Source organism: Scatophagus argus, chromosome 9 (assembly GCF_020382885.2).
Source record: "Scatophagus argus isolate fScaArg1 chromosome 9, fScaArg1.pri, whole genome shotgun sequence".
Lineage (NCBI taxonomy): Eukaryota > Metazoa > Chordata > Actinopteri > Scatophagidae > Scatophagus > Scatophagus argus.
The window spans coordinates 19,182,558-19,326,736 of NC_058501.1; the positions used below are offsets into that span (position 1 = coordinate 19,182,558).

The 144,179-nt window shown below is 39.1% G+C and overlaps 1 protein-coding gene across 1 annotated transcript; it reads left to right on the top strand.

The window, feature by feature from the left end:
- Positions 1-203: 203 nt before the first annotated feature.
- On the top strand, positions 204-86,365 carry grik3 (glutamate ionotropic receptor kainate type subunit 3). Its single transcript, XM_046398854.1, has 16 exons — positions 204-1,613; positions 46,089-46,262; positions 46,501-46,758; positions 46,932-47,113; positions 49,620-49,673; positions 52,434-52,604; positions 54,346-54,489; positions 58,725-58,832; positions 61,007-61,120; positions 63,906-64,109; positions 69,969-70,192; positions 73,759-73,877; positions 78,841-79,058; positions 81,330-81,555; positions 81,784-82,034; positions 82,983-86,365. The coding sequence occupies exons 1-16, from the start codon at positions 1,499-1,501 to the stop codon at positions 83,346-83,348; spliced, it is 2,928 nt and encodes a 975-aa protein (XP_046254810.1). The 5' UTR covers positions 204-1,498; the 3' UTR covers positions 83,349-86,365.
- Positions 86,366-144,179: the final 57,814 nt, after the last annotated feature.

Here is a 144,179-nt window from a genome sequence, read left to right on the forward strand (position 1 = left end):
GTGTTTAAAGGTCTAATAAGTTACAAATGAATCCCAGAGGGTGTTAGCTTTCATCTTTCCAAAGTTTATTTCAGCCTTTTGGTGATGCTGCTAGTTTCAGTTATGTGTTTTAAGAAAGCAAAACGAGTACTGAAATGTGCACCCCAAACAGGTGATTCAGTACTTTCAGCTTCTTCTGCTGCAGTGGTGACAGAGCCAGGAGCAGCACTCTCTCTTATGTGACTGTGGATGTAACCTACAGCTTGCATTTGACGGCTCCTTTGTAAGAAATGAAAAATGGACAGCCAGATAGGCACCAAGCAGTTACGGGGGTTTAATGTACTCATTGACACACACAGAATGTTTCGAAGAACAGCGATAAGAAGCCTCCTTTGTCAACGGCCCAATCCGCAGCTGGCATTTATTTCCCTCGTGCAAATAATTCATCCCATTCACAGTACTGTTGGCAGCCGGGGGTTTTCCATGTTGAGGTTAAAAAGAAAAAAAAAGAAATTGCTATTTCAATGCAGTAAATAAGGAAGAAATCTTCAAGATTCCTGAGGGGAAAAAAAGCACAAAATGGCAAATCTCATGATATAAAATGTGATGAAATTAAGGTATAACAAAAGTGAACAACAGCTGGAAAAGTAGAGAAGTGGGTCATCATTCGGATCCGGCTCACCGCCATAAAATACTTCTGGACATAGTTGACAAGTATGCGTAACGACGCGTGCCTCTAGTGGCACCGTGGAAGGAGGGTCGTCAGACGCACGCAGATGCGCGGCTTTCTGCACTCCCTTCTGATCCAGCACAAACTAGAAGCTTTTTTTAAATGAACACTGTGTAACAAAGAGCCTTTTTGAACAGATTTGGGCGTTCTTCAGTATCGAGCCCCTTGCCATAGCCGTGCGCACCTGGAGAGGAGCGTCGCGGAGCGGCTTTTCCACCTCCACAAAGTAGACCTCTGTGTTATCTCAGCAGTTTTCCCGATCGGAACGAGGGACCGGAGTGCTTAAACTGAAAAGAGCTTTTTTCTGAATGTCTGGAGGGCGTTTACATTCTTCAGCACTCATCGTGTAACGCTTTTCTCTGTTTGTCTTTCGGGCGACAGAATCGTTCAAGGCGACCCAAAGTTCCGCAGGCGCAGATCTCCTCCTCCACGGCGGTGCGGGGAGTCAGGTTCGGTTGTTGCCGTGGTGCGTGTCAGTAGACAGACAGAATCGGAGGTAGGAACAGGATACGGAGACTCCTGCGGGCTGACTGAAGCAGCCTGCGATCGCATGTGCATCACCGATCCGCCTGTGAGGGACTGTGGGGCTTCATCTTGATCAGACCGCTCTCAGACTTGTGAGTAACAGAAAAGAAAAACCCTGAGAGAATGTTGCACCAAGTACAATGAGAGCAAATTTGTCGCAGACACCCAAATCCACATATGCTCCGTCGAATTCAGTTCTGATGAGCAATTCTGAGTCGTCTTTGGAATTTTAAAAAAAAAAGTGGATCCCGCGACTTTACAACCATGCGAAATACTTGGCTGTCTCCCCGGAGTGCGATTTGGGAATACTGGACATCGCTGATTGCATGTCTCTTTTGGATTCAGTACTCTCACGGGATGCCTCACGTTATTCGAATAGGTAAGTTGTCCACATTTACATGAACACACACAAACTCGCGTTTGCATTATAACCTTGAAAGTTGCTCCTTATTCAGCTTCGTTGGCCGGTGGGGGTCACCATCCGTGCGGCAGCGGCTGTTTTTGAACTAAAACGAGCAGTCCTGTTCATTATCGCCTCATTCGGGGGAATCTGGTGTGAATTCTCCGCTTTACTTATCGAGGGGAAAGCAACGAGCAACAAGAGAGCAACGTATTACAGCAGATGATTGTCTGTAAAATCGAGGATGCCTTTTCTAGTCAGAGACCATGCAATGAAATACTGTGGGTTAGTGTGACCTCCATGCACTCTGCTTTGTCTGTTCCAATTTCTGCAGCCAGCATGTTGAGTCACTAAACTCAGGCTCACTGCCATGCCTTCTGGAAGTGAGTTTCAGCTTTTAAGGACAGTCTGTTAAGTTAAAAGCAACAGTGTCAAATTAAGTATTACACCACGAGAAAGTTTCAAGCAATGTTACACTTCACCCAAGTTTTTTATCTCGCTTCACATTGTCGCATCACTGCAAACAAAACAAAGTACATGCAAAGAAAAAAAAACAACACTCTTATTCTGTTAAAAGCTGCCTTCTCCGTGATCGTCAAAAAGAAGAAAGAGGGTTTGTGCTGGCGTCGTCTTTATTTTATTTCTCCACCAATCTCTACACGGAGGAACAATGTGAGAATTGTCATTCGGAGGCTGGCGATGCGATGAAACATTTTGCGCCGCCAAGAGACAGGAACAGAATGAAGATCAATACGGTTTTTGTCACGAAGCAAATCGTTTCTGACATTTGGCGGAGTGCCATGCAGGACAATTACTCAAAATGGCACTGGCCCACATTAACATACCACTACAACAGCCGGAGTATACGGCCAGGGAGCGAGAGCATCTCAACGGAGCTTTTGTCTTCGAGGTCTAAATGATGGGAGAAAGTAGATGAATTATCCTCCCTATACCACAGTAGTCTAACAGGTAAATGACCTTTTCTCCCAAACCAGTTGTTGCCCTGTATGACATATCTGCACACCACCACAGCCCACTCTCATTTTGTAATAGACCTACATCGTTTCTGTCCAGCTCAGTGGGTGGTGAATTTACATTAAAGTTATGAGACTTATATATTCTTTAACCTTGAGTGAATGCAGTCAAGTCTTCTGTATATTTAAGATTGTTTCTAAAAGAGAGCTTCAGTAGAAACACATGATTAAAAAAAAAAAAAAAGTCCAAGGCTGTAGAACAATGTTTAGTCCTGAGCCCTCCGACAGGGCAGGATGTCCCTGTGATTGACTGCTGCACTCGGAACAGCCACGACTTCTGTGACACTGCTGTGTATGGACTTTGGTGATGTCTTAGAAACTGCACATATCCTCAAAGCTCTCGTTCCACTGATCTGAACTGAAGCCGTTTGGTCAAAGGAACCAAATGATTTTTTTATTTATTTATTTTATTTTTTTTCCTGTGGCAGCAGCTCAGATGAAGACCTGAAATAGACTTGACAGGCTTTGTTTTGAAAAATGTCAAAGTGCTGAGACAAATTTACCTTGAAATGTGCTCCAGTCGCACTATTGCTTTTTATAGAATCTATCATAGCTTGCAGTGCGCGGGAGCAGTTTTGTTTGTTTGTTTTTTTGTTTGTTTTTTTTCCCTGTGTTCCTGAGATTGCATTCTGACAAGCTGAGAAGAGGAGCATGCAAGAGAAGGTTGTTGCATTTGCCTCAGTGCCAAAAAAAAAAAAAAATGCTTATGGCTTCATTTGATCTTTTGAAGTGTTGGTGTGAGGCGGCCTTGTGTGTGTGTGTTTTATTTTGTCCTGGCTATATGGGCCTGTTTGAGAAAAACAAGAAATGGAAATATCATTCTGCATAATTGCATTTGCAAAATTTCATTTTGTTTTAATAGCGGATGAGGCTGCGTCTCAAATTTGCAGTCTGTGTGTATGTGTGCCGCTGCAGACATGCTACAGCGTCCTCTGTGAGGGGACGCTGCTATTCGCTGCTCTGTTGATTCGTTTTAGGGATGAGCGCTCTTTTGAGTGGATGAGTAGTGGACATTTTTGTGCGACCTTTTTCGTAATTCGGCACTTGGCATGTGTGTGTGTGTGTGTGTGTGCTCTGTGTCACAGCCACCGTGCTGAAAGCCAACAGAGGGCTCTGTTATAGTCAGTGCTCGATGGCCAGCGTCGCTCCCCAGCACTGGTTACCAACACAAACAAACCAGTGAGAATCACCGAGGTGGGCGGTGGTATTTGAGCACGGCGCTCTCTGTCTGTGCTGTCTGCTCTTGGTTAGGTGGCCTGTGCAGTTCTCCAAGTACACCATCTGGGTAATGGTGGGCATCCAAGGTAGAGTTGTTGCCATTGATTTTAGTGCTTTTACAGTGCATTACTCTAAGTTGAGGCCAGATGGTCGCTCCGTCTCATTCTGCAGCTTTTATTTGTTAGAGGGAATAAAAGACTACTCCTCCTGTATTTGTCCTCTTTGTGTTTCTCTTGAGTCTCCCTCCGCCTGCCTTTCGTAATTTTGTTTTCTTCCTGACATGTTTTGCAACCTCTCATCTCTTCAGAGCCATTTCAGTTGATAATTCAGCGTTGTTATAATAAAGATGCAAGTGCCGGAGGATGGGAATGTGGTTTTCCTCTCAGAAGGTAGCATGTGTTGGTAATTTCTATGTTCGCCAACATGGAAATCACATTTTGAAGCGGTGCACTGACAATTGCTTTGAATATGGTAGTTGCTTTTTGTGCTTTGTTCTGTAGCCCCAGAGAGCAGGATGCACAATGCATTCATTTTCCTATGTACGCATCATATATGCATTGTCCAATTTGGAAATCTGATAAGTTGAAAATGTGGTCATACATGTATGTAATTTATTTGTTAAAGCATATTATTATACATTTTCTCTTTCATCTGTGGGGTGATGAAACTAATTCATCATTTATTGTCTCCTCTCTCTGCCAGCGAGGTTATTCACTGCCTGACAGGGATTTATTGAATAATCAATTACTTTATCTACCTAATACTTAAAGCACTTAATCAGTGCCAGTTAATCAATCTTCCTGATGATTTCATGTTGATTTCATTTCCTTAGTTCCTCGCTCTACCCCTTAAAATACCTGATCATATGCATTTTTCATTTAGCGTCACTAAAAATGCTTTGGGCAGCCATGACTGCAGACTTAATTATTGTGTGCGAAACAGCCTGAACATTTTAAATGTAAGCTGACAAATGTGCAGCAATGTGAAGATGTATGCAGTGTGGCCACTCGCAAGCTTCAGTGGGATAAATTGGGGTCTGTGGTCACCACTCTGGTTGAAGTCTGTGAACATAGAGTCACTTCAGAGGCTTGTCTTTATCCCCACACCAGCAGCAGGGAGAGACTGAGGAGTTTTCATGTGATTAACTCTTCTAGCGAGCTATAGAGAGTGCACTCTCCCCGAGATCCTCCTCACTGGGCTTTGTGCAAATGTCTCATCTGAAATGACTCAGACATATTTCAAGAGACCGCAGAAAGCTGTAATGGTACTTTGCAATTCTACTTTTAACAAAGTCAAACCCAAAAGGCTGCTTGTACGTAGAATTACCCACAGGAGGATGGTATGGCCGGCCAAGAGAAGAAAGAGGAGGACGTTTAAAAGTGTTTGGCGATGAAAAAGAAAAATGAGCAGAGATGTTGCACCAAAGTTGTATCAAATTAAGATGGCCATCAGTTGCTGAGTGCAAATGAATATTTCATTTTGATCTAAATTTAATCTCTCCCCAGACAGCGAGAGGAAGCCGAGAGAAGCCTGCTGGTAGAGGATTGGGTCCGGGGGAGTTGTCGTGGTGAATATGAACAAAGGCTGGTAGAGGTCACAGAAGAATTGGATATACAGGGAGAAGCTTCTTTGATGTGTAATTCCATTTTCTGTTAGCGAAAGCAGAGATCGAAGGGGGAGGAAGACGATGTTGTTTTACCTGCGCTAACACACTCACCTTCATCCACTTATATAAACATGGATGGATAAATGTACTGCAAAAGACATTGCAGAAGTCTATTTTTTGCCTCTCCCACTATCGGGCATCCGTATCTTAGCTTCGACACACACACACATGCACTATATATAAAGCCATACTCCATCCAACACATTTTCCAAAACATATGTCTGGTCTCACTGGGCCTCTTGTACACAATCCAATTCCATTCTCTCTGTCAGCACACTCACGGCTCGTCATTAGCTTCAATCTCACTGATGAGAAACGGCAGATGTTCGTTTTGTTGAGCAGAGGGGCCCGTCTCTGAACGTGCTGTCTTCTGTGCTCGCCTGTGATCCTGTTTAGATGCTTTAGAAAGGAACGTTCTACTTCCACAAACAAATATGCGCTCCAGGCATGATATAGTCTGTCTTTGCTGAAGCAAAGAGCCTGTTTTTTTTTTTTTTTTTTAGTCAGTGAGGCTAGTCAACACATTTTCAATGCACTGAGTCAAAGTGTATTAAATAAACAGTGGGTTCCTGTCTCAGACAAGTTGTACTAAATGTGTAATGCTCTGAAATGTGCTCGTAATGTCACTAACAAGACTTAGCTGCGTCGAGGAAGTGCAGGTACTTAGCTCCTTGTTCAGTCACACATAATAACGATCATCCAATAATCCAAGCCACTAGAGGCTAATAGAGCGGATCTACCAACCAGTAAGATAATCCTGTGACACAGCAGGGTCCAATCTAGACCCAGCTAGCTTAGCCTCGCTGCTGCTAACACACCAGATGGTGTTTTCATATCACACAAAGTGGATGCTTCATAGTGAAAGGTCTGCTGTAAGCATATGTTTCTGCCTATTGAAATAAATAAGGTTCTGCATTCGTCATGGTTTCAAATGTCATCTTTTTCATTCAAATAAATGATGTAATGACCCACTGATATGTACATGGTGGATGTTATATTGCAGACAGTGATTGTAACTTGGCCCAAATAAGATAAATAATTTCATTTCTAGTCAATATAATCTACATAATAAACTTTAAACAGTTTTCATGAGAACATCTTTGTTAATGGGAAGAACACAGTTTCACTGATTCTAAAGTGACAGGGCATTTTTCTCTAGAAAGACATAATGCTATAGGATTTTATTAAAAGTTTTGCCCACTTTGTTTTCGGGTATGGAAGCTGAAATCTCAAAGACAGGTAAATTCCTATTTATATAGGTATAAAAATCACACAAAGTGCTTCATAATTAAAATATGAGAAACTAGAAATCCAAATTCAAAGCCAAGTTCTTGAAAGCCAAAGTTGTACGACACACCGTGAGAAAGTTTAGGAACCAAAAAAAAAAAAAAGTAACAATTGTAATACGGGTGAAGCAATCCTTTAAATATCTTCAACCAATGAAAAAAAACAACATCCTGATTGATTTGAAATCTACCGGAGGGGGACTCAGTGTCATTATAGCAGGACGTGGGCTTTTTGGATTTGACAGTGGATTTCTGAAATTCATGGCATGTCAATGTCAGCTATTTCCCTGTGAATGTTTCTGTACCAAGGCAATGCATCAAATTTCATGCTCTAGCCATTTGTCTTTATTATGTGCCCTTGTCCTTTCCATTTGACTCTCCCATCTCAGCCCTCCTCGGGGCTCTGCTGGAGAAGTCGAAGAACATCAAAACAGTTTGAGAAGAAAGCTTGATCATGGAGTATTTCTCTCTCAGGGTCATGCTGGCAATATTGCATAGTTAATTAGAATGATCTTGTTGGAGGTAATTTGGTGATTACTTTTTTACATTTCAGCATGGGGCATAATTTGTCTTCACTTTTCCAGCCACACTGTATGTCTTGGCGAACCACACACACACACACACACACACACACACGCACACACCATAGGCACAGCTAGTGCTGCAGCAAAAGACACAGAGGGAAAGAGAAAGAGCGAGGGTGGTTACGTAGATGAAGCTAGGGGACTCTTATTTAGCTTGTTAATTAGCTTGAACCTTTTGATCCCAATTTTAAAACCTGCCACGTTGCAATGCTGGCGCCTTTTGTGTATTGCTCCAAGCCAGATAAAACTAAGCTTTATTCCTCTGCCTTTCACACAGCATGGTATTCACCGGAGCAGTATTAGCTTTGCTTTCCCACCCAGCGTTAGCGCCGTCCTTATCTATTCCCAGACGCTCTGTGTAAACTTGGCCACCTCTGACACCTCAGCTACATACTGTTATGCACATGCATTACAATAACAAGACCTTTTCTTCTCAGTGCTTTAGAGCAATCAGGAATTGACAGTGGAGGTATCAGCCGCAATGCACAGGTTTAAATCCTATTTAACTTGGGCTAAGGACAATGAATGGAGGGTGACACCGTTTCATTCTGCCCTTTTAATCAAGCTCTCATTGTTATAAATGTCAGGTCTTGGTTGTGTGATTCCCTCAAATTGCTGTTCCGTGACTGTGGGGAGACGTGTGTGTATGAGTGTGTGTTTAGGGGACAGAAAGAGAGCGAGAGAGGAGAGGAAGTGTGAGTACGTGCATGACAAGGGGATGTATAAGGGGAGCTGGCGTAGAATCCCCGGAGCGTAGGGGTAGAGCAGGAGTTACTAATCAACTGTGAGAGAGTAGGCTAGAGAAGACTCACCCTCTGTTTTTCCCCCAGAGAGGGGGAGAGAGAGAAGGAACAGATAAGACAAACCTCTTCAGGCCAAAACCACTATAAATGATCACCAAAAATATCAGGGAGGGGAGGAAACTGAGATCTTTTCCTCCACGTCCTGCCTCAGACACACACACACACAGACTCACACACACTTCCTTTTTCATTACAGCAGTAACAAATGCAACCACAGGAAGTGCAAAACACTCGGGGGTTACCTCTCCAGCCCTTGTGCTCACCCCTTCATTGATGGATAGCCAAGAGGTTGAAAGCCAATGTCAATTTAGTTAACACAGCCAATACCCAGAAGATTCCACTCAGCACTCTGTGCTGTGTGCAGGCAAGACAATATGGGATGGTCTCTCCTGTCTCAGTGAATGTTTTACCGGCTGCCCATCTACTGTCCAGGTTGCCCTCCGGAGAACCGTGTGGTTAACCGCAAAATGCTCCCCTGCGACTCATCTGAAGACAGCTTGTCTGCATGCGACCAGCTTCAGATATAAGGAACAAGGCATAGATTATCATTGGCAGGGAAGGGAAGAGGAGAGGAGATTGTGGGTGGTTTGAGGCAAGCAGTACATTTTTTACTAAAGCTATTAGTGATGCTTGTATGAATTAGGGCCTCGAATGTAAAGCCAGACAAGGTTGTAGCTAACAGTCCCACTGTCATAGCAACCAAAGCTCATGCACTTTGCAAACTAGAATACGATTGTTGGAGATTAGTCTATCATCTAAGCAACTGTTTTTATTCATTTATTTATTCTAGGAAATCAATTCTCTATCAGAGAGAATTTATGAAAAATTACATTTCTGATTGCTTTGTTCCTAAATCATGTTTTTCAGCCTCAAGTGCTCCTGTTTTTTCAATGCCAACCTCAAGTGTTTTTCTCCTGTCTTGCAGTGATCAGTCTTCTGTGTTTTGGTCTGTTTTTTTTTTCTTATTATTATTATTAATATTACTTTTATTTTATGGTCGCTTGTTTTTATTTTTTGTTTAACATTCTCACTACACAAACATTCAAATGAAACTTTTTAAATTCCATTTTTGATTGTGGCTCCGAAGTTTAACCATAAGTTAGAAAGTATAATTATATTCTAAGTAGATGTTTTCCAGACATTATAAAACAAAATTGGTCCTGGTCCTCCTTATTATTCCTTGTTCTAGTTGATCAAAGTTCACAGGCTAAAATTTAGGATGCAGCATATTCAGTGAGAAAAAAGAAAATGCAGCTTCATACTGTATAATCCCCCCCTTTTTAACCACTCAGCCCAAGAGTTTGTGTTTCTGCTTTTCCAGAGAAATAAAGGAGAATTAATTCTATGAAAGCTGGCTAATTTCTGAATAACACTGGGCACACTACAAGCTATGCTCCTAATTGCTTTTCACCAAGAGTGAAAATAATACCATGAAATTTGCCTGCGCAGAAATAATCTGCAATCAGCAAGTATTATCTGGTTTGATGAAAAGGATCAACTGAAGTAACGCTACAATAATCATATGCAAATTTAATGAGACATCTGCAGTGTATTAGGCTGATTATTTCACTGCTAAAGCAAATAACGCTGGTCCAACTTGGCCGCCATTTTAGTCACAAATATCATAAAACATTAACACCATCGTCACCTGGCGTCTTTAAAAACACATTTACACTATATTCAATATGCAGAATATTTAATGTCTGTATTGGTTATCAGTGGTAGTGTGTGTCAGCATCTGCAAAACGTCTGTTAAAGTTATTTGTTAGTTAAAACAAGGAAAAGAAAAACATCTCTTCACTGTAATTATACGTCTAGACTTTATTTAGAAAATTTTGAGTGCAACACAGTTTACGAATGTCAATATTGTAAATGTCTTGAAAGGTCAATTAGAAAAATTACAAAGTGTACATGAGTGGGAACAAGGTTTCTAATGGTGGTAAATTGGTCCTCCATCACTATCTCATGAAGCTGTTACACCTCTGAGTTTTATTTCTACCTATGTATTTCTGCTATGTATACGATGTGTATTTTAGTTCTTATTAAATTCATGGGCCAGACAAATTTTCTCTTGGTTTTGTTTGAATAACCAAATTGCTGTTCACTCTTCTGCTCTAGAACTGGCTTTTTGAGCTTAATTTTCATTTATACCAAGCAGCTTTTATTAGCTTGATTGGTGCTTGGAGAAATTCATAAGCATCAGAACATTGACCACATTTAAAATAATTGGCATCACGCTGGAATCGCAGAATTAATGCTCAGTTAATGTCCTGTTTGGCCTCCCTCTGCACTGTTCACATATGGATCGCCTGTCTGCCACGGAGGTAATTACTTCAGTTGTGGTTAGGAAAATTCCAACCGTATGGGGAGCACAGGCTACAATTCAGAGAATCAAAAAGGAGAAAACTCTTAATAAAGCAATTTAAAATAGGACCAAAATGATTAGTCAGTTAATAGATCAGTCACTCAACAGAAAATACATTAATTTAGTAATAATACCAAAGAGCTGATTGCTACAGTGTCATTCGTGTCATCATTCCAGACTGAATGTTTTGGCTGTTGGTCACTATGCATCTTGCAGCTGGCATCTGACATTTAGTTTAGCATTTTATACATGAAATAACCATTTTATCTAATTGATTACTCAATTAGCAGAATATCAATTTGTTACAAATATAGTTGATCAGTGTTTTATATAATTTATACAACATATATAACATACCCTAGTTAAAGTGCAGGTGTTTTCCTTTATCTCATGTGAGAGAAAATTCATGTTTTTTGGTTTTTGGATTTTTGATTTGAAGTTATGGTAAGATATCAGGAAATTTAGGAAATTGTAACAGTCACTGACATTTTATAGAATAAATATAATTAAGAAAATAATCACGACTTCAATGAATATGAAAATAATCATTAGTTGCTGCCCAAAATAAACCAACATGTTTATCACTGATAAAGCTAAATGTTTATTTGCACCCCTGATTTAAAATTAGGGGGTCAGTTTGATGCAGAAGAAGAGAGTATTATGTTGTAATAATTCAACATTCTCCTTGTTCAATGTGTATTTCTCTTTTGTACCCAGCATGGTGGAATATCAGAGACTTGTACACACAAAAATAATGACTTTAAAAAGGAAAGAAACGTATCTTTTTTTCCCTGCCCAGCTATCATGGCCTTAACAAAAACCACAATAGACAATCACCATGGTTTGTGAAATTGATTTCCAGTCTGTAATGATGGGCTGGCTGGAGCCCAGACACATCAGAGACATTTTTTGTTAATATACAGCCTATGCATTGAAGGACGGTACAAGATGACAGGATGAGCCTGGTGTTGCTTTCTGAGTGGAGCCTATTAGTGTAGGGAGCCTCTCCAGCCACTGTCAAACTTAAAACAGAGGACAGGAGGAGGTATTATAACATGCTGCGGTGCATCTGTGAAGTCTGCACACTATCAAGCTGCCGAGCTGTCAGGCTTTTGTCTATTAATTCATTTTTTGTTTCACGTTATACGAATCATGGTGATAGAAAAGGAGCCCCCTCTCCCCCTTTTCTTGTCTCCTTCTATTACCTATCATCCTATCCTTGAGAAGGAAATAACCATTTATTTGAAGTGCGTTCTTTTCAGAGGGTAAAAGATAATCTTTTGTTTGGGTTTCATTCACTTGCTCTTCCTCTTTTCTTACCAGACAGAAGAATGTGACTCTGCTGACATACGCTCATTGTGTTAATCCCTTGCCAGGGTAAAATGAGAACTCCCGTCTTTCACCTTTTTGACCCGTACCCCTTCAGTCTCCTCAATGCACTGTATTACAAGACTTACATTTCAATTTGCAAACCCAATCACAGGGATCTTATGAGCTGCTGGTTGGAAAGCAATTGCTCCTCACTCTTCTGTTCCCTTCATGTTTCCAATCCATTCATGATTTCTTAAAGATATTAAATGACTTAAATAAACCGCTTGCAGAACCATACGTTTTTTTCTTGCTTTTTTTTTTTTCTTTCTCCACACTTCATTTGATTGCACCCACCAGCCACCTTTGACTCCATCCAGTGCTTCCCTGGTCATCTGCACACCTTGATTTGAGAGTGGGGGCAGGGGTGGAAATAACAGCACATGGAAATGGGCTGGTGATTGCCTTCCTCTCAGCATGTTGATGGAGGGTTTGAGTGATCTCGCCCCTCATGCCCCTCCTCGGTGGTTGATTAGCTGCGGTGCCCTGGAGCTCCAGAGTGACACACTGGCTCATCAGACCCTGCTCAGCCTGTCAGGGACCCCCTTGATTGCACAGAGCTTCATAATTGTTCCCCATTCTGTGTTAGCGTCCGGTGTGCTGCCACCTCATCTTTGTGTCACAGAACGCGTCACGGGTTGCTCGGCTTTTCCTGTTGCTTTTCAGAATGTACATGCTTGAAATGTTTTCTCGACACAAAAGAGACATGTCGTAGAAATTTCATCCATCTGGGAGAATCGAATTTCTAACAGGTGATAATACAGTAAAGCTCGTTGAGACATTCAGTGCATTGCACATCTAGTTATTCTTAAAGTGAGCCATTTCTCTGAGGCTTAGAAATAAAACCTCAGTCACACTGTACTGTACAATGAATGGAAAAGGTTCATTACACATGCCGGACAAAGGAAAGTCGTGCATATATAGAAATGCATATTCAATTGTACTTGAGGTTGTAACAACATTTATGCCAAGGGGAGCTTCTTCAGGTCTCCCTTGCTGTCTGCCAGCTAATGTCTTTTTTTTTAGTAAGACAACTGGAAAAGAATTACCATCGTGGCATTTATAGTCACTGACGTAGACATGATTGAAAACAGTCAAAACAGAGAATTCTGTTGGTTCTAACCAGAGTTATTGATTCATATACCTTATGTAGGTGAACTGCCTGAGGTGTGGAACTCACCAAATCATAAACTGCATTTATTATTTTTATGTCTTACGGTCAGCCTCTGGTGACACTTGAATTTCTTGAAGTTAAGACTTGAGCCCATGCTGTGGTAATCAGGTCTGTGATACACTGGCTGACATTAGTCTGAAGTGTTTGGACCCTGCACAGGACAACTATTGATTAGGACCACTTCATGGGCATTCAAGGATTCAAAGCTTTATTTGTAACATACAGTACATAAACGTCAAAAGACACAAATATAAAGGATAATAATTCAGTGCATGTCATGTCACAATTTTTAAGCAGACTAAACTAAAAGAGAAGAATAAAAGATTTGCAGAGGACATTGCTAGACAAGAGCAAAGATACCAGGACAGAGTACAGAGTTAACCTCAGGGAGGAAGATTTCTCTGAGTTTCTTTCTGTTGGACTTGTCGATACAGAGGTGTCTGCCTGAGTGCAGATGCTGGAGTTGTCTATTGCAGGGGTAGTGTGGATAAAGTCCTGCAGAGTTGGGCGTGGAGATCTGTTGGTATGCTCAGCTGAGTGAATCACTCACTGCAGGGCTCTGTGGTGGTAATACCTCCTGTTAGGATGCTTTCCTCAGCACAACACCAGAAGTTCTTTAGGACCCCCTTGCAAACTGTCTTAAGTTGATTGAGGTGGTAAAGGTATAGTCTTTTTCTCCAAGATATCAGTCTCTGTCTACCATGTCAGATTCTTAATGATGTGGACTCCCAGATTTCTAACCTAGCCCTAAGTGTCCTGTCAGTTCTCATGGGTATGATTTTTTTCTTCTCTTGCCTTTGGTTTTGCTGACCTTCAGTAAGAAGCTGTTGGCCTTGCACCATAGCGACAGGTCATCTGCTTCAACACTATTGTGTCGGAAGCAAACTTGAGAATGGAGTTGGAGCACAAAGTTTTGCGTGTACAGGGAACACAGCATGGGGCTAAGTACACAACCTTGAAGGGTACCTATTTATTATTTTTGCCACTGGTGAAAGGCCCAGCATGTCTGCCATGTCATTTCCACTCACCAGATAGCTGAGATGACCTCCAGTCACTCAGCTCAGCAGCTGCTTTTCACTCAGCCAAGACACATGAAATGACATTTCGCTACTGATTTAGCTCCTGCAAGCTATTCCAGATATTCAAGACTCACACAGTACCTACAAAATAAAACTTCAGATATAAAGGACGACTGCCACGATTTATAGAAAATCTCAATCGCTGTCTGTGACGTGTGCAGTTGCATTTAACTGCATGCCAACATTTATCTCATTTTCCACCAATAAAAAGTGGTGGCTGCAGCCACAGGCTTATTCAAGTGAAGACTTTTACTCACAAAACAGGCCTTTTTCCTGTTGTCAAGCTTGGGATAAAATTTCTCAGTAGTGTTTGTGGGTGCATTTTCCATCATTTATTCTTATTTTCCACATTCCAGAAATAAAAGCATGGTCTTCAGTGGCTTACTTGTGCACTGGCTTTTTCCCGCTCCTCTGTTTTGTGTAATCTACTGTATACCGTGGCACAATTGCTTCATTCAGCAGTTGTGATTTTACCTGCCACGTGCTTACCTGGAGCATAAAACATGACTTTTCTTTGTGAGATATTATAGTGTCACAGCTCTTGAATGAAATAGGACTCAATGTCAACCTTGTACCATTTGATAGACTTTACAGTGCCAGAGGAGACTTGTATTGAAAAGTAAATCCGCCATCATATTCAGCGCAAGCATTTACATAAGAAGTAGAGGGTTGTAGCAGATGAGTGGCTTGTCGCAACATTACACATTCGTTCAGTGAGGAAATGAGTCAAAGTATTTGCGGTGCATCAGAAGGGCCCCTGGCTTTGTCAAGGGTCCCTAAAGATTTCTGTAACCAGGGTAAAAATGACACATTGGTTTGTACAAACTGTCTTCGGGTGTCTGTTTGTATCAACAGAACAATATTGGTGGTACAGTAAGTGGTAGTATTGTATTTTTGCAAGAAACAGACTGTGGAACTTCAGTGTTTTCTATTTTGCTTGTTTTGGTTAGATTTACATCATGGCAGTGATGCATGGGGATCAATTTAACAGCTCTTAGTTTGATTTTGTTGCCCTTTTCATACCTCTTTGTGTGAAACATCTGAACATTGTGTGTTATTTAATTGGCAGGGGAAGCATCGGAGCACATTTAGTGATCTGATGATTTTGATGAAAATCTTGACACTTGAAACATTTTTTACTCTTACTGCACAAACTCTGTATTGCTTGTAAGGCTGCCATTTTGAATTACTGTCACTGCATTTTCAGAATAGTTATTCATTTGGAGGCACATCCAGAAGCACAGTGAGGTAAGAGTTGAGCTTGAGTGTTGACAGCTACTGATCAATCTAAGCTTCTGTACATTCTGTTTGAACAATTGAGGGTAAACTTTTTTTGTTGACCAAAGGGAATGAGGAAAACACTTGGGAAACTTTGCACAAATCCAGATATGACAAGAACTAACAGTAGAGCACTGTTCACAGAGCTTTGTCACATCAGTAACGGTCAGTACCGGTCTGTGTCGGTGAATAATACTTAGTAAGGTGTAAGGTTCCAAATTGGAAATTGGTGTCCAGTTTTTAAAACATGCTTTTTCAATTCCACTTTTTGATTCCATTTTTTTTTATTCATTGTAGAGTACTGCTGTTCATCATTGTGAAATGGGTGTTTCTGAAAGTTTGGTGACATAGTGACCATTTGGATGTCATGATGTATAAATTGATATAAAGAGCAAAACTCTATTTGTGTTAAAGTTGTATCATTCCTCCTGTGTGTGTGTGCATAAACTTAAGAGTAAGCAATCACTGACATCAATGACTAAGCCTACAAGAAGCTGCAACAATATTGTATTTGCATCAACATATGCTCAACTGCATCAGACCTCATTACAGCTCAGAGCAGAGCCGATGCGAAAACATCAAGTCTGTTTCCTTCAGAAATGTTGATGGGTATCAGTAGGCATTAGGTCAAGCTATGAAACAACAAAATATCTTGTTATTTCTATCAAATGGTATTGTCAAAATAAATGTGGTTCATGCTTTCAAAATGTTTTGGCTTCGTTTATGGCCCAAACATAACACCAGAACAATTGTGGCCTATGTTAGCTGCAACTGATAAAAAGGCTAAAGGGTGTTGCTAAACTTAGTAACATATTGGTTGTTTGATGTTTTGCCTAATATGATTCAGAATTGTGAAAATATCTATGAAACAGATTATCATAAAGTTATACTGTATTACTGTACCTTTGAATACACAGTATTCTCAGAGTGGCAACAAATAGTGGAAGCTTTTCGCGTACTGATGGAACAGGATAAACTTTGACTCCACAGTCCAGTGTCCACCTTCAGTGTACTCCTGCTTTATGGGTTGAATAATATGTAATATTATGAAAAGATGCACACCTTCCTGGTGATGTGTCACTGCTGGAGACAGATTCACTACTCTCAGTTCAAAGGCATGTCATTTGTTGACAAGTTGTAGCTGGTTGCTTGTGCCTGAGAAGACATGCAACTCCATATTCTCTCTCTGAAAGAAATCAGCATCGTGGCAGAGAGTCTGTCAGTGCCGCATGCTCAGATCACTTAACTGGAGCATCTAAATGCGGCTGAAAATCAAAGGCCAGATAATGATGGAGCTGATGCAATGCTGAAAACAGTTGTTTCCACTGATGTTACAGAAGGAGGGGAAAAGATGCTTTGGTTGGCATTTCCTTCTTCACAAAACAATTGTAAAGCCATTTTTCATCAACACAACAGTTTCATTGCCAGTCATATTATGCTTGTATGTTTTCAGCTGAGGTAATGTTTTCTAAAAAAAAAAACTTTTTTTTTTTAAATCACTCTTTCTCGCTCATCTTCTCTGTTTTTTTGTTTTTAGTTTTTTTTCCCTTAAATATGTTAAATATTTCTATTAGTGCCTCTTAAAGCTGACAGGATTTTATGTTTTGCCACTACCACTCTAATGCCAATAGAATGTCACATGCACACAAAATTAAAAACTGCTCCATAGCACCACTAGTGGTCAAAAACTGAACAGGCTACCTTTAATTTATTACAAAGACTTTGTAGGTCTGTATGCTTTCTAAACAATGTTTGTCAGCTATTGAAACAAACAAACCAACAAACAAAAATTTTAACAAAAAAATACCTTTAGGATGCAAGTCTTAGTTAAATGCCATGCTCAAGGGCATCTTTATTGTGGTTTTTGCAAGTGAGATAAGAACTCCTTCAGGCTATATCCGTGGTGGCCTCTTCCTCGTTGCAAACCCACGGGGCTGACCACATGTTGAAGTACAAAAGCAATTGCCTGGTGGTGATAGTGTGCACCATGACCTTGTACTGTCCAATGCAAAAGGTCATTGTTGATGCACATACAGTACTGCCCTACCTACTGTTTCCCAGATAACATTTTAATTTCATAAACTTTTTGAAGCTACAAGGAATGTGAGAATCACTAGGTAGCTGTTGGCATGCTGGTATTGTGATTAACTTGTCCAGAGGTTGGAGTTACCACACATTATGTGCGTATTCTCCAGGTCAGGAAAATATGCAAGCTGTTTGTTTTCTGAACTGAATAAGTGCAGGAGTGGGAAATGGGCCCTATCTCTTAAACAGATAACATTTAATATTAAAGCATAATTACACCCACTGTTTCGGCCTGCACAACTCCACTGAACACACAATTTGGAGAATTGACCTTCAATTAAATTTCTGTCAGAGTGATGTCAGTGTACCTCCAAATGTAATCAGCACAAAGTTTGCTCAAATATAATAAGAGAAAGTGATACTGCTCTTCGCTCTACTTTCTCCTCAATGAACAAAGGGGTTTGCATTATGTTCTCTCTCATATCACCTCATGGTTGTCATGTCCTTTGACAGTGTGTAATTGAAAAGGGGTGTCTGTAAATTTCATACCAAGTTCATGATCAGCATTTGATCACAGGGTGTGTTGATGTGAAGTGAAATTTGTCCAAAAATTACGTCATGCACACTGTATCAGCATGCCCATTACCCATCTCTCTGTCTGCTCCTTCTTTTTTCAGCCAAACACACACACACACACACACACCCTTGCTCAGATAAAACATTTGTGTTTTCCAGGCTATATCCTCATATCAGGCAGGGATGAATATGACAAGTCATCCATTATAGAAACTTGATTGGTTCTGTAGTGGCAAATATCACAGCCCCATTTAATACCATCACCACACACACACACACACACACACACACAAATCTCAGCCATGCCCAACCTCTTTCATAATTTTCTTGTCAAGCATAGCAGACAGCCTAATGTGAGAGGGCAAGCACAGAGTAAACAGTGGACAGATTTTAGATGTATCACTGTAATGGAGTAATTACCCGTCAGTAAGGGGCTGCATAGGGCTCTCACCAACATTCTGGTTCAGCAGAATCAAAAGGAATCTTCAAATAAGGTATTAATTATGAATTACTAGCTTTTTTTGGCTGTATAATTTGTTAAAGCACATGTAAGTCCATTTTTGTTTCGCCTTGATGCTATTTCCCTTTCTATCCCCAAACCATCTGTTCAGTAAGGTTATGAATACACAGATAGTTGTTACCTAATATTGTAATGCCTCAGATTACAATACAAAGATAAAAATGTAAATGTTACACTTCATAGTTTTCCACCAGGAGACAGCTCAGCCCAAATGGCATCTGAGCAACTGAATTAGTAGAGGACCTAGAAATTAATCAAACTCATGAAAGAGTAACTTAACAACCTCTTTTTTTAATGCAAAAAATACAGCCAGATGCCCAGTGTAACAAAATATATTTTCAGATTGTATAAATTTGTCAAAATATACCACAACATTTATGCTGTGGTAGCTGGTCCTTTAATATTTTGGAGCAAATGAATGAGACCGCTTCATGACAATATTGTATCTTTGTGATTGGGTACAGACTTATGATTAAGATTAATTTAATTTTTCAAATCAGTCAATGACAGACATTTCTGGTTATTTTATCTACTGAAAAATCGTCCAATTGGTTATCCAGAAAAAAATGTATCCGTTATTGTGATTAGAATATCATACATATATACTGTACAGAGGATTGAGTTTACTTATTTCAGATCCACTGGCCCACACACACCAAGAAAAAAGTTGCAAATAACAAAGTAGATGTCAGTATGAGGGAAAATCATTGCAAAATAGGATCCAAGATAAAAACGATGGTGTTAATAATCATGTGACCGTGATTTTCATTTGATTTTTTCTTTTCACTGGGTAGCACGCACTGGGTAGCATGGAATCACACTGCATGGATGCTGCTGTACTAAAAAAAAGAGAATTATTAGATTTAATAGTATGTGGGGGAGAGAAAAGCAATGAATAAGTAAGAGGTTATATGGTGGTGCAATTCAAATTAGCCTTGAATTCAATTTGTTGACAGAATGGTAATAGTAAGGCCATAGAGAGGAGAAAATGCTATGTGATTTCTCCCACTTGCTTGCATCACACCATGCTAATTTGTGTTTCATGCTCTGCAAATGCAAGCCAAACCACCCTCATCCGTGGTGCACAATTCGATTTTTTTGGGGGGGGGGGGTGTAAGTGCTTTAATTTTTTATTTATTTATTTGGTTAGCCTGTTTTGAAAGCTTTAACCTCAAATGCTGGTTTTGGTAATAATGGCCAAAACTGAACAGCTATTTAGTAGTCTTTCACAAGAAGTATTTTCAGGCCGAGTGGCGGCTCACGTTTCATTTTCAGGATGTCTGTATAGCCTTGTGGCTCTCTTCAAAGACCACAAAAAAAAGTGTGTGAATAAGAAAAGCACAGTGTAAATGGCCCTCCTAATGACTCTCAGCAGGACTACTTCTTGTATCTTTTATGAGCCAGGAAGAAAGGCGCGCATCATTATACAGTGCCCATCTGAAATCCACCAGCAGCACGATGCTCAACAAAAAGAATCCCCTCCTGGCAAATCGGGTGTAATGGGACACATTAGCGTATCGTTAGCCTGTTAGCGTGCCTCGAGGTCAGACACTGGCTGCCAAATTCTTGCTGCTGTAGAAAAAGAAGAGCTGGCTCTAGATGTCTGTTCACTCATTTGTTAAGAGATAAAATACTACAAAAGATATGTCTATATGATATTTTGAAGATTTCTTAAGGTTTTAGCAAGGATACAGTGAAATATACATTCACATTACTGTGTAATGTTCGGAAATGTCTCTCGCACTAATTGCTGATACCTCAGAGCAGCAGCTTAGTTCTTCATGCTTGCATTTAGGGCAGTGACAGGGTCTCCTGTATGCATTTGCAGCCAATGCATTAGTCTCTCACTGAAAATGCACTTAATACTGTATTAGTATTAGAAAATCAGTGCAAGTGTTTGACAGTAATGTGAGTTTTTAAAATGCATTTATTCTGAGACTATCTTGTGGGGACATACTGCAGATGTGCTTTGTTTAAAATGTCACCAGTTAGAGTTCATCAAATGTGAGTCTACTGTAGAACCTGACAGGCTGTTCGAGATCTCCATTGCATCAATCAAGGCTAATCATTTATATTGAGAGTTGCTAATGGGAGGTTCGGTTCGGAACATCTCGAAGAAGATATACATCCTCATACTGTATGATACAACAGAATGAAGTGGAGAAATTGCATTCTAAGACTGTCAGTAATTTGCGAAGGAGCAGAAAGGAAAGGATTTTTGTCACTGATGGAGATGGCAGAATGGACAAGCAGAGATTCATAGCGAGATGGATGGAAACCACACTAACAGATGATGTAGATGACAGGGGATAAAAAGAAAGATAGATGATTGTGGTCAGGGAGAGGTTAATAAGGAGAAAGAGAGGAAAAAGTAATGAGAACTGTGACAGTAGCAGACACCTAGCGTCATCTGTCGTTCACTCTGCGGCGCTCTGTTGACGGGACCAAACCGCACAATGTGATCTAATCTGACTCACCTTCAAAATAATACGCACCATCAGAGGCATCATAGGCTGCATTATGGCAAAATTATTTTTTTTAGTAGTGAAACAAATGACCTGCTAGGTGCTGAAGCACTATCATTCAGTATAGAGCAGGAGATGCTTTGATTTCCAAGGAGCGGAAAGCAATGTTTCAGTGCACCACTGTGCAATCTAGTCATGGGTGAAAGGTGGGAGAGGAGAGAACAGTAAGGCTAACAAGTGCAGGGGCTAGTCAGCAAATAATGGGAAAGTTGTCTGTGAGAGATGACTATCAATTAAAGGCACTTAAGGCAGTAATGATCAGCAAAGAGTTCCTAATGAGGATATGTGAAGGTGGGATCACATCTCTGGAAGTCAAGTGCAGTGTTAAGATTCCAGCAGCATGCTAAAAGCCGTGAATGCACACAGGCACACTCTATCAAGGTCATTAGACACTGTAATCAACTTAGCTAGCACTATTTCAGGGAGAAACAAAGTTGCTTCACTTTCAAGCAGCGATGGGAAACCATGTGCCGTGGTACAGCAGGTGATTACACTAATTAGTTCCTTCTGTTAGCTAGAAAGCATGCTAATCAGTGAAACTGCTCGGTGTAGTGTTTGTTTGAATTGAATACCTTCACACTCTCGGCCATTCCTTGTCACATGGTTGCTTATCCTCGCCTCTCATAAAGATTTGGAAACAATGAGCTAATTGTGGTTCTTTTACGGCTGCTTCAGTATTTTCTGATTAAATAAAATCAATTAAGTGGAATACCACCATGCAAGAAAACATGATATAAGGTAAAAAAAAAATTCAGTAAGATAATATGTAAAACAAAAAAAGGTACTGTAGAAAAGCACTATTGAAGCAGCACATTTTACATAATAATTCCTCTAGATATTTTTTCAATATATGATGTAGAGAGCCTCATATGTTTCAAGCATTAAAAATGCTTTCAAAAACAATAACAATATTAAATTAGTCAGAGAAACATTGTTATAGCTTAATGGTAACTGCAGTTATTGAATGCTAACAAAGCGATCAGGATTTCATCGCAGTTAAAGCTCCATTTCTCAGCTGCAAAAGGCAACTTTTTCTTAATGATCTGGTAGACCCATCAGCGTAAGCTAGTGACAAACTCATATCTCTAACTATAAGTTACTTTTCTCAGGAATTGGTGGAGACCAAAGCAGAGATTATTCAGTCGTAAAAGAGAAAAAAATACTTACATTGCAAGCAGCAAGAAACATGAATGCTTTGCTCTGTGTTGCTGCATATGAAATGCAATTGTTTGTACATTAGCCATACAAAGTCTGATCTATGATTCTGAAATTTCTGACATGTGGTCAACAATAATGCATGCCACTACTATGTGCCCACGTGTGTGCAATGTTTGACACCTCGTTGCATGAAAAGGTTAATTGTTTTTCTGATTTGGATTATCCCTCAAAATTATCCTTTTGCACTTCATTTGTACAATTGATATACATAAACATAATTCCAATTGGTTGTGGCAGTTATTTCGGTAAGAAACCTAAGGTCAGTAAATGAGAGGTGTGGGCAAAGTGAGAGAGATGACAACATTTTCTGGGCAGGAAAGAGCATGATACCACTGACACTGCAAACTCTCTCAGCAGCTCTGGGTATTTGATTATCTCTGTAGCAACCAGCTCACTGATGACCCCCATTACCTACCTGGCACACAGGTCAGGCACATATTGCATCAAATAAAATGTACTTCCTGACAGTCTCACACACAAGGCCACAGAAAAGAGAGATACTGGATGACAGTCCTTGACAATAACTGGACCGTCTGCGCTTTGTGCTATAGGAAATTCAAGTATGGTCTATAGTTCCACACACTGTATTATCCATAAATAATATTTTAATAAATATAATGTGCATGAATATTTATTTGTACTTTATGCCCTGAATAGCAAAGTAATTTCTCCTCCACTTCACTCTCACTTCATGCTCTCCATTTGGTCATGGTCAGTAATCAAAGATTGTTAAAAGATACAAGGATTTCCAATAAAATATGTCTTTGCTTTGACAGTTATACAAAGAGATGTATGATTTTGACACTGATGGATGTGAAAGTGGATTGATTGCTGCAACTGTGTGAGCTGATCCTCCATAACCTCTGCAAATGAAATGGCCATTAAACAATCAGAAAATAACTATTTCTCTGATTCCCTGCTTTGTTGTTATACAAATGCCACTCCCTGCCTTCATTTGCTGGATTCCTCATATGACCACTGCTGTTCTTTCAGTTTCAGGAGAAGGGGGTCAACCCTGTCTGACTAAGAAAATACTCGGTGCATGTATGAGGTTCTACCATGTACAAAAGAACTAAAGTACAAAAGTACATGAAAAACCAATATGTTGGTCCTAGAGGTATAGACTGTAAATCCATAAGAATTCCTGTCTGGATACTGGCATCATTTCAGGCAATTCATTTTCAAGACCAGTACTTGTGTTAATGAGAGCAAGCCCCCCTGAGAAAAATAGAACGTGAGATTTTGTGGATGCCAAAAACTGTAATTTCTCAACTATGAATATCATTTTAATAGTGATATTTTTCACCCCGTTTCCCTTGGCAAAGTAGAAGCGTGAATGAGTATGTTTGTGTCATTTGGCCACGTGGGTGTTTTGGAATGGAGTGCAAGCTTTCACAGATCTAGCAGGTTATTTTTTATTTTATTCACTCAGCTGTGTTAAGAAAATGGGTAAAACACATGCCATACATCAAGTAAAAATATTTTGGAAATGGCCCTTAGTTCGCAATGGAGGATGTTTCTCCTGAACTGTAAAATTAAGTAATTCTTGTATGAATGAAACTTATGGGTAAATAAAACTGTTCAGCTCACTTTGTTTTGCATCTGTGTTACTTCCTCATTCATCATTCTTCAAACAAAAGAGGGAGACATACGGTATATCATATTATTACATGCTTCACGACACACTCACACCCAGTTAAACTGCATGACACGCATGGTCTTATTGATGATGCAGCAAGTCTTGAACGAGCAGAAGGAAATAATCATGTGTAGTTCCCAAGCGACATAGCATTTGTTATGCACTGTTAGTGGTTAAAGATATCTGTCCCATATCTGTTCAATGTGGCCATTATGTTGACTACATAGCTATCTATCTATATGTGTAGATATAGATATCTATATATAGATATATCTATATACACACGCACAAGCAATATATATATACATATACACTGTATATGGTCTGGTGAGGACAAATGACCAGCAGTGATAAATGCATCATTCTGTACATTAACCATAACACGAATCTAAAAAAAAAGTAACTCACAAAGTGATGTAGGAAATGTCCAAAATCGCAGATGTAACTAAGCAACAGCTAGTTATGTTGTCAGTCAACCCCCAACTTCATCGTTAGGAATAGAAATATTACAATATGTATAATATATAATATATAAGTATATATATATTATTATATATATATAATGTATATTTAATGCCTGCCTCCACAAAAAGTTGCACTTATCACATAAGAACCAACATTGTCAGATGGAACCAAAAACTCCCTAGCTGTAGTAGCTGCAGCTCTGTAAAACTTGACCCTTGTCGTATTGGTAACTACAGTTTAGCAAAATACCAAGGAGAAAACAGCAATAATTTCATTTCAACTTTATTAGCATTCACAATAAGGACTGCTGTTTTCTGTTTCTGCCATTGTATATCTTAAAAAGTGAAGTAAATGTCATGATAAACACTTTCTATTTGTACCTCGATGGACTCAACAGTATAGTTGTCTACAGACACTTTAAATCCCTAACACGATTCCAGTTGTACCGTACACTGTTCAACAAACTGAACTGCAGTCATGGCCCCTACATCAGGCTCTCAACACAAGTCCCCAGCACCATCCCACACCTGCCAGGGACAGCCCTTCTTGTGGTCGTCTCGCCTCTTCCTCCTCCCACTGGCAGCAGGGCAGGCGGTAATTAATTTCCACGTTTTAACTGGGAGGCAAAACGCTAGCATCCTGGGACTGAGGCGTGTGCCACCAGCCTACATTCTGGATTCAAGGGATTAGGATAATTAGCCCCCGGAAGAGTGGGCAGACAGATGGAGAGAGGAGACGGTGGCACCTCATGGCCGGGGATGCTGATCCCTCCTGTTATTTCCTCTAGTTATGGAAGCACAGAAGCTGTAAACAATAGTTTTCTAACCAGGAAAGAGTAAAAAACAAGTAAAACCCCAAACATAAAGAGAATGCCAAATACTTTTGCTACAGGATGATCCATCTGATATGTATTTTTCTTTTTTTTTTTGGTCAGCACAAAGTTTTGGAAACATATTTAACTGGACTCTGTTGTGGAAAACCTACCATGCCAATGCCCATGTATATGTGGTACTGTGTGTGATTGTGTGTCAGTTCAGTTGCATAAATGTAAGGAAACCCTGCTATTTCTCAAAGTGGGTGCCTGCTAATGTGTGTGATGGTTGGGCAGGATGTTTTGGCAACAGCTCTGCTCTCGGCTCTGCTCAGCCTTTGGGATCCCACGGTCACTTAATGAAAAAGAGAGTGGACCTGTTGCAAATCATTGATGCAGAAAACAGATCAACTCAGCCGGCCTGCACTTTCCCAAAATCATGCACAACAAAAGCATCAACTCAAGTGGGAGATGAAAGGGGAGAAACCACAAGAAGGATCAATGCATTGGGTGGAAGCTTACGTTGGGTATATATGGTGTGACGTAGCACCTATTGCGTATGGCATGGATGATCCAACTGATATCATCACCATATTATTTTTTATATATATATCATTGTATATCAACTCAAATTGCCATTAATGCTCTTCCACCATTAGGCAATGCCAGAAAACTCTTAATATATGTAAAACCTGAACTTAACACCTTTTCTTAAAGAGGTACAATGCAGAAATTGTTGGTTGCTGTTAGTAAATACAAGATTCCAAAATGCAAAAAGCAATTTCAGAGAAATATGGTTGATTGCTAAGTCCCATTCCTTGGTTGTGAAATATGTTAGTAATTAGTACATTTGGAATTCTTGCCCTGGGATGACTCTTTATACATTAGATACAAGATGTCCCCATAGATGAACCTTAAAGAGTCTGCTTACTATTGATGGAAATTTAAACCGGCACTAATTTATGTTTTTGTGCTCTTTGTCATTGAAAATGGCTACATACAGTGGCTGAAAACTGCGATGAGGGTGAACCACAACTAGTCCTCTGTGGTACTGTGGGGGACTACAGAATCTGCTGATTCTGCAAAAGTGCTGCAGCTGGCAGCCGTGAAACGGGCTGTAATGTAATTCTTCGGGGCAGTTACATTAGAGTACGTCCACTAAATGTACTTATTGTTTACCACTAACAGGTTAAGATTGTTATTACAAGTGAGAAGACAGAGGAATAAAATGTTTTTCTTTAACTTTTGATTGATCCAGTCTGTTTTGTTAGTTTATTTAACTAGGTCTTACTAAAGGAGACATCTTGTCTTTTGGAGCCCTTAAAAGATTGTCTCCAGCACAGCCTGGTAGGATCGAAAGGAGGAAATCCTTTGACGTGATTAAGATAAGATGAACTTTATTGATCCCGCAGTGGGGAAATTCACCTGTTGTGGCAGCTCACAAGGACAGAAGCGTAGGTGGAGTCCAAACTATGTGCCTGGACACATCTAGTTCACCTATATTAGGCAGCAACAGGTCCCACTCAACATGGGCTTGGTTCCTGTGTGGGCATAGGGTCACAGCACCTACAGAAACACCACAGATCGCTTGAGCCTCACAGCTTAGCGGCAGCTGATTCATTCTGCTGTGCCTTTTGAAGAAAAAGGGGTCCAGACATTACCCTTAATATTAACATTTTCAGTGAATGATAATTGCCCATCCCTCATATATAAATTATATAAGGTATAATACACACACAGACAGCCTTTGCTTTTGCGTTCAAATTCTCGATTAGCATACTGTTGTAGCATCACTGACAATATTAATGTTACATGCCTTCCAATATGTGTATACCTTAATGATTTCTACCATTGGCTTACAGCTTCGGCCATATCTTCCCATCCCAAGTGTGTTTTGGTGCTTTTTCACTCCATCTTCTCATGAGAAGCACAAGGAAGAATAAGTGACAGTTAGCTGCAGAGACTGTAACGCAGTGGTGCACTATTTCTGAGGCTGGCATCTGACAGACTGCAATAAGGGGGCCTGCAATTGTGAAAAGGTTCAACTAGAGAGGGGGGCTGGCAGTGAAAGAGGGGAGCAACAGTACAGTGAAGGCTTTTGACAGGTAGACAGCAGGTGTGAGTAAAAAGGATAACCTGTGTAGAATGGGCTGCATCACTCCAAGTGTTTCTGATATCTTTTTTTTTCTTCTTTTTTTTTTTTTTAATTGGTGGGCTTCAAAAAAATATTTGGACTCTGCTGTGTGGTTTATGGTTAGTCATCACTCTGTTCCATTTAATTTAAGGTAATAAATTCATCTCTTCCAGCATTGTGCTTTGCAGATTTCAAGTTGCACTTTTAAAATGTCAATGTGAGGGTTTGATGTTCAACGGTAATTGTGGCAACATCGTGGCAGTAACTCAGTCTTTCAACTGTACTGGAAAATGCAGTGAATGAAAAACTGCCTTTGAGGTCACTTCATTGAAGTGCGACTGTTTCCATTCTAAAGACTCATGTAATTAGAGTTCACATTTAACAGCTGCACATGAATTAATTCCTGCCCAACTTTACTCTTAATCAAGTTGACCTTCAGTCTGAATTGAATTCACAAGTGTGGCAGCAACTCCAGTGTAGAATAGCACTATATTGTCAGTTGTGAGACTGTGATGTATATTTTGAAAGAGGATAATTTGCTAACACATTTACACTAAGGATATTACCCTTTGATTTGAACAACAATGCTGAACATGCAATGAATAACTGCTCTCTTTTAGTGAGAAGTAAATGCTGACCTGAGCATTTTCATGTCTTAATTGTCTTTGGCTTGAATACTCTCAAAGGCACCTAAAATATGCTGTTAGTGTCAAATTTCATACACTAAGTTCGCAAGAGATATTAAGGCAAAGTGTGGGGCATCAGAGGGTGAGAGAGGTGGCTGCTGAGTAAGCTTAATTGTTTTGTAACTCTTGAGGTTTTACGAGGGGGGTTTTTAAGAGGGGCAGAAGGCAAACGTGCACTTCCTCTGTACAGTAGATTTTAGTCAGATAAACTTACTGGGAAAGATGGAAACACTAGATTTTTTCAGGACACACTGCAAAAACATGATAATTTTACATCCTGTGAATCATACCAATCATAAATCTCTTCCAAGGAGATGAACAACATCTAGAGCACATGCATCATTTCCATATGCTCTGGTCTAAACTTAGCTATTTTCATCTTTTGGGAAATACATACAGACTGGTTCTTTGTCTTAACAACAACACCTGGCACAAAAAACATAAACCCTGTAGGTTTTGCACAGTAGACCATAGCTTGAAAGAAGAATAATTATGTCCAAATTACCTTGTAAGCAATCATTTAATTCTCCTTGTCACATTGAATAAGGATTAATTTGCAGGCAAATATTACACAATGAATTATTGAATAACTCATCTCCCAAGCCAAATTAATCTTGAGGATTGATGGTGTGGATGTAACCTGTGATTGGAGTAACATATTTCATGAGTCATTGGTGGCGCGCTATGCATTCACAAGGGCATTACCAAGTGATGACTTGATTTCGACTGACTGTCCCCATTTGATTCCAGGTTATATAAACAAACAGGGGACTTTGGTTCGGGAGTCGACCGAATCATGATTGCATAGTCACTCAGCTTTTTAATTAAGTCTGCTAACGGATCAAGACAGTGCCTGAAACATTATGCATCACATGTAATGACTCATGGACGATTCCTTCCGGATTTCTCCAGAACCCCAAAATGATTTAGTGCAGTGTCCTTTAAAAGTTGACAGTGAGGCTCCCTTGATGTTTGGGATCTGGACTCAGTGATGCACAACAGCTCTGCAGCTGTACAACTTGATTTTCTGCAGTCTGCCATTCCCCCTCAGAAAACTGTAACAGGATATAATGGAGAAGGTAGAGCAGTTCATATTTAAGTTTCTTCAAACGTCTTAGCGCTTCAGGCCGTCTCTGCTTTGAATGGCAAAATAGGTCCTTGACTCCATCCACTCACTGGCTTTACAGTATCTCTACTTTCACGTTTCAAGTACTGCCGTTGAAGTGACTGTTACTAAACTAGTGCCGTGCGAAAATCCTTAAGGAAGCAAGTGTATCATGGTTGATTCCCTGTGTGCCAGTCTCTCTTTCTTCCCACTGTTGGCTGTAGGACTAGGCGTTATGCTTGCTTTGGTCTCTTGATCCCATGAGCACCCTTGAGATTGGCCAGGTGGATTTAGTAGTTGCCTTCTGGCATATGGTCTTTATTACACTGTGTTGGATTGGCAGAAGAAAACAATCGCACTTTTCTCTCTGTGTGTTGCAGACTATAGGGCAGGGTCCCACCAAGTGTCAAGGCTGTCAGCAGTAAATACCAACAGCTTTCACCAACCTCGCACAATACAATCCTGTCACCTAGAAATTACATTTATATTCTACTAAAGCATTTTGCCAACACGCTTTGAGGGGAAATGGTGGACAAACAAAGCGGAGACTTTGACACAAATCTTGCATGTGGTTAGATTTAGGTGACACCTTGATTAAAGGTACCCCTGTGGAGGTTTTGACCACTACAACACCATGAAGCCATGACGCCACATCTCTATGAGTGGGTCCCCATCATCTCTGTATTATGCATGTGAATGAGGACACAAATGCACATGTGCAAATGTGCTGGCGGTGCGGCTAACATCCTGCTACTAATTTAACGCAGTCCGGCTGATCAGCAGTTGTTGGTGGTAATATGCCAAAAAGAAGACAAAACAATATGTTCTGAGGGAAGATAGGAAGATGCATTCAACATGTTTGTTAAGGATGAACACGCTTGAGAAACATTGAATGTAAGCACAACTTTTGTTTGTTCACAAGAAAACGCCAACTATGGTTTTAGTGTTAGATTTTGAACCCACCATGTTTTTGGATTTTCACTTTTGACATTTTCAATATTTAACCAAGACAGAGCTCTTTCCCTGTAGGGATGTGAGTGCCTAAACGTAACCACAATAAGTTGAAGTAACCTTTAGTTTCTACCAGTGTACATGCTATGCTACAAATGACAAACATTGTCAGCAGACATTGTGCTGATACATTCAGTATTTGATTTTTGAATCTTGGTAGATACTTCAGGAAATGATTTTCATTCTGTTGTTAAAAAAAAAATGTAATTTGGGATGCATTACATATCTGTTGATGCATATTATCGCATATAAATGTAATTTTAGGACACAGAGTTCAACCGTATGATTTCTGCATGAGGACTAGTGTGGGAAGTTTCTTATGGGAGCTGCTCTGTGTTTATTGTCTAATTAATTAGCACATGCACATCTTTTACATTTACATATATTTGTCTGTAGTTTCATCCTGCCTCTGAGGAGCTTTGATATTTCATATTTTATCTAATCTTTCTGATCATTAGAAAATATCTTGAATTAGCTCTTCTTCGTATTCATCAAAATGCATTTTGTATGAACTGGACAAGCTGCAGCCTCTGCAGCCTGTTAATGAAACGGAAACAAACGGGAAGTATGGGATTAAAAACATGACCTTGATCTGACACCGAGCCATAAGCATTCTGGCGGCCAGACAGAAATTGCAGCGTGTGCAGTTATTTTTGAAACCTTTTATTAGTAAAAGACTCATAAGAATAGCTGCTAGCCAGGTGGTTTCAGCTGGTAATGAACTTGTCAGCTCTGAGGTTTTAGAGTTTGTTGGCTTTGTTGTTTTTTGTTATTATTCAATTCAGCACCTTGGTCGCTCTTCTCCCTCCAGCTGATTTCTCAAGTCACCGTTCGGCCGCTTGTTTTGCGCTGGGAACACATTTTAGCTTCTCCCATTGGACCCCAGCTATCGAATTGCCTCTCATTCAAAATAAATAATCTGCTCTCATAATGCTCCTTCTGTGTATTCCCTCAAATGCTAAGCAGCCAAAATGCCGTTGTAGCAAGGGTATTTTCTATTCTTTTTCAACAGCCCATCAGTAGTATTACGCCTGCCAGATAAAAGCACTGAGACTTGACTGCACACAAAGGTGAAGTTAGTGTGAGGTATGGATTTGCCTCAGTCCTTTTTCACTTCATTTGAGATTTCTTGCCTTTTTCATTTGGCTGAAGAAAATGCCATCGGCTCAGGTAGCATACATTTCTCTGCACCGGGTGGGATGAAGTTTTTATGATACCTTGTATGGCCTTGTGATACTTCTAAGCAAATTCATGGTCAAGAGTCAGAGCTACTGTTAACTGCCTGAACATGTCGTTACATTTCACCTTAACAACTAAATGTACTATGATTTCACTCTAAGCATATTCAAAAACACAAAACCTGCAAGACAGAATACCCTACACTGACATCATAACATTAACCAGCCAATAGCTTAATGGTCAATATCAATGGGCTAATTAGGTATATGAAAATGTACAGTACATGTTTCTAAATGGGTTTATTATTATTATGTCATCATATCTCAAGTATCTTTAACAGTTATTTCCATCAATAGAATATCATTATCATTATATCCTTATAAACTGAATATATTTGGGTTTTGGACTGCTGGTTGGACCGAACAGATAACCAGTTAATAATTATCAGTTGCGACCACACTCACTTTTCTTGCTTCCTAAACATTTAAAAACGAAATGAACTATGGACAGCATTAAAAATCTGTGGCTTGCTTGAAAAACCGAAGCAACATTATTATTAGAAATGATGGACAGCCTTAAGTGAGCACTAAATCAAGGTCAAGAACGCAATAATGGCAGGCTTAATTGCAAACTAAAAATCATATTATGGAGTCAGGTTTTATTAAAAGTTATCAACACTCATGTTCCATGTGATATTATATTTAAATATAATATTTATTTATCATAATACTTTCAGCTCCCGTGGGTGCTTCTCATAACTGATTGCTTTACTTGACCTTTTGTAGTGTGAAAATTTTTGAACAGACAATTAAAAGCCTTGTTAACAATGAACGCCCATTTTAAATTATATTTCACAGTTAATATTTTCAGCACACAGTCTATTCCTCAATTTCAAGTCCCGGAGTTGACTGAAACTTGATTGCAAATCATCATTCCACTTTTGACAGGTGAGTGTTTCCACTGTGTTTTTCAGGTGAATGACCCGACATGATGCACGCCTGTTATATGGGCGATTCACAAGGTGCCCACGTTATGTGTTCTTTCAGCAACAAAGTGTTGGCTGATTGTCAGTACTCCACACGGAGCTGCTTTAGCGGGGTGCCATGTCCGTGTCGGGGATCAAAGCGAACAGTGAAGACAATTTATGCTGTGCAGTGTGTGTGACGATCACTCAGAGGGTGAGGTTGGAGGAAGTGATGTGAGAAAACAAGTTGTTGTGGCGGTCAGAAGATGTTGCTAACGAAAACTGTGCTGCACTTAGGATTCCAGCTCTCTCTCTCGCCTTTTTTTTTCATTCAGTTCATTTGATGGACATGTACAGAAAAAAAGAGATCACACTTTATGTTTTCATTACACAGATTCACACAAATGAAGGTTTGCTATGAAAATACATGTAGTACTGATATTACTGCAAAAACAGTCATCATTACAGATGAGTCCTCCTCCTTCCTCTGCACACTGTAGCCAGGTGCCTCCCCTACATTTCCAGTAGGTAGGAATGCATCTGACACTGACAATTTTCTGTTGTGTGCTGCATGTGAAAGGACAACTCTGGATCTGATTCTTAAGACATAGAGGTTTCACCCCTTTGGTTTTTTCTGGGAGTTTTTCCTTAGTCGATGTGAGGGTCTAAGGGCAGAGGATGTTGCTATGATGTTTGAGACAAACTACTTGTAAAAACGGGCTATACAAATAAGGTTGTCTTGTCTAGAAAAAAAAAAGCAAGAATAAAGGCTTTATTCTTCCATGATCTCATGAATCCAGCTGTCTGGAAACATAATGTGATTTGGACAGCAGGACTGCAGTTGGCGGCAGTAACGCAACTTTAAGCTGATTTGCAACCTACACTGGAGGAAGAGCATAACAAGAAAATATTTAGGAATAGGCTGAAATTGTTGTTGTTGTTGGGCAGAAGTCATTAAAGCTTCAGTGTTGAAAAGATGCTAAATTTGTTTTGAGACTTTTTTTTTTAACTTGTGTCATTTGAAAATCATCAAATGTGATGATACTGTATGGTTATTTTGAACCATTTTCTCTTCTTTAGTGTATTGATATATATACGTATATTCCATTACAGCGATATGAAATTATGTATAGCATGCTGTTTCCCCCACTTCTACATTTAGCTGACAATCTGATATTTAGGTATATTTAATAAAGGAAAACAAATAAAAAATGTTTAGAATTTTGCACTGCATTGCTCTTTTTTTTTTTTTATCAGTCCCTGCATAATGAAACACATGCTTAATGGGTTTGTTTAAAATGTCCTAATGGTGTTTTTGGTCTGTGTCCAATGATACTCAAGAAGGCAATACAGGAATAATTCAGACATTTAACTTTGGGCTGTATATTTTTGTCAAGGACACTGATCTCATTGGCATTATTCCGTTATGCGACTGACTTACGTTTCTTTTTGGGCTTTGGTTTTTTTTGACCCACATGTGTTCGTTTGATTTCGATTCCACTACGACTAATAGTGCGAGGGAACTTAGCACAATGAACAAAGATCAGTGATGAGACTCGTTGCACCTGTCAGAGTTGACCAGATCAGGTAATGAGGAAAGTCCCCCAGGATGTTAACGAAGCCATTAGGCACTCATGTGTGAAACTGCTCGGAAGCCGGCATGTTAAATTGTAGGAGCCAGATTAAAATTCACTGCACATGGCACTGAAATGTAAATATCCTGCCTTTGCAAGGATGAGCTGGCCTCCTTCTCCGTGCTCTAATCGGCTTTGAAAAGACGGTGCAAAGTGCTTAGGAATAATGCTTGTGCTCTGTGATAAAACAGGCCGCTTTTATTATAAACCTACAATAGTCAAGCCGTGTTTGAAAAAGAACTAAAATATAAGCTGTGTGCATTTTGTTCTCCACACTGTGAAGAAATGGCTCTCGTTCAGGACATGGCATGTATGCAACAGTTTTCCCACACAATGCCCCTTGTCTTATCATTTTGTTTTGTCTTCTCATCCCCGTAACAACTCTGATGTGTTTGGAAGCTGTAGATTGATATGTTTATTTATCATTGTGTTATGTTTTGATCATGAAAATCTCTGTTTGTGTGATTCAAATATAGACTTCTCTTTCCTTATCCGTCTGATGGAAGTACATGACCAGCTATCTATAGTGTACTTGTGTAGAGGAGCGGCTTCATGTCAACTGTCAATCATATTAATGCAGCTGAATGTGCTGATTTACATACAGTCACGAGGTAATGTGTTTTGAAGTTCATTATTAAAGCTATTTTTTTGCAGTTCGGGGATTTTAATGTGACCTGAATGATTTTTGCAAAAGTGCACTGGAATAAAAAAAAATATCCTCCCATAGTAACTTAAATTTAGATTCTATGAATGTCCAAACTCGTTCAGAAGGTATCAGTTAATGTCCCTCGGTTGACTGGTCCCTCACATTCATTGCTCCGTGCTCCGTGTTAATCCTCCAGAGTACATGGCCTTTCTACGTGCCCTGAGGAGAGTAATCTCCTCCTCATACCACCAGAAAACTTGGGGAACATGGATAAAAAGAAGCACCCAAGGCTTCAATTCAGATATGTTAAGATTGGTCTTGTTCTTGAGGATGTGAACGCTCCTGCAGACACAGTGAATTTCCATCTGAATGCCTCCTGTCCCAGAAACTGGCCAGAGGTGTCCCAAATGATCGGACCTGCACCCCCTCCCTCATTTGTCTACATTAACTTTGCATGTGTGGTCCGTCCAGTGATAAGTGGGGCACATTTATATTTAGCCGTGCCTGCAACGACTTTGAGAAACAGGGTGGCTCTTATCTTCAGAACCTCATCAACCTCTTATTTGTCTCAATAACATATTTGAGCTGCAACAAATAATGAAACGTCTGTCTCTTTGTCAATATTTGGGATACAATCAAGCTCTATATGGTCATTTCTGTCTTGCAGCTGAAATTGCAATAAAAGCCTGTCTGAGATGTTTACTGCCTTTTACAAAAGTAAGACATGGGATCATAAAATGATACTTACGTCCTGTTTTCATTAAGCCCCAAGCACGAGTAACTAATTTCTGTGGCTGGGGGACGATAATAGCACTGTCAAAGAGTTTTATACGTAGCTAAACTCAAACTCTTGTTCTAATTATGTTAAGCATTAAAGCAACTAAGTGGTTGTCAAAACTGCGGGGGTAATAAGTAGATCTAAATTAAACAATGTCTTTCCATTTTAGTATGGACTTTGAAGTAGAAACCTTTAGCTGTAAAATCAATGTCAATTACACCACATTTTTTTTCTTTGTGACCCAGAGTAGTTATCTAACCTTTCACAGTGATGCTTTAACCCTCGGGATAAGTCAATTGGTCTGCAACAGGTTTCTGACAGTAAATTAAAAAGGTCCTTCCAAAGTGCTGCTAATGAAAATGAAGCCCCGCAGCCCCCAGGTGACCCATCACAAAGAATATGAACATAAAATTCAGCGGTGAAGCCTTCAGGTAGAAGACTGTTACACTCAGCCTTCAGTGCTGCTGTTTCACTGGCGTTCATCACAATAGGTTGACTGGAACATTAAAGGTACAATACAGAAATGAAAGACTTAAAAGTAGTTCTTAAGGTTGTTCTTAACTTCTTTTTTCAGTAACTTAAAACTGTAAGTACGAGCTACTCTTGAATCAGTTCATACTGAGAGAAAAGCAAAACAAAACTCTAAGGGCAATTGAAAACACATCTGCGTTAAAAAAAACACAAGCGAGAGTGCGTTATTGCAAATGTGAGTGAGATGACGAGATGCAGTCCAATCCGGTTTAAGTAGCAGATGCCTAATGTTGAGATTTATCAGATGTTAAAACGCTATGAACATACTGTGACAAAAAGGTGTTACATCTCTGGAAAGGTACCACAGAGACAATCATTTCGTCCTCTGTCTCCCACAACGGGCAGGTAAACAGCAGAAATACTTTGTATTGTGTATTTAATTGGCCAAGGCGGCTTTGCCACATGTTGTCACAGCCGTACCCTGCTGCAGCAGCTGAGATATTCAGCAACACCTCTGCGTTTTGCTTGCCCGTTAGAGCAAACCCTGTTTGGGGGGGCTGTTTGGGAAAAGGGACATAGCCGTGTAGTCGTAGGTGACAACCTATATTTTCAGACCAATATTAAACAAACAATACTCAGCTGTCCTGCCAAGACTATAATTTGCTTGGTGTGTGCTTGATGGTTTGTAACTGTGCATGTTGTGAGGATCTGAGTGTAAAGAATAAAGAAGAATAATGTGTTTTGTTTTGTTTTTTTTGCAACTACTTTTCATTTGACAACTAGGGGAAAACATCCACTCATTACTTAGTTGTAAAAATAGTTCTCCTCTGGCAGCTTTAGAGAACATACTGTAATTAGCTTTATCAACTGTAGTCGCATTTCATGTTGTTATATCGTTATGATGTCACTTCCTTTGTGGCCTGAAGTGCTTGAAAGAGCCAGCAGGTTGCTGCACTATGTGATTTAGAGCTGAATTACCATTTAAAAGTATGCTTTTACAAGGTCAATTTTGCAGAAATGTTTGAGGGCTTTTTCATGCATGACTGCCACTGACAAGGTTAGGTGATGAGTTGAGATGGCGAGAGAGGGGATACATCGCAAACGACAGAAAAAGTAGAGCCTTTGTATCTACTGTGTGTGAATAAGGCACAATATCGTATTACAGTGAGGTTAAGGGGATTTATTGTAAGTTAATTAGTCAGATAAAAGTTTAATCACAGTATAAGTTGGAAATGTGTCTCACAAACTAATTCTAGTTTTGTATTACTTATGCCCAGAGACATTTCTACTATTTTTTTTTTTTTTTACTACTATTGTACTACAGTATTTTTAAACCAGAGACAAAGGAGGCTGCCACAGCATTGCTGGTGAGTCAGCTTGTTTGGGGTCATCAAATTGCTCACTGAAAAATGTTGCCAAGGATACAATATTTAACTGTATCCTGTATTTATGTTTATGTTAGTTCACTTCTTAGACACACACACTACTGAAGGTGCACCTTCCAAAGCGATTCTTTATGCACAGCATGGAGGTTTTTTTCCTGCTGCTGGCCACCTTTATGTCCCACTATGACAAAGTGCCAAGGCTGCAGGTCTGGATATTCTCTGCCACCATATGTGGACAAAGAAAGATGGCAGCGGGTGAGGAGATAGATGGGTAAGAGATGTTGATGGACACAGGTAGCTGGGCACAGCTCAGAGCTCGCATCCACCTGGCATTAGTCACCATTGTCTCGCTCCCTGTTTTCCTGGCACAGCCTTTGATTGAACTGGCGGTGAGGTGAGGATTTGGCATAGGGAGGGTTTTTTTTCCCTGATAACAATGGGCCAGAGATGGGGGGGTGGCTATTTGTATCAGGCACTGTGGAAGAGGATTGTCTAATGGAGATTCTCTGTGCATTGTACAGGGTTTCTGGAAAGGGATTTGTACTTTGTAAAAGGACATCTGAGTCTCACTGCTCAGTATGGCTAATCAGATCTGTGTCCTTGGTGGGCTGTTGCGCAATTGTCCTCATACAGTACAAGGGAGTTTGTCTGTACTAAAGGATCTAATTGACATGGTTTTATAGCATACAGGGACAAAGATATACCCCTTATTTGTTTGGTTTTAAAGGGGAAAAAATGGTATTTTCATTGCACGCACGCCCCGACAGTCCTAATCATGACCGGGGTGCCCTGTACGGTGCAAAGCACAGGCTCCTGCCCTGACAGATTATCTGGTGTGAATGTTTGGGAATGATAATGAGATCAAAACACCTCACTAAGCTGGGAAGAGAGGGTGGAGACAGGAGAGGGAGTAAGGGAAAGCGAGCACAGGAGAGGGTGAGCGATAGCTGCGATAAATTGCAGAAGCAGAACCACTTGAGCATAAAATTAGATTTTACAAATGTGTTGTTACCTGACAGTCCTCTGACAGAGGAGATATCACAACATTATAGGGCTGCATGAGTGCTACTAATCGTATCAAATAAATAAGAATGCTTCTCAGCTGTGATAGAGCTGGATGGGGATTCAATGTGGACAGTGAGTCAGAGGGAGAAATAACATAATTAAAACCACCTTTCTCATTATGGACTCAAACATCAGAAGCCCAAATTCAATTTATATGATAATATATCACGGACTGTAAAAGCTGTACACATTACGACACATTTGTCTAAATGCTGCGGCTCTTAAAAGATTGCGACTGACTGTGGATTTCACATTTCGAAGGAGACTTTTGGAGTTTAATAACAATAATAATAATAACGATATGGTAAAGCTTCAGAACAGCCAGAGTGGCTTAAGGACCGTTTTGCAGGACAAATGGTTGATACTGAATGAGCTTGGACATTCCTGCTTCCACCAGTTACCAATATGTAATTGTTCACAGAAAGATAAAATAAATAAAAAATATATATAAACAGTCATTCTGCGTGATGGATCGCTGTGAGGCAAAGCATTTGAGGCAACAATTGTTTGCCACATTATTGGTGGTACAAATAGTCAGTTAAATACATCATTAAGAAGAACAATGAATCACTCTGAATGACAAATGAAAGCTCTAATTCCAGCCGGCTTAGCAGAGAGACAGTGTTGTGTGAGAGACAAGCCACTGAGGCAAGCTTTATCTGCAGGGTGTGTACATGTGTGTGTGTGTGTGTGTGTGTGAGTGAGTGTGAGTGTGTGTGTGTGTGTGTGTGTGTGTGTGCGTGTGGTGTTAACCCGCTGCAAATGTGTGGCACTATGAATAAATATAAAAAGGGTTCTATTCCTCAAGGTGATAAATCTGTGGGGAAATATTTTACCTGATGTTTATTGCTTGAGATTTCAAACACATAATGACGGTTATATCTGTTATAGTGCAGTGGTCTTTACACTAATAACTTCAATAATAATCTGTCATAATACACTTTCATGTCTGCGGTTTTCTAACAGTCGGTTTCATGTTATTTCAAGTGCTGAAGATGGCATTCTTTCACGTATGACAATATGACATCACATATTGTTGACTTCATTGCTAAACAACCACCAATACTGTTTTATTTTTATCTTAAACAAACAACTATTTTATAGCAAGAGCGGTCTCCTTTTTGGGCCTCAAAAATCTTTAAACTCTTATGTCTGTAAACATATTGACAGAACTGGTAAAGTGAAGGCTAAAAATTGTTCTTTTTGATTTCATTTTAAACAAAACATTTTTTATTTGTTAATGTTATGTGTTTTTTTTGTGTGTGTGTGTGTGTGTTTTATTTGGCTTAAACTAATGAAGTAGATGATATTGTTGGTTTATTACAATATTGTTGGTATTTTGGTTTAAGCCGAACATCATGGTGCTGTCACAGTCTGATGTGTGTCTGGTAGTAATGAAAGATCCGTGCACACACACACACAAACGTTTCAGATAACACTTCTGTAATTAAAATGAAACTCTTCATTATTTCATTTGAAAGGTCTTTCACACTGTTAATACTTAGTTGTGGCGTTCTGCAGTTGACATGTGTGCAAACATTAGTATGTTGGCAGGCCAGCCAGTCAATGCAACAATTAGCACTTTGATTGAACACTTTGATGTTGTATTGGGTTGTCTGTAATTATTCTACACCACTCTAACATACAGTATATCTCAGAACCAAGTGATGGTAGAAACATTATGAAAATTCACATTTATTTCCACCAGACAGGAGACTTCCCTGTCTAGGATGGACATGAAACTGCACCAGTTAAATCACGAGAACAAACAGCTGCATTAGAAAATACCTGGTTGCACTTAAAGGTAGAGGTTAAATGCATCCATCCAAACATCCAATCACTTAGATTAAAACATTGATGGGCTGGAAGCTGAAAGGTGATGATATTTAGAAAAGAGACTCTACAGTCTGTGGTTTAACTCAATTGAGTTTTATTTACAAGTCAATTTTGGATAAATTAAAGAATCATGTCTGTGTTTTTTGTTCTAAACTGGAATGATTTGGAAGCATTTTGTTTTCCTCCCTCTGATCTCTTCGCCACTGGCAACAGAGGCCAAGGTTCATGGGCTGTGTGGTACTTTGACCCCTCCATCATGCCAAAATTTCTAAGAAATGAAGTAGGAATAATTAAAAATAGTATAAATCTTCATTGTTGTTACATTATCCAGAGGAGTCAGCAGCCCCTCACAATACGCAGCTCTAAAGGTGTTTTACTGGTCATGCAGGATCTGAGTGTAAATACGTGTTTACCTACATTAATATTTGCAAACATTAATTTGTTGGGATTTTAGATCATTGGGCTAGTTAGCAGACTGTTCATGAGAGTAATTAATCATGTATCACTTTCTTCCTGTTAAGGGTTACAGGGTGATTGGGGCATGAGGAGAAAGACAAGGAAACACCTGAACAGGTGACTGATCCTTTGCAGGGTTCACCCACAGGGAATTTTTTCAGTATCAGACTCACCTGCCCTGCAATGTGTTCAAACTGAGGAGTGAACAAGAGAAGGACCACAGCTGAGATCAAACCCAGAAACTTCTTGCTGTGAGGCGGCTTAGGCAACTAATGAGCCAACATGCTGCCAGACACCATTAATTAAGCAGCATCGTTAATTTCCTCTCATGGTACACATCGATTAAATGTAGCAGATTCCCACCCTGCTTTTTTTCTTTTTCTGCATGAGGAGAAAAATGGAGTATTGGCCAGCTTAACCACTGGTCTCAGTATTGTGTAACAGTCAGTCCCAAGTGTTGTGTTGTTACTCATAATTATGGAGGAACATATTCTTCCCCAAATTGGCTGTGTTTCCGAAAGTTCATGGTGGTTTGTGTGCGTGCTTTGTGCTGGTCATTGTTTGGTGCCATCATTGTGAAACTGAGTGCTGTTGCGCATCCAGGGAGACAGGAAGCTATTCACAGGGAGATTGGGAATCCCACCAGTGAAAAGAAAGTACAAAAGAGCAACATTCAGAAAAGCAGTGGGCGAGAACACATGTATCCGAGAGCATAATGAGCTAGTTTCATTGTTTGGGCTTCCGCAATGGCTCTTCTGGCAGCAAGCAGTTTGTTTTAACAAGCTCAATGTATCAGACAACGAACAGCTATAAAAATCTGTACTTCATCTGCCTATCTATCTGCTAGATTATCAATCTATATTATATTTATGAGCAGATAATTATTATTATATTTTTTGATTTATTTATAGCTACTGTAAAGTATCTTAATATTATACGTTATGTAAACAACAAAACAGGGAGTTAACCAGGTTAAGAGGGACAAGTGAGGTAATGAAACCATATTCAATGTTGTTGTGGAGCTGGTCGTAACTGCAAGTGAGGTCAGATTCATGCTTGGCAGAAACATAACAGAAAGGTCATTGATCTTGCCTTGTCTTCTGCACAAATTTCATGTACCACAAGGGCAGCGGTATCACACTTTCTGTCTGAGTAATAAAGAAAGCAGAAACCAAAAATGACCTTGTATTGCTCATAAGTTGCTTGTGCTGCATTTACTTTGAATACTTATATTATAAGAAGGACTGGAGAAAATAATGTCAGCTGTATAAACTACGACGCTAGAGGGAATTTTTTGGTTAAAAATCAAAACCTTCTGACTGTTTGAGACAGTTGATGTATATCTGGCGGTCTTTGGCTTGTGCTGTTTGTTCTTCAATGGAAGGACATGGATAAACGCATTTTCATGAATGCCTGTTTACTTACATCTGAGCAAAAAATGTCAATTTCAGACCAATATATAACATAATGTTGTATCACACACTACAACAAAAATAGCAAAACAACCTCGACGTCATTCTATTTTAATGTTGCTTTGTTTTGGCAGACTGTCATCCTGTCACTCAGATCACACTCCTTGAAGTCGGAAGTCCGTAAACGCTGTAGATGTTAAAAATAAGTATTTTCAGTGGTACCCTCATGATTCCAACCTAACCAGCTAAGCTGGCTTGCAGGCATTCTGCCACTACATAACAGCAGAGGGTGGGTTTAAGCTTGTGCACTTGCCCACGTTGTTTGCGGGTACACAACATGTAGGGCTTTCATGCTACAACATTGATTTTTTTTTTTCAAGGGCATGCAGAGCCGAAATGTGAAGCCCGATTTTGACTCGATACAGCATGTCTCTGTCAGTTCCTTAAGGCCCCACAGACCCCTCTGCACTCACAGCTTCTGTTTAACAATAAATTTCAGCTTGATTTTCATTCTCACCACAGACTACCAAAGGCTTTCATTTACATGCGGGCCCAGTGCTTAATAATGGATTATTTATTAGTTTAAATAATAGCATTTTGCACTCATAATCTGCTCTGTGGTTATTTTTGTGAGCTGAACTGTTTTTAAGTCATTTTGAATATGTGTTTTTTTTATTCCAATAAAAATATGTAACATTTAATATCATATGTAACATTCAGTGAGCTATTACCTTGTAGCTGGTACTTTAACTGCACTCGTGTGTCCTTTTCTGGTACCTTGATACATGTTGGCACCATTATAACACCACTGGGATAAGGTTTATCAGCTACAGGAGTCAAAAGCAGGCTTTTTACTTTCGTTAACACTGTTAGAGCCTTTCGCTAAAACCAGCAGTGCAGCTTTGTAGGTGAGAAATTAAGTAATTCATTTTACACAATACTGTGGCAGTTTAACATTTCATTATTTTCTACACTAGTACACTTAGTTGTCCTCACTGTCTCTATCAGTATTTCTGTTAAGTTTGGGTGATTTGATTTCTGCAGTTTTAGACTTGAATTTAAATCATCGTCTTTTCACGTACATCAGTCTGTGGCTTCTGAATGCAGCTGATCCTCAAAGGACAAATTATGGAAAAAGCTGCAATTAGTGCATGATTTATATATTGTGGTAGAACCTTGTAGATTAATTAAAGGTCTTTGTGTTCCTGTGTATTGGAGACATGCTAATTTGGAGCCTTTTGACTGAAATTCACCAGAACAATCTGAAATTCATGCATCTCAATTTACACATGCCTGCCGAAATAACGAACACTCAGTGTATTTGTTTAAGTGGGAACTTGTAAACATGTTTCGTAATATTCCATTCTCTGCATCATTAGAGTAAATTTTGTGCGTTGCTGAAAAGGAACTGCTTATCCCTTGTTCGACAGAGTTGCAGGAATTCTTGTACATTAAGCCTCAATTGTGTGCTTATGGCAGAATTCTAAAACCGGCAAAGCAAATTATCCGCAGGATTTTCCTCCCAAGGAGCAGGTTTCCCTCATTTATTAAATTTGTTAAAGTGCTTCAGAGCAATGCACATTTTATCCTCTTAACAGTCAAATTACTATATACTCCAGCAATTACTTAATGTACTCTAATGAGATTTCCCCATGAAATGGAAGGATTCATTTATTTTAATGTGACGCATTCCACTGGGCGGTTTATGCATCACGTCCCCTTCACAATCCAGGAGACTTTGAGTCATAAATAGTAAGATGAGCTTGGCTTTCGGAATTGCTTCTCTGCCCACAACAAATGCAGATATGTGATTCTGTGATCCAGGCACAAGGAGGGTCTGTTCAGGGGTTTCAGCAGGTCACAGGTGCTATTTCTGAACTCAACCAGTTATACTCTAAGATTAGTGAAATAATACCAGACAGGCAGGTAGTATTTGTGTGCTAAGCTATGGGATCCCAAAATCCCAAACACAAATAAAATCGAAAACCTAAAATGAAATAGAACAAATCACTATATGGCCTTAAATTCCCCTTGAGACAAATTAAATTACAGTTTGGATAATGTATGGGGTGCTAAAATGCACCTAATTCAAAATTTTTAAGCACCACTTCAAGATGAAACAAAGGTAAATATTGCAGCAAAATGTGCTGAAATATTTATGTTGATTCACTTTCACTCACTTTCAAATGCAGCACCACAAAACCAACTGAAAACTCGCATAAAGCCTTTATGTTTTCCTGACAGAAATCTAGACAGTGACTGGAACCGATTATCAACTCCAAAAGAAAGATCTGACTCAAAAAACAGCTTTAACATGCGCTCACTGGCAGCAGAAATAACTTTAAAGATATCTACTACAATTTGGTGTTGAGAAATGTTGTGATCTCAGTGCAGAAAAAGCAGATTTCAAAAGATTGCCTTTATAGCTCAAATGATTTCCATGAAAGCTAAACTTAAGTAAGGACATTTGTAACTTTTGATGACAGTGAACTTTTTTTTTTTCACATTTGATGGAGAATGGCAGAGACATTTTGCTTTGTTATTGAAATGGGTAATATGATGAGAGTGGAGGTGGAGGAGCCAGTCTCTCCATAAGCTGATGTTCCTACAGGCATCTTTTAAGAAGCTGTCTAAACTGTCTTCTTAAAGGCTGCAGCTGAGCCACAGAGGGACTTTGTTGTCTTACATTTGACAGTACATGTAATGTTTGTTACTTTACCAATTACACACAAATAGTGCGACTTAGACTGTTTTAATGTTAGGCACAGAGGACATGACAGTGAAATATTGCCAAAGAAAATGCTCTGACTTTTCAATATTGTGTTAAAATGAAACAAAAATAATTTTTGTGGATTGAGCTTGAACAACACACTGCACCTGCGGTGTAACATAATTAAGAGTTGGGTGAATGTTCATCATACATATATTCACACCATGCAACTTTTTGTCACCGCTTCCATCAAAGGACGATCCCCTTGTGAGTTTTCGGTAATATTTCAAAGTATTTAACATCCCATCATGAGAGATGTCACAAGAATTCAGTTCAGAAGAGTCAGTTTTAAAGCAACAGAGGTTGTGAGATCCAGACTTAGACAAGTATTGATAAGCTCCAAAAAGACATTCTTAACCAACAGCTTCACTTTGTTAACGTTTAATATTCCTGCCTATATAATAGCCAATTCTTTCAAGCTCTGTACCAGCAGTTGGTAACACAGGCTTTCTGTTATGTTATAAATGTAATGACATCTTCAGTGTTTTTTTCCTCAGACCTTAGAAAGCTTAGAACAACAGAAACCATTGTACGACTGTTTCTCCAGGTTGAGTAGTATTGTACATGACAAATAATCTCTGTCCTTCCCCTCTGAATAACCTTAACTGAATTTACAATACTTAATTTTGGTTGTTTAAATGTTATTGTGTGTACTATAGGTTCAGTTTATCATGAAAAAAACACACTTCAGCCATTGAAGAAAACAAAAAAAGTTGTTTTTCCTCCATACTGCAGGATGCAGTGCAGCTCTGATGATCCGTTACACCATCAAGCGATACTCTACTTTGATGTGCATAGACATGTTTTGTAAGTGTCGAACAGTGGTTCAGCCCATCTAAAAAAAACAAAACAAAACAAAAAAAAATCCTTTGAATTTTATGTAAAAGAAGAGTGCCAAAGTCCAGTTGTCTGTTCCACCTTTGTGTTATCCTGGTGAAATAAAAGGAGATCGTAATGAAGAGACGAGAGCCTGAGATCTTCTGCTGCCTTGATGGAACAGACAGACATACACTCTTTAAATCCATTATGGCTTTAGACTTCAAAGCTGATATTGTTTTTTCTGCATTCCCTGAAAATGGAGAGGGTTGCTCTGTGTTTGCTGAGCAAATTTAATACCTTGTGTACTGTGCACTGCTCGCCTCACTGCTAGTCCTAAGTGCAAATGCCTCTCAATATTTTTCTCCATTTAGTCCTATCTGGGGTTGTTTCTGTATTTCATGTTTTGCTTGTGATTGTGTTTGAGACCAACTGTCATGAGCCTTATGTCTCTTTCTCTTTTGTTTTTCAGGTGGGATTTTCGAACAAACAGATGGACCTGTTTCACTTGTGAGCGCTGAAGAACTTGCCTTTAAATTTGCTGTCAATAACATTAACAGAAACAGGACTTTGTTGCCAAACACAACACTAACATATGACATACAGAGGATTAATATCTACGACAGTTTTGAGGCATCACGAAAAGGTGAGTGTGCATGGAGTGTGAATACAGTGTGGAGGAAGACAAGAATCTGGTCAGTCCAAAAAAAAAAAAAAAAAAAAAAAACGCAACTAAATATGTGTATTACTTTGAAAATTATGATTGTTTGGACCCACTGATTTAGTGGAACAAACCTTGAGTGTTTTGTGATCTTACTAAATGGATTGTGACTGAAGAAGCAGCAGACTTTATCCTCAAGCCCTCTTCTTTTGCTCTTCTCTAGCTTGTGACCAGCTGTCTTTAGGTGTGGTTGCAATTTTTGGACCTTCACACAGTTCATCGTCAAATGCTGTGCAGTCCATCTGCAATGCGTTGGAAGTGCCACACATCCAGGTGCGGTGGAAACATCACCCCATGGACAACAGGGACACCTTTTATGCCAATTTATACCCGGATTATTCTTCACTAAGCTATGCTATCCTGGACCTGGTGCAGTTTCTCAAATGGAAAACAGCCACTGTCGTATATGATGACAGCACAGGTGACTATTATATTTGGAGAAAAAGTTCTTAACAATCTACTAATCTACAATCTATATGACTATTATATTATATATATTTGGAGAAAAAAATTCAACAATCTACCTTCTTGTAATTGCATTTTCTGTGTGATGCTGTTGGCACCGTCTTCATTAGTGCTGTTCATCTTCCTAAGGTCTTATAAGACTGCAGGAGCTGATAATGGCCCCGTCCAGGTACAACATCAGGCTGAAGATCCGTCAACTTCCTCTTGACACACAGGACACGAGACCCCTTCTCAAGGAAATGAAGAGAAGTCGGGAGTTCCGCATCATCTTTGATTGCAGTCACCATATGGCTGCACAGATTCTTAAACAGGTTAGTGGCAGCTCTACCGAATGTGGTATAGACCGCACCTAACCTTACTATGGCCACCAGACAGATCTAAGCTCATGATCCTTGTCCATACAGCTGTCAACAGCACCAGCTAAGTCTTACCGGATATGAAAGAAAATATGGAGGCTTTGACATGCCAACAACTTACCAGTGGCTTGGTGGAAGGGGAGCAGTTGTAGGTGTACCAGTACTAATTAAGCAGGAATGAAATATTGGTGCCAAAGTGTACAAGATTTCTAAAAATTTAGACGAGGGTCTGATGTTAGATAGCAAATGTAGATTTTGTGAACATGAGGAGAATAGACCTACCTCTCGGACTGGACGACCTTCTTATGATTGTACGCAGGGAAACATGCCGGTTAGATATTGAGCTCTGATCGGCTTTGATGCAATAAATCTTGGTCCATCACCATTTGATGCGATATTTGAGAATAAAATCAAAGATGGGGCATAGAAAATAGTGCTGAAAACTATTCTGTCTGTAGTGTCAACACTTTTTTGCCAAATAATTGTTAACCAACTTGACTTCAATAGACATCCCACAAACAGAAATAAGATCTGAAATATTTCATTATCAAGTACTCTGTATGTACATGTGTTTTGATATAAATGACTGTCAGTCAACAAAGGACTGTAGAGAGTAGAGATTGTGTAGGCGGTTTAATGCTGTATAGTTGTCAGGAACCAGGGGGTGGACCCCCACCCCCTCTATTCAGTTATCTGTCAGCCTCTGTTAACATGTTTACCAAATGCATCATCTCCTCCCAAGTCATTTAAATAAGTCAGCCCTCCTAAGTTATTGAGATCTAAGGTGACATTTATCTGCTCATGACCAGTCTTCACACCCTGCACTGAGGAATAACTGTCCTCCAGACAGTTCTCTTCCAGGACCAGCATCTCAGTAAGCTACAACATAAACCACAGCTTTTAAAAAAATGCAAAAACAAATAATTACTTACGAGTGATGCCAAGAATACCACAACTACTGTGCTTGGTTAAAAACCTATTTCGCTCAATAGATTGTTTTATGTCGCACATAGTGCTGTACTGTTATGCCTTCTAGGAAAGCTTTATGAGAATTTCATTTAGAAAAATAAAGCATTAGATGCAACTGGGCCATATTTCCTATTTATCATACTCACTCAATATAGATTAGGGTTCCAAGTAAGGCCAACGTCCACCAACAGTCCGAAGCCTCAAAATCTTCAGTTTATTGACATAAAGTACCAAGAAAAACAGCAAAGGTTGACATTTTGATTAGAAAGAGACAGTTACTTTTAGGTATCACATACTGATAAAAACTAATATAGATTAAAGTACTTTTTAACAATCTGGTAAATGCTGCCACTATATTAGTACAGCACACAAAATCTGATCTCTTAATGACTTAACTACTCAAGGCAAATTTGGATTGAATATAATATAACCACTGTATCTTAGGATTTACAGACTGCTCTGTTTACAGCTTTGTGGAAAGGTTGGTCCCATCCAAGACAATAAGCAGAAATAAGAATTTATTGTGTGATTTAACTTGACTGGTACTGCAAGAGTATGGAGGAGGATCTGACGAGACAATTTTAAAAGGGTTTAAATATCACCTCAGAAGTACTACGTTGTCATGCCACGATTCTCAACAATACGTTGCGTCCTGTCTTTGCTCTGACAAGCTCACCTGAATTCAACATGCCTGTCAAGTTATATTCCCTCTCAGATTGCAGAAGCACATCCCTTGTGTCTTTTGAAAGAACTGCCATATGTTTTTAAATTTTGTGCTCAGGAGGTTAACTAAAACAAAAGGCTGATGAAGGGCAGAAATGCATACAGACTTGTATTACTTAAAATAATGAAAACTCCTGCTCACAATAGAAAATATGACACAAAGTTTCAATGTCATGTATTTGCCTTGATGTCTATAGATGGAGAAGTGAATTTGTCTCCACATGCGCACAACTTATTTACATAACCTTGGCTTTTTTACCACAACAGATGGTACAGTTAAATGGGAAGCACAGCCGCCATGAGAATGCGGTGCCTTTGAATGTAGATTGAGCAAAACAAGTGGCGGTGATGGAGTGTTCGGATGCAAGACAAAGATTACCGAGCTCTTTTGATTGAAACCTCTCCTCTCGGCTGGGATTGCATCACATGACCTAAGTCACGGCACAACATCTAAATGCATAGAAAAGCATCAACTACTGTTGTCATTCTGTAATCTTATGGACCACATATGGTTCCAAATATCCCAGCAAGCAACAGCAAGAAACGTGTGCATAAAATGAGCAGCGTGTTAGACAATAGTTGCTCATTAAAACCTGGCTATTCTGGTATTTACTGATGAAGGCCTTTGTGTGCATCACTTTTGCATTCTTTGCTCTGACTGTGCTGTTGACTGTAAAATGTTCTGACATGACAAAATGACCATTTTCTCTATCCCGTCTCTATTCATTCACACCTTTCTCTCCCATCTTCCGCCTCTGTATCCCTGCAGGCCCAGACCATGGGGATGATGACAGAGTATTACCACTATATCTTCACCACTCTGGTAATGTACCATGCTTGTTAATGCAAATAGAGTCTCGTTCACTCTCATCTCCCCACCGCTTGAGTTTTTGATGAATAGCGGCTAATTGCCAATGGGGTTTGGATCCAGTCCATAATATCAATTTTGTTTGACAAGCTGGAAGCATAATGGAGTCTTCAGTGTACGGTAGTAAACACTCCACTTCACAGTAAAGTCAACAGAAGTCTTTGAGATTGCAGCATGAAAAACAACAGCTTGAGATTCAAAACTGACTGCGACTTCCAAGTTTGAAAAGGAGCAAAATTGGTCCTCTGTGCTAAATGATATATAATTAAATATGTCATATTTTTAGAGTGAAAATTAGCACAATGGTTGCATTCCACCAACAAAATAATTAAATCCAATGTTACCTCTCAATTCATTTAAAAGGCTTTTAATAAACAGACTAGATCAATGGCTAAATCTCAACCAGGTGTACACCTGATTTAAGTGGCAGATGAATTAAAAAATATTGGTTTAAAATTGACCCAATTTGGAATCCATATAGCACAATACTGGGTTAATTTTACCCTGTGGGTTTAGTTGATTTATTAATATACAGACACCCCACTGAGTTAGTTTTTTATAATGTATAGGATTTTTTTTATTTTTTATTTTTTTTACTATCAGATAATAAAACCCCATGACGTTACTATTTCGTTCCCATCTTGAGCATTTTAAGTTCTCACTCTGATGAAATGATCTCGTCTGACTAATACAAGCAGACCCAGCAGGGAGCCGCTGCTGCTCTTCACTGAGAGAGACTGGCTATCTGGTGACAAACAGACTGAACGGGAATGAATACCAGCATGATATGTACTGTTCCTTTCACTCTCTGTTATTGTCTCTGTTTCTGCCTCTCTCGTGCACACACACACACACACACACACACACACACACACACACACACTCTCCCTGTCTCTCCAGACTCAGCCTGTCTATTGTGATAATGTGACATGACACCAAGGTCTAGGCATGATGTGTGTCATATTTCACGCTTGACAGTGTGGCAATGACATTGCCATGCGTTGTGTTTGTGTAGTATGCCTATTGCTTTAATAAGGTACTCCAAAACTCCTTTTCATTGCTAGCGTATTGGTGTGTGTGTGTATGTGTTTAAATGCTACAGTTTCCTAGTAGAGGGAACAGGAAAATACGACAGGATTAATTTACCTTTTGTTAAGTTGAGAATTGATTTTTACTAGATATGACTTTCTGTAACAATAATATTTTTAACAGGAAGGTGGGATAACTTTGAGTGTGGCATCAATCTAAAGCTGCAATGTGCTATCATATTGATAGACACACCATTAAGAAGATTATACCTTGCGGCTTGATTTGATTCAAAATGATGAATACTTGCACAGTATACACGGCAACACAGTTTCCTCTTGATGGAATCCACTGATGTCTGTGTTTTATCTTCTGAGGTGAGGGAAATGCCGACTTATTAGAGCGTGAAAAGGCAACAGCAGAGCGGTATGGGGTAATAACTTCCTTGTCCTTTAAAATGGGTCTGTCATAGCTCCCACCTTTCTATGGCTATCTCTAAGAAGCTAAGCTGAGAACTTTGCTATGTTTGCCAAATCCGTAACACTTCTGTATGTACTCAGACATATGCAGCATCTTCTCTTAAGTAAAGGTTTCATTGTGACGCTGTTGTAGGATGATGCTGATTTTGTGTTGTGAATGTGTGTACAAGGAAGCACTGCAAAAAGTGCACTTATAATTGGAACCGTTGAATTTTTAACACCCCTAACCCCTTCCGAAAAAAGATGAGTTATATATATATTTTCTGTAAAACAATTCTATCCCAGTTCGTTTGTATTCTTAGCTTCAAAAGCTAAGAAACTTGTAACCAGATCTACTTTTCTGGGCAATTTAGAATGTCATATAGAACCGTAGTGATTTGCTCTGATCTTGGTTCACAAAAGACTGCACTGTACTGCATTCTAGAGGGAAAGGAAAAAAAAACGGAGGGAGAAAAATTTCAGTGACTGGCGGCAACTGTTCTTTAGTAAGTGTCTTGCACGCCCTTGTTCCCCCAGCACTAACCCCACAGGGTGCTAATGAAATATCTATGTTCATCCAAATGTATTTTCCAAGCCCTCTGGCCCATTCCGACACGACATGTGTCAACATGTGACTTCACACTTCAGCTACAATGGCTGCCCCAGAAATTACAGCAGCTCGGATTGAATTGCTTTTTGCTTAGAAGTGGGGATGCAAGAGTTGAATTATTAATATGATCCGAAAGAATTTGTGTTTTTCTTTTACTTTGTCTGAACTACAAACATTAATTCAAATATTGGAAAATAAAAAATGTGCACCTGTGACGATTATGTCACATGAACATGATTAAGAAAGGCAAAATATGTCACAAGCAGGTAGTTTGTGCAGTATAAGTCATTATTGTGCAGGTACAAAAACAATAACAATTTGTCATTTCTAAATGGATTTGCCAGCAGGAAAGCATTTCTGCCACTGATGCCTTTTAAGATATAATTTACAACACAGACACTGCTTCAAACAATCTTAAAAGTACTGATTTGACAGTGAAAACTACTGTATTTCTCCCTCCGTTCACCCTCTTTGGTCTTAGTATAGTATCTATTCAATCAGCTGCAGCGTTGTTTGGTTTTCATGCTAGGGGAAAGCATGGCGAGCAGGATAAATAGTCGGATACTGAACGGTGGCAGACTAAATGAGATTCCATCCTTCATTACTGTTGTCTCTGAAAAGGACCTGATGGCCATTGACCTGGAGCCATACCGTTTCTGTGGTGTCAACATGACCGGCTTCCGCATCCTCAACGTAGATAATCCCCAGGTCGCATCTATTGTGGAGAAATGGTCGATGGAAAGGCAGATACCACCTAAACCTGATTCAGGCCTGTTGGAGGGCATCATGACGGTATGTGTTATTACTTGGGTGTTGTCCCATTTAAAGTCAGTCGGCAAAATGGCAATAGAAGAGAACCACGTTTATCTGTCAGTCTGTCTTATCTGTCATGGCTTTTGCCCATGGTAAGAAATGGTTTTAACCCTCAAGTAGTTTCTAAACTATCACAACCACTTTCTCACTTTTCACTTTGTACAAGCAGCTCAGACTCTTTCAGTCGGTGGCTCATGTAAAGAAAACATAAATACTGTATGAATTATGTGAACAGATTTGAAAGGGTCTGCTACAGTTCTACTAAATGTTGTGTGTTTTTGATTAGAGAGGTTAGAAGACAAAAAAAAAATCAGTCGAGCTTACACATAGGTATTGAAGGTATGTAAATCAAATAAAACAACTAAGTAAAGCCTTCAGACATAGAAATGGTCTCAGAAAGGACAACCCACTCTAGCCTTGAACCCACGGAGTACACTTACCGCACCCATTATCCAAGCAAAAAGATGAAAGTACAGTGTGTTTATGTCAGGGTCAGATATTGGCAAGAATAGCACAAATCCACAGGGTTTACATTTTGTGCTTTCAGTAGTACAGATGGGGTTTATATAATGGCTTGAAGAAAAATTCATTAAGCGCTTTTGCACCAATTATCCTTAAATGTGTCAGTCTCCCTAAACATTGTTTCTGACCAGTTGCATCCCTTTACAGCCTTACAATCTTTTTCAAGTGTATAGCTTACAATGGATAATGCATCAATGTGTGAGTTGTGTTTCCAGGACATTTACAGAGACTTTAGCTTACTCCAGTTGCCCTCACAGTTTAGATATCAAACTCAGCAGAACCTGTTTGGTTTTAGATAGGGAGCAAGATGTCCATAGCAAGAATGTACAACTGAAAAAAATCTGCAGAAAATGTATTTTGGCAACAAGAAAGAAAGCTCTTAATAGTAGGTTTCCAGTCCTTGTTGAATCCATCCCTTCAGGCTGTTCTGGAGGATAATTCTGACAGTCACGGACTGTGAAGCTAAAGTAGTGTTGTTGGTGAAGAAATTGGTCAGAGTGTAATAAATTGCTCTAATCTGTGTCACAGTGCCAGAAATTACTTACTGACCGATGATGGTCTAACACGTTATAAACTTGTGTTAAAACCACAAGTCCACTCATGTGCAAATCCTAATAATGTGCAATTCCCATTGATTTGCCAGTAAAAATATGGAGTGTAAATGTACCAAATCAAATCAGGGTCAGCACGTGGTGACCACAAAGTTCCTACCATTACTCTTAAATTTATTAACAAGTACTTGTACTGGTACTGTGCACCACCCAACAGTATACACTAACTGAATACAAATTACTGATGTGTAAAGCATATGAAAGGTACGGTACATGTCAGTTATGTGAAGGAGACAAATACAGCACTATACTGTTTTGAATTATCAGTTGAGAAACAAACAAGGTGCTGATATATCATATATAATTTAAATTACTTGAATACGTGTGAATTTAAACTAAATGTCCATATAGTTAACCTATAAATAGAGCCTGAAGCCTGAACCTGAAAGCTCTATAGCCAGCTTATACAGTAGTGATCTGAAAATGTAATCATATCAAAGAGTGAAGTTATGAGTGTCACAAGGCTGTCAGAAATATTTTGTCCCTTGGATACTTCCATATCAGTCTGAGGATTAGAAATATAATGAGCAAACTATTTATGTCTTTCCACAGGCATCAGCTGAAATAATGTTCACCCCTTATTCCAGACAGATGCAGCTCTGACGTATGATGCAGTCCACATTGTATCCGTGTCATACCAGCACGCTCCGCAGATGACCGTGAACTCACTGCAGTGCCACCGCCACAAGCCCTGGAGATTCGGCGGGCGCTTCATGAGTTTCATCAAAGAGGTGATGGGACACACCTTTAACATGTTGCTATTTAAGTATTATTGTTGTTGCATTATTGTTGTACTGACTGAGTGGTGCTTATGACAGTAGGAGCAGAGCGAGCACTATGTAGTCATTTGGGACTTTGTATTCATATTTACCCAGCAAATCAATCATATCCACACACAAAACAAACCAAGTCTTGATAGACACATCAAAGCTGCGTTGTTGTCAGCTTTATAAATTCCCTGTATTCATAACCTATTTTCCAAAAAGCACGTTCAGTAACCTTTTGAAAACACAACTAGTGTTATTTAATCTAATATGAGGGCCTGACAGTGCCTCAGAATACAAAAAGACATCTGTGGAAACTGGCATGTAACAATGCATTATGTGGCAGATTAAGGGTGTGCAGAGGTTCTACTATTTGTATCTTGATTTGTTCCAACAACAAAATCATTTGTATTTTTATTTGTGCAGGGCCCAGTTTATACATGTTTAAAAGTGCAGGAATTCCATCTATCCTTCCTCTCCTGTAATCACCTCAATCATTGTACAATTAATGCTTTATCCTCTTGGATCTACTGTATTTTACTCAGGCTTCGGCCTGTAACCAGGATCACTCATCTGTGGCAACTGCACTATCAATCTGCATATACCCACAGAGCAATCAGAATGATGGCTACTGGGGGCTGTCCATGTAAAAGGGCAGCGCAAAACCTCTTTCCTCATCCACTTTTCATTAGCAAAATGGATGAGAACTTCTGTTCAGTGCCGATGGCTTTGTCTGAGGTTTTTTTTTTCTGTGCACAGGCTAGGTCTCTATGCTTGATCAACACTGCCTGTGTTTCATATGCCTCAGTGCTAAGTATCCTAATAACATTTGCAACTAGTTTCCAACAATTTTTTGGCTGCTTTGGGCCTATTTTCCAGGGCTGATCTCTCTTGAGCTTCACTCTGATGACAGTAAGAGGGAGTGTGGGTAGTTCTGCAGAGCCCGACTCACCCATCCACAGCATCCCACTCCATCAAGATGTTAAAGCCGCTAAACGGTGTAATGGTTACAACATTGAGGCCTCAGAGTTAAAGTCAGAGTCAACTACCATTGCAGCTGGAGTTGGCACAAAAAAACACAATCCCTTCATCATATTGTGACATTGCCAGCTTAGTTCAGTGACAAAAAGGAGCAGAATCAGGACTGAAAAGGAGGAAGAGTATAAACTTTTGTTTCCCCTGAAGTATCTGGGTTGAAAGAAAGTGTGAGATTTGTTTCAGAAAGTTTTTCTTCACCAGCAAGCATTGGTCATTGAGAGCAACATCTGATTTTCCTTCATGGAATCAGGCATTTTCTCTCCACAGTTCAAAGGCTGTTTGGAGGTGGCATAGCCCAAATCCTCAGCTCACTTCTGTGAAGTAAAGAGTGACCTTTTTTCTTGAGATGCAAAGATGCATATGGTAGATGTTTTAAACTCTCCTGGTGTCCCTCCTCCTCCTGCTTAGAAGTGAGGATGATGGTCTGTGAGTGCTTGTGGGGGTTGATTGAAATGATCTGTGGACAATGTACCCCTTCACATTTCGAAAACAGCTCAGGAATGTCTCAAGGATCACAACAACGGCCTGCACACTCCCCAGATCCCAACATGATTGAGAATCTGTGGGATGCACTAGAATAAACCAGTGGTGGACCCACCTTCAATGCACAGGAGCCAAAGGATCCTACATTCTGATGCCGGTGACCACAAAATAACCACAAAGGTCCCTTGTCCCTGACATGTCAGAACTCTTTTGTCAGCCCAAGGGAGGCCTACAAAATACCAGTCTTATTGTTGCAGCTGATCAGTGTAGAGCCCTGTTAAAGTAGCCCTGCCTGTACTGCCTGTAGAACTGGAGTTACAAAGTGTAACCATCCATACGTACTGACTTGTTACTACAAAATTACTCAGTGCTTTGTTGGGGAATAAAGGACCTTGACCAAGAAAATGCAATACTTCCACTCATAATGTGGCTATTTTCAGCCATTCTAACAAGACTTTATAATGTGAAATGGGTTCTGAAATGCGATGGTCATATTACGATATTTCTCAGAGCTTATTTCTCTCCTTTGACAGCGAACACAATACTCAGCCTTTCAGTGTCCTAAGTACTGTGCTTAAATGGCCACGTTGCAGCTGGCTAAGGTAACTTAACCACCCTTTCTGTTCTGTGCTGCATTATTTGGTGACCACAGCAACAAGCTGGTTATTCTTTCAGACACAGAGAGAGGCTCATTTCCAGTCACAAACTGCTAGAGTAGGGATTCTCAATCCTCTGTGACTTAAGGCTCTTCTCTGATTGTTCAAAAATGTTTGAGGACTAGTCTCCCAATTAAAACACACACACACACACACACACAATGACAAAAAGAGGGGGAAAAAAATCCAAAAAAATAAACTGGGCTGTAAATGTGTGCCATGCCACTGTCAGCTGCAATAATCTGCTGACCCTCAGCGAGACACTCAGACTTGCTTCTGGAAAATAATGAGATCAAGTCAAAATGTGATGGGTGAGAGGCTGACGTGCAGAGTTTGTTTGTCACAGTGGTCTGTGATTGTTTCAAAAGCTCATCTGTTTTGCTTGACAGCATTTGAAGGAATGTCAGCAAGCTAACAGTGGCAAAAACAAACCGTGTTGCATCGCACTGCAGCTAATGATTTTTGTCATTATGATGTTCAGTTAGCAAAAATGATCACAAATGCTGAGTCCAACATGACACCTTCACAGTGCTTGTATTTCAAACCCAATAGTACAAATATTAAAATTAATAAGAATAAATTATTAAAGGTAAATAAAGAAATTAAACAAACTAAAAAAAACAAATGTTCACATTTGTGAAGCGGCTATTTTATGGCCAGTTAAATAGTCAGATATACTGAAAAATTAATTTTGTACATGAGTAGCAACTACATGTATGTCAGTCACTAGTTGTGATTGTGACTAAAATATAATGAAACATTGTTACACTGCCCTCATGCAAAAACACTGTAGTGTTTGGTTATTAAGACACTTAACTCAGGCCCGATTTATATTCTCTCCAAGACAGGCATCTGACATGTTCTGAAGGTCAAACTGGCCCTTCCAGTGTGATGTGACTGAGGCATTTATGTCCCTCTCTGAATTAGAGCTGTTTGAACATGCCACCCACCTCGGTGGCGAGAGGCCAGATGGAATGAGGTATTGGGGGTTGGTGGGGGGGGGGGGGCTGGAAAAGGAGAGTGCCACGAATTTCTCCTTGAAGCTTCAATCTTCTCACAACAAGTTCTGGCAAGCTACAGAAAAGATGTTAGAGTGAAAGCCTGTAGGGTTGTCACAGATTTAAATATCAGAACACACAATGATTGATAACTCTATTGTACCAAGATTTATTAAAGATCTAGTGCCTGCATCAGGCTGTGCGAGAATAAAGGTGACAACCATAGACAATTAAAAAGCTGTTGCGGAAAGATCAAAACAGACAAAAGAGTAAATAACAATAACATAAACCTTGGCAGGGCAAATTGGAGTAAGCTTAAAAAAGACAATGACATGTAACAGAAGTTAACTTCATGAGTGCTAAAAGATGGTCATACCCATTAGAGGAAAAACAGGACTGTAAGCAGAGACTGTCGTTTGTTTGCCTGTAAACATGCCTGTGAAGGTGGCGGGTATCAGCAAATCATAATAGGGGGCAGTTATGTGTCGTCGTCGCCCCTCCCCCATGGGGAATCACGCAAAAGGAGACAGTTGTTAATTAACTCTACAGTCTGGAGGGAAAATGCGTTGGAGGCGTTGAGATATAAAATGTAATTAAAAAAAGGAAATTCAGCCTGAATGGATTGCGTTTGTACTTTTGGTCTAGGAGTGTGTGTGTGTTTGTGTTTGTGTGTGTTACTCTCAATATTTATAGAGGGTAATGTGTTGTAGGTATATGCCTAAGTATGGTTGTCAGACTGGCTGTCTCTGTGCTTTGTTCATTATTGCTGTCACATACTAATGTGGACCAATTTTGGGTACACGATATAATGCGATGAGGATGAAAGTATAGTCTCAAGCCTTTTGAGTCCCAACACACTACTCAAAGGAGAGTTTTCCTCCTTCTAAAATTTCTATACTTAGATTATACAGGGGGAAGAACCTGATATGCGGTACTTAAAGTTCCCAAAATAGGACTGGTAATGTAAAACTTACTACATGAATGTGCTTGAATATGAGTATACATATGTAGATGTATTATGTTTCAGTCTCACTGGGACGGTCTGACGGGGAGGCTGTCATTCAACAAGACAACTGGTCTACGTACAGACTTCGACCTGGACATCATCAGTCTGAAGGAGGACGGACTTGAAAAGGTAACCCCTTGTTTTCAGAGTAATCATTGCTGAGATGGAGTAAAAGCATACATACAAACACACACACACACACACACACACACACAAAACAAATAGACCATGAAAAGAATTTAATGGAATATTGATTTCCGAAATAAGTTTCAGATTCTCCTCTTGATGTGGAACAGATAATGCAAATTTCACACTATCATTTACCTCCTAACAAGGAAGCAAATTGGCTGTTTCAACATAAGCATAAGTTAGTGGATCATAAAGCAAATTGGATTAGGGTACACATTAGGGTGTTAATTGTAGCCTCTCTTAATGATAATTTGAGGTGATGCCCAAAACGCTGTTTGGTAGTAATGAGCTGTATAAACATGTTTTACAAAAAAACCCAAAAAAAACCAAAAAAAAAACAACTAAAAGGTTGGTAATGTAGAAATTATTTTATTATACTGGAATGCAAAGTACCCTCTGGACTATAACAGCTTTTCTCTATTATAGGGCTTTCATACATTATGAATACATCAAATAGGGATAAGTCCCATTATGACTTCCCCAAGTACTCCCTAAAGGCTCAACACTATAGTGTATAATAGCAGGGGCTTTTGAGCCTGTAACCCTTCAAAAATGTAGCTTGTAATACTACAGCGTTAAAATGATTTGGCTTCTCTCTTTCACTGGCATCTTTGTCCTGCGTGCGGTCAATTAAGCTGAAGCACAATCATCTTGCAAAAGTATTTGATACCATATTAGCATCTTCTCGTTGTGTCTGACAAATCCTACGCTCAAGCATGTTAACGTTGATCCGGATTGCTGGATTTTTCTTTTTTTTTTTTTTCTTTTTGTATATCCGTGGAATCGGCTTTAACTGGTTGAGCCGGTTAAGATGTGGACTTTTCTCAACTAATCCATTGTAATTGAATATTAGCCCAAGTTTGAGCTTGTGCTGGAATTATGAACAGGTTCTCAGAGTGCCACTTTCATCGACGTCAGTGTGCTCGGCATATTGAGATACATGTGGTTGCATTAGTAAATAACTTTTGAATCAAGCCTTTTGCTAATCATGTTTAATGAATTGAGCTAATTGTAATTGGGTACAATTAGAAAGAATATTGCAAAGCAGAAAGCATTCACAGATATTTTTAAATCTCTCTCCTGGAGTCCTGTTTGGTTGTGTGACAAGCTGTAACTAATGTGCTTTTCAAATTAGAGCATATGCCTCTCACTGGATTAGGCAGGGAGGACATTAACAGAAGTTTTCCCTGCTTTTTTTTTTTTTTTTTTTTTTGTGGGACGCTGTTTGTCTTTAAATGGATCCACCTCAAGCACAAACCCCAATGAATATTAAAAGCTGTGTCTGTTGTAATAAAGAAAGCAGGAGGGATGGGAGGAGGGTTTTGGTGGAGGGCCCGACTTGCAAACAGAGATTGTTAGCGACAGCCACAGGACTATTTGTGCTAATGATATGTTCCAGAGTGTGTTTCTACAATATGCAAAGCTTTTTGCCAGAGGGCTTCTTGCATGTATAACTGCTTTTATTTGTTCAAATCTCTTGGCTTATCTTATTGAGACTGCAGAGCAAAATTACTTTCTCAATGTAATCCAAAGGGCAACCCAGTGCTGTACATTCATTCAAATTAACTGTAACCTGCTTACAGTGTTTGCTATTTTTAATAATGTTCTGTTTGTTTTAGCCCCATTTCTTTTTCATGTGCATGTACACACATTAGAAACTCACAGCTTCAGTATACCGATGTATTGATTTTGCGAAAAGAGCAAATTTGCTTAATTTCATTATCTTTATTTTTGCATTCTTTTGCTTTGGTTGTCATTGTTTTTTTGGCATGGCTTAGTTTGAACATAATGGCAAGTGATACAATACATACAGATTTACGTCTTTGGAAAGTTGTTTATCTATATTTTTGATCAGAATAAATTGACATTTTTACCACTCAAATGATCAATTAATTCTGACGTCTTTGATTTGTTCATCATGACTGATTTCATTCAAGATATGCTTTCCAAAACACCTTACAGGTGTTAAAGGTGACTCAGGCAATCATCTAAGGCTGCCGGAGATGTGTTCAACCTGACACTAACACGGGAGACTGGTTGACGGGGGGAGTCTGCTGGGGTCACAGCTCACCTCCAGACACCACACTTAGCTACACGCTTTTCATCTTCCGCAGGTGGGGAAGTGGAGTGCGTCAGGAGGTCTTAACATCACAGAAGTGCCGAAGCGAAAAGGGATGAACATCACTGATTCCCTGGCTAACCGCTCCCTCGTCATCACAACCATCCTGGTAGGTCACCTGTGTATCCTGGCGTAAAGGATGTAATACCCTTCATGTCTCTGCAATTTTCCTCACAGATAACACACTGAAATTCAAGCTTTGCAATATGAGCTCTTTCCTGCAGTGATATTCACTGCAATCTAGAAAGCATCGGCCATGTTCATTGCAGCATTTGCAAGAAGTGTGCTCAGTTTACATTTCTTCTTTCTGTGACTGACACATAAGATATATGCTAATTCTAAACACAGATCAAAAATTATAGATTCTACATTAGATAGTGTATTATACTTGACTGCTAGCTGAGCAAACTAGGCATAAAAAATGATCTCAAAGAATTTCAAATAAATATGTCAACATCATTATAAAGTGCGTATGTGTGCCGTGTGAGAATGGGAAGCAATAGCAAACAGTCAGTTATCACAGATTCAGGTGAAATTTTTTAAATTTGCATCAAGATCACATTAAATGAGAAGCCTGGGTGCAAAGGAATAAAGAAAGAAAAGATAGTGAAGTACAATGAACTGTTCCTGACAATGCATTAATTACATGTGCAGACAGAACTAGGTGATCCCTCCCCCCAACCCCACGATGCATTAATTTGTAGATCCTCATGTACTTAACACTGTCACTGGTGTTTGGATGTCTTTGTGGAGCTATCAGGGAGGTGCTAACACACATGTCCCCCATGCACCTTTTCAGGACAGATATACAAGCTACAACTATAAACACTATCATTACGCCTATATTAGACAACAAGGCTGTAATTATGACAAGTGAGGTCAAGGCGAGATATAATTAATGCCTGTCAGGTGCCGCGTTAATCCTGTTTCGAAGAGGAGAAATGGAGCAAGGGTTTAAGTGGTGTAATGTAGAACTGCTGCATGAGGAAGTGACAGTATGGGCTGATTTTATGTTTTACCTAGACTGGTTCTAATGAAGTTGCTTTTCAGCACATAGTTCAAGTGCTTCAGCTGCATTTTTATGCAAAATTTTCAGGATCAGTTTTCCCACAAAGTACATTTGAATGTTTCTGACATGTCACTTGATTTGCTGTTTTGTTGGGAATCATTAGTTTAAAATGATAAAATTCCCTACTTTGAAATTGCTGAAGACAGTATCGAACTTTAATATCAAGAGCCCCTCTTAGTGTAATGACATTGCATCAAACTGATTCCAATGATGCATGTACAAGACGTCTGACAGTTTTATAGTGATAACTTTGTCAAAGAGATTAAGGCACTTAATGTGTTTTCCCACTTACATTAATTGTTTGCACTCCATTGCCTGTGATGTCTCTGTGCAAGCCCACCTCCCTGCTCTTTCTGTTATGCACGCCCATGCTGCGACTGTGAGAGTAGAACCGGTATAAACAGTTTGATTTGAGTCCAAACCTTGGGGAATAGGAAGAACTGGGAGGCTAGAAACAGATGGTAATGACTTTTTCCCTTAACATGCAAACTTTTTGATCAAGTTAATTGGACAACTTGAGCAAAGTTTGTGGCTACGCACTCGCTCCCTAAATGCATTGTCATCAAGTATTCATAACTTATTATTTATTTAAGAGGCCGTCTTAATTATATTGCCCAAATGACTTTGTATTTCTTGTTTGTTTGTTTGTTTTTTTTTTGATAGCACACAATTAAAGATGCGTATTATTTACTGTATATTTTTCTAGGAACTTTGATTTTGTTAGAATTTATGGAAAAAATTACGTCCCGCTCGATGTTAGTTTGGTTTTCACTCTTCTTCTCAGGCAGCTCAACAAAACAGTTTGACTGTGTCCTGTATACCACCAGCACATGATGTCATATTTTTGTTGCCCCCACTTCCACTTTCCCCTGTGCAAAACCATATGCGGAGGAAATAAATAGTGCTTTGACTGCCTATTTCCTACTCTGTATCTGTTTACTTAGTGCCACACAAGCTACAGCTGAAAAAATACATAAATAAATAAATAAAATACAAAGCAGGGGTCACCTTCACTGGAGAACCAATTACTGCGCTTCAGAGCTCAGTTTGTAAATTATACATCTGGCCATTGGAGGCAATAAATTGTATTCCAGCCCTTGTATAAATGGAGAAGCATGTTTTGAAATGCACAGCGGGATATGCAAGTCTGTCTGGCAGGGAAATGGTAACAGGCACTAAATAAAGGAAATCACTTATGAGCTATTCTGTGTTAGTCATTGTCACCGCAGGCATCAGCTCTGTGCCTCTCCCTTGGAGGTTGGTGTCAATTGATGAAGTCAACATCGTGGGCATGTTCCATTTCACTGTGGCATTCTGTTCCTAATCAAGCTTTTATACGGCCCAAATTATGAGCAGCCAGGCGGGATATTACAGGCCAGTAAAGAGTGTCAGCCACCTGACCATAAAATCAACTGACCTGTGCACCAGCTATATAGGTCAACACACAGCAGTGTGGAGGGGACGACAATAGGTTTAGTTTGCTCAGCACTGCAGGCACGGTCATAGTATACACATTCTTCCTGTGTGTGTGACCATTGCTTATGGCAAACACTGGTCACAGCTTTGAAATTTACAAGACTTTTACTTACATTACAATTATGAGCTCAGGTCTCCTTTCATTAATACATCAGTGTTGGGAAAACCTCAGCGTTCTTTCATATCCCTGTATCCGCTCACTGAACTCGAATCTGCTGTCACTACCTGTTAAACGCAACAGCGATTCATCAGCTCAGATCACTTTGCTTCAATTAGATGCGTGTGCTGAAACAAATTGAAAAAGCTGACCTCACCATTGCTTTTCATTTGATCTTTTGGGTCTGCGCAGGAGGAGCCATATGTCATGCTTAAGAAGTCTGACAAGGCGCTGGTTGGGAATGACCGTTTTGAAGGATTCTGCATCGACTTGCTCAAAGAGCTGGCCAACATCCTGGGCTTCACTTACGAGATCCGTCTGGTGCCTGATGGGAAATACGGCTCCCAGGATGAGAAGGGCCAGTGGAACGGCATGATCAGAGAACTTATAGAACATGTAAGCCGTGCCTCATATTGTCCACTTCACATTTTTCAATAGGAATGTCCATTTTGGGAAATATGCTTATTTGCTTTACTGTCAAGCATTAGATGAGAAGATGTCTCATTTACATACATCACATATAGGCCCCTTAAATCTCAGAGGTATTGCACAAACACAGTTGTGACTCTTGATGCAATAAGTTCCTCCATACTTCATTTTGCTGTAACCTACTGCACACCTTCAGCTTTAATAAACCAATCTTTCTGTGTTGACATAAAATGCATTGCTACTAGTGCACCAGCAAAGGAAGGTCACCACAGACTCCAGATTTAAGAACCTGACAAATTTTCATTTTGTAGTGACTGAACAAAATGACACATAATATGTGAGTTTGGACAGAGCCAGGCTAACCATTACCCCTTTCCCCAGGTCTATATGCTAAGCTAAGTTAATCAACTGCTAGCTGCAGCTACATATTTACTGTACAGACATGAGAGTGGAATCAGTCTTCTCATCAAACTCTCAACAAGAAAGTGACTGTCATGTCAAATTATTCCTTTGTTATCCACTGCAACCCCCACAAAAGTGCTTGACACCATCACGAAAACAAAAAGCAACAACAACATGCCCATTGAACTGAATGTCCTCTGAGCAGGCAGTGATATAGTTATGATTGAGTACAAGTCAAGAGATGCCTGCAAAGCTGTCAGTTACATTTATGGCACAATTATGTCAAGGTTGCCTAAAAGTTACAAGTCTGTTGGTGCCATTCAGCGAGGCAAACCACTTCCTTCAGCTTGATAAACCAGAGATCCGGCATGAGCATGTGTTACTGTGTATACTGGATGCAGGGGACACACCAGCAGTCATCCTGCTGAGGTGGGATGGGCAATCGCAGCTGTCTGTGTCAAACTCAAAGCATCAGCGGCCATGAAACAGCCTTACATCCAAGTGATGGTGGCAATTCTCTCCTGGCATTTCATAAGTGTCCCTGTCAGTGCTCTCTCTTTGTCCTCAGCTCCATCGGGTCAGCGCTGTACTCAGCTGAAAACTTGTAATAGCTTAAGTGGCATTTAGTGCAGGGAATCGTATGGCAGGAGTCAATGGGTTGGTGCTGAAAGGGTTTGGAAAGGTGGGCTCCCACTGCAGCACTTTATTTCTCCGTCCAAGCTTTTTGCTAGATCCATGTTAATAACAATAACCTTGAGGGGAACAAATGGATTACTGAAGGTAGGGCATGCTGGCACAGAAATAGAGATGCACAACTCAATCATTAAACAGCATATGCTCTTTGTATTAGTCCGTTCTTTGATTTAGAGGGAGAACAGAGAGTCTGTTCATTATTTTACAACCAAACAGAAAAAATAGTGCTGGCGCACATGATTTTTGGGAAGATACAGCATTTGGTGATTGGGACCTCTGAACTGAACTTTACTCTGAATATGAATGAAAGCTGTAGAACACTCACACACACACACACACACACAGACAAATGAGTAGCTGCATTTGCTTGTGTTTTGTAGAAGACAAATTATAAATGAAATATATACAGATAAAGTGATGTATTCAAAGGGTGAGCTTTTAGAGCGCAGGCATATAGCTTTTAGCTTTTTACTGAGGTCTGCTGCCTTTGTAAACAGCAGCAGAAGTGAAGATTAAAATCTATACTGGTAGTTATTGCTTTTACTGCTCCTTATCACATGAGCATGGATGCATGACGTTTTCTTTGTGGATTTTTAGTTGGTTCTATTTTGTGGTCTAGTGCTTTCCTTACTCCTGTCGGGATGGTTAAGCTGATCGTGATTCAGCAGACCTGAAACATAAACTTTAAGGCAAGCTCAAGAGATCTGACCCTGGAATGATATGAAAGGCCAGTGTGACCGAACCTCATTCACTGAGGCAGTAAGTTTTTACTGTATTTTTTTCCCAGCTCGAACAGGAATTTTTACATGGGCTCTAAAATACTATTTTCTTAAATATGTATATATATATATATATATATATATTTACACAAAATATATTATATAATATATATTTCTGAAATAATGTATGCATGAATTGCACCCATTGCGTATAGCATATAGAAAGAGATAGGGAAGGGAAAAGTAAATGGGCACTGTCATAGTTTTTATCTGTTCAATACGTATTCATAACTACTTTCTATTAACCTCTTAAAAATCCATTGCCCTTTCATTGTAATATAGATAGATAAGATGTATAACACCTGACTAGGGATCAGTGCCTTCACTTAAAAAAAAAGGTTCACACAGTTAGATAAGGTCTGAGGTAGAAAACGGGTTGGTTTTGGCTGATAAACTTGTGCTGAGGCACAAGGCTTGTGCATTCACACTATGATCTTACAAAGTGTACCCTCATAAATCATACTTGCATTACAAAATTATACAAAAGACATTGTTTTATAAGTACAAGACTTGAGTTTCTTGAAATCGGGTGTAAGCTTTATTCATCTCTGTAGGTCATCAAATTTAATCACACAGAGAGGCTGTATGACAGAAATAGAGTAAAGCTCTGTCTCTGTGGTTTTCTTTGTATATGTTGTTGCGTGAATACGATACTATTATGCAATTTACTCCCCATGTAACTGATGCTTCTGAATGAGAAACTGCAAGTTGCCAAGTGTAACGATTTAGCACTGTAGAACACAGAGCCCTTAATTTTCCTCTGTGTAGTCACAAAGCTTACTGCGTGCCAAAGGGCATTGTTTGGAAGGTGCTAAATGATGCAACAGGCCTTGTTAAAGTTGATTTAGTCACAATAGAAGATCACTTTAATCATGCTGTGATGCAAATTTTAATAGTGTGCTTAGCACATCATTTGTTTCTGTCATGACAATTAATATTTGCTTCTGACAGATACACTGAAAGGTTGCAACCAGCCCACGTTGTCTACACAGCTGTAGCAAACTAGATTTAGACCTGAATGAGCCACGCTGCTTTTTTGTTGTATTCATGTAAAATGCTCATATTTTGTCATATTTCTATTCTGATCTAAGGATTTTTTTGAGGAAGCATGTGCAAGTAGATGGAAAAGTGTGATTTTGATTTTTATCTGAGACAGCAGGATGACCCCTTGGTGAGAACAGCTGACCCCTAGCTGGAAGGGCAAAAGTTCAACAGCCTCAGCAGCAAAGATGTCTGTCTTGCCTGCCAAACCCCCTTCAGTAACTCACAGTTCCAAGTCACCATGCTGTGTACATGTTGCTCTTGCAAAAAAACAAAACAAAAAACAAAACAATTTCTTCATCACATTGCATATGCTACATCATTCGCCCTTTGTATATTTGATATTATGTAAGAGGGTTCAGGATATCTATATTTTTGTGTACAAAAGTATCACACTGTGCATTCATTCCTCACTGAGGATTTTGTAAATGCATGTAAAACTAGCCAATCAGATATTTTTACATTCCCACAGCATCTCTACAGCAAAAATTGCTATCTGTTATTAGCAGGAGCCATTGCATAGGTCAGCAAAGTCTGTTTCTGGAACCGTAACATATTCCACCCGAGCAAATTCCGTATCTGCTCTTGACGTTCATATAAAGAACAAAAGCAGCAGCACACCAGCACAGCAGCACAGCGTGTATATACTATGAAATCCTTATACTAGCACTGAGATTGCAAGCTGTAAAACGCACATGCATATTGTGTAGTATAGTGTGTAAATGTTTGTTGAAGGAAAAAAAGCTATGCCCGTATAGAGTATGTAACTAATCTAGGCTTGAAGCTGGAGCAAATGCATTAAGGTTCTATTCTGTCTTTAACCAATTCACAAAACCAAAGAGAAAGAAACAGCTCACGGTGTGTTGAGTGTGTACAGTCAGGAGATTTTAAATGCATGGATCACGTCAGCTGTGACTTCATGAATCCTCCAGGCTGCCATCAGGTGAGGAGGTCCGGAGGGAGAACACCACTAAGCCCACCATCTGCAAAACCAGATAACACTGAGCCATGTGGCACGCAGTAGGGCACTATCAGGTTATCTTGCTTGTGCCCAGTTTGTGTGCCTACGCAGTAAGCTGAACAAGGACATGCAGCATGTATATTAGCCCACCGTAGGGATGTCTGGAATCGCATGCTGGTTGATCTTCCGGTTGAGTGGCAGCTTGGTTCAAAGCTGCAGTTGGCAGCAGTGAACAGAGGGAGTTGTGTGATGTACAAATTTGAATAGTTTGAGAGAAACAGCAGAAGCCCTGCAGGATGTGCTGGTTTCCCCATCTTTCCATCTCTTCGGAGGCCACTGTGTATTTAGCCACCATGATTGCTGACCGCGGAAGTACGTAATCCACAGTAACACAGTGGAAGTGTTTTCCCTCTGACCTCGGTTTACTGCTATGTGATTGCAATAGCTTGAATCTGAGGGAAGAGCTTGTCAAGCTACAGGGATAGTTAGATATATAATTTTAAGAATTTATAAGAAAAAATGAATTTATTGTAAATACACACACATATATATATATTTAGATTTATATTAAGGTTTAAAAAACAAATATGATGTCTTTCACAAGAAGAGGGCAGGGCAGGACATGACTGCATCATTAAGGTCAATTTAATTTGTTTCTGAAAGCAGCATATTCAGTTCTTCATGAACTTAGAAAACAAACCTGAGATCTCATTTTAGCTGGTGAAAATGATGTTGAACTCTTTTATGAACAAGTCTTGTTCCCTTCTCACCGCTCAGTATTGGAAGAAAGGAAAGCCTCCCCTTTGTGAGTTGTGTCGGTTCCAGGAGGAAAAAGGTATCAGAGCGTGAACCAAGCAGCTGGTTTCATTAACCTCCTATCCAGCCATGGTGCTGGGGAGTTGTGTGGGCCGTCAATATGAATGGTAACCTTCTGAATACGCTGTCATAAACATGTAATAGGTGACTGCAACTTATCTGTCATACTCAACCATGTCCATTGCATAAAGTTATATGGTATGTTCTCCTATGTCATTCTAGTGACACTTGATAATGGTTTTATACATGGAACTGCATCTGATAAACTGGTGCAATGTCTCCGCTATTTCAAAAAGACATCATCAAAGAGACAGAAACATTTCACATTCAAATGATCAAATTCACATTCACATTAAGTTTTACAGAGAATGTCAGCTGTATATTGTTATGTGCATTTCTAAACTTAAGGTGAAAGGTAAGTGTTATACAACCCTGCTGCAACCTCCTGATGGATAATTCACATTGTCAGTGATATAACATGACTAGAGTCTACAGCCACACTAGTGGCTCTTTGTGACCGTACTTAGGCACAGTACATTTCCATCCATCCATCTTCTATACCGCTTATCCGTCAGGGTTTCCGGGGGGGCTGGAGCCTATCCCAGCTGACTACGGACGAGAGGCGGGGTACACCCTGGACTGGTCGCCAGTCAATCGCAGGGCCAACACACAAAGACAGACAACCACAGGCTCTCACACCTAGGGGCAATGTAGAGAAGCCAATTAACCTAATGTGCATGTTTTTGGTACTGTGGGAGGAAGCCCGAGAACCCGGAGAAAACCCACGCAGGCACAGGGAGAACATGCAAACTCCACATAGAAGGGCCCAGACCGGGATTCGAAGCTGGAACCCTCTTACTATGAGGCGACAGTGCTAACCACTGCACCACCGTGCCGCCCACAGTACATTTCACATCAAATTGTTAATAGATGTGAATGTTTATCATCTTCACAATCTCACAATCTACATCTTTTGAATGTAATGGTAATTCATTCAATAGACATTTTGCACAAAGCATAAAACAGCATGTGTACATATTTTTATCCGGTGGTGGTACAACAGATCAACAGATGAACATTGGGGAAAAGGAATTAGAGCAATTGTCCATTTATGTTTTTGTTTATTCCTTACAGAGAGCAGACTTGGCAGTGGCTCCTCTCACCATCACTTACACGCGTGAAAAGGTCATTGACTTTTCCAAGCCCTTCATGAGCATGGGCATCAGCATCCTGTATCGTAAACCTAATGCCACCAAAAATGGCTTCTTCTCCTTCCTGAACCCCATGACTCCTGACATCTGGGTCTACATCCTCTTGGCCTACCTGGGTGTTAGCTGTGTCCTTTTTGTTATTGCCAGGTAAGTCCACAAGTCACATACCATTTGTCCTATCAGTCCTTCATACATTTTTCCATGAGGTCCTTCAATAGACATAGTAATTTACTGCTATTACTGCTGGCTGGGTACACCAGCCAATTTCTTATACCGTGTTTGCTCCTGGGTAGTGATCAACGCAGTTATGTCTGCATGGTCTCTGTACAGCCCAGCAGTGGGAGGAGGAATGGGGAAAAAATGCTTTCACTTGAGTTGCAAGCTTCGATTCAGTGTGCAATTTCTTGTTTCCTGTGTGATGTCTTTGGAATTGGCAATGCAGCTTTAAACGATGTCCCGTAAAATGGTTGTTTAAAAAAGAGAAATACTTGCTGAGGCGAAAAATGATAACTTCTCTAATTATGATATTTAGCAGTGCAAAGAGAGAAAATATACACACCTGATGTGATACTATTTATAGTTGATCATCAGCATTTACATGGAAAATGAAACTGCTGGCAGTAATAAGTCATAAAATTATTATGGGTAGAGATTATCTGTTTGATTGGCTGAAAAGTATCTCACTTTTTTTTTGGTCATGAATATGATGAATATCCTGTTAGCATCATTGTCACTATTTCCTGCAGCTTCTCATGCAAAGTGGTGCTTGAGGAAGTTCTGGAAAGGCAAGCTTTGAGAGGAGTTATGGGGCTTGAGAGCAAACAGCTGCACTCCTCTATCCTCATTCGTTGTTTTGGGACCAAGCAAATTCTGGGGTGGCTTCACATAAGTACAAAATCATCTTAAATTGTTGCATCAGGTTTTTTGGATGCTGGCCTAGATAACTAAAAAAAGCTTCATCTCCAGAAAGCGTAAGACAGCAGTGAACAATAAGGGCTACTTCAGTAGGTAATTTTAAATATTGGACAGAGCTGTTAAGGCATTAACAACAGTACAAGGCAGAAAACACTTGCTCTTTATTCATATTTCTTTGTCCAAAGGCATATTTTAGTGTGTAGTTGTAGATAAATGACATCTAAAATACAATGTGATGCTTATGTGCCTTTATTTATATATATGAGACTATAGCTTGCAATTTAAGTATGATTTAAGAGAATTTTAAATCCTCTTTCATTCAATCCATAACTCAAAGAAATACGTCAAACAAAATACAGAACTGCTGAGTGCAGATTATTATTTACGCTCCACTCACTATTATGGTGGTGGTGACATGCTATGTATTAAACTAGCATGTCACATCGAAACACATGGGACCTAGTTTCAGTTTGGATTGTAATATGTTTCTGTATTCTCCGTACACTTTGTAATTTGAAATATGTATCTTTAGACAGTATTTTTTGATGTAGTTGTTCTCTTAGAGAAGTGAAATTACAAACATTTTCAGAGTGCTAAAAAAAAATTTAAGTAACTTAAATGGCAACACTTTATGTATCTATTAAACTTGCTTGTAGCTAAAAATCTCTTTTGTTTAAAATCTTACAGCAGAATAGCTGTATATGAAATATTTCATGAGGGACAGCACAATTGCTGTGTTTAGGGTGCGAAAATAACTGTAAACTGCTAATTACTGGAAGTACTTAGAGCATTCTGTGTCGTACGGCTGAAGTAAGTGCAAATCCAATATAATTTTTCACTTCATGTTATGTTTGAATGCCAAGCTGTGTCCAGATCACCTCCTTTATGTGTAGGCTGTAATCTTGGCCGACATCTGATAGTGTTGTTTAGCAGACAGTTTTGTATGGGGTTGTTCAGCATGGAGTCTGAAGCAAGCTTATGGTGCTGCTTGCCAGCACAACCTTTTTAGAAATTAGCAGGGGAATTGAATCAGCACTGTTACATTGTAAAAAGTGCACTCAACATAGTGAAAAAGGACGTCGCTCTTTTTCTCATTTGTGGCCTGTTTAAAGTCCAGTTCGTGTGTAGTTCATGGCTCTTTGCTATCACATTTTATTTAACCATAGCTTTTAATTTAACACCAAAGTAAAACAAAATGAAAATGAAGGAATTAATTGAAATGGGAGAGAGTACTGCATTGGTACACCAGTTGTCCAAGGGCTCTCTGAAGTCTGCAAATATTATGGACACATGAATAACAGAAACACCAGTGAGCGCATCAGACAGTAGTCATTTCAATACAAAACATACAAAAAGTAGGCAGGACAACACTTGGCAAAACACACTCTATTGTCTATCAGATAAGATGCCCGATTGCTTAACTACAAGGAAAAATACTTGAATGATAGGAGGTCCATTATAGAGCTCTTTCATGATTAAACATCAGTCCTTCTCAGTGTCTCATTAAAACAGACTGCTGACATATTAGAAAATATTTCTGCAGCATGTAATTAGATTAAAGTGTATCTGTCTCTTGAACAATATAAATTTCAGTCAATTAAATCTTTCTACATTATTGTCACTCTGGTCCTTGAGAACTGAGAATGTGCACTCCAGGATTTCCCATTGTGTGTTCCAGTGTTGTGGACCATTTTAGTTTGTTATCTGGTTTCTGAAGAAAAAGGTTCCCCCCTCCCACCCACCCACCCACTGCCATTAGAACCTTCTACTATATCTCATCAAAGTAATAGATATGCCACATTTTGAGAAGATTCCATCTGTAGTCTAAGGGTCCATTTCTGCTCAGCAGAACACCCAGAATAAAGAGGCAGAAAAAAAATGTTCACATTATAAAAATACATTATAAAAGGTCGAAAAGAGGGACATTTAACAGCTTTTATCTCAACATCTGCCTCTGAAAATGACTGATGCAGCATAGGTGCTTTTTCAGCTGGTGTCCAATTGACTGGCAGAGATATGGAAAGATGCTTTATGGTGTGCTCTATGGTTTATTTCATGTGAGCCGAACATTCTCAAACATGACATTTTATATATTCACTGAAGAATCGTTGGTGACCAACCATATGAGAAATAGTTGTGAGCATATCTGAAGATAAGCCTAAACCAGGATCGGTTGATTTTCTGTGACATCAAATGTTTTGATGTAGTGTGACAAGCATAAAGCATAAAACCAATTAAACAACTCAAAATTTATGGGTGTGTGATCACATTCTGGTTCACTCTTACTCCTTACTCCTCCTCCAACAGCTGGCAGCTGGCTGAAAACGCTCTGATAAACCGACTGTAGCCTGCCTGCTGTGCACCAAACAGCAGACAACACAAGGTTAACTGGTGAACTTAGTTGAGCATGTAGTCACTATGGACATTTATTCTGTTTTGGAGACCAAAACTTAAAGGAGAGGACTTGAATTAAGTATTTTAAGTCAGTTTGCAAACAGTTTCACTCCAGCAACTCTACAAGGTCGTGTTTACAGCTTGTTTTGCTGTTCTCAAGTGGCCAGAAAATCTGTTAATGCTAGCAGAGCTGTTGCTGCTGTATTGCGGTCATCAAAAGATTTGTTACTACAAATCAAAAGGCAGAATTCTGAAATGGCTGTGACTCTCAGAATAGCTCTCAAGATGATTCACTTTTGGTGTTCTTTCTTGTTGAAGAAATGGTTCAGGAAGGATAAAGAAGACATGATAATGTAAGGGATAGATTTAAAACAGCTTTTTAACTATCTGTCTCACCCCCCCAGGTTCAGCCCATATGAATGGTATGACGCCCATCCGTGTAACCCGGGATCAGACGTGGTGGAGAACAATTTCACCTTGCTCAACAGCTTCTGGTTTGGAGTCGGTTCCTTGATGCAACAAGGTATGATGATGTGAACATTCTCTTTCCTGTCAAAACCAATAATATCATGCGACCCCTCTTTTCCTGTGCACTGCAAGCTCCCACTTTCTGCCTCTTTAACTGACAAGCTCCATGATTTCCATTCCGTGACTGTTTCATAAGACATTTACCTGTCAAGAACAACTGCAGAGCTCAGTCTTACATGACAAAGGAAGCCTGTTGTCACCTACCTGCTGTTTAAAAAGGGAAGAGTAGGTGCCAGGCACTTGTCAGAGATTGTCAGCAAAGGATGGAAAACATTGCTGCATTTATTTCCCCATAACGCAGTCGCTGGCCCTGCTCAAGAGCTCTTGGAGTGTTAGGACAAAAAGGGCAAGTTGAGTAACATGTCTGACAAATACCAGCTGTCAGCTATGCAACAACTGACTGTTTTTATGATGTTTTCAGCGCTGTGTGACTTGCACTGGGTGACCCACTGTAGAGAATCCATATGTATCACTTCTAACTGTCCAACAAGTAGCCTACCAATTAAATGCCAACGCCATCTTGTTTGATGCTAACGTATAATTTTGATACCAGCCAGAACAAAAGAAGCAATTTTATCTTTCATCACAAGAACCTGTATAACTAACCTCCCATTACAAACATAATTCTCACTTTAAACGGAAAAATCAAAGGGATAAAAATTGGTTTACACATGCTAGGTGTCCCTTAAAAGCGTTAGGTAAGAAAATGAAGGCCCAGCAAAACCGCTGAAAAAAGGACCCAAGTAATAAAATGCTTAACCTCAATATAACAAGACAAATCAGGGAGGCTTAGTAAGACTCAGCAGTGGATCTTTGCCCGTAAGGATAGCAAACACATTCAGCAATTCATTAAGCACAGAAGCTCGGCAGCACTGTGAAACTGCATAGCAGCTCTGCCAATTTGCCGGTGCAGGCAGAGGGTTACAAGTGCAGCACCAGCGTGCCGGGAGGGAGAGGAGAGAGAATCAAAACAAAATGAGCTAGTTAGTTGCCTATATTATTAAACTAAACAGGGGAGAATTCCCCATTATAATTCATTCTGTGACTCACAGTGTTGTCTGTCAATGCCTGTGCTCCATTGTTTCTCATATTTACAGTAGTTAACTGAGCTGCTGGTGCTAATTAGTTTTTATACACAGTTTCTTGAATAATTTTTTCTCACTGGGATGTCACAGTTGCTATGAAGTTTAGTGTGCTCTGGTTTGTCTGCGTTATGAATATTAACATGTGATGCATAGATTCTTTTTTTAAGTTGCATGACTGATACATGATTTTTAAATTGAGTATTGTCAAAAATATGTTGACACGATCTTATATGTATAATTTGTTCTGAATTTAAAATTGACACAGACTGTTTCTGTTTTTCCGTGACACCCATTTGTGCTACAGTACCTTGTAACACGCTGTGAGGTGGTATCTGCAACGAGATATATTTTGTCTGTGTCACATAAACAGACATCCCCTGCTTTTCTGCCAAACACAGTGACAGCAGCTGAGACGGAAGCCATTTTGTTGACATGTTTAAAATGCAAATGGCCGTGTTTGAGGAGATCCAAAAAAAAAAAAAAAAAAATCTACCAGCTTGTCTGTGGGAGGGAGGTGTCATAGACAACACAAAGAACACAAAATGTGAGGAGGTGCAAAAGCAGACACTTTGTATACTTCAAAAGCATTCCTGGGGGTCTCAGTAGGCTTTTTCTCACAACAAACATATGTCTGATCATTTCCCGTAAATTGGTTTCCCCATATAAAATAGTTTTTGAAGGTATGTTTGATTTGTGAGTTGACTCATTTCCAATCCTCTCATTCTCGCTGACATTTTCCTTGAATTCATAAAATATATTTCTGCCCAAATATAATCAAGATGAATGGTTTTAAGCCTAAATTACTGCATGGTTTATTTGGATCTTTACGCAAGAGCTAACCTGTAGTGGTGTCTTGTCTGTGGCTAAGAAAATGGAGTTTTGACTTAATTTTCCCCTTCTTGAGATTCAGATTAAGATTTACTTGCAATGGCATAAACAGTTCCATTCAAGTGCCATTATTTAAAAACAATTAACTACCAGTAAAGCCTCAAGATCTGAAAGAGAGATTCTGTTGGGATGACTCCGCAGAGAGAATGCTAAGTGCCAGTAATCATTCCCATGGGAGAGCCTTGTTTTCTCATGTGAAGGTGAGGCATTGCTAGTGGGAAAAAACGTGTTAGAAAACCAGGGGTTCATGTTTAGTCCAATGCACTACTAAGTCCGCAGAGAACAGTTTTTCCCCCAGACTGACATTTCAAAAAGCATCTTTAGATAGAAAACATTGCATTCATTTATTCAATGGAGAAATGCAGCGTCAGAATGACTTTGTGATCTCCTCTAAACAAATGTGCAATGTAGTGTTAATAGTGACTAGTCTGTCTATTAATTACTCTTAGTAAATACTATTCACAGATGTTGCAAGAAGTAGTGCACACACAGAAAATTAAGACGTAACTGCAACTGTATCAACCTCAGTCAAACTCAGTCTAAAACACAGTGACACTCCCTACCTGGGGATATATTAGACATTACAGTGAAACTGCTGATTAACAGAATGGAAACAGAGAGCCTCAACAACATGACCACTTGATTTGTGACAAATAAATGCCACTAGTACTTCAACATTGTTCATTTACATTTAAATAGGCCATTAGTAAAATATAGCAATAAGGACATAGGTATGCCCAAACAACATTACAAAAGTAATTAACAGCTATTTACAGCATTCCTGCAAACGAGCAGTGCAGCAGTCGGTGAGATAGATGTGTTGTTTGGTCACTGAAATAGTGTCAGTACCATCCTTCCTGAGAGAACATTTATATTTCCTTAGTTTACAAGATATAAGTCCTTCCACAAGGAAATGTATGGCATATTGACACCGTTTTATTTCCCTGGCACCAAATGACTGATCTGCTTCTTGTGTTTATTAGAGTGTTATGATGCAGTACCATATACTGTTCCCTGCTGACAACGGCACTTTATAGTGTGGAGTCCAATTGAGTTACCCTTTGCTTCACTTCATTTTTAGTCCAACCAGAGAATCCCCTGGATCCTCCCTCTCCGAAGTCATAGTGAATTAAAGGATGTTACTGTCTTCTCTTGTTTGTAACCATGTAGAGTCTTTGTCAAACCACAAAGGACAAATCCAATCAAATTGGGTAGAAGAGGTTAAAGAGCTGCCCCTCTTCTGAGGGCTTGTTACTCTTTACAATTGCCCTCATAAATCTTCTGACTAAAGTAACAAAGTGCACAAAGCACAAGGGTATTTTAAAGGTTGTCAGAGATGAGATATAAAGTAACTTTAACACCAGTCAGTGAGCCATTGTAAACATAGTATTACTCAGCAGAGGACCACTCAAAGTCAAGGCTGATGCAGAGCTGTTCTGCTAGTCTGGCGAGGTACTACAGTATATCTTGATTTTTATTTTTCTATTTTTAATTCAGACTGTAATGATTTGTTTGCAAAGTGCATTTGTGTCTACATCCAGTAAATCTGATAAGCTAGGAGTGAATATTGAAATAAAATGAATATGGTAGAAAACTGTCTGAATTATAGTTGTGTGAATTAGGATACATGAACTAGGCTGTACTATATGATAGCTGAGACACTAACAGCCAAGAAGCAACTGGGAAATCTCATTTCTGTCACTCATCCTCTCTTAAGAAACTGAGATGGATTTATATCATTATCTCTCCATTTTTTTTATTTAGCAGGACTCACAACAATGCAGTTAATTTAATGTTCATGTATTATATTATTGTATAATATAATACATTACTGTGTTATTGTGTTATTGTATATTATTATTATTTTCAAATTAATTAAAAAATAATATGGTGAATTTCAGGAATTTTGGGGAGACACAAAATCCCATTTCAACAGGCACTGACCTCTAATGCCCCAACATATCGAGTTGATTTTAAAGCTTTCCATTTGGTAGCACTTGTACCAAATGAAACTGTGAAATGTACTTGTAGCTCTAAATGACTTGCTGTGTTGCCAAGATACAAAAGAAGCAAGCTAGAAGTACTTACATACTGAGCAATATAGATTTATGTAAAGGAATGATACCTCATTGTGGTCACATATGGTTATTATACCACACGTAACAGCCAGTCACATTCCTTAATTTGAGCTGTTGTCACAGATCAATTTGTCGACCAGCTGATTCACCAGAACAAATTTTAAGCAAAAGATTCATAAGTAGACTAGGATAAATCGCAAATGCTATTAATCCTCACCACATAAATCTAAATTAGTATCTCAATGCCAGCGTTGCTTTAGCAGTAGAAAGCTGTTAAGTGTGATTACACTGGTGAATAGTTGCCTAGCTGCATAGTATGAATCATGCTTTTAGAGAAACTGCTTGGAAGGTACAGGAAGTCTATCTTCCATGTTATATTGTTCAAATACCGGAACTAAAATCATACTGGAGCAATTAAATTAGGTGTGGGTATACTTCCCTAATTAAAATTATTGATGCATATTTTCAATTAAAACACAGTTTGTTCATGATGTAAGTTAGATCTCAAAGAAACCATAAAATGCTAGCTGTCTGCAACATACTTCTTGAGATGATAACAGTACACAGTGAAAGTTACTGCTGTTAAGTCTAAAGACTTACATGAAAGGGGTTTATCCCTTATGTAGGAAACCTCAGAAACATGAACTTTACTGGTATGATCTGCCTACCTATTTTGAATTTTTTAGCTCAGACTTTGGCTAAGCTGCCAAACTGGCTCCATTTTCTGTCTCCTCACTGACAGTACCTTGATCAACACTGGTGGCGCTGCCAAAAACATTTGCAGGCTAATTAACAAAAATGCTAGCGATCATGTCTCTGCATTTGTTTTATTCAGTTACAGTGTTGGCAGGTACAATTTTATCTAGTTAACTGCTTAATAGGCTGTCATGCTTTGTGTTACATACAGGCTCAGAACTGATGCCCAAAGCCCTGTCGACCAGGATCATTGGTGGGATATGGTGGTTCTTCACACTCATCATCATATCATCCTATACAGCTAATTTAGCAGCTTTTCTCACTGTGGAGAGAATGGACTCCCCTGTGGACTCAGCTGACGACATAGCCAAGCAGACCAAGATTGAGTATGGCGTGGTCAAAGATGGCGCAACCATGTCTTTCTTCAAGGTATAGTACACACAATAAGGAGTAATAGGATTGGGTCAAGCCGTTTTGTCGTCACGAAGTTTCATATTTAAAAGGTTTGATCATAAACTGAAGTTACAATGCAGGTAAAAAATAAAATATGTAAACCAGTCCTACAGTCACTGAAACTGATTCCATTCATTTTACCATACTGTAGCTGAAACAGTACAAGCACTTACAGTAAAACTACTAATAGTAGTAATGTTTAAAAATGTTTTAAAATTGACTTTTCCAAAAACTTTATTCTCTATAGTAGGTATATACATATATAATATAAAAGTGATTTTTTTTTTTAAAGGTTAGATCTTAATTCCCACAGCAAAGACAAATTCTTCAGCTTCTCTACTTCTCTAGACTGTTTGATGTGTTCCCCCATAATAATTTTTTATTCCAAAGTTTCAGCCTCTGCCTTCAGGCTCTTTGACTTTATTTTATTTTGAGGTTGCTTTAGATACTGCTGCTGCAGTGCTGAATAACACATGTAACAGAGTTACAGTTTCTCCATATAAGAAAATGAAAATACTGCACATTTCTACTGAATATGCTACATAAGTTTGACATTCAATAGCAAGGAAGATTCTTCCAGGGCATCTGTCTGCCCTAGTTTTTGTACCCCCCAAAACTTGCAGTTGAGCTCATAAATGCTGTATGTCTCATTGTTGATTCTGCTGAATGGTGTGTAAACTGGATCCCCCAGCTTTGATTATGTTATTGGGTTCAGGGATTTTCTTAATAACATGTACATTCAGAACAATAACCCTGTCTTGCATTCTATTATAAAGCACTGTAAGACAGTTCATGTTTTGCATTTCATCACACGAATATGAATATGTCCTCTAATGATAATTAGTACGTCTGTATACAACTCAACTCGTTGACCCTTTGAAAAGAAATCAACCTTCAGTTCATCTAAATAGCTGTGAAATGAAAGTTATGCTGGATTGTTCTGTGTACTTTGATAAAGTGTAGTTGTGATTGTAGCATCATAAATAGAAGGAGACACAGGTGTTTAATTACCTCATCAGAGTTGCATGGCTCAAGTGCCCTCTGCTCCCTCTTGCTCTTACAGAAGGGCCTAATGATGTCAGCTCAATGAGCCAGAAGACACATGATAAATACTGAGGAGACCGGGGAGTAGATAAGGGCTTTACAGATATCTTACGGTGACATACTAAACCATCTGTATTTTTGCTATCAAATCTACTTAAGTGTGACACAAGTTGTAGCTTGAAAAAGAGTCCACTCAAAATACTACCCAGCACATAGCAGATGGCTATGAGCCAGGTGTGGTTCTGCAACACTGTAACAAGAACATATGTCCAGAGACAACTTGTTAATGTATTGGTTATGGAACATAGACAAATGATTTCAGGAAAGTAGCTCTCAACTGCTGTTGAAAGGTTAAAGAAAATTACTGGATGTGGTTGGATGCCATTTTGCACTCTAAGCAGAGATAAGGGATCTATAGGGAAGCACTCTTTATCATAGACCAGCGCTCTGGACTAAGGTACCATATGGTCCATTTTCCTTTATGACCTCGCCTACACAACTGGGGCAAAAAAACACTAAATCTTATGACAAAGATGCCACCTTGGCAATGCTTTCTATACATCCTAATTGATAGTTTTAACTTTAAATATCATATTCTCAATTTCAAACAGGACTGTGTACTGTAGTTACACATAATGGAGGGCTTCTTATAATAGCATCTTCCACAATTTGAAACGGCTTATAGTCTTTAGACAGTAATTATCTAGGATTAGACATGGCACAAACGTGACCTCATATAAAATTGCATGAAATACCACATAGCCTGATGCAAGACTAATGGAGAGGCATTCTATTATTGCTGCTTCAGTGGCACTTACGAGAATAGATGTGCACAATGCTTCAATTTACTGTCACTTTACACTTTAATCCTGTGACAATGGAGATCTGTAGGAGTAATCATATGAATCTGTTTGTTCATTGGCTAAAGATTATTCTCAAAAAATGTATGTTTGATTAAAAAAAAAATCCTCATAGATGTACAGTTATTTTTGACAGTCTTCAGGACCACAGAAGTATTAATAATATCTCATGGTTAGCTGTATCTTCAGCTTCAACACCCTGGGCTGTACTGTTTGAAAGTGATTTTGTTCAAACTCAGCCTCTTTTAGCTCTAAAATCATTGTATATTTTCTAACTACTTTTTCCTCACCTGCAGGGAGATTGTTGAAATGAGGTTCAAAGTCACGTTTCCATCCTTTACAGAAATCTAAGGTTTCAACTTTTGAGAAGATGTGGGCCTTTATGAGCAGCAAGCCAAGTACATCACTGGTAAAGTCTATTGAAGATGGAATTCAGAGGGTGATGAAGTCTGACTATGCTCTCATTATGGAGTCCACAACTATCGATTACATCACTAGGAGGAATTGTAACCTGACACAGGTGGGGGGGCTCATCGACAGCAAAGGCTATGGCATCGGCACTCCCCTTGGTAAGACCTGCAGATACCCAGAGAATATATTTGACACCGCCAAATAAAAAGTTGAAGCCTTTTTAAGTTATGTGTTAGGTGAGCAATTGCTTTTTAGACAAAGTAGAGGCATAAGATTTTTTTTAGCTACTAGTCAGACAGTATGACACAACGTGTTTATGAACCTTATTATCACAGAATCCAGCTGGCATTTCTTCCAAAGTAAAACAGGCCTTATGTTGCTTCCAGGCTCCCCTTACAGGGACAAAATCACCATAGCAATCCTAAGCATCTTGGAGGATGGGCGCCTGCACATGCTGAAGGAGAAGTGGTGGAGTGGGAGCAGCTGCTTGGATGAAGAGCGGCGCGAGACAGGCCCCATGGGTATCCAAAACCTGGGTGGTATATTCATTGTGCTGGCATCTGGCCTAGTGCTGTCGGTTTTTGTGGCAATTGCTGAATTCATCTACAAACTAAGGAAGACTGCAGAACGTGAGCAGGTATGTGTCCCCATAAATCATTCAGAATTTATCAAAGGTCCAGTGTGTAGGATTTAGAATCCACTAGGAGAAAAAGAATATAATATTCATATTTATGTTTTCATTGGTGTTCAAGCTCTCGAAAATGAGAATCAGTGTGTTTTTATCATCAACGAAACATTGGCTCAAGAGTGTGCCTTTCACGTTTTGTGCATTTAGTTGAGCTGAGGAGTATTCAGTTGGTTCACTGCTAGATGCCGCTAAATCACACACAGGACCTTTAATTTGATCTTTACACTTTGGTTTCGAGGACTGAAAATTAATAATTAATTGAATTATGCCCCACCGGGGTTTCAGTATGTTTCTTCCTCAATTTTAGCAAAGTTACCCATTTTGTGATGATACACATGGCCTCAAAATCAAAGCTGAGCTCTATTCATGGCTTTTAGTTCAAACATTTTATAAAAGGATTTGCATGCCTTTGGCTAATCTCTAGGAGTACTTGGCCATAGCACCACAACGTTTACTTATTTTAACAGGCATAATTGCAAATTGGAGCATCGAGAATTAATCCATTATTAGTCATTGGAGATGTCAGAATAGCACAAACCCTTTACTGTTATAAATCACTAATTTGAGTCATACTAAGTGAGTAGTTACGTGCACACTCATGCACTACACTTGTTCACTCTTTCTGACGCAGCAGCAATAATAAACTGAGTGCAGGCTACATGTGGCAGTGGTGCGATTTGACATTGCTGACAGCCATGGATGTACATGCACACACACACTCACACACACACCAGCACTAACACAGCATGAATGTTATGTTCGAATGCATTTTGTGCTCTTTAGACTGTCGACACTCTCTGCTGTCAGAACAATTTAAAGCTAAGGCATTTACCCCCCGTCCCTTTCCCCTCTTCTCCTTCTTGTTCCCATCCCCTCATCCTCCCTTTTTGCCCAGAGGTCTTTGTGCAGTGCCATGGTGGACGAAATCAGACTGTCGTTCACCTGCGAGAGGCGGGTGAAGCACAAGCCTCAGCCTCCAGTCATGGTGAAGACGGATGCAGTGATCAACATGCACGCATACAACGACCGACGACTCCCAGGAAAGGACAACATGAGCTGCAGCACTGGGATGACTCCCGTGTTCCCATGACAATGTGCTCCCCACAGGGAAAGAATCTCCTGAGCAACGTGTCAGGAATGGTGCCAGAGACTAGAGACAATGGCATAGACGCAATCACCAGATTCACCATTAACCACAGTGACATGGGGACACTAACAAAACATGGTCAACTCAAAATGGCAGCATCAGCCACACAGGTATGACAACATTCACCACTGTGGTCCAAAACACAAAAGGTAAAGGAAATATTGGGAGGAGGTTCTGGGAAAACAGTACACCGAAATAATCAGTTTCCAGTGTGATGTTTACGTGCACAACACAAAAACACAAGAAAATACACTTTGTTCAAGTAATCCTCAATCGGTTAAAAGACTGATTGAAAAATTTCATTGGAAAATATGGACTGAGGAGAGAAGAAACGCTTTGTTAAGAATGGCAATAAATGACAGATATACAAGGAGGAAAAGGATAAGCAGTTTTCTTGGAGATCAGTTGAGCCACACATTAAAATTATGATACCAAGTTCTTACTTACATCCTGTTATTTACACAAACTCTGAATGGCCTTTGACAGCAGTGAATAGTTTTACCTCAAACATGTTGTCTCGGCTTAAATCTTTGAGTTGTAAGCTGCAGGACCTGGATATCAGTGGAAACCCATATTGAGATACAACAGTTTGTTGAAGTTGTTATGTGAAATTAACTTTATCGTTACACAGAAGCAATTAATCACTGATGCAAAGCAAAGCTGGAATCGGGAGACATCTTTGTAAAAAAGAATCCATCATGGACCATTAAATCATGTTGTTTTAGGACTGGATTTATTTGACCAGAAGTACATTTTATGTCAAAATCATTTTGTACAAGAGTGAATTTTTAATCAGTTTAATTGCCAAAGATCTGACCTTTCAGTATAACAATACAGTAAACAGTACAGTATGGGCCAGTTCCTGCTCACTTGGCTTTTTAGAGAGCACTTATTTTGTGTTTAATGCAAGGTAAATTGGAGTGTCTTAAATGGGACAATTAAGGGATTTTGCTATAACAGTTTTTCCAGCCATGCAGGGTAATACGTATCCAAAGCTACTTGTATTTGGCACAGTCATGGCAATGTATTTCCTAGTTTTGCGATCCACCTCTCCTCAAAATATTTTTATCAATACTGTAATTTAAAACAATCACAATCATTGCATACGAAGCATAAGGGGATAAAAAAAAAAGATGAGTTCCTGAAAAAAATGTCATTCTGAAAATATAATCTTTGTCCTGTGTGAATTTCAAAAGGTTAATCATGGAAATATTGAGCAAATATGAAAACAGTTTAAATTTTTTTTTTTCTTTTTTTTTTTTTTGCTCGCTTTGATAAAAACATACGTGCAGAATGATTTGGAAGGCACTGCATCAGGTATTTCTCTCTATATCTTAGTTTAATTGTAAGTCACAGAGACAAAAGGTAGGAGACTGTGACCTTAAAAATACAGTGCATTTTTTGAGTGCATTTAATTGTATCCATTGAAGTATGTGCTGGACTTTGTCCATGTGTGGCTACCAGACCACTGAATGTCCCAAATACTCCTGAACACATTTTTTGAGCAGTTATCAGCTTCATTCATCAGATGTGATGTAGAGGCTTTTTGGCAGGAAACTGTTTGTGTGCCAAGGGTGTGGTTTAGAAATGTGAAAAGATTTCAAAGGTTATCTCAGACTTGAAAGCCAGAAGCTTTTTCTGTTTAATTAGCGAGGACAAAGTAAATTCTTACTTGCGTGTGAACATGGTGAAAGAAAATGGATGGATAAACAGAAGACAGATGATGATTTCATGTGTTCATGTTGAGTTTAATTCCTATTGCATAAGTGTACATCTTCAGCAAGTGTCATGGCATAGGAAGATTCAAGGAGTCTGTGGGCTGCTGTTACCTGGGAGCTGAATGAACAGCAAACCTCTGTGAGGTTTACATCGTCGGTACATTGAGACATAAAAAAAAAAAAAATCGTAACTATCTATGATTAAAGGAAACTCCAATCTGTAAAACTTAGCGTTGGTTTGGTAGAGATTCACTGTATAATTGTTTATCGATTCCCTTCTGCAAAGTAGATTATGTAGATAAGATCAGCAGGAGAAAATGTATTTTGCTAAATTTATACGGTTATAAATTAATTCTTTTCACAGTCAGATATGTTATAGATGCTATTTATTTCATTGGTGAGATCACTTAAAGCTACTTCCTCACTTAACTCCTGTTCCACAGCCCCAAACCTTGTTTATTTATTTAATGGAAATGAATTATATTATGGTATATTGGATTACTATCATCCAGATGGAAAAAATGTATGTTAATCTTATTTTATGATGGCTAATAAATTTCTATAAGGTGAACATGAAACGGAAATGTTAAGCTGCTCCAACACTTAGGGGATATTCCCTTAGAGTATGGAGAGTTGAGTTTATCTTATGTAATTGGACCTTAACTGCTCTTGAAATCCTGACTGCAGCCGATATGTGGTCATAACACTGTTATCCTCATGTATATTGTAGCTTTCCATGCAGGTGATTCAGACACTCAACTTTACTTGTATTTCACTTCTGTAATGTGAAAATAATCAAAAATTTCATCATAATAAAAAAATGAGTTGGAATTTCAACAGGGATACTGATTTGGCTGATTCAGTCAGTTTGGTTATTGAATATATACATCATTTTTATAAATCAATGTGAATAATAATGTCATTTTTCACAAAATTATATGAAATGTGAGAGAAAAGTAATGCAAAATGTAAGCTACATAACCTGTGTTCCATTAGCAGTGTGTGATATGAGTTTTGATTTTCCAGCAGTCACAACGGTATGCCTTTTTATGTATACCTTTCTTTTGAGTTGCACAGCTTCTATCATTTGGCAGAAAACCTTTCAAACAATATGAAAAATATGTTGGTGCAAACCAGGGTTTTCTCTGTGGACATGCAGGATTTCTATGAATATAGTTTTTGTAAGATTTTGTAAAAAAAAAAATAATAATAAAAAAAGATTTTGTTTTCCTAGTAACTGTATGTGTTAAGAGAATATTAGAATAACCGACATGTCAGTAAAACATGGGGAAATTCAACAAAATATTATAGAAAAGCTATTGAATTATTTTCTTTTTAACACATTGTGAATAATTCAATTGTACAGTTTGCTGTATGGGTTATATGAAGTTTTAAATAAAAAAAAATACAAACTCTTTATATCTCCTGTTGAGCTACTTGATTAATTGGTGTTGATTGGTGCTACCATGCTGAAAAAATGGATTTAGAATGGTATGGTCAAAAGTGTGTGTGTGTGTGTGTGTGCGTGTGTGGCTCTCAATCAAGTTTAACAGTTAAGAGAGCATTAGCAATGCCTGTTTGTAATTAGTATGTTGAAGTTTAGTAGTACCCAATATTTTTTTACTGATTACCTGCAACATGATTGGGTTACATATGACAAACCAAGCTTAAAACTACAGTGACTAATGAATGTAAGGAAATGTATTGAAAAATAATTTAAACAAATAGAAATAAGACTACACCATGATGATTATTGCACTAATTTACCAGATGTCAAATGAGAAAACTAATGCATAATATGCTTCCATGTGTGTAAAAACAAAGGGATTTTTTTTCTTTTCCCAATCAAGAGTTTCATATCCTACGCACAAGATTTTATGGTGTGCAAGAATTGCACAAATCATTACTCCCCCCCAAAAAGGTTGCAGAGACTTTTGTCTTTCTAGCCAGAAATCTCAAAATGCACTGACAAATCTGGCTCAGTTTCAACAAACAGATTATTCTCAGTTAAATATCCTTCTGATCCAAGTGTTGAATGTCCACCATTTATGGAATTTCACTTTGCGGGATTAAGTATTTTCAGCTTTATGTGATTGAATATCAAACAAAGGGGACAAACATAACACGACAAAGCAATGGTCTCAGACAAATGCCTTTCATCATAACCATGACTAATATCCACAATGCATTTTGTCACAGTTAATATTCAGGTCACACAAAGGAAAAGTGATAATGCTATATTGCTCCGAATGATATGAGAAGATGGATGAGGAAACTGCTGCTTAGATAGTTAGCAAGACGCAGCTCAGTAGCTGGCCAATGCATGTGGTAGCTCTGTGTGCCAAAACAAGAACATGGAGGAACCTTTTAAGACCTACCATCTGAAAATCTTCCATCAGTACCATTAAACCTTTCTCACAGAACGGGCTACTTTTTCTTATATTCTGTCCTTACGTGACATGCATGCAATAGTTACTGCATCATAAGGTTGCTCAGCTCTATTGTGTAAAATCTAAATTAGAGAGGGAGAAACGAATAAACACATGCATGAAGGCATGCATGTTGTGATGTGAGGTAGCCAATCAACTGTGATAGACAGAGACTGACCTTGCTGGAAAACGTGCGAGTTAAAAAAGCAGGGGGAAACCCCAGGCTATGGCGTTGAGGAGCAGCAGGCGCATAATGAGCGATGGGCAGGGGCCTTGTGCCTAATGGGAAGATTTATTATCTCTCACTATCAATTAATCCCTTCGGACAAACCGGGGCCAGCAGCAGTGCATCAGAAGTATGTAAAAGAGAGAGAAAGAGAGAGAGACCGATGGTGGATGGGAGTCAGCCAGACGAAGAGAAAGAGATGTGAAAGGACAAGAGAGGTGCAAGGAACGGGAGGAGTGTGGGGTTAAATGAAACAAAAAGATTGAGGTGAGTATGGGAAAAAGCTAAGGAGACTGAAGAAATGATTTGAAGGCAATACCCACATAGACATGAGAGCTATACCTTGAGTGAAGAACAAGGGGTTAATGATAAAGTGAAGAAAAGGGTATAGTTAGTAGTAAGATATGAGCAAGGGAAGACAATGCAGGAATTAGATGACATAGATATAAAACGGGAACAAAACGATGAGTAAAACAGGAACATAAAACAGAATTTGGAAGACTGATATAATGCAAGCCACTTTGTGCACATGCTTTTAAAGATCATACTGTTTGTTCAGCATCAAACGTCTAAGCAGGGTGGTGGTGCAATAATGTAGATAATGATCTCAGGAAGTAGGTCAGCTAATATAGACTATTTTAAGAAGTGAGCCTTTTTGAAAATAAGCTACACAGTTACTAAATGGCTTTTAATGAAAAGAATTATTCCATTCAAAGTCAGAAGTATGCAGTGGTGCTCAATTATGTTAGAGTGGCTTTTAAGAAAAAAAGACATCTTTCTTTTTTTAGCATTTAAAGTCTATGTTGATTTAATGTTAATGGGCTGCAGCCTAATGTTGGACTATAAACTATTTATCTAGAGTGGTTTTACATAGTGTTCCTCATGTTGTGAAAAGCAGAAGCAGGGAATGACATTAGGACTTGGCAGTACATTTATAGCTCTCAGTCTCATGTCTTCAAATGTATTCTCAAGTATTTCAATGTACTATAAGTGAAATGCTGCATGGGGAAAGTACAACCTAAAGCTGACCTCCAGCATCGTTTTACCATTAAGGAGACTGCCTCGGTCTGCTGCCCATGCACGCTGGTGGCAGTTTTCTCACTCTGATGGCACATGTCCAGACCAGTGCTCTTTTTGATGACCTTGACAGGGCTGTCAGTGGGTGATGTTCTGCTTGACACTCCAGGGTGATGTGCTAGAGCCCGACAGCTGTGCATCATCGACCCATTTGGGGGCGAATGAATGCCCGACCCTTGCTATTCCCATCTCTGTGGACCCACTGGGCGAGGGACCCATCTTAACTGAATCTGCACTAGAGGTTTGGCTTGATAGGAGGGGCCAGTGTGTGCTGAACCTTATTAAAGGCACTGCAATCATCCCAGAAAACTGAATTCCCAGCAGGAAGTGCAGCTATATAACTGTAAAGGATACAGGTGAATAAAAGTTGTTCTGGAGAAATGAAGGTCGATACCTTTGAACTGAAGAGTAAAGGATATTGCAAAACAGATTATGGGAAGTTAACTTTATAATCTGAAAGCAACATTATGCAAGTATTTTTGCACTTTGGCTGCCCAATAGTTTCAGGGTTTCAGGTCGCAATTCATTTATAAATATGAAAAAACAAAAACAAACCAAAAAAAAAACAAAAAAACAGCTTAACACACGCATTTGTTATGATAACTTCACTTATGATCAAACACAGGTCAGCAACTTTTCACAACCAAACACCAAGCAACTGCAACAACATAAAATATGGCAATTCAGCTAATAGTACCTACTAGTAGTCCCACAGCACAGCTTCTGATATGTTTTTTCCACAAAAGATTCTATTATCATGTTGAAATTCTTAAACATTCAACATGCTTTGCAATCAGAAATGTTTGATTCACCCCTACACTCAACTGAATGGGAAGCGAATATTCACCAATGCTAATTTTGCATACGTGGGAACACACACACCCCTTAAGTTACAGCTGATGCAAACCCAACATTTCTTAGTGCTTTTGCAGCTTCACAACAGCAGTTTAAAAAGCAATCGAAAAAGCAGTCATTTTAGACATCTTTTAATAAATTGAAATCTTTTAAAAAATCTTTGCAAGGGAGTAATGGAACAAAATGAGGAGTGATCTTTTGCATGAAGAGTTGCAAGCAACAACCCTGACTCTTCAGAAAAGTTATTTATCATGTATTTTACAATTATTCATCATGAAGGAGTAAACATTTTGTGTTATTCACAGGCCTGAAAAGATTCTTAATCTTAACAGGCCAAAATGGGAAACCGGAGTCTCGTCACATGTATTCCAGCGATATAATTCAAACATCAAGACTGTATTAACACTGGCACATTTTCATTTTTGTATGAGAGCAGCATGCCAAAGCTGGATTACAAGACTAATAGAAGGTCCATTGCACTGTCCATCCCAATAACATTTAAAATGATGAACAATTAATGAGTGTGTAATTACAGCACACCATAATGTGCTAATGAACTGGTACCACAGTGGGAATACTCATACATATTCAACCTTCCATAATGAGCTTGGCATTACATGTATCGTATTTGTACAGGAAGGCACCATATGGCAGAATGTCGGAATGAGAGAAAACCATTGTTTATTCCCGGCTCCATCTCTTTTATTGCAAATCACTAACACCATCAGTATCAGAGCTTTACCCTCACACCATCATATTGAATTATCCATTTGGCTTTAGGTGAAATAGTCTGATAAAGATGAAATGCCTTGGCGACTTGCTCTTTCTGTTCTCTGTCTCTGACCCTGATAATGACTGGAATAGAGGCTTTTCATGAATATAAATATAAAACTGAATGAAAGGCAATTTTCCCCAGCGTGCATAAAATAACACTCTTGAACATTTAATATGAAGTAGCATTCGTCAAGAAGGTATTGTGCTTTTGCAGTTTAATATTACGCTGTGTGCTCAGCGGCCACTCTATTAGGTACAACTCTTCATTTATATATCATTCAGTCTTCCAGAGTGAGTCATATGTAAAGGAAGCCTAAGGCCTAAGCACACTGTAGAACTTACACACACTGTTCAGTTACATGTCAGAATACGCATAATGCAACAATTACATATTTTTAACTTTGAAAAAGTATCATCATTTTTATGAGCATCTGAGCCCTTACCTGGATTTTGTGCGGCAGACAAAGCTCAAACAATCAGCTTCAACAAGACCCATCCAAGCTGACAGACAGACCACAAAGAATATCACGGTTCAACCATCATGTCTTAATGCTGGTAGATTAAACCAGAAAACTAGTTAAAGCTATAGTGGGACAGAATGATGGAGGAATTGGGAAACATGCATGACTTTGACATGAGCAATATGACTCTATCTGATGATATTGGTAGTATCAATTGACTTGATTGAGTGAAATTTTTTTATAGATAGTTAATATACAAGTGGCCCCCAGATAAAGAAGTCATTAAAAAGATGAAGCTGAAGAGGTATTATGAAAAGGCAGCTGCAAGCAGCATCTGCAACATCCATTACTTCATTTTAGAAGAAAAATGAATCACACTACAGTGTACATTAATATAATAAAGCATAAACATTCCAGTATGCAGTACAGGTAAAATGCTGTATTGGTCTCAAATTCCTGAACTGAAAAATACCTGTAATGCCAAAAATCCACGTAAACAAATCTTCAAAACACAATATGCATGACAAACTACAACAGAATGAGTTCCTACAGTTGTAAAAATATGTAACACAGATAAAATACTTTACCTAGAAGGTCAACCTGTGCCTAACTGTTGTTCCATCCTGCTGATTTAGGGACAGCCACTTTCTTTCAGTGAGGACTTACTAATACTGGATTGTACTTATATCACCATTTTAGACCAATAAAATATTATCTGAATGCCAGATTCTCCCTACACATAGTTCCTTACAATGTGTAACTTTAAGTTGCCTTTGAAAATGAGCAAATGGAACAAGTATTGTGCTTATGTAAATGTCATACTACACTCAACATTCATATCACAACCTACTGCCAGGCATCATGAAACTGCAATACAATCATACAGAGAAAGAAAGCTTCAGGAAGTCAGCAGCCCCCTCAGGCTTTTGCTTAACTGTCACCAAAACAACCAGATTCGTTCAAAGGTGCTCATTTGTGTCACCACACATGCAGAAATTGTTGTTTTCTGCTGCCAGATGACTACCTACCAACTATCAGCCCAAACAATGGATCACAGACCAGCAAAGCACCTTTGAGATGAAACGGATAAAACCTTAGCAGCGTGAACGTTTCACTGAAGTCACTTCAGAAAATGCTCAGTGTTATCCAGCCATCAAAGGTTGAGATTCCTTTGAAAGCTGCTAGCATCTCATTGAGTCCATGTATAGAGGAATTCAGTGTTCCAGATGAAACAGGGCCAGCACTACATTGTTGCTATTGCTGTCATTGTATCAGTGACAATGATAGAAAAAATTTCGATTGGATGAAGCGAACTGCAATTGGATCAAGCTTCATCCAATTCCAGAGCTGTGTGCTCAATGCCTGCAGGGAGCCTTGGAGTTTAAATTTCTCAAAGGTGGGGGGAGGTACCATCACCAGATATTCATTTGCAGGATTAAACTGTTGTGGCGAATCTTTTTATTTCCCGTTAGCAATGACTGAGCAGCTCCCTCTTGTTGTTAATCTCCACAGCAATCAAATATGAGCCAGTTTGTTAGCTACTCAAGGTTACTAGCCAGTGTCTTGAATTGCTTTGAATCAATAACAAAACAGTTCTACCTGCCTAAGTGGTCCTGGCTAGCTTTATCTAATACAATAGTCACCGAGGACGTTTTTTTTAAGGGTTTGGATTTGTTGTGTAAGGCTGCGCTTTCTCATCATCAAACACTAACTCCAAACCTCCTTGCTCGCAGTACTTGAGAATCTGCTGTCAGTGTTTTATCCCAAGGTTTCTTGCAGCCTACAGCCAGACTGTTTGATGTTGGCCCTGGACCAGACTTCATTCGGTTCCAGAGAGGGGATGAAGTTCACCAGCAAGTGATTTGCTATTCTCTATCAAACTCCATCCATGCATTTCCATTCTTCAGCAGCTTGGGAAGCTGCCAATGTACTCTGGATGTAAACCTCTGTAAAATGTCCTTACAACATAGAGTAGTTATGAAAAAAACATCGAGATTGTACAAAGGTAATGTTTACCATTAATGTTTTGTCTTCAGCTTAAATATTACAGGTGAATGGCTTCTCACAACATTTTCAGTATTGACAAGTAGCAGCTACCCTGGCTTGGCATTTTCACAATAATGATTTGATAAGTTTAATGGAGGCTTTCAGTTCCTACAAAAGGGTGAGGCCAATTTTGCTTTACTGTTGTAAAGCAAAACTGAAGAATCTCTTTTGCTCTCTTTGACTTTGTAGTAGAACATGGAGAATCCTTAGTGATGGAGACAGTCCCTTTTCTATAAGAGGATGTTATGTGGCCTGTCCACAGGGAAGGTGCTAGAGGGCGTCTGGCTGGGTAGGGAAAAGTTTATGGGCTGTGAAGGCCAATTTGAGCAGCTTGATTCCAAACCCACCATGTCACCTTCTTTCCTCTGTAGCTCTCCAACATAATACTGCAAGGAAAAAATGCCACAATCATCAAGGAAACAAATCTCCTGTTCAGAACTATTTGAAATTTTGAGTGGTAGTGGCATGGTTTTGTGTACCTTAAATTGCTCATTAATATTAAATAAGGAAGTGACAGTTGGAGGGACTTGGCATACACTCTTGGCACCTCGAGCGGGATTGCAAGTGATGGCTGGGTGCTTTGTCTAACCCAATATGTGGTGGTTAAGTGAAAGAACAGCTGCTTTGGACTCCTAAGACTGAGGCGCTGTTTGGCAGTGTTGGGATAAAGTGGTCCAACTGCAAAAAACAATATCGTGAATTTCACATTAAGGTTAAACCTGTTTTATTTAATGCATTGCAATTCTTATTCCATATATATTCAGATGAATCAGCCTCCTTTAACCTATTTTAATGCCAACAACTGCAACATGTGTTATCCTGAATATCCAACAGACTTTGGACATCTGTACGATAATGAATTTATTTTTTTTTTTTTTTAACTGTTATTCATCTATGGATGATTAGTCTTTTAAACGATATTCTAGTAAATCTATTCACAGATGATTTCAAGTTTTTTGGATCTGGCTTCCGTAACACATCTTGGCAGGGCTTCCCTGGTTTCAGGCGGTTAACTAACATCACCTTATGCCACGCAATAAATCTGCAGTAGCAAACAAAGCCATGCACTGTAGCCGTAAAGTGCATGATTAAAACATCTGTCTCACTTTCAGTATTTATGGCAGATGAATTCAGCTGTGCTAGACTTGTTTTAATATCCACGCAAAGCTGCAAAAATGTTAATGTGTCGCCTCTGAAAATAACAATTTATGTCCCCTATTGTGTTTTATTTCTGTGGCTGCTTGTTGCCTGTGTTTATGAGTAAGGCCAAATGTAAAGTCATACTTAATTACAGCGCATTATTGCTCAATGAGCCTTTGTTAATGCAAGCTAGTGCTTCAGATATAAAAGATAAAGTGACAACACCTGTAGCTGAGCATAAATGGGACATTGTATTACCTTCTTCTGTGATAAGGAAAAATCGAGTAATTCAATTTATCAGTTCGTTCACAGGAGTGAATTTGGACATCTTTTAACTTTTGTTGATTAAATTACACGAAAACCTAAATTTTGTGGGTACTGTTGAGTTGTGAAATGGAGGGGAACAGACTTGTCAAGAAAGGGACCTGGAAAGCTGCTTACTGGAACTCCTCCAAGTGTTCAAGTCAGACTTTGCAATAAAAAGCCTCCAGTTCTGAGGGAAGATTTGGACCCCCACAACGATTCCACGGCATTGCAATTCCTTGCCTTTGACATCTCCGACTAAAAGACCGTTAGGAAATGTTGCTTGGCATGAAGCGAGTGGCGCTGGTTTCATTGGCGGTTAGTGCCATTGCATATGGGAAGCCCTTCAAAGTCAGCCGTCATGCCGCAGGCAGCATTCTAATGAGGTCATCAATAACCTGCAACAGCTGCTCAGAGAGAGAGACCTCATCTGTTAAGCTCTAGCCACCAGTGACTCTGCTGTAACTGAACAAACAGCTCCAAAATAATGAGAGGTATTCTATGGAAGACGCAGCATTACTTTACTATGAGCCATTAATTGGCGGGCCTGCGGTACATTTAAAAAGTGACAGCGGTGACAGTGAATGAGAAGGCTGCAAGTAAATCCCTCAGGATCTGTCATTTAGTCCAATGCAATGCTTTGTAGAATGAGCCTCTCAAAACAAGGCAACAGCAAACGTGTCACCCTCTACAAAAGATTCACACTTTGAGCCAATCACAGACAAGTAAACAATCATTGCAGGTTTCCCCACAGGCAGATGGGTAGCAAACATAACAAAACTTTCTTTACTGGTTTTCAACCACACATTCATACACATATTCACAAGCTCAGTCACGGGACACATAATTTCATAGCAGCATCTTATTATTGCATGTTATTGTGTATTATGTGCAATTAACAAATGTCCCAGTGTCCCAAAACTTGAAGCTGAAGTGCAAATATTAAAATGTGCTTCTAAGCCAATAATATTCATCATTCCTGAAAATCTGATTAGCAGCATTAGACATAACTTTCATTACTTGATGAATAAAAAACACTGCCTGGTAAGAAAAAAAAAGAATGAATTTTATTGCAGTAACTATCCTGTGTTTTTCTCTAAACATTAAAGTCCACCAAGCATATATTAAGAAAATGAGACACCCCAAGGTCTTCAAATCTTAACCACTGGACAGCCTGTACTCTGATGCTGAATAACTAAAAAGGTTAAAATGACCCTTTTGAGTTATTCACCATTTGATTTAACTGTGATTCAGCAGTTTTCCACAAATTTCAGTAATTTACTGCAACATTAGCAATGGACAGAGACAGGCAGACTGAACAAGGATAAACAAGGGCCAATCAGAAACCTCTGACCTAAATCAGCATGAGTAGTAGTTGCAGGGTACATGAAAAGGTCAAAGTGACCTTCTGGTTTCAATATTGGAGGTAAAATTTGGATGAATGACTTCTGATCTTCAATTTCCTTCCCTGAAACATCTCAGTGTCAAGCTTTTGCTGGTCTCACCATGATGTATGGGATTTGTTTTTGTCATCATTGCATGGTTGACCCCTTCGCCATCTCACGGTTGGAGACAACATGAACTCATCTATTTGTGTGACATTTGCTGCATGGCACCTGTAACCTGAAGGAGGCCTCTTATGCCTCCGTAAGTGTCAGAGGAAGATGACCCAAGACAGCGAGATGTTTTTAGCCCACAGATCATTCTTTCGTGGATAAAGCAACACGAACCAGAAAACAGAAGCAACTCTGTGGTGACAAAATGTTTGCCAGCCTGCTTGAAAAGTCCGATGAATACGAGTTCTGTGAATGCATAGGTTCAACAGCCAGTGTGATTGATATGCTTGCCAGAAGTACAGGAGCTGTGAAGCTGTAGGATATTGTACCTAAATCGCATATATTTACTCACTACACAGGAAAAATGTACATGAAACATTTCCAGGTGTATTTTAATCCTTAAAATAAATGTTAGGAGGTGCACATTACCATCACAAATAAAACATTGTTTTTTCCAGTTACCTTGTTTCAATTTATTGTTCACAGAAAAGTGCAGACCTAGCAGTGCTTCCCAATTAAACAAACCTAAGCATAGTATCTTAGTGGTACACTGACTGACAAATATATCACAATATGGGTAATAAGATAAGATAAGATAATCCTTTATTAGTCCCATTACTGGGAAATTACAAAAAAAAATCTAAAGTGCTAACATAATGTATACAGAAAACTCAAGAAATCAAGAAAGCTAACGAGCATTGATCAAACTCGACTCAAATATGTGTCATTCAAATTATGCTTAACATGTGCTAGATTTCGATTTTGTGGTACGATGCGTTTGAACCTTGCAACTCTGAAGCTTCTTGGATAAGAAGCTTCAGAGTTCAGAGTTCATACTGGACTGTTGACTGACTCATTGATTTGGTTGTCACTAGCTGACATCATAGTAATTATTTGAGTGTGATTATTTTCTACTGTAATTATACTATACTAACTATTGCAAATCTACTACTAGTTTGGAATACACATCTCCACAGCTGCTAATACATATGCATTTCATTGCACACTTTAAACCTTTTACTTTTAAGATCAGACTCTGGGTGCCAGATTCATTCTTGAATGGTTAGTATAGGCATTGCTGTGACGTTGGGCAACATGAATAAAATTTCTGTTAAGCCCCTGTTTCTCTGTAGTTCTGCCAAAATGGCTTGCATGCAGAGGAAAGTAGGGAGGTGTTGGACGGATTAGGAAGAGGTTATATAGCTGAGGCTCACTTGCAGTAGGGCACACCGAGGGTGGCAAGACAGGTTCAGCAGATGCAGCTGGAACATGGCCACACAGTCACAGATTAGATTTGGAGGGCTAATTATAAGAAAAGCAGCAGCTGAGAGCAGCCTCACCACAATACTAATGTAAATCCAAAGTAGAGTTAATGAATGAAACAGGATTTTAAAATAGATGCATGAGATCCTCTATTAAAGTACATTCATGCAACACAAATCTGCTGCTGCTGGCGGTTCTGTGCTGTTAACAATATTCATTTTTTTTCCTGGAAGTTTAGGCTCCCCGACTCTCCATTCTCTGTTTTATTATGATGGTTTTCTTGTTTTAATGTACCTCATCTGTCATTTAATCACCCTGATTATACATTTATTTACCTAATGGAATCTACTTAGCCCTGCCAGCCCTCTTCAAAATGATGTATTGCTCTTATTGATGGACTGATTTCTATAAACTGCTTGTGTTCCCTCTAATTGTCCTCACTGATTAATTTTCACTATCTTGTCACAAACGTCTCCTTTATTTAGTCTGCACATTCATTTGTGTATGGATGTGTGTCAGGCCTGTTAGTTAGGCCCTTCCAGCAAGGCTCGGGTTACTGGAGATTACCTTATAAAGTGACGGGTGATCCCCATTTGGTTGATGAAATCTTAGAAATTCAATTTAGTACCAGTACAGTGTAGAATATGCGATTGTGGCATTGCAGGGAACAGTGCAGTATTTTTAAAGTGCAACTGCCTACATGAGTGAAGTTATGCAAGAAATACTGTGTTTAGTTGAGACACTGGAAGCACTGGAGCCGGCAAAAAGTGAGCGTAACGTGCAGTCTGACCTCTCCTTGTCCTCTCTGTAACTTCAGCAATAGTTAACATCATAATGCTGCTATTTATGGCACCTGTTAAATAAGGCAATATTTCAAGATCGATTTTGCTGACACTCACTCCCCCCTTTGGCACTCTCTTCCAACACACGTTGGATTTGATAACTCAAGCTGTATTGATTTTTCTATAAGCAAAAATAGTCTGCGCAGAGGCATAAACAAAAAATATTGGTTATGTCCACATGCTTTTTTAAAGATCAATATTTAAATGTTTGTTTTCTTTGTGCGGAACATTGTAACTTTATATAGTGTAGTATATGTGCTGTACAGTATATATGCACAGGAACCGTAAAATCAATCAATTTTTTTCCTAAAACAAGTGAAAGAAAAAAATTGAATGCGAATCAGTATCTAGGAAGTTTTTCAGGTTGCATCAATTTCCAGAAAAATGTACGCTGGCTGGTTGTCACAACTTCATATGCTTAAGGCATGACACTAGAAAGAGTGTCACTTCTCCGACTGCAAGATTGCCTTGTATGCTATATATCTTCTTGGCAAGGTGAGGTGATATACAGGAAGATTGCTGCCCAGACACAAAAGAAATACACAGAGTCCAACAAATGCTGAGAAGGTAATGGTGAGACAGTGTTTGGAAAGGTTTTGTGGGATGGAAGAAAAAAAAAATCTGGGAGGAAAATAGAGAGAGAGGGACCATAGCATTCGAATGGCAGATTGGGATCTATTTTCCTGAGTTGGGGAGAAAGTGACAGAGACTAATGGATTTCTGTGCCTGGTGTGATTAAGAGGCTGTACTAAACCTGAGATTATGTGCTGATATCTGCTGGGAGCTGCTTGACGCTGGCTGATCATAATCAGTGAACCCAAGACAGTCGAGAAGTCATTCACCTCTCTGTCCGCAGCACTCAGCTCGCCCTGCATATCTGGTGTGGTTATGTCTGAACAACACAGCCATCTTCCCTACAATCTCATACTGTTATAATAATACAGTTTTGATTTAGCTGCAACTAAACGTGCATTTCTTGCTAAGCACATCAGAACACATAAGAATGTAGTTCACATTTCAGTATAGAAAAGAAGTATAGAAAATGCTGTATTTTTGTAAACCCATACTGACAACTCAATGAGTGCGCTAAACTAAACTTAAAGTTTCATGGAGCAAACATGAGCTGTGCCTCATGAAACATTGCTGATGCTCTTATGCATGGTCCTTGGGCTTCACTGCTCCGTTGCGCATTTTAATTTTAATCTTAATCAATGTTCCGTGCTTTAATGAGAACACTGGTTTTTACACGCTTGTTGACCTGCCAGATCAGGATGTACTAAATGTGATCAGAGTCTTATTAGCCTTGGGTAGGTAAGCGCTAGCCTCCAGTACCCTAACAACCACCCCAACACGCCCTCGAAATGCAAGAACTGCCACAACAAATGTTATTTTATTTTCTAAAGGAATGACACTCTTTGATGAGCCTGGGTATAAATTTAACAAAAAACATGAGTGGGACTTCAGTGCAGCACCTGTGGAAATATGACTCTCGTCAATTCATTCCATACTGTCATTACCACTTAACTGGTCCAGTGGGACTCCTTTCCTGCACAATAACAAGTCCCTGCATCACAACAACCATATGTCCCGGGTTTTCCCTGGGGAAGACGCCTCAGGCTGCGCAGATCCCGTTTCCTTGCTGTCACTTTCAGGCAGAAGAAGGCTGACAGCTATATGTTGTACCACCAAGTTGGATCAGGATGAGATACTTTCCCTTTCAATCTCAATAAAAATCCACAATTACAGTGTGAAGTGATCTTGAGAAAACCTTCCATCTGAATTTCAGTGTCTCGGACTGCGCTGCCTTGCTCAAAGTGTAATAAAATTAAAACAATAATAAAAGTAAGCACATTTAACATATAATGATATAAGACATATAAAGCCAGGTTTAAGTCATGTTTTTTGCTGAAGGTGCAATGCAGAGTTTTCATCTGATAAAATTCTCAGTTGATCAAAAATCGCTATCAATGGGGTCTAAAATGAGACCTGCTAATCATCTCATCTGCCTGAGAGTGAAACCAGATGGATCAGTGTTTGAGAAGGCTGATCTGAATGCAGACAGGTGGAGTGGGCCTATGCAGGTGAGGATCATACAGTCTATCCGTATGAACAGCAGAAAATATTAAGACACAATGATGTTTAATGCTACTTTACTGCATTGTCTATTGTGCTATTACAGGCATTTTAAGAGCACGCTTTTGATATTACTAACTCTCCGTGTACTGACACTTACAATATGATTTGGAATGAATCGCGCAAATGAGTAGGATAGCTCATTTGTTTATTTCTTTCCCTTGTGTTCATTATTGAATTAAATGACACAATCCAATTAGTAGTGTGCATTACCCTTTCTTGCAGTTTGATTAAGCAAGTAAAATATTAAGGCTGATGCTCAGCCAAATGATGTTGCATTACAAATCCTCCAAATCACAGGGCTTTTCATTCATGTGTAAAGATTCTATTCTACAGAAACTCTCTGAGCTGCAGGCTCAGAGCAGGACTGCCTTCATCTGTAAGTTGTTTTGGATTAGCACTGTAACGACTGACCTGTCCAAATACATCTAGTTTGATACAAATGCCATCAATCAGTGGCTGAATGTGACATTGACTCAAGTACTGTACAAATTGGTACAAATTAGACTTATAGTTACTTGTACTTTCGCATATTTTTATTTCACTTGTTTCCACAGGGAAATATCTGACAGCTATAGCTACTACGGAAGCACCTGTAGTCCAAATGACTCCGAACAGTGCAGTTTGGAGACATTTAAAATGAGCATTGATGACATGCAGACCAGCTGGAACAGCTTGTGCTGCATGAGACAGTCTCATATAGAAGTGGGCTCTGAGAATTATTTGGGTCTTAATATGAGCTCTGCGCCAATCTCACTGCTCACCAGGAGACTGGTATTTAACTTTTTAAATCAGGCGCCTAGGAGCAAGGTTTGAGACATCAGAAACAGTTTGGAAGCCAACATTCAGCACACATGCACATGAAACTCGAAGCCTCCAGTGCACATACACTGAGAAGGGACTTTACATTGAAGTAGGAGACATCTTGTGTCTGGCAGATAAAATTTATTGTATGACAGAATGTCAATGTGGAGGATACAGTATCTTTAAGGTTTGGACTGCAATACTTTTACTTGTAGTGGAGTATTTTCAGTGTGGTATTTGTACTTTCATTCCTTAAAGGATCTAAATACCTCTTCCTTCACTGTCACTAGAAGAAAAAAAGTTTAATATGCCAGTATTTATATTCAACATTTTTCCATGTTATTATTACCAGAATTTGATGCATAAAAGACTTTTCTTTACTGGTTGCTGTTTAACAATGTTATCATTAGGCTGAATTTTTTCCTTTGTCATCACAGTTATTCTTGTAATATCCCCCTCCCCCTTCCCCCGTTGGACTGTCAGGACAACAAATATTTGAATAGAAATGACCTCAATTTCGAGGGAACATTTCATTTGGCTGGAGAGCGTGTTATACATATTGAGGAATGGCAACATGTCAGGCCTGCCAAGCCGATTCTCCAAGTAGCTAAAAATGACACCGCTTACAGCCAACAATGTCTTCAGCTTATGTGTGTGCCAAGCATTTTGGATGTCACTACAAATATTTTACACATCGGGTGCAGAGGGTATTTTGTTTTTGTCTCACTGTGATTGTATACACTCTTTTTTGGGGGGGTGGGGGTGACACAGGCAAACCACGTTTTTATTCTCAATCGCTTGACAAGGTTTCTCGAAAACACCTTTCAGACACCTTGTCCTAACACTGTGGTATGATGACGGTATAGAGAAGAACAACAGCTGTTGGACTAGCTGAAGGTTATGGCTTCTTCTACTCTAGAAAACATGACAGGTGTCATTTATAATATAGTGACATATTGCAGCTGACTCTATGGAGGAACTGCGTCAACATGAGGAGAATTAAATACTTTCTCCAGCCATCTATCGGGGGTAAATAAACTGCCACAAAGCATGACATATGACCCCAGTTTTCTCGATGCTTATTACAGATGTCTTTCCTCACAGGTCAGAGTAAATGTGAAGAGGTTTATTTTCTCATTACTTTACTTTCTCTTTAGCAAAGGTTTGGACGTTAACTTGGCAAAGCGTGTGGTCTGTACTCTGAGTGAACAACTGTGTCATATATGAAAAGTCTTGGCGAGAGTCCAGGGTTCAAAACTGTGTGAAAATCGACGGAGAGCAAGACGCCCGCCTATTGATTATGGTGCACAAGACAAAAAGAATGAATTTGTCCTTGGCACTTAGAAGAACGCTTGCTTTTAGTTGTACTCATACTCTACTTCCTCCATGATTGATTTCAGGGCTTTACATTACCATATGTCAGACAAACATATCTATTTGTCTAGTAGTAATGTCTTACATGGAAAACAGTGTGGCGTACTTGTCCACTCTACACAGACAATTTGATCAATTGGTACACAGGCTTTCCACTCAACAAAGAATTGGGAGCAAATTAAGCAAAAATCAAAACTGCAAACCAGCACTCTGTCAAAGGGACATCAGCAGAGAAATTGAGAACTCGTGAAACAATGAAAAGGAAAGGAGAGAGCATCTATTTGCAATAATAAAGTGCAACTACAAGCAGCCGGTCCGTAATGGAACTCCTCACTGTATCACTCATTGCTGGGCCCCCCTAAGGCTTAGCAAGATTGAATACACCATATGCTTATCTGGAGCTTTTCCCCTTGTAAGTGGCACTGACGGCATGGTTTTGGCACTACCCATGTCCTTCCCATAATGCATCAATCCAAAAGCTCATTTAGGCAGTCATCTCCCAAACACCACACACAAAGAGGTACTGGGGGCTTTTATACGGGTGTTAGATCGCTGTTACTAACCCACATGGTATCTCTTACACATACATCTGTTCAGAGGTTTTCCATTTATTGTGTTTTTTTTTTTTTTTACTGAAGACATTTCACTTGCTTGAGGAATAGTAGATATGAATATTGAACCTTATTCCCTAAAACCTACAATTAATTTTCTGATGCACTACAATTCCATACTAAATTTCAGGGAGGTGGTCATGTTAGATGGCGGCCATTAGGAGTGTAACTTCTGTCACAACTACACACACACAATTTGCAGTGTATTATTGTCCAATGAATGAGCACAACATACGCAACATAGGTACTTAAATATAGGTACAGTGGGAAAAATACAAGAATATGGGGAGCAATTACTTAAAAAGTGTGAATTTTAGAGGAAAGAAGAATAAATTATTCTGAAAAGTATTTCTGTAAAAACTGGGTATCTACCATTTGTAAACGGAACTGAACAGTGACAGTGACATCCTGCTGCTTTTGTACTTATCATAATTATTATTTATTGTACTTTGCGGTTGGGATGTGCTACCAAAATGTAATACAGCAATGTGTGTAGTACGATAAAAAACAGATTGCTTTAGCCATTTTCTTGTAGCAGATTGAGAATTTGTTCAAATTCATTTGAACGCCACCCACATAGTGTAAAGTGCGATGCTGAGACACAATGATCTGAGGACTGTCTATCAGCATGTGTGGCCAGCAGTGTCCAAGAGAGCGTCTTATCCTTCAGTTTAGGATATTTTCCCATCTGGTATCATACAGCTGCACTGCGTGTGTTAGGTAGGCGATCAGATGAGGTTGTATGGTTGTCTTGTTGGTGCCCCGCTGGTTCACTCACCTCCTCAGATTTGTTGTTGTTGTAGTGGCAGCTGCTTTTTACAAAGTCGGCAAACGGCCTCATCTTTGTTGGTAATTTTGCCATCTACAATGTGCTAATACAGACAGTCTCACCCCATCCACGCTCTATGTGTGTGAACTGAACTCTGATTATGATTTTGTGATATCAGTATCTCATCTACCCTTGTAATGATATTCCCTCCCCCCCCGCCTCAGCAGCCCTCCCCCTCCTCCCTGTTACCCTGCTGCCGCTGTACGGCCATTTTTAGTCCCATAATTTCCTTGGCAGTAAGCTCCTGATGAGGTTGGTCAGGGATGAAGACTTCTATTAACTCAAATGTTGTACATGAAGGGAATTGCAGACCCATAAAGCAAGGTCTTGTCAGTCTCCCAGGTGAGCTCTAGCATGAAGAGCATAGCCTTCCTCTCCTCCCACTGGCAGATTTGCCTTAAAAGTTTCAGAGCCCGAGGGGGAAGATAAAAAACTTCGGGAAAGCTGCTTGATTTTCCTCTTCACTTCTCTGGCTTTCGTGCTGTATCTGTTGTTTAGTGGAACTGACTCTCTTCGAAAGAAACAAGGCTTCAATTCATAAAATCAGTGAGCATTTATAATAATTACTAAAAAAAAAAGAGAGAGAGAGAATATTGGGTTTGTACAAGACAATTCACAAAGAAATGGTGTCCCAAAAATAGCTGAAGCTCTTTTAATTATTATTATTATTATTTATTTTTCTTTATTCCAACCAACTGTAGCACAGGTAGCTCTTAAGGTCTAAAACTGTGGAGTTTTAGACCTCCAGCAGAGCAGTGGAGGACTTGTTGTGTGGGTGGGTTCCTGTTTAGTTTATCTTGTGCAAGTGCACAAAGACTCACACACAACCGTGCCTGAGGATGATGTAATACGCAGACAACGTTGCTTATGATGTTGCAGTATTCCACTGATGGACACACCATGATATGCAGCAATACACTAACAAAGGTAGCACAAATAAGTCAGCAAGCTGGTTAAAATGGATGAACAATGCTGGACTTGCTGCTGGAAAATAATTTCTAAACCAGCTTTGCAAATGTTTTACCATGAGGGAAAGGCATTGGACATGTTTGTTTGACCTCAGGATCCACACAAGGTGTTTTGGTGGGTTTTGCTGAATGTAAACATATCTTGTTTGTGTAATAAAAATTCCACTGGAGATCTTTAACTGTCACAAGAAGAGCTTGTTTACTGTAAACTATTTACAGATCTATTTACTATTTAAGATCTTCTTGTAGCGGAAAACTCTTGGATACAAAAGTTTTGGATGCAAATTATTATTATTTTTTTTTTTAAATCTTGGTATGAGCTGTAATTATGTTAAGAGGGGGCACTTACAAAAAAGCCTGCCACTGGCAGCCATAGGAGGCTAAGATGCACAACAGTTTGACTGAGTCACTCATTACCTTTTGATGAAGTGAAAACCTCTCAATCCTGTTCTCATCTCTACAAACTGATGAGTGTTTGCTGGATATTGCCCTCATATTGCTTGTGTTCTCATTTCCTGAAATGCTCTGGGATCTGCAGGGAGGAACTGGCACTTGTCAGTCCAAATGTCAGCTAGGAAAACTCATTTTTAAAATCCATTATCTGTACTTTCCCCTCTTTCTTATCTATGGACAATGTTTTGTAGTATTTCCCACCAGATTTTCCACGTGTTATATATCATATAAAAAAACATTTCTAGCTTTCTAAATTAAATGTACACATTTCTTCAGAGCTCTTAATAGAAGGTTCTGGAGGTTTGCGATAAAACAAAACTCAAGGATATAAATTTAAGGTGCACCATGAACCACAGGTCAGTTTCACTAAACAGCAGATACAGCATGAAAGCCAGAGGTTGGAGAAGCAGCTTGTGATCGGAAGGTCGCTGGTTCGATTCCCCCACCGGACGGGCAGGAAAAACATTTGAGTGTGGTGGAGTGATGAATGCGAAAAAATGCTACCCCACTCCATTAGCCGGCTGATGTGCCCTTGAGCAAGGCACTTGACCAGGTGTTGCATGTATGTTTAACTAAGGATGGTTTAAATGCAGAAGACAAATTCAGTATGTGTATGTAAAAATATATATACTGCCAATAAAGTGATTCTCCTCTTAATTTTCCTTCTTAAATAATCAAAACATTTGACAGGACAGCATTAAACCCGGACATGAGGACAGTGGCCATACCTTCGGTCAAATCCATACAATTATTCAGTTAAATCAAAGGAAAGTAAAGAAGAGATTAAGTCTATACCCCAGATCAACTTTATTAATAACACTGCTGAAAATTGTCTAAATGCATCTGAATGAGACAAATGAAAAACACATTCTGGTTGTTGAGCGTTGTGTTCCTTATGGTGGCTTATGGTTTGTTGCCTTATTTATACATTTTTTTACATTTTAAATATGCTATGTTTTCTTTTCCCTTTATATGAACAGATCCTCAGTGGAAGACACCAAAATCATGTTGGCAGTTGCAAAGGATTCGGAGGCAGTAAAATATTCCATATATTATCCTGGACACAGCAGAGTAGGATCTTGTGCAGACAGCAGAAACAGTGTTGCTGATGGACACATAAAAGCATATTTGCAGTAGGAGAAATTTATCTCCCTAGCTGGAATCAGAGACACTGTGTTTTCAGACCACTGCATGCAGATTAGTGTACTGGAAAAAGAAATCTGTCGGCTTAAAAAATATGATGCAATAAATTAACGAGGAATAGCTACTGCCTTAAGGGTTGGTTTGGGATTAAAATTCTTCCTTTCATACTTGGGGGAAGGAGAGTATTACTTTTATTTATTTTTATTTTTTTTACCCCATAACTATAATATCATACTATCTTAGCAAAACTAAATCCTTGTCTTAATATTAGTCATCTGTTAATGTGTTAATGTGTGTCATGCCATTTGATATTTTTTTTTCCATTTACTTGGGGTCAAGATACTATAATTGTGCAGGCGAGTATCATTATATCAAGCCCTAAAATTGATTTTTCCATGCACTGCTCTTGAGAAAACATGTTTTCTTATAACTGATTTGCAAGCCATTACTGTCAGTTTTATTTTTTGCTATTCTCTTGAACTTACCTCTGCACCACTGCTGCTTGCAGCTTGACTCGACTCAACTTTAGCAGCCTGGATATCCATGGATATTCCACCCACGTAAAGTACTGAATGAACTCTTATAATTTGGTTGATAACCTCCTCTGTTATGTCAGCAGTATAACATTCCCAGTGAGGTGCAATGTAGGGTAAACAACAGTGATTAAAGCGCGTTATCAACTCTGCCGTTTGACACTTGTATATCTGAGTGCTGGGTTAAGAAGACATGCTGTCAGGCAATAACTCTTGGTTATTTCCCAAGGTCTAACCATATTTACACTTACAGCACTGCCTTCTGTTATGTATGGAGTAACATCTCAGCCAGGCATAGCAAGGCTTGAGAATATGTCGGCAACTTTTCTGTCAAAACAGGTGTTCTTTTAAATTCAGATCAGATAATACTGTACATGATGTATTCGTAAGTATATAAGTAGTAGGTGAAAGTTTGTAGAAAAAAAGTAATGAAATTACTTAATTAACAGCCAGTAAAACAAGTTGGTAAAAACAAGTTTTTTTATGCACATGAAAGATGTTTTTCTTGCACAAATTTGTTGAAATCCATGTTAGTGAGCACTTTGCCAGGATAATCAATCATATGAATATGTACATGGAATATCAAGGAGCTGATTCAACAACATGATTCGAGCACAGGTGTGCCTTGGAGCAGTCACAATAAAAGGATACTCTAAAATGTGCAGTTTTATCTGAAAAAAAAGAAGACATTTATTAAGCACTGAACTATGGGCTTCACATGGTTAGGGTCACATGTGCACTTTTTAGTTGACAATCATGTCATTCATCTGCCATTTTATTGATGACAATCTGTGCATTTCAATTGCCATCAATAAAGTGCACCCATGTTGGTTGTCCATAGCTTATGCCTGCAATCTGACTGGTACTTTTATCAACCAGGAATCTATGATGTGAACACTTGTCCAAACTGTCAGACGTGATTGGAGGTGAGTATTTGGTGAAAGTTGAGTATTTGTCCACTCAAGTCGGTTACAGTGATGAATTGAAGTCAGGTCAACACCAGGTGAGGACAGCACGCACACAGATAAGTCTGAGATGATTATGAAGGTAAAGAATCTGGATGTTGACGTTGGAGGTTGGTTGGCCTGGGGCTTGTTTACTTGCAGTCTGCATTTGTGACGCTGGTTGCATGTACTGCTGAATTCTCTGAAATGGCAGTGGTAGCGAAAATGAGCCTTCATTTCACAGGTAACAGCGGCCAGCATGCCAATAGCACACTCCCTCACAACTTGCGACATCTGTGGCATTGCATTGGGTGATAAAACTGCACATTTCAGAGTGGCCTTTTACTCTGACCAGCCTGAAGCACACCTGTGCAGTTATCATCTTGTTTAATCAGCATCTTGATATGCCACATCTGTCAGGTGGATGGATTATCTTGGCAAAGAAAAAGGACCCACTAACATAGATTTTAACAAATGTGTGTTAAAACCAGAGAGAAATAAGTCTTTGAGTGCATTAAAAGGTCTACAAAATGGGAGCAAAAACAAGTGTTGTATTTATATCTTTGTTGAATGTACATGTCACTTCACTACCTATGAGGGTGTCTGCCTCCACTTTAATGAGTCGGGGTAATGGGCTGTTTAATCCGGCCTTAGAGCTGGGATGGATATTATGATTAAGAATATGACAGTGCCACTTCCACACCTTGAGAAAGTGATGATTCTACACGTGTTGGTTGTCACCTTGCGTTAAATGGCGGTTTTATCACTGTCAGCGACAGATGCCACGATTCCCCGCCTGCCATACTCCTGAGCTGCTGCAGAGGAGCCTCGTCACAACAACTTGACGGGGGACAGAAAGCGTTCATTGGTGTTATTCTGTAAAGAAAATCAATCCAATAGTGTGTGTTTATACAGGAGATACTGTATCACCCTCAAAAACAAGTGTCCCCCTGATATCTGCCTCAATTTCATGTCACAAACCAAGAAAGGAAGCCATTTACTCCCAGATCCCCAGCTGGAAATGTAACACTTACTGTAATCCATCACCTGTTTCAAGGGAGGTGCATTGCTGCTGGCCATTAGGACCACTGAGAGTTTAACCACAGCCCAGCAATGAGTTGTAGTCATAAACTACTAGAGTGTAATCGTGTGGATCTGAATGAGCAGGTTGTGCACTCTGTGATGGAGTACCTGGACTTCACTGAACCTCTGAGCTGGCCAGTGCTGGATCATTTTGAACATTGCGCTGTTGAAGTGCAATATAAATATAGATTACTCTGCTCTCACTGGGACAAAATCCATAACCATGACCTGGGAGTCTTTGATATTGGGCTAACATATGACCAAGGCCAGTTTTGTTTGCTGAAGGCAAACAGGACAATCTATAAAGAAACGCAGCCTCTATGGATTAAAGTTTCAGTGGACAATTTGTGGATGGACACCACTGCAGACTGAAGTTGGCTGATACTGCCTGGTTATGTGTTAGTTTCACTTGCACTTGAGTAGCATCTTGGGCCTAAAAATGCATGCAGTATTTCCTAGTGTAGCAAAAAGTGTGAGGTACATAACAAAAATCCAAGAAAAATCCAAACTGAGGGATGCCTTCATGAGACTCAAATGCATAGAGGAGAAGAAATATTAAGAGTTTAGTGTTTAAAGTAATACTACTGTCTGATGCTTAATGGTGAGCAAGTATTGTCTTTTACTGAGTTTTAGCTATACAATGATATGTTCCTACTTACCAGTTATCAGAATGAATAATTCGAAAAAGCTTCAAATTAAACTTTTGTTTGTTTTCTATAATTTCAATAATTATTATTTACAATTTTGTAAATTTTCATAGTCAAAAATGGTAAAAATATCCATGTTGATATTGTGATATTAGCCTACCAGCAATGACAGAAATATGATTTCATTTATTTTGCAACTGGAATTATTACAACTATTGTAATGGTGTTGTTACATGTCAAATTCTAGTACTATGTTTGCTTTCAATGCAGCTTATCCAAACTAACTGAAGGGGGTCACAAAACCCCGGGCCCGGGAGGTTAGCTGGGTTGTAAGTATAAACAAGGCCCTTTTGTTCAGGAGACTGAACTCCCAGTGAACACTGACATGATGATGGAGGGAGTCCGGATGGGACCTTGTCAGCGGGCCACAGCGCCATCCCCCAGAGCAGCGCCACAGCGGATGAGGGTGCCATCGCTCTGTCCGTTAACATCAAAAAAAATGAGGGAGAGGTAAGCTGAGGACTGTAAAACAGGGTCAGCGGGGACTCCCTATGTCTAGTCCCACCATCGAGAGATGAGAGAAGACACACAAGCCTGGCTTTTAGAGAGAATACATTCACAGAGCAAGCAGTGAATGGAGCTCTGTCAATTTGCCAAAGTAGCTCGGGTGATTAACATTTGAACTGTGCCGCATCAAGAGCCCCCTGTGGATGAATGGTCATTCTATCAGCCTCATTAGGGGAAACCTATTCAAAGATGCCAAGCACAAATTGTCCGGGCCCAACCGTCAAGCATAGGTAGAGAATGACAATGGCAGCCCAAAGTAAACAGTCACGTCTCGTAGATCGCTCAAATCCTCCAGTAAACAACATTCAGAGCCAAGATAAGCAATGAGCTTCTTAAACTGATGGAGTGTGTCATAATAATAACCTGTGTAGCACCGTGCTAAATCATTTCAGTGTGGTCGCCTCCTTGGAGTAAATAACAGCATGGGACAGACGGCTTGGTGGCCAATCAACCAGCTAGTGGAAAATCAACACTTTCTTATAGTGACAGCTATTTATTCAAACAAACAAACATATTTTACTACTTTAATTTAAGTTCAAATAAGATGTTGTTCATGAACATAATTTTACTAAGCCTGTAAAATTCCAATGGAGAACTGAGTTTCAGTATGAAACTACAACATGATTCCAACCAGTGACACAAAAAGGGGCACATGCGCCTTGTCATCCCTTTTTGTCGGCTTTCCTGCTATCTGCAGAACCTTCATCAACAATTCATGGACTTTCAGATAAACACAAACAGAGGTCAAGCAAAACAAACACTGGCAATTTCACAAAAGCTGCAATTCTGGCCAAAACAACATACACTCAAATTAGGAAAATTCAAACACGTCAAGTAAATTATGTTATTACGAAGGCTACATGTGAAAACTTGTAGAACTAAAGCAAAATTAAACCTAATCAATGGACACAACTAGCTGAGGTCTTTTATAATTAGACAGGCGTCGCTGAGGATATGTAAAAAAGCTAAATGTTTACTGGTAGCAGGTGCACTGCTAGCCATGCAAGGAGTGGATGTCATGTCACGTGACAGCGAAGAGCCATAGACTGTAGAGCCCAGACAGGGTCAGTCTGAGCCTTTGATAATCCAACACGGTGTGAGAACTGATCATCCATGCACAAAAACGCTGTCCTTGTGGCAGACAGGGGCACAGATAGCACCTGCCTCAGCATTCAGGACAGGCAGTTTTTAGGAGCCAGCTGTGGCAAAGGGAGCGCACTATACTTTGAAAACAACTATTCTTACTGGTTTTACTGGAACATGTGCAATCCTAAACTAAATTCTGATGAATTAAAACGTCTGATTAATTAAAATAATGATCGTCGTCCTCTCATGATAATGAATGACTTTATTGCTGTATCTTTTCATTGTGCCATAATATTTTTGGTTTAACATTAATATGTAAATCTCTGAGCAAGTATTACATATACAGAGTAAAGATGGTATACAGCTAAATGGCTATGAAAGCATGCATTAAGTATGACTGTATGCATCCACGTGCTGCTGTTTGCTGAAACAAATGATTACAACTTGTAATTCAGGAGTGAGTGGTGTGTAACATTCCTGGATTGATAATCAAATTATTGTCAATTATCAAACTGCATTTTTGTATCCAACATAAATGAATTCATAGGGGTGCACAGGTTTACAAAGTATCAGAAGCATTACAACAGAGAGATTTTCCCTACTCTGAGGAGTAAAATGCTGCCATTACAAACCTGCCTCTCTTTTCCAAGTCTTTAGTGGTACCATATTCATTTTGGCAAGGAAATTATTCCCAGTTAGTGATTGCTCTTCCATATTTGCCCCCCCCCCCCCCCCCACTCCCACTCCCACTCCCACTACCTCTTCTTTTCTCTCTTCAGTTAAAAATCAGCGTGATCTTTTTTGATAGACGTGTTTACCCAAGCTCTGGATGGAATTCATTAGCCATAATTAAGCGTTTACTTGATCAGGAGGGTTAAAAAAAAAAAAAAGGATTATGTGAAGTCAGATTAAAGGGAGCTGAGTGAAACCAACGAAGAGATTATCAAGTGCTGCCAGGCAAGCAGGCTGCCTTTGGAGTTGGGCCCCCTCTGATCGCTATCTCGTTAGTGCTCTATTTGTTGAGCGCAAGCTAATGCCTAAAACAAGCGCGGCTTTATCCAGACTCTTCTGCAGATGTCGTCTTGACCAACTGGTGGAGCAATGCATTCATAGATGAGGTTAAAAGGACATGAAAAGCCAGTAAACATTTGTAGGAAATTTGAACAACATTTCAGTTACATATCTAAAAAGAGAAAGGGAACAGTTGTCCTAGATCCTCCGTGTATATAAAGACAACAGTGAGTATGAAAACCCATAAAACCAAAACAACACGTTGTGGGACACTGGCAAGCATAGTGGTGCTGAAGGGAACTGCAGCTTTGTTACGGTAATGTTTGTCACCACCAACAACTCCTTGGATATTACATGAAGTCATTCCACTTATTTTTTTTTAATATTAAAATATTAATTGGTGTAGCTTTAAAGTTTGGAAATCAGGATCTGTGTACAAAAACTTTAACAAATTTTCAGTAAAAATAATAAACCTACCAATGAACCTTCAGAATCCTATCTGTTTACCTGCAGGTTGGCCTCTAACAAGTCAAATATACCCAACAGCTTCTGATATCATAAACACTTCGCTTGGTTTAGAGTCTTTCTGATCAGTGATGCTAACAGAAAGCCAAATAATAATAATAATAATAATAATAATAAAATAAAAAAGAAAATCAGACTGGCATTTGAAACTAAAAATCCCATAGTTTGCATAGATGTGGATAACACAAAGACTGGATCATTTGCACCAGAATATTTCACACCATCTATCTCACAAGGCAATTTAGTTCACCTGTTTTGTATTATGGTGACTGCAGAAGTCTCAACAGCGGAGATCACAAGAGGAGAGAGAGTTTTGTTACTTTGCGATTTGAGCGAACTGACCTGGTTTGTGTTTTCCTTTTTCGTTCCTTGCCTAATGGATAAGACATAGTTGTCAGTAGATGAGTAATTCCTCTCACAACGCCTTTTTATGGGGGGTCAGTAATAGAAAAGGACACTGACATGTCAGCCCACACCATGTGTCCATGTGTCGATATGTGAATAATGTTAAAATGTGATTCAGTTCTAACATCACTAACCTGTTGATTTGAGGTGCGCAAAGTACAGCCTGTCAGAGCTCTGCTGGAACGCAGGGAGGAACCTGTAATGAGGCTTGTGAGAGATGCCAAGTGGTTGGAAGCCGAAGCATACCTGCTGCTGGCTGAGACACGTGGCAGCCTTGTGAAGCCAGGTTTAATAAGGATTACTGGCTTTTCAAAGGAGGAAAAATGAAGTTAACTCCTACGAAATGCTAGATTTTAAACTTTGATTCCACTCTTCTTGTAAATGCAGACATCTCTCTTAGATCACAAAACCTTATTTTGCAGTCAAAAGGCTTAACTAATTACTTTAAAATTAATCAGTCTTTCATCCCAAGAATCATTTAGCATTGCCAGTTTGGTATTGTCTTTAAACTTGGAGATACTAAACTGTTCAAATAGTACTCAAAGTTTAATTGCATTTCATTTAAAAATGAATACAGCTTGAGCGTGTTGGTGTTTGATGATAACTAAAAAGGACATCAGGCTACACCATCGTATATCTGCAGGGCTATCAGACAGGAAGCGCCCCCTTAATCTAAATGATGCAGTAGTGAGAGAGCAGTCGTGTCCTTGTGGTCTTGTGCGTGTCAACACGCGCTTGTATTAGATGGAGCCTGTGACACCTGGTTCAATAGTGATTTTGAGAAAATTCTAATCCATTTCAGATCTGCTGAATCTGCTGCATTGCGCCATAAGTGACTTTCATACCTGGCATCTGGATACAAGGACTATGCAATGGGGTGGTCAGACCACCAGTGTTGGGGAATGATGGAGGTTTGTGGAAGTTTGATGACAGTACAATGCAATCTACAAGCTCGAAGCAGGATTCCAACTCCAGGTACAAGAAGGACATGGTGGGTTCAGGGGAGGTGGAGACTGGGCATTCGACAACAACTTTCAACTGACTATTTTAATAGTTTTAATAGTAGTTTAATAGTGCTGCAATAATGGCCTAACTAACAAAATTTTTTTTCGTAACACTGTGCACTTGATAAATTAATAAATTATTGTGCCACCTTAAGACAGATCTGTAGATAATTTGAAGCTTCCTGCATTTTGTTTCTTATAACCAAAGCCAGAAATAAATTAGCATTACTTTTTATGCCATATGGGCTAACATATAACACAACATATAGCTGCCACACAATAGCGGTACTTTAAAGTAGCGTTTCCCAACCTTTTTTGAGCCGCGGCACGTCTCTAACTAAAATGTTTGGATCAGTTGGCCGCTCTGTCTGCCACCGCACACTGCCCGCCCAGAGCGTCGATCAGGTGAAGCCGGTGTTGTGGTTGGGAGTCACTGCTTTAAAGTTGTGTATTTGTTTTTCCATATGGCGTAATGGCAGAGCCATTCACAGAGCTGCCACTGCAGGATAATTACCAGGTGTGTTACGTTAGTATGAGGATCTGAACAGACTAGGTGGGAACGAAAAGGTCTTATCATTTGTTTCATGACAGAGAAAAAAATGTATAAGAACGTTGACAAAAGATGAGGCATGATACTAACTAGAGGGGACATCTGAACCACCTCAGACTAAGTTTTGGCATAGCACTGATATGAAGCTTTGAGAAAATTTAAAAAAAACAGAGAGAGTGGAGGAGGAGAGATTCACCCACACAGAACAAGGTGCAGTTGCATCCCATTAATCTATGTACATGATGAACCAGTGACCTGTCTAGTGACCAAATTGCCATGACAGAGATCTGTGAGGAAAGGCAACGTGTTTACATGGACCATTGCCTTTATCCCCCAAGGAGATCTGTGAGTTCTGGCCTTTCTGTTTGTTTAATTGTTGGCTCGGAATTAAAATAGAAAGGAAAATGAGATCTTCAGTCTTAATGTGGAACTCTGAACAGTCTCACAACCACATTTCTGGCTTTTATCCATTTCCTGCAGTACTGCCACCCTGCAGAAATCCGCACTCATTTTCCAAACATGTTCACTTTTGCACAATGAAATGCTTATATGCATGCAAATACGACATGCACACAGCCTAATAAGCAAACTGCATGAGCCTATAACAACGTTCACTGTGTGGCAAGAAAATAAATCAGCTTGTGCTTGAATATCAGCACATCAGAGCAAAGCCCTTTGGTTATTGTAATTACAAAGTGCAATAAATCTAAATAGAAACTGGATGTGTGTACTGTGGCTTTTCTGTTTCTCAGTTGATATTTTTTTTTTCTCTCAAAAGATCCTATTGCTGATGCAGCTTTTCTTGAGACAACAAGGCCTGGAGGATTGCGCATGTCTCAGCAAATATGAGACATCGACATTGGGGGTAATGAAGTGACTGAAATAAGAGAACAGGCAGCCTTATGATGTTGCGATAATGCATTTCTTCTCAGAGAAATTACTTCAGTGACGTGATTATCATGCTTTTGATTACCTCATGACATAAGTCTTTAGCTCCTCCAAGACACTGCATATTCACTATGGGGTATAGTTTAGCAAGCTATGAGTTGACTATGTCTGCTATGACAATAAGATCAGGACAGTCTATGCTGCAGGGTGAACAACAGTGACTTTATTATGGGTGTGATGACCAGTAGTCCTTAATGTGACATACAACTTGTCATCTTCACTAGCAGAGGAAAAGTGACAGACGCAAACCAGCCCTCTGAAAACAAACAAGGCACTAGGTTTCCTTGTAAACTAGTATCTCAACCGAGAAGATTGACATCCTATCCCACTGAGCATTTAAAACCGTCAGTCCCATTTTGATTGCCACACAAAAAAGGAGCCGTTACACCTCACTGAAGGTAAATATAAAGTGCTTCTCTTGCAGTTATGACTCTGATTTTTCATTCACTGACAAGCTACAAAAGAATCTAGGATTCAATTTTGGCACTGTGGCGCTGGAGAGAAGGAAAGCATTCTTTAAGGAGGGAAATGAACTCAATTCCAAAGAGGATCCCACGTTTCTACAGTCAGCAAAGCCAGATTATGCAGCATTGAATATGCACTGCTGTGGGGATACATGTCATATTAAGTTAGGTGGCAAAGGAAATGCATGGCTTGAGGTTTCGGGCTTTGCAAACACTTCATGCATTCTCCGTACATGGGGACTGTGGCAGAAGCAGTAGGGTAGAACTCAAGAGAGCGTGCTGTCCTTCCCAACTGCCCCTGAGGCCTGTGGACTGTCACTATATGTCTGTGACAAAAGTCAACCCTCCAGTTTGACTTGTGTGCATTTCAGAGATGCAACAGAATTTTTGCAAGTCATCAGCATTTCACATTGTATGGAGTTAACATTATTCTTTGCTTAATCATTACATATAACTCAATGAAAATATAATACAGAATATTTATTGAACCACACTAGTGTCTTTAAATAACACAAAAGCCTGTCACAAACATGATACACATGTAGAAAATCAGGACATTATGGTTAGAGAAGCAGCCATCTTATATTTTAGGGATATTGAGTGACCAATAACCACCATTTTAAAAAGGTACACTGAAAGTTATGCTGATATTCTCTGCATTACTTATCAAAAAATATTGTGTGTATCAAATGCGCTGATGAGGATGAATGTGAATCGTGTCACCAGCATGGTTGGGTGCACACACAACGCAAACAAAACAAGGCTTGTAGACATTGCTGCACAGAGCTTGCAGAGGTCAAATTCCCCAGGAAACGCTTAACATTAGCCCTGGTGATCACTTTGTAGCACCTCATACGACTGCAGCTAGCTAACACTAAAGTTACAGGGAGCAGCATTTCTCCAAAAATGAGATAAAACCTTTTTCGATCAGAACCCAAAATATCAAGGAAACACTGGGATTAGTACATGTAGTTCAATAATAATTAATACATTTTAAATTGTAGTTACTGAAACATTACATTATTGTAATGTGTAAATGCAGCAGGTATAAAGGTATTTATTGTTTTGCCCAACTGTGTTAGGCAAAAAACTGAGGGATAATCAGTAATCAGTAATAATAATAATAATGTGGACAATTTGTGATAAAAATCACAAACTGTTCCCACAGCAATCCCTCAATGACCAATGAATTCCTGATTTTTAGCAAGCAACGGACAATTATTTTGGCCTTTACTTTACTTTACTGAAACTTTTCATCTCCCGTGTCTTGGATGATTGATTCAGTCAGAAAGAACGTGATCAAGAAATGTGAACAGGAAACTGGGCTTCTCATGATGGGGAACATTCCCTGGTTTCCATGGATACCAAGAGGAGCAGAATTGTCAGTCTCAATTACAAAACGGCTGATTAGTATCAAGGTACTTGTACAGGAGGAAGTACTAGAGCCTTTCAGATCCACAGGCAGCTGTGCAACCGAGGGGCAATCAAAGTATGTGATTGCCATCATTTCATAAGAGCTCTGTTTGTTTTTCAAATTAGCTTAAAAACTGAACTAGAGGTCAGAGAAGTGAAAAGTAAAACTTTGGTGCACTTTTTTCTTCTTACATGTAATTCAATCCTAAAGATTCATAAGCTTTACTTTCCTACCATCAATGTATCATCATTTTAATTCAAATCTGAAATTGCTGCACAGTGTGAAATGGAGAACCTCGTGGGATTTCAGAGCTAATGAAAAAGATATTACAGGATAAAAATGCATTCATGTTATTTGTTTTTTGCATGAACTGTGCAACCAAGGGGAAGAATCCCCTATTCATCTCTGTCGCCTTGCCTGGGTCAGGCAGAGGACACAATCAGGCTAATAACAAAATTAGCCTTGATCAAATTACTTCTGCCTTGGTGGTTAATGATACTGCAAAGTTTGGAGCCCCCTGGAGCCAAGAATGCACATTTATCGGATGCTCGTAGTGCAGCTGAAGTTAAATTAACTTTGAAATCTCAGACCACTAATGCGTATGGGTCTATACTCCTTTAGGCTTCCTCAACAGTTACTGTTCACAACACAGTCATCACTGCACCTTAGAGGGAGCAAATGACTTTGACATTTGCACTGTCAGCATACCTCCGCTGCCATTTCCACTTGGCGTACCTCAAAAGAAAACAGATTGGTAGACATTACGAGGGCTGTGGTAAACAATGATCTATGTTTAATTTACGCTTTGTAGGTCCGGTGTTTTGGTCAAGGACAATTCCAGTGTAACAGCTCTACTACCTGGGATTGGATCAAGTCATGCCGCGGCTTCTGTCAGTGCCCAAGGCTACTATAGCGCCCAGTCAGACTTCACACCCACAGAGCTCTCAGTCCCCCGGTGGGAGCTCATGCTCAGTGTCAGGTGTCAGGTGGAGTTATCCAGGCCCCAGAAAGAGGACTCCATTGTTTGTGAAAGCCCCGGTCACTGTCACACTACGTTTTTTTTGCCACAAGGAGAGATGGGACAGGAAGGCTTCTAAAATGATCTGATCCTATGTTAGTGGAGGTAAGTGCGACAGGAAATGTGGTTTACCTCTACAGTAAAGCTATGTGCATTTGGGAAATGCCTCGTGGGTTGTACGACGACATCTGCCACTGATGAAACTGCACGGTGTACAGAGATTTCTCTGAAGAAGAAAGTCATAAAATTAATTACCACACATGGTCACACAGTCCGCACTTTTCTGACAATAAGATTCCCTGCCTCCAATGAGAGCTTTTCATTTAAAAGCTTTGCAAAAAAAGATGTGATGGCCAAAAAGGTGATGCAACTTCCTCCTCGAAGCAAGAGTGAATATGATAGCTGTCACTCCAGGTTTTTGTATTTGTCTTATCAGCGGACAGCCTGCCACATGATGTGCGGTTACTGTCATGTTGCTGCAGTCAGCCCTGCATGGACAGGTTAAAGTGACCTGACTATATGAGTACTTGACTTCCAGATGGTACTTTCGTAGAAAGTATGCAGAACAACACTGCACATGTGATTGATCTGGGAAGTATCAAGGTTAAGAAAAAAATTAGTTTCTTGTTCATGCAAGTCCTTGCGAAAGAAATGAAAATGAGGGCCAGCAGTGAGATAACTCGGAAATTGAATGATGATAAAACTGAGTGTTTTATTCTGTAGTTTGTGAATTTACAAAGGTCACCTTTTTTTGAGAGCAACAGAAATTCATGTGGTGGCTGCCGAGAATTTCCGAGTCGGGGACTTCAGCATAAGAGATCCACACCCGTACGGTATCCTCAGGCCTTTTTGCAGCTCCACATGCCACTATACTGTCTACTTAGGACTCCCTTCTCTGCTCTGCTGTGGTATCACTCCACCTGGTCTTCACTCCTCTCACCACTTGATTGACCTTCACACTTCAGCCCAGTCAGAATTGCAGAGTCGCTCCCAGTCTTCCATCGCAGGCTGAACACCACCTTCGACACAGAGGGTGAAAACACCTCACCTCCATTCACTCTAATTGCACTTGGAGAAAGTCCATTTGATCGCTCCTTATCTTTTACTCTATTTGTATTGTACCTTGTGCCCTTTGCTCTTACATAAATGTTCTGCAGTCACAGAAATACTCTGAGGGCACTTCAGTGTTGACTTACTTTAGTGAGTTTGGGGATTTTTATATTGATATTTAAACTAACCTACTTCAGTGTTCGTTTGATTGTCAATTGGTCCAGTCCTGGCAGAACGCTATTGTTTAGCACATTGTTTGAGTGACCAATTATACATTAACCAATCGCTCTTATAAAATAATGCATTTTGTAATAACTTTGAATGCAATCATTCAAAAACTCCATATTTTTCAATAAGCCTAACTTATTCACATAATAAAAAAAGTTCCGTACATTAAATGAAGCTAATAATACATTTTGAGATAGAAGATTAAAAGAGGTATATGACAAATCGATTTTGGCCCTGGAAGATATAACCTTGTGGAAATTAATATATTTTAAGATTACTAGATATCCTTGTTTTTAGGTATTTGCTGTCTCTTCCAAGAAGGTTTGTTTTTTGGTTTATTTGTCTGTTTGTCAGCAGGATCACGGAAAATTTACTGGCCCCATTTTCGTGAAACTTGGTGAAAGGATGTTAAATTTTAAAGCATATCTAAATCGCTGGATGGATATACAAACACTTCCATTAATTCTAAAATGTAGGGCTTTTGGCATGAGTAGATCATACAGTCCAGTAGATGATAGTAAAATGCAGTCATAACGAAACATAGTATACATAACAATTGCAGAGAGCACAATGCTTTCCCCCCCCTTTTCTCCTCAAACGAAGGGAAGGCTGTGCAAATGTAAATACCCACATGTTGTATTGTGCAACTAATTATACTAATTATATTAACTAATAACTAATTAGATTATTGGTAAAGAATTATCTGCACTAAACTCTGCCAGAAATGTTAAGGAAAAATGTTTAAACACACATGATCAGTCAATAACATTGACCATAAAATTTGCGCTTGCAAATTTTCATATAAAAGAGTGGACTGTTGGCTTTGGTGGAGACACTTGCTCTCCAAGTGGCCTGGTTTAACACGATTTTAGATCAGTTAAGCAGTTAAAGTGTAAAATTTACTAAACTATCTGTGTATGGAGAATTAGGGATAAGTAATTATGAATGTTTTTTTCTGACCTTGTACAATATAGACAAGGTTTGATGCTTCACAGTAGTTTGCCTTATGGTGTTTACAGCAGGAAAGTGATGATGTATGAGTCTGTGAGTCAGGACTTGCAAGGTAATTAACAAATGATGTTTTGGCTAACAAAGCATGGCCTTGACAGGGTTGCATTACTTTCATGAAGCCCCACAGCTAGGCTGCTCACAAGGATGCTGCTTAATAGAGTTAGATGAATGGACTGTGACTTGGACCAAGCAGGTGGACCCACCAAGACCCCCCTGCTGACTCAAAATTACATGTGAATGCAAACGCACAGACACACACACTCACAAATGCACATGCGCACAGGCTGATGCACATACACATCACCCTCAAATGAGAGTGTGTACAGCTGCAAGGTGAAACATGGCAAAGAGGAGACCAATTATCCTCCAGACAGATGACTCAAGGTGTGGGAGGCCTGATCATTTTTCCTGCTGTGGTTTGAAACCCTGCTGCTGTCGGCTGCTGACAAATTGTCTCCTCTCCAATCCTCTGTTTATGGTACTGTCCACTTTAAAGGTTGGGATAAAAGCATCGAGCACTATGGGCTCTTGTGAGAGGGATTGGGAGGCACTAATTATGCTAGAAAAACCATTTAGAATAAATTTGTAAAAACAAATTGGTTAATTTTGTATATCTGTGATGCTTAGATGTACTTTATCCTTGGAAATACATTTCCTTATATCCAAGGTCAGCACAGTTCCAACAAAATATATGTTAAAAAAAGGAGGTTGAAAAGGAGATTCCAATATGATTATTTCTGTTAATCCCAAGAAAACTAAATATATTTAACAGAAAAATAGACTGGAATTATTTTACAGTCAAACAAAATAGAAAACATATTCAGTTCTGACATATTTTTTCTGAATGACCACAGTGCACACATAGCAATCTGAACTAGAAATCAACCGTATAGTTTCTGAATTGCATGTCTTTGCTGACGGCACTGCTGTGAGAAAATGTTGTCAAGATGCATAACAAACGTTTGGTTAAAGTATCTGATGAACTGGTAGTCAAGGACACAAAGCTTCCCTGGTGATATTCCACTGTTTTGTTTGAAAGACGTGGCTAGTCGAGAAAGATGTTACTGTGCTAATACAACTCTAGAAACAGCTTTTGATACCATATCTCAAGAAATACAACAATGTTTTTTGGCCCCTGACTTCCAATGAAGGGGAATCTTAATGCTTCAGCATACCAAGACATTTTGGACAATGCTATGCTTCCAACTTTGTGCTAACAGTTTGGTGAAGGACCTTTTCTATTCCAGCAGGACTGTACCCCAGTGCACAAAGCAAAGCTCCACAAAGACATGGTTGGATGAGTTTGGTGTGGAAGAACTTGACTGGCCCACACAGAGTCCTGACCTCAACCCCATCCAACACCGTTGGGATGAACTGGAATGGAGATTGTGAGCCAGGCCTTTTGGTCCAACATCAGTGTCTGACCTCCCAAATGCTCTACTGCATGAATGGGCAAAGATTCCCACAGGAACACTCTTGTGGAATCTTGTGGAAAGCTTTCGCAGAAGAGTAGAAACTGTTACAGCTGCAAAGTCGTTAATGTAGAGTATATTATTAGTTTTTTAAAGAACGCTAGTCCCAACTGTCACATACATGCTGACTACACTGAAAATGAAAAACTATAGAGATTGTACTTCTGTTCAAGTTTAAACAAACAAACAAGCACAAGTGAAAAGTGTATGGTGTTAAAAAAGAAATCTAAGCAGGTAATGGAGCTGAATTTTCCACTTTTAGATTTAAAAAAAAGAGAGAGGATGTTGAGCTAACTGGCACATTGTTTTTTTTTTTTTAAATAATCGTCACATCAACACGCACACACAATTTTGGGAACACAGGACGATGAGAATAGTGACTAGTGCCAAGCAACACTTCAAGATCTTCGTGACACCAGCAGCAGATTCAAAGGCTGATGTATATGCCATGACAGTCTTCCTGATGGCAGAGACATCAAACCTAACATAAAAAATAAATTTGTCACCACAGGTTAAAAACAAAATGCAGTTGCTTGTCAATGAATGTACATGCTGATATGGTCACAGTTCATTTTTGAAAATCTGTTTCTTATGAGCTCCCTTCTGTGTCTTTCTCAGCATTTATGTTGCAGCTGCTTATGATTTTCAATCCTCTTGGCAAGACAAAATCCTGTTATATTCACACACAGTTTGGATATGACACAGAGTGACAGTCATAACCAGAAGCAATACCAGGCATTCACAACAGCTGTGTGGTGATTTTGGTTCATTTCAGCAGCGTCCGTCAGAACTCCATGGGACAAGCGGCAGCACATGTGACAGTCAATCAGAGGTAAGTCATTTTCCACTTCAGAGGAAACACCCAAAAGCAGCAGCTTTGTGGTTTAAAGAAAAACAAAATTGATTTAAAATGCTTGGGCAGAGGAGACCCTCTAAAAGAAACTCAAGATAACAGGGAGGGTTTTTGATATAAAAGTTAAAAAGCGAAGTGCAAAAGGAATCAAAAGAAATGCCAAACAATGCTGAGGTGAAATCAAAGCTAAAGAGCTAAAAACAGAGTATTGCAGCAGCAGAAGAGCTGCCCTGTATGGGTATGAATGTAATTATGGGTACGGTACAGATGTTATTCATGACTACTGAGTGAAGTGACTTGAAACATTTGTCATCTCAGTCTGCTGTGCTGTAATAACACAACCTGTACCCATTAACACGAAGTTTGCACTGTCAAACATTGAATGCATGAACTTAGCATAAGCGTTGCAGTTACAGAAAACATAATCTGGAGTAGCTAATATAAGTAATAAAAGAGCACATTAATTAAAGTACATTTTTTAGGCAAATTTCCTATTCCTTTTTTGCTTAAAATGTTGAGTGCCAGTTCTTGCTACCAGTTTTGAAAACAGGTGATAACAGCAATGAAATGACGAGGCTTGTGATGCTGCAGCCGAACCACTAAGTAGTTACATAAAGGTGTTGCTGATGTTTGAACTTGAGGACTCAGTATTGACCTTGGAAACAACAGGTTGACAAAAAGCTTTTAGTATAAACTCCTCTTATCGGGGAATTTTTCAGGGCCTTCAGTCAAATGTTGTGGCATTCATCAGCAGATGGAAGGATGAGTTTTGTTTACAAGTCTCAATGTAAGCAGCATCAACAAACAAACAAACAAACAACACTGACCATTAAGATTAATTCGAAAAAACCATCAAGAAAAAAAAATAATTAAACAAACTTTCATGGCTGAATCTTTCCTGCTTAGCTACAAACTGTCACATTTACTCGAGTTGTGTAGTGTTACAGGAAAAGGGTACAAAACTACTTTGCAAGACTGACCAGTAATGTGAACTGATCATTCCCACATTATTTCACATTTCAACATTACAAATCCACATAATAACTGCTACTATGTAGCATTTAATATGAGTCAGGATTTATTTTCTTCTTTGTTGAGTTTGATTTCAAAAAATAATACAAAAATAAGAAATAGTTTAGCGGTCTATTTGTTGTATTGTTTTGCGCAACTATGTCCATCTACCTCCATAATGGGTCACTGTGAGTCTAAAAAGTCTACCAGGACAATCAGAGACTCGGATATGGTTTCGGTATAAGAGGTATAATTTTGTGACAGCAAAAATGGTCCGACATATTAAACATATGTAAACAACATTAATCTCTTATACACATAATGCAGCGACAATGTGAGACTACAATACAGTGTGACTCGGGGAGTTAATCTACACAATATCACGACAAGTTGCTTAGTCAATGAGAGATTTCAGAATAAATTAACATAAGAATTTCCCCCGAGGACTATTCTAATCAGAGTATACTATCGTTTTCTGTTCCTGCTTAATGAATCATAAGAATTATAGTCATATTATAAATGGCAAGTCTTTGCAGGGCTATTAGTTTGTTTCTTTAGGGGTCTAATAGAAGACATGCTTCATTTAGGGCCCCGTAGTGTCCCGCAGCAACACGGAATGAATTGCATTATTTCCAACAGCTGCCATTTTCCAATGATCTTATCAGAAGTGCACTAACATAATGTGTCAGAGGAGGTTATTATTCTGGACCAGACGTCTCAGCTTCACTCCATAATAGCATTCATCTTTCTGAGCAGGTCTTTCACTTCCAGCTCTCAGTCCTCCTCGCACATTTCCCAGACATTCTTTCTTAATTACAAAAGATGGATTCCGTCAGTAGATACATGGTCAAGATTTATATTCAGCTGGAGTTTGCCTTTAACTTTCATTTTAATGCTAATGCCTCCTGCTTTATTAACTCCCTGGTGTGTAAACTGTGTTTGGTGGAATGCGCCATTGCCTGAATGCAATAGCACCTCATTCAATACGTTGATTAAATTTTGGTGCATCTAAAGAGGTGTCCACAGAGATTTCACTGAGTGGGATGAATCCTTCATACTGGATCCAGACTTCCTGACTTTGTTTTTTAAGAACTTTCTTTGGTCACCCCACCCAATTTGTGAGTTGAGTGCTTTATTTGAGTTTTGGTATAGTCTCGAGTGCTGGTATGGAAAGAGAATGAAAGAGAACGAAATAAGCTGTCCTCAAGTACACCTTTTCTCACACATCATGTAGTCCTAATCATGCAGCACTTATCAGCTACTTTGCCCTTCATACTTGTTTGTCATCACAAAGCAGCTGATAGTTTCAAGATTCCATCTCCTAGGCCATTTCAGTCATAGCCGAAGAACTGACATACAGAAGCAGGAGTGATAATTTGTCATTTTCTCTGAATATGCTTTGCATTACAGACCTTTTGCCAGTGCATATTCACACTTTCAATGAAAATACATAACATTTTTGTGCAGGGACTTGAAAACACAAACAAGTATTTAAAAATGAAGATGACAAGCTTTTTGTTTTTGTTTTTTTATCCTGACCACCATAAACTTTTGGGTTCATGTAATGGGTTTTTATGATGATTTCAAAAGTTCAGTGTTTTCTCAGTTTGTTGATATACAATATAATATTCACTCAACAATTGAACTTAATGTAGGAGGGTTTCATGGCACTGAATTTTATTGCTTGAGAGTTGCATAGAGTATGATGAGCTGATGTGGATAAGATCTCACATTATTTAGTAAACAACAGTATCAAAGAGATGGCCACAGTAGCTCTTCACGAAAACAGAACAGCTCTGGGAAATGTTGATGCAAATTTACGGTATAATAAAAAAATGTGGTTTGATATATCTTTGTAACACACCACTGGTCTGGCACTGACTTTGTGTGCCTTTTCTCTGTGTTTTGAAGAGCTAGGCTATCGATTGGTGATTCAACAGCTGATGTGTAATGCAAAATGTGGTATGCTTTGATGATAAGTAACATTAAAATTTCTTCAGGTACAGTATTGATTCTCTACATAAATCCCTATGGTTACTGTGCCTCTGTTGGATTTGGGGCTTTTAAAAGACTGTGTTTGGTTTTGGCATATTGAACGTTTTTTTATGTTCTAAGATACTTTTTCTTTTTTTCTTTTTTAAGGTTATATCAAATGAGCCAGCGACCAGCCTCGTGAGCATTAAGATCTAACAGCAAAACATGGTAAATAGGCCTTTTTGTACTGCCTTTTTTGACTTGTAATACCAAGAAAAGCACAAATGTTTTTGATTAATGACAGCTGTGCCTTATTTAAGTGGCTCAGTGAACCATTACTGAGACAGTAAAGCAGCAAAACTGAATAACTTACACCTATGTGTTTCTATTGTGGGATGTCAAAAATATCTTAGAAAACATTAATAAGACTTTCTGGCACTTCTATGATTATCTAGTATTTATTTCTATGCAGTTAACTGTGGTTTGATTTGGTATGGTCCACTCAGTAACAAACTAAGCAGAGGTACCAAAACATGTTAATGTCACAACGAGTTTAACGGCTGCCTTAGCATTTGTAATCAGCTGTGTGTGTGTGTGAGTGTATTGATTAGGGCAGCAGTAAGTACTATAGGCTACCATAGATGGCACATTTAGACTGTAAGAATTTTTAACTGTGGCTTGCTTAAAAATAATGAGAAATAAACAATAACTTGCAGCAGATGCCAATAATCTTGACTGATAGAGTATCCACCTGTACAATTGGGGATGCTTTCACTCAGCCACTTTGTTTTAACATCAGTCAAAGACTTCAGCTGTTATTCAAAAGTATGTGCAAAACAACAAAATTGTTAATAGGCTGAGTTAATGCATTATTCAAAAGTGATCCAGGAGCAGCTTATTATAGACTGCTATCAAAGTGCTGTGTTGTATTTCTGTGAGGTTCTTTCCCCCTTGATGTGCGCCCAAAGAAACAATACAGCACACAGTGAAGCAAGAGCTGGGACTCTAAAAACATCCATCTCATCATGTCAATCAAACTATTGAAAATTTTCAACCCAAAATGAATTGTCCTCCACCTTCCCTACTCGTATATATTGTCATCCCAATGGCGAGGCATCTTATTGCCTTTGGAAGCAGCAACACAAACTTCACTCCTCTGTCTTGGTTGTGAATCAAAGCAGCCGCTTGCAACATGAAAGCGAGGACATGGTGGGGTGATTACTTTAATAATACATGAGAAATCTAATGAACATATTCAGAAAGTAGTGCGTCACCCGTCTGTGCGACGCTGAGCGCTGATTAAAGTTTACCTGTTTGGCATTTGAATAATGAACAAACACTGTGGAGAAATGGCAGCCATTAACCTTTCACAGAGTCCCTCTTATTCTAAACCGCAGCGTATCGGGATGTTGCGATCCCTGATTCCTATTTTCCACTACATTAGCCTTCTAGAAAAGATACCAGCAGTGTCCCTGTCAACAAAAAGGTACGTCGGAGAACTTTTAGTTATGAGCGACCCAACAAGTTGATATGCTGTCAATGTAGTTGTCCTTTTCTTACACTTCAGACACCAGTCAACCCACCTTCAAGTCATGCAGTGAAAGAGTTAAGTGTGACATATACACTGTAAAATATCAAACAGGAATACAGTTGAATTTACTCCATTTATGGCATTAAAAGGTGCTTTGTGGTGTTTTACTGTAAGCCAGCTAATGTTGATTTTCAGTTTTACACAAATGCTATAATACTTTTCTTCCCTCCCTTTGTAGGTAAATTGAATCTTTGGAACTTGCAGATCAGTTGAATGGTGTGAAACTGCGTCCTCCTTTGTGTGAGTTTTCATTTTCCCATTTTAGAATATCAATAGACATGAGCTGTCGACATGATGTCTCGTAGGCTGAGACGAGCTTCTACAGAAACATGATCAGGGTTAAAACTTTCAGTAGTTTGTCGAATTAATGACAAAAGGTTGGCATCCACTTCCGTCCTTACCCCAAATACAGCTCTAAACTGATAAAGACAGTGGGAGCTCCCTCAGGTACTCATTTTCATTTATATTCTACAGAGTTTGCCTTCCACTGGTCCACACGTTTTACTTTGTTTTATCAGTAGTGTACATGGTAACTGGTAAATGGTCGTGACAACTGTCTGCAGTATAAAGGTCTGTGGCCTCTCCGTTGCTCAACGTCTGTTGATTTCTTGTTCGTTTATTTATTTCTCCACACTATGGAGACAAGTAGCCTGCTGAGCTTGAATTCTGTTTGCACCACTGACAGCTTTTATTAACTGACAATTCTATGGTTAACATGCTGCTATGAGGATTGCTCAAAAAAAAAAAAAAAAAAAAAACCTCCCACAAATTTCATATTTTCTTTGCTTTCCAATTACTCTGTGTTGGAAGATTTTTACAGGCTAAAAATCCTTTTTTAACACTTAGCTAAATACTGTGCATGTCTTTCACAGAAATGAGGTGGCAAAATAGGGTGTCTGCTCGTCTTGCTGTGCCTCCAAACGTGCCTCCTACTATTCAAACAGTGGTCTTTGTGTTTTCCTGGCTCAAGTTTTACTAAGCCTCTAAAATGCTGCAAATGGAGAAATTTGTTTTTGCTCCAGGAAGTGGTACTGTAGCTTGTTGGGTTTTTTTTTTCTTCTTTCTTTTTTTGCTTTTCAAGCAATAAAACGAAAGCTTACTTGTTCTTGCAGAACACCAGACATTATTTGTCCAACTCTTCCCAGCAATCCATGCTTGGAATTAGAAAGAGATTTTAACAAATGAAAAAAAGTTTTTAAAATAGTTGAAGGCAGAAATCAGCAATGTGTAAAACTTCTCTGAATCAGTATGGCAGTCACCTTCCTCTCTGTTAAATGGTGTTATACTGGCTGATGGCAGCAGAGAGCACACAGTGTTTTTGCTGGGACGCCTTGCAGCAGTCGCTCTGTTTGTTCTGTGACATCGTTTAACAGCACATTGGCAGACAGTGGCAGCGACTCTGAGTGCATAAAAGCATCTGGTAGCAAACATTTGTCTTGATTATCTAGAGGAGAACATTAGTATTTATTAAGCTGGAGTGCTTTTATTGGACATGCAGAAGAAGACATGTGGTATGATGAGTTTAATTTAGCCCATTTATAGTGACTTGCTGAGAATAGCTGACAGCGACACCTACAGTATGCTGACAGATACTGGCACAGAATAAAAAAAAACCTTAACATCTAACATGTAAATGCAGCCAAATGTAAGCTGACAAAACAACAACAACAACAACAAAAATAATCTGTCAGGTTTTGTGCTAATGTTCAGCATATGGTCACAAGAAAAAAAAGTGTGACAATCAACACCCAAAAGTTGCAAAGTTCTCTAAACAACTGCATGAGCAACCATCTGCGGGATATTTCCTGAAGTCACTTCAAAGTAAATGAATTGCGTTTTAAACGAACAAAGAAAAGCAACTGACTGAAATTTTAAGGCTGCATGTAGGCACCTAATTTGTTTTCTTTGACATTCAAACGTAGGTCAAGTCTTTGTAGTATTTCAAGTTGTGTATTATTGTAAAATCAGACACAAAATATTTAATTTACTACAATCATCTTCCCAATATCATCGCTAAAATACTACCTCCTTCTATGAAAGGTTCAAAATGAGAGCAGATATCAAAGGGAAATTGAGAAGCTGAGCAAAGTTTGAGGAAATACAAGTTTTAGGATTATTTTTTTTATCAGACAGATTCTGTTAAAATAATTGGGATGTATTCCCAAAAGAATTGCCCATCTGAGAGTCTTAAAGTTGGAACTTGTGCTCAGTCTGCCGCTTCTTCTTGCTTAGACAGCTCTCAGACCTATAATGACTTTGGCTCAAGGGTGGTGAGGGAAACCCCTCTTTTTAACAATGTGCTGAACTTCTGCCTTACAAAGAGAAGGAGAGAAAAACAAGCCTTCTGTAAACTGGATGTAGTGAAAAGACATGTTTCATGTTGACATGAAACTTGTACAAAAAGCCTTATCCCATTGACGTTCAACTATTACTGTTCATTAGTAATACTGCTCATTAGCACAGTACATTCTATACTGTCCCAACACTCAAGCCGTATTGGTTCATAGACATTTATGCTTGAAGGAGTTGTAAGCTGTACTAAGTCTCATAGAGGCCACCAGAAAGTTCTCTTTACTCCAGCCGGTTCTGTTTGGTTACTTATTTAGTATTTAGTTTGTTCAGATGCTTAATGTCTGTGGCGAGTTTAGTTGTCCATGGATTTTAATAGTTTTCTGAAGTGATGTGTGCAATCTGGTCCTACACATTTGCATTATGATTTTTTTTATAGTTATATGAAAAACTGCTCTTATTAAACATAAAGGATCACTGGCAACTTGCTTTACTATCTGTGTGTGGCAAATTAAAGCCCCTTTATGTACAGCAGGTTTCAGTTTATCTTTTCTGTTTATCTGTTTATCTATCTTCAGTTTATCTTATCAAATGCTTAAAACCACAACTTTCACATCTTAGCTTTTCACTGTGCCTCACAATTTATTTCTGGTATAAAACATTAGCTTTGGGAACACTGTAAATCTTTAATGCAAAAGAAATTATTTGGAATTTAATGCATACAGTCAAAAAGAGAAAAACCAAGATATTCCGAAAATACGAACTTGTCTTTTCCCCACACGGTCACTGATGTAGCTTATGCTTGCATCAAACTGTGAGAAACATCAGGCCTCCCTCTTCCTGAGAGCAAATGCATTCACGTTATTTAAAAGCTCAAAACAACTGCGTCACACTGTGCTTCTAGGTCAGCTGATAAACAATGTTACATAGTAGCTCAGCCATATTGTAACTGCATGTGCCTCTAGCACACAAGAGCTATATTTAACACTTTGTATGTGACTTGAATTCATCCACAGTAATCCTATTTAGATTTTCGTCATACAGTGGAAATGATTCACATGATGCGTTAAGTGGTGGAAAAAAAATCTCTAATTTTTGAATGTGATAACTCAGTTATTAGTGACATCTGGGAAAATTTTAGATCAAACTGTCAAAAAAGCTTTATTTAATAATATTGTTTAATAGATTAATTATTCATTCAGTTGTGATAAATAATTTATTACTAATATACTTGTCATGCAGTTTTTATAATTAATTCATGTAAAACTGTGGCTATTCAGTGGGTACAGTTTTTATAGACATTTGTGATTTCTTGTCTTGTAATTGGGCCAGATGTGTATTTAGATTGTTTCATTACTGTTGTTATTTTTATTACTATCCATTCATCCATGTCTTGTACCTCTTTAAGAGAGACAGTCACACACACTCACACCTAGGGGCAATGTAAAGCAGGCACAGGAGGGCTTAGACCGAGACTTAAACCTGGAGCTCCCTCGCTGTGAGACAACAGTGCTAACCACTGCACCACCATGCCACTCCGTCATTATCATTATTATTGTTATTATTTGAATTGCAGGAAGTAACAGCTGATAAACATTTCCTGGCTTATAGGGCACCCATTGGTGTTGGGATGAAGAAAAGAAAGAAGTGACAACAGCTTGAATTATTGACATTTTACCCAGTTTATGGTACATGTAGTTTAAGGAATGTTACACAAATGACAGCAAAACAGATGGAGTGTGAGGCAAATAAAACTGATTTAAGAAAAAGAAAGAGTACAGGCATCATTTGAGCTGCTTTTTTTCCCCCTCCGTTAAAACTACAGCCAAAGATTCAAGACATGGTTACTGCCCTGAAAAAGCAGATTGGATCCATCAGTTTTGCTCCATCAAGTAAACAGAAAATCACATTTTCATTGAAATTTTTCTTTCGTATTCTATAATATTATATATACAATAAATAGTACTATTCATTTTCTCATTTTCTAACCCCATCCAGGTTAATATTTTGTTTTAAGCTTCAGGTTTTCCAGAGTAGACTGTTTATCTCGGTCTCATCTCACTCATTAACTCCCTAAATATAAAATCTTTCCTTTATAAACAAGCTCAGATAAGCCAAGTGTACTCCAAACATGAGGACAGGAAAGCAAAGATGTAATGATGAAGACCAAAACAAGAAAGAAAGGAAGGAAGAAAAGTTAGACAGCAGTGGGTTGCTCACATCGCTCTGTGTCTGTGGCAGGTGGTTGCTGTACTTCATCAGAGCAGTGCTTGTTTTAGGATGGTCAGAAATTGTTTAATGCGATAGACGTGGGAAAACATTTTTCGGAGGAAATACTGTCTGAAATGTGCAGAAATCCTTTCGCTGTAGAAAGAGAACAAACAAGAAGCTCATTTCATGAAATGCCAGCTTATCTCCTTCAGTAGCTTTACACCACTGTTCATGTTAAGTAGTTGTACGTTTTACATGACAATGTTTCCTTGCAGATACAACACAGGATTTACTGTATCAGAATCGACGGCATTTCATTTGTGAAAACAGAACAGGATTCCTTCCTTATATTTTGGCTCACAGTAGAAACTCTTTGTTCCCTTGGGAACGTGCTGATTTTGGGTTTGCATTCCCCTCTGATTTGTTCATATGCCTTTGGCAATGTCTGATAACACTCTTATTGTTTGATAGCACTGGAACACACACACACAAACGTGCACAGTGACAAACACACACATATACCACTGCTGTAGGAGGGGGACAAGTGTCAGCTGGAGGCATAGAAAGATAGGCCACCCCCGCTACACAGTTAATCTTAATGAAAAAGGAGTCTGCCTCCAGACTGGGTACTTTGGCTGACATCCATTGATGTTCTTTCCCCAACGTATTTTTTTTTTATATTTATATATTTTTATGAAGCATCATGGAGCTTAAATTGAATGTATTTTCAGACTGTTGTTACTATTAATCAGCTGGCTTATTTCTCTTTTTATGCGACTTAGGAGAAAGACAGTATGCGCATAATGACTCATCTGTAACTGTGCAGATTGTCTGAAATATCAATTAGTGACAAGTGACATCACTCACAGGTATTTGTATGCCAAGCCAAGTCATATCATATATGACTTTGCTATTATTGTTATTGTTATTGAATTTCCCTCGGGATCAATAAAGTATCTATCTATCTATCTATTCATAGATGGATGGATTTCTCTTTTTAATTTCTCTCTATTTCTCTTTGGGAAGTTCTTGAATCAATTGATTATAACAAACTTGCTATACATAATTTGTGCTGATGTACTGATTGATTCAGTCTTTCAGTGCTGTATTGCACATGTTATATTCTACACAATTATACCACAGTACAGTATATGAGACCTGGAGGCAATTTCTACTTTCAGAATCATCTTCTAATTTTGATTGGGTGGGGTTTTTAATTTAAATGCAATGAATATTAATGGGAATTGTTGACTGCAGCTTTGTTTAAAAGCCGCTGCTCTGGCTGGTATCCTCAGATAAAGAAAATATATTAATGAAAAAATGATTATTACAAGACAAAAGCAAGAAAATAAACATGTGTTTATTACAACTTCCCACTTTTAGTACTACTGGAGCTACCATAAAAACTAAACTAAAACTAAGCTGAGTGCCAGATGCACTGAAAGTGCAGCTAACTTAACAGCATTGAAAGAAACTTCTATTTCATGTAGTAACTGCATTTATTGAAAAACAGTAAATTTCAGTTATCAGTCCCACAATATCTCCTACAATAATTAATTTTGATGAATTCTGTAAGGCTAAAAAGGTGAATAACTTCATCTACAAAGAAATCCATAATGTATTTACTTTAAGAAAGTTCATATGAAACTAAAAGCTCTTTACCAGTGCAGTCAGACAGTAGCACAGGCTGGATCGGTTTTCACTCTTACTGTAAACAAGCGCCTTGAACTGAGTCCTGACCTCTTGCGCCTGCCAAGTGTTGAACTCGGCGCCGTGACGCTCGTCTCAGTGCTGCAGCAGGTCTCATCATGACCGGTCTGCAGACAGGCATGCAACTCGGTTAAAGTGTCTTGTCCCTCCCGGAAGTTCCTCTGGCAGTGTTTCTTTGGGGGGACGCTCAGGCTCTTGGCATGACATGGTGCATTAAGGATCCACAGAGCTTAAGTGAAGTAACGGTTTGACATTCTGCCCCTGAATGGCCAAGGGCGTGGATGCTTAATTAAGTCCTCACAGTTCTGTTCACTATTCATTAATGTAAAGGATTACACAGTCCAGACTAAGTGAACGCTTTGAGCTTTGTCAGAAGTGCTCTTCTGATGCCAGTGTAACACAGAGGGAACTGTGTGATAACTAATACTGAACATGGAATATTTGATGAATTCAGCTTTCAGTATCTTGAGACTATTTGCTAAACCAAACCCGTCTCCAGAGTTTCCATTGGTTTCATCAATTTTAGACTTTTTAAGACCCACATAGCATGCAATTTAAACCTTGTTTCATGATCCAAACTATGAATTGAAAACCACATGGACAAAAACTATTTATGAGGTTGTTCCAGTATTCAGTCTCATAAGCAGTGTTTAACAATAATTTCTAAATAGTAACAAACAATCTCGACCTGGATCTGGACCCATTGACAGACAATGGATAAACGGATTAACCCATTAAAAATTATTCCACTTGCCTATTATGAGAAGTGAAGCTTATTAATAAACCTCAGCGTGAGTTCAATCAGAAAGATTATCTTTGTGCTCATTCATTCAGAATTCTCTCACTCACTCTCCTTGCTTCTTGTTATTCAGATGACTATGAGCTGCATATTTGGATCTACCAGATTTTGCCACAGTTTCAGTCAGCCAGTCATGCCATTATTATCAAACTTCAAATCAAATCTGTTTTCCCTCTTTGCAACTGTGTCATTCCAGTGCAAGATCATAGGGATGCTCTTCAGCTCCATTCAGCTGCACTTCATCATATCCAGAGTCCACTCCTCATCACATCCATTTCTTTTGTCATTCTCTTCATCCCATTTCAAGCACCACCAGTGTCTAGGCTCCATAGTGGGTTTTTTTTTATTCAACTCAGGGCTTCTTCTGCCTTCTTAAAAAACAATGTCACCCATATTTAGTTTATAGGTGTATAATATCTTCCAATAACTCACAGTCAGATACACACACATTGTATAACTAACATTATTACCTACAGCTGGCAAGAGAAAATATTACTTCCACAAATACCACTTCAACTTTTTGAGAGAAAAAAGTGGTAATGATTCTCATGTGCAACATTTCCATTGCTTTCAGTTATTTAGGAGGGGCTGAGGGTGGATAGTGGGTGTGCAAAACACATGACATTGATATCTAGGACCAAGGTTTTACATCTTTAGGGTATTTAAGCTACAAAAGCACAAAGAGTAGGAATAGAAAGGTGTTTTTAGCTCATTTATTAAGTTTTAGCTGATAACTACAAAAATCCTTGCGCAAAAAAACTAATATTTAGCCAGTGAAATGTTTGTCTAATTTTTTGCTGTGGCAAATTGATCCTATATAGATATAATTCCTTGGTCACATAGCTCAGTTATGTTCAAAACTGCGTCGGACGAGACCAAGTGAAAATGTTGGCTTTGCGATCAAATTAGGCTTAAATTATTTTAAACTCCTCTGACTTTTGTGATTTTTGTTAAAAAACAGAAACATGATTTTATTTTTTGTTTTTCTCTATCCATGGCTTCAGCAACTCTGTAACTTGGATCTGGAAGAACCAAAAAAATGAAATGAAAAAAACAAAAAACAACCGAACAACATCATTATTACCCCGAGGAATATTGGTGTGCACAGAACGAGAGCTGGGAGCAGAATTCCTTTCAAGGCTTTATTGAAATGCTGTGAAGCAGAACAGAAAGAAAAAAAAAATGATGCATGTGAACTGAGTCTGCTGCCTGAAAAGAAACTATTACAAGTATTGCAGTAAGTGTCAAGTCATGGTGTTACTGACTTACTGAGCTGTTGGACTTCCTGAGAACCTGATGAAACCTCATCCAGTATTTTATGACCGGCGAAAGTTTTAAACGACTGCACAATCTGGCATATACAAAAGCTCTTCAAGCCGATAAGCCCTTTGCTGTTTTCTTTTATGTCAGTGAATATGCAAAGAGAACATGATCCATGATGAGAAACAATTTAAATGATCCAACCCCTTCTACATAAAGTTAATAACAGTTGTGTGTTGAGTCAGTGCAAGTTCCTAAACGGGTCTATCAAAGGACCCACTCTCATCCCTTTATCAGAAAAGCTCTGAAGTACGCAACCTTTCAAGTCACCAAACATCCATGAGCCATGAGCCTCAGTCACACGTCTTCTGGTGTCTGTGTGTGTCTGTATGTGTGTGTGTACTGAAAGTTGCAGGTCTAAAGCAATTATGTGACACAGACAAGCCTTTTGTTAGACGACGACAAACCAATTTCCTGAATCTATGGCAGCCAAGTGACTCATCACTTTACTTATTCAAGCTCCTTAACAAACAAGTAACACGCAGGGGCCTTTGAAAGAAGCAATATTTCTTATCTAAATAAATCAATAACGAAGATCTGCACCCCCACCCCCCACAAGATCACCGAATTCTCTCTGCCACTCGTTTCAAACACTGAGCGATCAAAATACTCCAGCACACACGGTTCATAATGCAGGGATTGTTGTTAGGTGAACTAAATTGAAAGGTTCCGTTAAATAGAGGGCGCCTCATCAGGTCTGAATAATAATGACATTGGTGCCCATCTCATAATAAGTCTTGGCTCTATGTGGCAGACAGCTTGAGCAGCCCAGCCTGAAATTGAATTTGGTTCATTTCCTTTGGCTGTCTAATTCTTTTGTGCACTTCTCCTCTACTTGGCATTGATTGTTACTCAAGATACGAGGTGCATCTAGGCTAACTTCCATCCATGGGTGCAAACACACACACAGAGATGGAGACACACACTCACACAGACATGTGTGTGCTTGCAGAAAACCATTGGAGAAATACACAACCACAAGAAAGTAAAGAGGCAAACAGGTTTGCAGCTCTGAGGCCTTCATGCATTCTCTCTGCATGTTCTAGTGCTTCTATTTCTGTCCAAATTCTTAAACACACAACTGATTAACTGATTTAGTTCTGAAATAGTGACCCAATGTGTTTTGTTGGATTCTGCCCAATGTATGATGGGATTGGCTCCAGACCTACTGACCCTGAAGGTGATGAGGCATATGAGGCAAAAAAAAAAAAAAAAAAAAAAAAGGCATGAATGGCTGGCGGTGAATGGCCTCCATCTCATTAACAGTGAATTTTAATTAAGGTGAGCAGCAGGCAGAGTGTACAGAAAACCACACTCACTGTTGTCTGTCCAACTTTTTTGGTCTTGAAGTTTATCATAGCATATTTTTTTTTAGGAGCACATGTCATTGTTTCCATCTTGGACCCAAAATCTATGCATTTTAGCTAATTAGAGAATGTTGTGTCTGGTTCAGGCTCTGACCATCAGTCATAGCATTTTCGTCTAAGCTCTGGGACTCTTTTAGTGCCAGTAATCCTCCAGTACAGCTGCTCCGGCATTTGCCCCCAGATTAGCACTAATGTCAATAATGATCACAGTGTGCCGAAAAACATCCAAGATGGTCCAGCCAAGTCTTTTGTACCACTTTGTTTAACATGTCTCTGAGGATGGGAAAAATCCATAATTGGAGAAAACAATTCACTTGGATCTTCTGAGTGGATACACAGTACACTGCAATGTGTAGAAAAGCATTATCTAGTAATGCAATGTTTAACACTGCCACTCCCATTAATGGTGTAGACTCAATCAGAAATATGCACCTTTCGTATACAATTCATAAAATAAACTTGTCTGTGCTCTCTGGGCAAACTGTGCAATGGCAACACCTTTTCTGAATAACCTCAAACGAATCTCCAGTATTTTGCTACAGCAATTTCTGTTTACTTCACAACAGACATACCATATACTGTACGCTGATGACATTCACCATTCAGGCCAGACAATAGTAAAGTTTCATTTTGGCCATAAGAACTGTTACCCATGACATGAACCCATTAACTATACCTAATATAATCTGCCACCGCTGACATTTGAATGACGTGTGTTTGACGGCTAAAAATAAGAAGATGGCAATCTGAATGATGTTTGTGCTTTGCTAATAAAAAAAGAGAGCACAGTAAAATAAAAGATTTGATAAGACGGTTTGTAGTACTGGAGTTTTGTGAATGAGGAGTATTTTATTCATCCAAAACAGGACGAGCTGTCGGAGCCCAACTTTATCTCTGTATCATGGAAACGCCATGAACCAAAGAAAGAATCAATTACAAGTACAAACGGTACTGCTGAAACATAAAAGGCTCAAATAATTTTTTGTTTCAAATACTGCAAAGAAATATTTTTTGCTGAAACCCCCCCAAAAAAAACAGCCATGCTGATTTTGTGTGAACAGCTCCTGCACTGCTTTTATTCAAAATCCTTATCACTTATTGATGTGGCAGGGGGTGAAAAGGAAAGGCTGCAAATTCTCACATTAATTGGGTCATACCTGAAGTGTGCTGAGGGAATTTGTTGTGAAATCCCATACTCCTGAGAGTGTGTGCTAAGTTCAGATAAGCCTCCACTGCATGGATTCTCCATCTTATCTTGAGCTGGCAATAGGACTGTGAGATTGAATAATCTGGGGAAGGTTGGAGAGCAATAGTTCAGGCATCCATAGGCTCTTAAAAGCAATTTGACAATGCTTCCACACTCTAATAAGTGTGGCAAGCCCCCTCACTGTCAGTGGAGGATGCCAAAATAAGAGGAGGTTCCCACTTGACATCTCTCACTTATAGGAATATAAAACAACTAATAACTGTGCATCCTGTTGTGTGCAGTTCAATGTCAAAGTCACCCAAGGTTCTGCTGTCGCCTTAACTTGTATGCTGGTATTTAGGAGAGGAAGTGTCAGTCCATGACTGCCTGCAGGGCTAATTTGTGTTGACATAGTATCTGTAAAATAAAAAAAAAAATGATTTTCAAGATTTTTCCTCCCAGACTGAGTCCTCACATAACTTGTTTGTCATGTTTGTTCAGTCTATTGCTAAAAAAATTAATTAAACGGTAGATTATCATCAAAATAGTTGAATTAAATTGCTAACCAACTAATCACTTCATCTGTAAATGAATTAAACCTCACATTAGTCCATTGCTCAAAACTTTGATTTCCACAGCCCAATAGGCTCTCAGCTGCAACCCAAGTTGTTTCTACCGAAGACACAAATCTAAAAACAGGTTACCAATAGACTATGTCATTCTATAAAAATCTTCAATGATTTCCTAAAACAGCCTTGGGCCATTTTTAGTAAATGCTAATCAACCAGGAGTAAATGGTGCATTTTTAGGGCACTAATCTGTTCAGCTGTGTTTGGTACAGTAGTGACTATTTACAGCAGCAGGACAGTGTTTGTGGGGCTGTCTCAAAGTAAACCACAGTGTCCGTGTTAATCATAATGAAAGAACATGTCATCAAGTGGAAGACTCTGGCTCATTGATGTTTTATTGAATAGTTTTGGATGTTTTTGTTTTTTGTTTTTTTTTTTAGATCTACAGCACAGAGCAGTAAGCTCTAAGAAGGCTTTGGCTGTAAATGAGAATATGGTCAATTTATTGTTTGCTTTTTAGGAGCTGTTGATATTAAAGACAAACAACAACAATATCAAATCTTTTAAAGGGCAACAGGTTTGCTGGCTTCTTTATTTATTTTACTAGATATCTTTGCCTTTTCCCCCTTTAGACAAATGTAGTAATTTTTATTCTGATTGAAACTTTATTCCATCACTTTATGGTCCACAAGGTACATTTACATGAGCTGTTTAGTGAATCCAGAATTATGGGAGAAACAAATTGGGAAAGACTGCAAATAAGGATCTTTATAGGTTCATAACTGTCTTCTTAAAGAGCGCTGGAGTATACAGCCTGCCAGCCCTGAGGACGGAAGAGTGAGAGAAGGGGGGTGGGGAAAAAACAGACACTGTACTTTTTGAAATATAAAGATTAGAGATCGTCAGAGAGCAAGAGGCTATGAAGCGTGAGCGAAGGAGCAGAAATTGAACCTCACTGCCATAGCACCAGTCAATCAGATAAATAACGCTATAATCGAGTTTTGCTCCTCACATGCATAATTCATCTTACATTAACCTTTATATCTCTCTCTCTTTTTTTCCCCTTCAGAGTGACTTTGCTGCTTAGGACAAATTGTTGTGGATTTAAGAACATGATGGGAATTAATTTTCCTTCCGTCAACCATGCTACAGGTTTTAGCCCAGAAGGATATTACAGCGGCCTCATGAAAGCCAGAGAGTTGAATTTCTGGGCACATATCACTCTTTCATCCTCTCTTTGAAAGTAGATTGCATCAATACTTCACATGGCAAAACTGATTATTCCTTACAAGGATCAGGGTCATAAATGTATTACTCTGAGAAGCAGCGTTTAATGACAAATGAATATGAGGTCAAACACAATCACCATTATTGTTCTATGAGCTTTTCCCAATTCCAAAACGACACCGGGAGAAATCCTTGCTTTAGTCAGTCACTGTCATGTGTCTCTTCAGTCCTGATTGTAAGTGCTGTTGCTAAATAGTGATCTTGTTCTGGCCTTTAGATTCGTCACACACCTCGAAATGAATGATTATTTTGGAGACGCTACAATGCAGATGGATGACACACCACAACAACTGATATACTGAACCAGTGGGAGGTGCAGGAGAGTCACCTGGGTGGAGAAAAATAGAGTGTTTTCTTCTAGCACCACAGACCTTAGCAGGTGTAGAGCCAGCTCACTCACAACTCCATGGACCACCTGCTGCCAAATCTGATTTAGTGCAGGGAAATATTTTCTCCCCGAGACCCTGCCTTCAGTTTAGAAGGCCAGGCCACATGTTGTGATACGAAGTAGGCCGCCAAACTAAACGGGTTGTCATTTGCCCACACTGCGTAGCTATTGATTTACTGCTCCTTGCTGCTGGTTTCCTGGAGGGGACTGCAAGCTTTTAAAAAAAAAAAAAAAAGAAAAAAGAAATGCCTGCATGCTCCATCAAAAGAAAGGTTCCCTGGGCCAGACCTCCCATGAGGTTCAACTGCCAGCATTTGGCACCACCAGTGGGTTGAATAAATGATCTGCTAATACACAAGTGCTGACATTAATTGAACATGTGTCATCACATTGAACGAAATAAAAAAAGACCAGGTTAATAGAGTGGATGGAATATTTGCAACTGAGGTATTTTCTCATTCTACATACATTAATTTAACATTAGCAGTTCATTTCCCTTTAAAAACTCTATATTAAATGGCATGTAGGGTATTAGTCTAACTGGAATACTTGCCAAAACATCCAGCACACAGCGACTTTGGCATTCATTCTTTTTTTCCTTTTATTACCTTCCTTGATCAACGCAGCACAGTCTCTGCAGTTTCAACTTAACAGTTCAGCAATGGTTAAAAACAACAACAACAAACAAAAAAACAAAGTTTCAACTTTTACATGGTAACACTGTAAAAACTAACTGGTAGAAATCTAAATGGTATGACCTCCTGTTGACATTTCCAGCATTGCTATAGTAAAGTGGATAGTTAGTTTGTTTAATTTTTTTTATTGATGAACTAATATTTATTTGAGTTTAGGTTGCAATTTGAACACATCACTTTGGGTTCTCAGAGCTCCTGACTGGTATTTTTCACTAATTTCTGACATTTTTGAAGACTAAAAATAAGACTGATGGATGAAAATAATCAGAAATTGTAAAATTGTATCTTAGACATACATATAGATAAATATTTTACATTAATAATGAAAAGAAACTAAGGTAGCTACAAAATGTCAATTTGTTGAAAATCACGGGCAGCACGGCGGCGCAGTGGTTAGCACTGTCGCCTGATAGCAAGAGGGTTCCAGGTTTGAATCCCGGTCTGGTCTTCTATATGGAGTTTGCATGTTCTCCCTCCCTTACTCCGGCTTCCTCCCACAATACCAAAAACATGCACATTAGGTTAATTGGCTACTCTAAATTGCCCCTAGGTGTGAATGTGAGAGTGTGCTGGAGCCTCTGACTCGCCTAACTCCCCCACGACCCTGACGGATAAGCGGTATAGAAAATGGATGGATGGATGTTGAAAATCACTAAAGACAATTGTACAAAAGCAGATTCACTCAATCTGAAATTTAAAAAAGAAGAATCTTTTCAGGTTTCAATTATTCTTTGACCTTGTGGGGAAATTTATTGTAATCTGTAGCCTGTGTGCCAAAGACATTCAGACTGTAGAGGTGTGATCTAACCCTAACCCTAATCCATCTGAAGATGTTGCCAGACTGCTGCTGACTCAAATCATTTGTGTCTTTAAAGTTTGAATTAAGGCAAAACATGTGCAAACATTTTTCATCTGTGCAGACTAATAACACAATTCTTCACATTAGAGATCGGGCAACTGGTATTTTTTGATGTTTCCTTTCAAATTGTCTCCAACCTGTTGCCCTTTTAGATTTCCAGTGTGAAGTCTTCATTTAAACAGCAGTTGAAGGTTCAGATGTGAATTGGAGGATTGCATTTAGCCTGCAACCAAAATTTAGGGTCATCTGAAAAAAAAAAAACAAAAAACCCTAAGCTTCATAGCCAGCAAATTCAGATGGTGATGCACTTCAATTATATCGAAACAAGATCATAACGCAACATTAATGCAATCTGTGTGTGCAATTAGTGCTGGTGGCCGAGGCTCAGACTGGCTGCACATTACATATGATCAACCCATTACATGCTGCCAGGGCTGGTTATGGAAATAAACTTATAACAGTGCTACCTGATGTTGCTGCCCACTGAGACAGAGGGAGAAATCACATTCATTTACCAGACTCCAATTAGTGCTGAGCCTGCATCATCATCAATTCACACACTAATTGTCCCGTGTGGCTCGCAGAGTATACCACCATCTGTGCAGATCGACTCACTCTTGAGCAGGTTGTTATTTTTAGGGATTTGAGAAAAGTGGTTGCGGTTGTAAAGCACTTGCAGGTCCTCATATTTGCACTTTATGAATTAAAGAATTTCAAACTATCTTCAAAACTGACTTTGACTTCGAAGGCAATTGTTTCATGAAAACCTCACGATAAGGATTGTCATTATATTTGGCATTCTGTTGACTTTTTTTTGAAAAAAAAAAAATACAACGTGAGCTCTCATTAAGATGTTGTTAGTGTCGCTGCAATAGAAACATTTCTTTAGCATAAAACACCAGTGGTGTACCTCAGGTTTACGGGCCCTCAAAATCAAAGAGCAAGGCTTCCCTTTGTAGCTGCCATTTTGCGTTTATGATCAAAAATCATACAGTGAAAACTCCCTCCCAGAAATGGTCAATTTCTCAACCAACCACAGCATTAGCAGAGCAAAACATAAAGCCGGAAGACATAAGTTCACTTTGATTCTTTGAGGGGTGTTGAAACACGGGAAACATGGGAAATCACAAACTGAGGCAAAAATAAAAGTTTATAATCCGCAAAAGGAAAGACTGAGTACATAGTCTTAAATTCCAAATTAAATTAATTTTATATATTTGTAATGAAGACCAACTAATGGATGACTGATTTATGGTTATCTGGCTTGCAGAAAGTGTTTTCCTGCCAGAACAGCAGTCAGGTAACAACATATTGAGGTACAAATACTCCATTAGATTTCAGTATAACCCAGACAGCTGCTGTGGTAAACAGCCATCAGAACAGGTGAACTGAGAGTGTGTGTAGCTGTTTTCTCTCAAGTTCAGCAGAGACCTTGAAGTGACACTACAGGCTTACATGCACGGTGTCTGTCTATGAAACGGACCTTAAGAGTTTAATAGAGGCCATATTGTCCAGTAGTCTTTTAAAAAATAAACTATTTCACCATGTTGTCGATGTGAAAGGCTGTACATAAGTGAAAAGACTTCTGCTCTGAACTGTAACACAGTGAATCAGGATAGGACGGCGCTTATTTTGAAGATCTGGAGAAGAAAATATGTCTAGCTTTTCAAAAAGAAAAAAAAAAAAAAAAAATCAACCCAAACCTCAAAGTCAAATGAATTACTTCACCATTAGCTTTGTTGTTACAGTACACTGACTCCATGAATCCAAACATATCAATCTTATAGACATGCATCTTCATCACGGAGCGGACGGCTCACACTTCACATAATTAAAACATTAAATCAGAAGTTTGTTTTTCTATCAACACTAC

What these genes read in the sequence shown, in the direction of transcription:
- grik3 (XM_046398854.1), top strand. Translation starts at nt 1,499, where the DNA reads ATGCGAAATACTTGGCTGTCTCCCCGGAGTGCGATTTGGGAATACTGG. An exon ending in GCCTCACGTTATTCGAATAG is followed by an intron (nt 1,614 to 46,088) that starts GTAAGTTGTCCA and finishes TTTGTTTTTCAG; the next exon opens with GTGGGATTTTCGAACAAACA. An exon ending in TGGCATCGGCACTCCCCTTG is followed by an intron (nt 81,556 to 81,783) that starts GTAAGACCTGCA and finishes TGTTGCTTCCAG; the next exon opens with GCTCCCCTTACAGGGACAAA.